The sequence below is a fragment of the Diospyros lotus genome, chromosome 8 (assembly GCF_014633365.1).
Source record: "Diospyros lotus cultivar Yz01 chromosome 8, ASM1463336v1, whole genome shotgun sequence".
In the NCBI taxonomy this organism is placed as follows: Eukaryota; Viridiplantae; Streptophyta; class Magnoliopsida; order Ericales; family Ebenaceae; genus Diospyros; species Diospyros lotus.
In genome coordinates this window covers 7644785-7788963 of record NC_068345.1, presented here as the reverse complement: position 1 = coordinate 7788963, position 144179 = coordinate 7644785, and the positions used below count along the sequence as shown (strand labels likewise).

The following is a 144179-nucleotide window of genomic DNA, read 5'->3' as shown; positions in this document are numbered from 1 at the left end:
ATTAAGAATGGTATCCACTCCTTATTATACTAAAGGATATTTATATGTTCACTTCAAATCATATTGCAATTTAAACTAAGCATAAAACTTGTCATTAAATAAGGTTTAAAGAATTACAAGATCAAACCCTATTGTGTCACTAGAACTGGTCTTGAGGGCTTATATCTAACACATCCACCCTAGATATAGAAGACTTATCGTATAATTATCTTTAATTTAGGAATATCACAATGAATATCAAGAAAATTAATAGGTTGTGAAGCTCCATAAATATTATAAATGCTTATGTTAAAATTTGAGGTCTAATTAAATAAATTGCATGTTTTACCAATGTAAATCATACATGAATAAAACTAATGACATAAAAATTGCCTGTGAGCTAATTTTTTAATTCAAATAGATTCATTTGTTTCTTATGATAAAATTATCAAATCATGTACTCAATTCATGATTTATGAGTATATTATGAGAATAATTTTATAAAAAAATAAATTGTATGATAAAACTATCAAATTATGTACTAATTCATAATTTTCGTGGGTATATTATGAAAATAATTTGATATTTTATCCTAATTAATTATACAAATATAATAAAAGTTCTTGTGGGATAAAATTTATCATATTAAGTATAATTAATTATAATTAATGTCTATGATTCTTTATGTGATCCTAAACAAATGTAATATATAATTTTATTTAAATAAGGATGTTGTGGCTAATCCTTAATTAATTAAAATTATATGGATCACTAGACATTTAAATATTACATAAAATTAAGTTTTATGTGAATAATCTATATTACATAATTTAACTATGCACAATATGTTATCTTATGCACCATAATATTCTCTTATATCAAGCATTAAACATAAATACAATATTGCATAATTAAACATAATATTATGATCATATTATTTAATTTTATGCAAATAAACTCATCCTAAATATTGCATAAATTAATATGAACAAAATAAATTAAAATTAATTCATGCAAATAAGTTGGAGCAAATAATCACAAAATTCCTAGGCTTTTCCAATAGAAAGAGGCTAGCAATTATTCTTAATTTTGCAAGCCCAATAATAAATTAAACATAGCATGTCCAATAATGGGTTAAAAACCCTTAATGGTCCATGATGAAACATACCAAATACCTAAAACATGGGACCTCTGTATGGCCCAGACCCAATTTTTTTTTTTTTTTAAACTGGGTCATCTTCAACATTCAGCTGGGTTGTCTTCAACCTCTAGCCAGGGTGTTTTTGCCCGGTTCAACTTGTTAAGGAAACTTGATTATTTCTCACGTTTCAAGCTATTAAATTTGATGATTTAAATTGCAGAATGCTCAGAAAACAATTTCATAAAGATTTCTAAACTCAAATCAACTAAATAATCCAAAAATGCGTAGATCAAATCAAAACTTCATTAGGTATTCTTTCTATTTTGTTTTCTTAAGAATGTTGAAAATGTCAAGATAGAGGCAAACCATGCTCTGATACCAACTATAAGACATAAAAACAATCTAACATGCTACAAAACATCTAAACAACACTTAGATCAATGTAGAAAAATGGATCGTAGATTACCTCCCACCATTGCTATCCTTTCACATTCTGGTTCATTTTTGTTTGTTTCGGCACTTCCAAGCCCTCAAAACACCTCATATGTTGGTGTATGATGAAGAGAAAAAGGGTTGTTTTAGCTTAGGGACCAAACCTAGGATTTATGCAATGTCCTTCCATCAAGAACGTTCATTTGTTACTACGTTTGAGTCCAATCAATGAGTCAGATTAAACTAGCACATTAATGGGAAAATGTTTGAACTGTAATCAAGGAACGATTACAGCCTCTTCCATATCTTTTATTTTAAACTTCTTTGAGATAAAACCTTTAGTCTCATTGCACTATGCCCAAATCATTAGCAATAGACAAGACGTCGTCAACATACAAAACTAGAAAGACAAACTTACTCCCCATTAACCCTTTGATATATACAGCAATTAATGGTGTTTTCCTTAAATCCAAAAGATATTATGGTATCATTAAACTTAATGTATACCACTGTCAAGGAATTTATTAAATTCATATAGTGACTTCTTAAGTTTACACGTTATTTGACTTTTACTTTTTATGGAAAAACCCTCAAGTTAATCCATAAAGACTTCTCCAAATCTCCATTACGAAAAACAATTTTTACATCCATCTAGTGTAACTCCAAATCATATTGAGCCACCAACACCATAATTACCCTTAATGAATCTTTCTTTGAGAAAGGTGAAAATGTCTCTTTATAAGCAATGCCATCCGTTTGAGTATAATCCTTGGCAACTGATCTAGCTTTATATCATTCGATGTTGTCGTTTGAGTCACATTTGGTCTTAAAGACTCATTTTCACCCAACTCTTTTACTAAAAGATGTGCTCACATTAAGCATGTTTCGCAAGATATTCATTAGAGTTTTGATAACATTTTTCAAAAACAAGTAAATGTAGCATAAATGAAATGAAAAATCTCTTGCAAACTCATATGTTTCAGCCATCTGTTAATTTTCATTCACAATGAAAAAACCATAATAGTAACATTTACCTTATGGAGAAGATGTTGTTGTCGGTTGTTTCCTTTGTGGACAGTTCTGAATTTTTCGTATCTCCTTTTACAAACACCTTTATGCCTCTTCCACAAACAACTCTTTGCTATTTTTTCCTTGGTTGACTAAGCCTTTTCCATCGGTGTGAAAACCAAGTTTGCCCACACCAAAGTCGTTAACTAAAACCCTTTGTCAATCACTTGTGCTAGTTAAGGCAAATCAAAGTTGATGGAAAGCTAGTTGTAGAGTTCTGCAAAAGAGGAATGCTCATCACATGAACAAGGGTCAAGTAAAAGGTATATAAAGTCTCTACTTGGTCTAAATTGTTGAGTCAACTTGCTCTATTTGATCTCTAATCAAGTTTTGATAATTAACAAAAATAATTATCTACCCGAATTTTTGAATGTTATTCAGGTCTCTCAAGACTACCTATATATATGAGAAGTGCGAAATAAAGAGAATATTTTTTCTCTCCTAACTATCAAAAGAACTAAAGCTCTTAAACACATTGTCAAAGCATTCCAAGCAATCCAAGGCTCAAAGCTCCATTACTAAACCATCAAGAGCCACAAGGCAACTGGAGAAGAAGGCTTATCAAAGTCAAGTCTCTCCATTGAACTGTGGTACATTGTACATTTCAATTGATTCCCTTTGTGTTATTGTGCTTTAATTGTTGATTTATTTGTGTCCAAGCGTGGACAAAATTTGTATTTATTAAACTCGATCATTTGTGTGGATTGGTTGGGTGCCTAGAACCTACAAAAATCTAGATGTGTTTCTTGTTTTCAATGTGAGATAGGGTGAAAACCTTGATGTTTGGATATAGTGAAACCCCAATGGTGGTTAGATCTTGGGAGAGGGAGTAAGTGTGTGTGGATCACCGAACCACTATAAGTTTGTCTTGTTTCCTCTTTACATTATTTGTTATATCTTGTGGCATAATCTTATCAAGTATCAAACAATCTCATCTATACATACTTATACAAACGTATTTTTTATAAAGTTATCCTTCAAGAGATTTTCTTAAAGAATTTGATAAAAATTTTAATCACTCAATTCACCCCATTTCTTGAGTGGCTATTATCCAAGATTAGTCTATAAGTCCCTATGCCTTCAATTGGAACCTTTACGCAATTTCCCATAAATAGAAAATTTTTAGTTTAGTTTGTCGTTTAGATTGTATTGAATCCCTACATCATATTAGATATAAGTAATAACATAGAAATTAAACCCCAAGTATGATAAGAAGCTTCACTTAAATTTGACTCAAAACATACATAAGTATTTGTGTTCCTTCTTTTCAAATCATGCCTTGTGTTTCAAGTTGTCTTTCTGATAGTGCCCAACTTTCTTATAGAAATGACATTTATATGTTTTCCCTTCCTTCTTTTCAACTTGAGAAGCATTAGCAAGACCTTTCTTCCTCTTGAATTGGTGGCCTTTCCTTTCATTCCTTTCCCAAACTAATATCAGAGTGACTCACTTGATTCTTTAGCCTTCTCTCATCCTGAACAAGCATATTGGCCAATTCTTTGATGTTCCTTTATCTTTTATAGTGTTGTAATTAATTTGAGATGACCCATATTTAGGAGGTAGTGAGTTTAACATAAACTGCACTAAAAAAGAGTCATCCACAGTTAATCTTAGGAATTTAAATCTTGCTACAATATTGGTTTTCTCGATGATGTGCTCTTGTATAGATCACGATCCATTAAACTTCACGGTTGTGAGCTCTACCACCAGAGTACCAACAAGTGACTTGTCTGTAGAACGAAAATATTCTTCTACAAACTGCATATATTCCTTTGCACTTTCTATCTATGAAATAGTTAACTTAATGTTACTTGCAATAGTCATCTTCATAAACATAAAGCTCGATCTATTACTCCGTTCCCATGCTATATAATATAACCTCTCATTCTCATTGCTTGTGTCTATAATAACAACGAATTTGTCTTTCAATAGAGCCAAGTCAAGGTTCAAAAACCCCTAAAGTGAAAGCTGGCATACTCTCTCCATTCTGAGAAGTTTAATTCGTTAATGAAAGTAACAGATGAGGCTTGTGAATGGATTATAATAGCTACAAATAATAAATGCTTATAATTAATTTCTAAATGGATTCAGTTAAAAAAACTATTAAAAATATACAATAGTTCATCTTTGGGTAGATACTATAACATATTATCATAAGTAAATGTCAAATATTAACTTTATTAGGTGATTGAGATATTTTTAACCAAATACATTTGATATCCTTAGATAAACAAATATATTTCACTATTTAGCTAATAATCCTAATACACCTCAATTATGTTCAAATAACCATTTACCTTTGGTAAACCCTAAAAGTCTAATGATTATAAACTCAATTTATCCACTTAGTTTCTTTATAGACATTTCATTAATATTATGGATAAATGTTACACATTTTAATTGGTCACTTTGGCGACTATCAAACTATAACAATAATACATTCATTTTACATAATTACCAAGTATATATAGGTTCATAACTTATCATAATGCATTTTTTTTTTTAAATTGCAATACTTGGTAGTAATAAAACAACACAAAAATTGTGTTGTTAAAACCTTAATTTTGCACCAAAATTTAACTTTAAAATTTTTAATTATTTATTGTTTCTTATTGGGGCTCGTTAGTACAATTAACATAAATTTATATTAAAATGAATTTATACTCATTAGTACAGTTAACATAAATTTGTGTACCCCCGTATTAATTGAGGATGAAGGGGTTCGGAAATTTGGACTGGAGATGGAACACTTAGAAAAGTAAGTGCAAGTGTTAGTGTGTTAATTTCGATTCATTTACTAATAGATTTGAAGCATTTTATTTACTTCTATTAAGATAAATTAAAATTTAACATAAAAGGCACTGACTACTCTTTTATTTCTATTAATTGCATCCATCCTTTCTTCTTCCCACTATTTTTTCTCATTTTCTTAATCCTTTTCTTCCTCTCAACTTGAATGAATGGCCTTTGCCTGGGTTTTATATGTATACATATTTGGGAATGAGAAATTTTATTAGTATTCACATGTTTTTTTTACTTTTGCTCCATACAACCACCTTTTATAATTACAACAATTATTTTTCAAAAATATCTTTTAATGTACACAACCATCTCCCTTGCTCTTAGCACACACCATCATCGTCGATGGCTGTGAGAAATGCAACCGCTTATCGCCACAAAGCTCTCACCGATAGCAACAACGAATGCGATGGTCCATCATTGCACTTATCGGCGACCACGAGGAACGTGGCAACCGATCATTGCAAAGCTTCCATTGGCGGCCTTATTCATCGCGACTGCCTGTGGGAGCTTTGCGATGAGGGTCAGTCGCTGACGGGTACGATGATGGGCAGCCGCATTCATTGTGGCTATCAATAAGAGCTTTGCAATGATAGGCGGCCGTTGGTAAGAGCAACACGGCCGCTGACGATGATGATCGGGTGCAATAATGGTGTGTGCAAAAAGCGAGATGTTATGTACACTAAAAGATATTTTTAAAAAATAATTATTATAACTATAAAAAATAGCTGTGAAGAACCAAAAAAAAAAAGTGCAAATAGAATTTCCCTTTAAAAATACACATTTACCACTTTGCTCTTCCTTAGTCAACAATTCATCTTTTATACCATTTTTTCTTTATTTTGCTTGGACCCCGTTTTATTTCAACAATTCCCCAAATTTCCTTCTAAAATGTCCCCACATTTATTAGTTTTTTCTCATTTGGATACTAAACTTTCAATCCTTAAATTTCTTCAGCCCCCTGAGAATTTTTAAATATTCCCTAATCCAACCTTCAGCACTTTATGTTTGTCTCAAGCTTCTCCTCAAATTGAGAGCATTTAATACAAAATATTACACTTTCCCTCTCCCTCAACAAATTGAACCATCGACGTCTTTCGTTCCATATCTCTGTCTCTTTACTTTTTTTTCTCCTTTCTTTCCCTCCCCATGGACAATCAGTTCTTCCTCTCTAAAACAACCCATTGACCACAATGCCATGGTGGTGGCTAGCAGCCATTGTCGGCCGCCACTTATGTTTTTGTTTTATTTTATATTTTTTGTTTTTTAATTATGGGAATTTTTTAATAAAATTAATTATTATTACTTTAAATAAAAAAAATAAGCAATACACGGTAACCATCCTCAAAGGAAGTTGGTGGTATTTTAAAAACCGTAAGAGTGATGATCAATGACTTGTAATAAAAACTCAAGGGTGATGATATATCAAATTTACCTATTTATTATTTATAGTAAAAATTAAAACATTGTATAAAATAATAGAGGATACCAAGATAATATATGATCATTATATTAATAATTAAAAATATAATTTTATCAAAACAATTATATAAAATAATAAAATTATATAAAAAATTGAACAGAAACCAAACTCAAATGATGTTTAATATTATATGCTTACTTTATCAAACAACATTTAATATAAATATGATGTGATTTTCACATAGCATACATAAATTAATTGTTAATATTTAATCAAGACATAAATTATATAAACATGCAACGCATCCTTATTGTATGTAGCAATACCAATATTATTAATATAATCTAAATTTAAATAATTGGCTTTCAAATTATTTTATTTATTCCAACAATTAAACTTTATATAGAACTATGTGCTAATTTTACGCTTCTACTTTTGACTTAATACTCCGTTTGCAATAACCGAATTTCAAAATTTGAAATTTATTTATAAGGAATTCTATGTAAAATTCATTTGCAAATGAATTAACATGTCTAAAATGGCATAACTTAAAATATAAAATTTAATTAAATTCCACAAACTTTTGTTTGAAATGAATTCAAAATTGAAGTTTATTTGCTCTTACTTCTCAAATACTCTCAATATGATAACTTTATTAAAATAAAAAAAAGTTAAGAAAAAAAGAAAAATACATAGATAATTTTTTATATTATAGTTAACAATTTAAATAAAATAAAATGTAATAAATAAAGAGTTAAAATAAAATTATATACAAAAGAACTTGATTTGCAATCCTTGATAACAATGTCAGAGTGATTAGGGTCATCGTGGACGACGACAGCAAAATTAAGATCGGTGACAGAGAGAGAGATGAGGATATTTTTGTCCATAAACACCTATTATTCTCTCAAATTGTAGATTCATTTTCAAATTCCACCTATTTTAGTGAATTTTGGTTTAGTTTAGTTGAATTAAATGAAATTCCATATTTTTTTAATTCCAAACATAAAAAGTTGGAATTGAAAATAAATGCCACAAAATTTAATAGAATTCACCCATTCCAGGGGTAAGGGTCAAATTAGCCCTTCGATTTTCCAAAAAACCAAAAAAAAATCTCATTTCTTTAGATTGAGGGCCACATTTGCCCATTGTAAACATCATCTAATGAAGTTAAATCTACCCCAAAACAAACAACCCCCCCCCCCCCCCCCCCCCCCAAAAAAAAAAAAAAAGACCCAAGTCAAAGTTCCAATCACATTATACATGCTTTGCTACTCGTGAGCAATTACAAACAATATCTGATCTCTAGTTTAGATTTTATTTGAGTTGCTGAAATCATTACCTTTTATACTTCCAACCATTTTTAGCCATAAATCTAAAAGTATAAAGTCTTATTTGATTCTTCAAAATTAAGAGAATCAATTTTGCCTCTAATCGGAGAGTACGTACGAAAACTTACTTTGACTACTTTCAAAATAAAAGGCCCAATTTGGCACCTATACCAACACCCATGGACTAATTTAGAAATTCATCCTTTTAAATATAAAATTTTCAATTCATGCTTTTAAATAAAAAAATTTCAAGCAAAAGATTGAAAATGTGAGCATTTCAAATTGCAAATTCTATTTAAAATTCTCTTTTCTAAAAACAACCGTACATGGTTATTATCAACCAAACACACAAAAAGAATTGCAATGTTTTCTCAAGAAAATATTTTACATTGAAACAAACATAACCTAAAAGCCGACTTATTTTGGTTTTTTTTTTTTTTTTTTTTTGCTTTAAAATAAAATATATATATATATTTCTCTTAACTTTCCCCTGCTGTTTCCCCCTCTCGGACTGTAATGCAGCCCTCTTTAGGACTATTCCGGTATCTAAAAGTCATCCATGATCCTCTACATCTATGGTGCCTTGCCAACAACAGTATCAGCACACTTTCTCCTCTTCCAACTAAAACAAGTAGCAAATTCCAATTATTTTAAATCTTTTGCCTTCAGCTCATATAAAACAAAAACAAAAACAAACCAACCAACCAACCACAGGAAGGGGAGCCCATTAATCTACACCACAGAGGGCCGGTCTACCTTTCGCTAAATTAACGCTAGAATGATCCCTTACCATGCACTCCACCAACCACATATAAGGCCAACGCCGAAGGCTAGTTATGCTTTATAAGTTCACTTGCCCTTGAAACTAAACTTGTTACACTCTTGATATTTTCAGTCTCCAATACTGCACTAATAGTCTCACTGAATCTACCATGAATATTTCAAATACCTATCATGTACTTTGCCTACTTTCACATGTTTAATTACCATTTGAGTTGAATTAGCTTTACACATATGCACGGATAAAAAATCTCACCAGTATATGATAATACCACCTAACAATTATCACCATGCACTCCTGCCGCACACACACACATATATATATAGTCACAGCTCATCACATTTTATATGCCCAGCATTTAAGTTAATTAGCTAGACTTGCTATTACCACTTTGTGAGAATTTCAGATCCTGGGTAAGTACAGAACCATCTACTTAATACACTCTTAACTTACCATATAATTTGAATACCAACTTCTTAAATTTACCACACTCTTTAAGTAATTGAGTTACCAGAAAAAGCTGACTAGAATTCCAATCTAAACCAATTATTTTGCATTACAACCAGGGGCGGAGCCACCTGAGGCCCGGTGGGGGCAGTTGCCCCCATTGGGCCAGATTTTTTTTTTTAAAAAAATGTTTTTTATAATAATTTATTATTAAAATATATATATATATTATATTTTACTAGTAGAAATTAAAAAAAAAAAATAAGTATTAAAGAAAGCATGTATATAATTGCCACTAGTAGCTATCACAATATTTTTTTATAATTTATTCATAATTTTATTTTTTTACAATGATGATGTAAATAAAATTAAATATTGAATAAAATTGTGAAGCAAAGAAAGCACGAAGGAAATTTATATCGAAGAAAATGAACAAATTAACAAAACAAGCATTAAGCAAATTGATATTACACAACTTCTTACGGATCCTGAGTTAAAAACTATAATAATGGATTACAATATTAATTTTAAAATTAAATTAAAATAATCTACTTGTAAAGAGATCTGTGTTAACCTCAAAATCAATACGATTCATTCCAACTTAGTTCAATGAATTTGATAAATGGTTAGAATATAATATAAGCAAAATGTCGCATTTTACTTATAGTGTTATCTTTTTAAAACAAATAATGTGAAATAAGAAAATAGTGATTCTTTCATGAAAGAAGGATTCAGTCATTTAAAAAAAAAAAAGATAGACTTTAAGTTTATGTTAAAGATGTTAATAGTACACACAATTAAACTCGCAACAATTGTGAAACCTTAATGAATCAATAGCAAAATATTAAGATAATTTTCTTCAGGCAATTAAAACAAACATGATGTGATTATCGAATTCGTTTAAATGTATCAATTGATTATGTTCGATTTCTTCTACGACAAAAACTAGCATTTCGTTGTTATGACGAGTCTAAAAATTCAAATAATCAATGTAATTTTCTTAAATAATTACAATTTCTAATATAAAAAATCGTAAGAAACAATTGTAAAAAAAAATTATTTTAATATTATCACTATTATCTTATTTTTAAAATTATATTTTTTATATTTAACTTCGCCCCCACTGAACCAAAATCTTAGCTCCGCCCCTGTACAACGGTTAGCTATTCATCTTCTACAATTCAATAACCTGGACTCTTTTGCTGCACTGCGGAATTTTACAGAGAACACTACATATATGAGTAGGCCTTCATTTATTTATAAATGTCCAAGTTTTTCATATATTAGTGCTTCATATCCTCACAAACGTTCTAACAACATTCGCAAGACAATATCAAATCTACTATGTCTTAAATTGGTTCTAAGCATTCGAGAGAATCAACACACTTTGAAATATTGAAGTGAATACCTCAAGCCATTCAGCCGCAGCAGGATCCACAGGCAGGAAGAGAACCTATGAGTTTAGCAAATAAATTAAAGAAATTTTATTTGTTACATAGATAACAAAACAAATGTTGAAAACATAATTAAAAAAAAAAACAAAGAAAAAGAGAGAAGAAATAAGGACTTACTATGGTCAATCCCTCTAACATTGTCTAATCCACGAGGTGGACCACGTGGACCACCACCATATGGACCCCCTCCAGGTCCACCTGGACCTCCACCGTCCCATTTCTTCCCGGAAGCTAAGCCTTTTCTATAAGCATCCGATTTTTCCATCTGAAATCATCCAGGAAAAAAAGTAAGTACTTTACATCCGAACCAGAAAGAGTTGAAATTCAAAATTTTTTAAAACTTACAGAAAACAATGTCGCAAAAAACACGCCAATGAAGTTAACAATGGACCAGAAGAAATCAGTGATTGTTCTCAACCTCCATAGTGATCGCTTAGGTTTGACAACACCTGAGGAAAAATTAAAATCTTAAACATAGTAAGCAAAACAAAATCTAATACAGATGGATGAATTTCTTCCACAACAGGTGCTAGATCCTTCTTGAAAAATGCGGATTTCAACCACCCTATTTCCAGTCCAAAAAGAAAAACACAGAAAACCAAGCAAAATACACAAGATAAAACTGGGAAAATTGAAAGCAGAGCAGAAAACAAATATATTGCTTGAAATGACAGTCCGCAAGATAAATTAGCTATTTTAGATTTTGCTACAACATATGAGTACAGTTAGCTAATATCAAGTTCTAGAAACGAGATGAACAATTGGTCACATTTATCAACTACTCAAACGGACTATTTTCTTATAAGAGAAGAAAATCGCTTATGTTGTAAGGATTATAAAGTTTACACTAAGAGAATGCCTGATAAGTCAACATAGGGTTACGCTCTTTGATGCTGTATCAAAAAATGAAAGATGATACAAAATAAAGCCTAAGAATCAGATAGAGCGATTTAAGAGGTGAAAAACAGGATATTTTCAAGAAAAAAGTATGTGGCAGAAAAGACTGAATGTAGAAGGAGCAACTAATCTAATGTGGATTTAGATGACTACTACTATTCAAAATACGGGAAATGACTAAGAAATCAAGGAAAAAGCTCCAAAAAAAAAAAAAAGAGAGCCTTGGTGATGAAATGAAAAGATAAAAAAAAAAAAAAATTAAAACCGAAGGAGCTTGCTACAAGAGCTTCAGCTTATGAAAATCCGTAACAATGACAACACAAAAAGTAGGGAAAGATATATATATATATATATATAAACTAGTTAAAGCAAAGGAAAGAAAAAGAAGTCATTTTAACCAAGGGAAATCCATAGGTACTACTAAATGAAGGGGCTATAAAAGTGAGATAGGAGTATTTCTCAAAGCTATTCAATGAATGTGGGGAAAAGAGGCCATTTTTTGGTTATCGGAATTATTTAATGCGACTCTTAAATAAAAAATAATACCAAACATGTAAAGAAAGAATACTTTAGTGCTTATTTATAAAAATAAATGAGATGTTCAAAGTTGTGAAAATTATAAAGGGATCAAGTTAATTAGCCACACTATAAAACTTTGGAAGAGGGTAATTAACCAATGGTGAAGAAGAGAAATTAAGGTATCTAAAAACCAATTTGGTCTTATGTCTAGTAGGTTAATAATGGAAGCCATAATAGAAATTAAGGTATCTAAAAACCATTTTTTGCTTATTTATTAAGATGTTCAATGGAAAATTCTAAAGATAAAATAAAAAGATTTGTACATGGAATTTATAGACTAGGAAAAAAACCTATGATAGTCTTTTCAAAGAAGTGTCATGTTTCTATGTTGTACAATTTGGTTTCACAATGCCAACGATGTAATAGAACACAACTATATCAATTATCTTCATTCATCACTATTTCATGAAAGATGAAACTTTTTCCATATAAACTCGCACAACATATGCTATATCAGGATTTTCTCCATCAGACACAAGCACCTCCCCTTTTTCGCCGTTGGAACTTTATCTCCAACACCTTTTTAATCTAAGCAAAAAAAACAAAAACTTTATCACATTATTCCCTCGCTAGAGGGTTGTATCAAAAAGGGCATCCGATGTAAAATTTTGCCACATTGTTCTTTTGCATGGATTTGAATTGTCAATGTGAGTTTTAGAAGTCAATTGACATTATGAATGTTGTGCCACTAATCCTAATTGTCATGAACCTAGGGTTGGCCTAGGCTTTTAAGTGAGAAATTAGAAGAAACTAAGGGAGAGAGAACAGAGATGGAGGGAGAAATAGAACAAAAAGAGAGAGAGAGAACAGAGAATTGAGGAAAAATAGAGGAGATTGAAAGAGAGAATTGTAGAGAGAGATGAAAGAAATTCAGATTATCATTTCACAATGACATTCTCTAACTAATCTACCATATTTATAGGTTGTCTAGGCTTTTAGTTATTAGAACAAGTAAAAGGTACAAACAAGGAAAACAACAAAGTACAACAACTAACTAATACATGTAATTGTCACGACCCTAGGAGACAGGAAGGGTAATTGTGTAATTGGGGCTGCTTATTGTTGCGGGTTGGTTAGAAGCAGCTGGTTGTTGCTTTGTTGTTGTGAATTAGTTAAGAGACACTGGTTGTTGCCCTGTTTGTTGGGTTTTCAATTACAATAACTGAAGAGCAGCTAGGAACACCTACAAAGGGTTAGCTATAAGAAGATGGGATTTCAGGAAATGAAAGATTGAATCTTTTCCCTCACTTTTTGTTCTCTCTCTCTCTGTCTAAATCCTCCCCCAAATTCTTACTTCTCCTAATTTATCTCAAATTTACCCAAATTAGCCCTGTCAGATCTGAGGATTTGACAATTGGTATCAGAGCCAACAGTCTTGGCGGCTGGATGAGAGCTGGTCAAAAGATGATCATAGTCTGAGTCTACGCGACGCGGGCAAACCCGAGGTGGTTGTGACTGGTGCTGGGATTTTTTACGCCAGATTGGAAATCAAAATTAGCGACCAAGTCCGTCTAGATAGACGATTGGTCGAGCAAAGTGGTTCATTATGTTGTTGAACCGGAGGTAGCGATCGGGTTGCCCTAAGGTTTTAAGTGAGATATTAGAAGAAACCGAGGGAGAGAGAACATAAATAGAGGGAGAAACATAACAGAAAGAGAGAGAGAGAGAGAACAAAGAGAATTGAGGAAGAATAGAGGAGATCGGAAGAGAGATGACAAAAATTCAAATTATCATTCCACAATGACATTCTCTAACTAATCTAGCCTATTTATAGGTTGTCTAGGCTTTTAGTTATTAGAACAATTGAAATGTACAAACAGGGAAAACAACAAAGTACAACAACTAACTAATACATGTAATATACTATGACTAATGTACCCTTGGGGTTGTGACACTATAGTTAATGATGATGATCAACCCACCCTTGTGAGTCGCGACCGACCTGCCCTTCCCCTTCCTTTTTGCTCTAACCAACAACCCACAACCGACCCACCCTTCCCTGTCCTCTTTGCTCTAACTGGCGACCCACAACCTATCTATTGGTGAGTTTGTAATTCGGCGGCCATTGGGCGTGGTGTTTTGTTGCTTTGTTTTCACATGCTTAATGGTACGTCTATTACACGTTCAATGCTGATTAGATAATTAGATAGTCAATAGGTGTAAATTATAAAGGTTAAGTATTCAATAGGTCAAATTTGAAATTCAGAGAGGAGGGGTGATAGGCTTTTCATGTAAAGTTCAAGGAGAAAAATATGGGGTTGGCCTTGTTAGATGAGACCAAAAAACTGCATGAGTAAGAAAATTTAAATTATCGAGAAACACCTTAGAACCCAAACATTTTATATTTGAGTAGGTCAAAAATTGAGTATGTGAAATTTAAATTCGATAAAAATAGAACTGTGAATGATGTCATTGGAAAACTTAGAGATCAAGTTATCACAAAAAATATATCAATTTTGATATCTTAAATCAATTATTAAAAAATAAAATAAATAAAATTATGGATGATATTACTTATGAATCAATGTGTGATGGTTAAAGTGGATAAATATGTCCCGCAGTTTACACAATCACAAAATACTCTTTTTAAAACTAAAAAGATTTTATTGGATACTATAAAACCATCTTTATTGTATGGCTCAAAATGTTAAGTAGTTAAGTGTCAACATATGCAAAGTATAGGTGTAGCTAAGATGAGAATGTTATGATAGATGTGTGCTATACAACAAAAGCAAAAATAAAAAACAAATATGTAATGAGGGATTTACAATTAAGATGATTCGGACATATGAGGAGAAGACCAATAAAAGCACTTGTGAGGTGAATGATGAAATGGAGGAATTTTATAGAAAAACATGGGGATAAAAAATTTGATAGATAACTCTTAGACATAATAAAAGATAATGACCTTACAGATAAAAGACCATTGATAAAAATGGTTGGACTTCTAAATTTCAAGTAGGTGACCTCATTTAATGCAATCTCTTTCTTCCAATTCATTTAAAAAACATGGATATCACTGAGAAGGCCTCACAAGTCCTTTTGCTATTAATATTGGCCTACAAGCCAAACCTACCTTTAATGATCTTACCAAAAAGGGCAATCAAAGTACCGTACGTAGTTGGGGTTATTTTCAAGTTTCAAACCTATTAAGCACTGTTTGCATTGGAACCTAATACTCCACCAAGATTGTTTTAGGTCTTAACAGAAATGTAATAGGAAAAAAATAATTAAAAGACTCTATCTTACTAGGTTTTTTTTTACTCCTCTCTCTCTAAAAATAATTACAAGACTTTATCCTACTAAGTCCCTCCTTCCCTCTCTAAGTACCTCTATTTCATCCACTTGCGTTACAAATGCATTTATCAACTTTCTTCTCAAAAGTTCAAACCATGTTAATCGCATCTCCATTGAGTTATCTTCAAAAGGCACCACTACAACCTAAATACTATGGTCTCATTTTTTATTTTGTTTTTGCTTATTATCAAGCCATACATCCACCGTAATATCCTCATCTCAAGTACACTCATATTCTGAACATATTTGTACTTATTTGCCTAACATTTTGAATCATAAAACAAGGTAACTGTATATTTATAGGTACCCTTACCTTGTAGCTTCAAAGGAATTTTAAAATTGCATAAAATGTTTAATGTGTTACTTCACTTTAATCATCTTGCCTTGATTTATGAGTAGCATCTTCCATGATCTCTAATACTTTTTAAAACGCCACTTTGAGATATTGAGATAAATCTTTTCCTAGGATAACATGATCTCCAAATCTCACAATAACATCATCTATACTTCTATTTTACTGAAGTGGAATTCCACACATTCAATTTTCAACCAACTTCACTTAAAATCTTTAGATTCTAAAATATTTTTTCCATAATTTAAGTTTATCATTCATGCCTTAATTGTCCAATCTACCAAAACAATATCATATACAAATAGCATACAACAAAGCATTTCCTTTTGGATGTTCTTTGTAAGTTCATCCATCTCAGTAATGATCCAATGCACATCCTTGATGTAACCCAATTATAATCTGAAAAAGCTTCAATATCTCATTCACATGCCCTAATACACGTTTCTACTTAATGATACAAGTCCTTGCTAACACATATATAAGGAATCTAGACTCCTCTCTTATCCAACGCCTTCCACAAAATTTAATTAATGAAAACACAAATAAATATGGGAACCAGCCAAACATGGCCAGTACCTTTAGCCAATAGATAGGGCAATACGTTTCCGAGTTCTACAAGCTTCTGAAAGCTTGCTTCTCTTGTAATAGCCACAACCTTTAGCCATTATAATGCAAGATCAAAGTCTTATACAAAACTTGTGAGGATCATAAGCCAATCAAAAACACAAAAGCCAGGCATCTAAAGCCAATTGAATCAAAGAAAAGTTAGGCCAGCAGAAGCCCAACCGAAATTTCAACTGAGCCAAAAAAAATGGTAAAAGTCTAATCTCCGTTCCCATAAAGCTTGAGTTCATCTCCCTAAAGTGCCAATCAAAAATCACTGGTAAAGTACTTAGACAAAATAAATAAATCACTGATAAAATTTTATTTCAGAAATTCTTGACTCGTGCTACGAGCAAAATTCAATGAGGATTTCCCGTTGGACCGTAATTAGTGAAGGCAAGAAAATTGATACAGACTGTTGCTGGCTTCTATCAGATCCAAAAAAGAATTACATCGCAGATGTCCATGTGTTTTTTTGGTTTCAACCCAATGGATCACGAATGAAATTAAGCCAACAACTCAAAACCGTGGCTTTTTCAAGATTTCGGGAGGCAACTTAACAAAATCAAGCATTGAAACAATATAACACGGTCAATTCAGAATAATTGTAACTTGTGAGCCTTTTCACAAATAAAATTAAGATCCATATGATCCATATTCAGTTTCACAATGCTAGAATTCTACCAAACCCTCTGTCACAGGTCTAGGCTTCCAAGATACAAACTTCTCACCTGTGATGAGCCCCTCCCCCCCCCCCCCCCCCCCCCCCAACCAAAAAAAAAAAAAAAACACATAACAGCGAAAAGTCATAAAATACAAGCAATCTCAACAAGCTTATTTCCATCCACACAAAAACATTAAGTTCAAACCCCAACCGGTGCGAACAGTTCCAGTTACAGCCCTAATTACGAAGAATCGAGGGAGCGCGCTGAGGAACAATCAGCGTTGCTTCCATCGAACAACTATACAACCCTCGATCATATAGAACAGAACAAACGCGAAATCGATTTCTAAAGACGGAGAAAACGAACCTCTCTCGACGTAGGCCATTGGAGCTCCTCTGAAATTCCAGGGTCTTCTGACGCTTCTCCGGGGTCCGAGAAGAATTTAAAGTCAATCGCTCTCGGGAAAGTCGCGTTTTACGGAGTTGGTATTTCCTGTGCGAGGGTACAGACTTTTATACTGTGCTTTATGCACAACCTTCTTGATCTATTACACGTGGCGAAATTATGTGGGTCGTTTGCATTTATTAAAATAGTAGGATGCTTTACAAAGAGGTGTCAACAGTATGAATTGGTCTAACCTTATAAAAATTCAATAACCAAATCATTTTTAACGATTTTAAAAAAATAAGAATCGTAACCGAACCATTACATATATAAAACTAAACCATGACTAATCCATCACACCATACCGATTTCAATTTGGATTCGATTCTATTCAATTAACATTTAGTTTCTAAACATTTTCGCAAAATATAAAATTACAAACAAATTTGTTAATTAAAATAAACCCATAACTTCATTAATATTTCAAGTTTTGAAGTAAAAATAGAACAAAATAATTTATAAATTATCTCATTAAATGAGATTACATAATTCATTTAGTATAACAATAGCGCATAAAAGTCTAGAAATAAAATAGTTCATGAATCTTGCTAGTTTCCTAGGAAGTGAAACTATTTATGCGTATATATATATATACCCAAAAAATTATAATATATATAAGTATAATATCGATTCCGGTTCAATTCGAACCACGATTTGAAAAAAAAATCAGTAATCAAACTAAATATATCAGTTTTTAATTTTTTAGAATCAGAACCTTACCTTTAAACCATAGAACCAATCTAAAAGATACGATTCGATTCAATTTAGTCCAATTCATTGTTTTTTGAATATTTTTTGACACCCCAAACTTTATGGTCTCATAGTAATTGTAGCCTCACATGAGGTTCGCTGATAAAATAGTGACGGAGATATAAAAGGTAAGAATGTAATAAAATAATAATAATAAAATTAAATAGTATCTATCATCTCATGTTTAAGTTTGTTTTTTTGGTATTATATGGAGTAATAGTTATTTTATAAATAAAGTATTTCTTAGTATTAAATAACAAATGACTAAATTGCCCATCTGTTAAGTATAATGATATAGATGATGATATACACATAATTGTGTTTTCCTCTATTAATATATAATGATAAGTATAAATTTTATTAATTTCTAAAACCAAAGATAATATTATTTTTTAAATGGGAAATTTGAATACAGATCTTCTTCAACCAACAATCAATTCACCAGCATGTTATCCAAATTTACCTAATTCTAAAGTTAATAATTAGTTTCCAAAATATAAGGATTATCCCATAATTTTTTAACTTGAGCACACAAAATAAAAATAGATATAATATGCGTTGCAGGATATTAGAAAAATCAAAATTACCGCTTGAGATGGTGGTTTAACAAGTTGATATCCCATGATTGCCCAAACGATTTTTATTAATGCAATCTCCGAGTTTAAGAAGAGACTTATAATATCTTTATACTATCTTTAACGTAACTCACTATTTTATTTCTTATTATATTATAAATAATTTATTTTTATTTTTATTTTATCTTAGAAATTGTGTTTACTTTAATTTGACTCCCTATTTCACTCCTTATTTTATTTATTTATTAATAAATTTTAATTCTATTTATTTTACCTTATATATAATTTTAACTACTATAAAAATTAATTATTTATTTTATAATTTAATAATATATATTATGGTATTAAATTTTAATAATATTTAATATAATTTTAAATTAATTTACTAATATTTTTAAATATAATTATTTAACAAAATCAATAATCAAATACATAAAATAATCAACCCTACGCATACACAAAATAATCAGATATACATATAAATAAAATCAATAATTAAATACACAATATCACTCATTCAATGCAAAAATATTTAAAAAATAAACCCCAAATCACAAACTCAATACTCGATTTGCTTATTGTCAAAGAAGACGTCGTCGCTTCCGCTTATGGCCGTCGTTGCTGGATCTGGTGGTCGTCACCCAAATCTACTGAGATGACAAGGAACAACGAAGATGGCTTAGCTGAAATCACTCATCAAATCTGGCGAGGGGATTGGGTTATACCAATTTTTAACGAGCAAATTTAGCGATGGCGAGCAGCGTTGGAGGGAGAAATTGGCGGTTGGCTCATTATTATTTGGCTTGATGAGCAATTTGGCTATTGCTTTGGAGATAGTTTAGCAATAGTTCAAAATAGAATATTAAAACTCTATCAAGAAAATGCTTTGGAGATAGTTTAGCAATAGTTCAAAATAGAGTATTAAAAAACTCTGTCAAGAAAATGTTAGTCTTACTCTTCTGCCAAGGCCTAAATCAGCATCATGGTTTGGCTTCGCTTAACTATTCGACCTATCGTTGTTGTGGATTCTATAAGAATGAGACCCATATGTCATCCAACACTATTAATCAGTGGTAATCCCAATCCATGTTAAATAAATACGAGCAGAAAAGCAAATGGTAAAGCAAGCACATCTTGTAAAGATCTGCCTGTGCCGTGCGTGCATGTTCCTATTAATTAGTGAACATGGATCCAGCATGTGAAAAAAATTACCCATGCCAACAAAATCATTAGCCAGTTCTAATAAGCATGGTCTTGTTATAAACTAAGTAATATTTCAAATGGTTTATAGTATCTTTTGTCCCATATTGATTGAATATAAATCTTTCTTCTTCTTTTTATATACATTATGAGTCTATTTGAATTTATTAAAATAATAAAAAAAATTGGGTCTTCTACTCATGAGATTGAGCAAAATCAAGGATTCCCTTTCCACCCTAGGGGCGCGTGAGCTAGTGAATGCATTGCAACCTTTTGTTGATTCTCTTTTTTTCTTTAATAGAATTTATTTTAAATTAAAGTGAGATTTGAATCGGTCTTCATTTTTGTCTGTCGATCTCCTTTCAACGTTAGCATTGCTTGCTTATATAACTAGGCACTCGTGACACACACGAAAATTATTGGCTATTTTGATTATTCTTACTACCACTATTCTACTGGATTTATTAATTATTTCTTGTTGCTTCTTTTATTTTTAAAATTATGAATACACGTCAATTTTAAAAAGTTTATTGTATCTTAAGAGATAGCCACCTTAACTAATGGATCGTTTTCAAAGATGAAAATTATTGTTTTGAAAGGTCTATGAGCTAGAGATAAGCAAAACAAGAGCTTTGCTATGTTGCCCTATGTTGGGCAACATAGCATTTGTCCAGCAGTGAGGGGGCACGGGCCCATGCACGTGCATGGGTTTGCCCCTCCTTCACTGTCGGGCAAATACTATATTGCCCGGCAGTGGGCAACGTAGCAAAGCCAAGCAAAATAAATGTCTTTTTAGATGTCAGACAAAGTACTGACGTGTTCTAATGGCTAATGAAGTAACAGATTCCAGAATAAAGAGCGGTCTTCCAGCAGTGAAGCAGCTGTCAAATCCGAGCAGTCTCCAAAAGGACATACTAATTAATTCAAACATTAGTAATATCCTCCTACGCCAGTGTTAGCCTTTCACTTCTACATCTTCCACATCAGTAGCTAGCAAAAAACAGAGGATTCCTACTAATAGCATGCACCAAACATCAGAATTTTCCGCTAGCCTCATAAGGAGTAATGGGAGAACAAAAGGACTTCACTTGTTAAGCCTCCCACAACATCGGACCTCATTCACTGAATAAATGGATGAAAGCAGCTCCAGTGCTCTAGTACAACATATTTTAGAAACCCATAGACCAAAAAGCTCTCTGCGCCTTTCCAACAACAACACAAGAAAAATAAACTTAATTTGTTGTGCCTCTATCTTCAGTCAACAAGAAAGAAGTGAACTCCAACATACTATCAGAGACCTCCTACGACTACATGAAAGTCCTGAAACTGAGATCATTAAGCAGGCCATGACTCGACCAAATTTAGCAGCATCCATTAGATCAACTAACTAGCAACCAACTACCATGCAAGGACCGACAATCACTAATCATTTACAAACCAGAAATCCAGAATGATCTCTACTTAAATTGACAGTTCCCTTATTTAAATAAAAAAAAAATTTGCACAGGACATATCACTAATTAATACATTTTTTAATCAAACACTACTAATTGTGTTTTAGTAAACAGTTCAACATGACTCAATTTTTATTAATTTTCTAGGAGCCATGATAGCAACTAAATGCATTTTTTTAGCTAGCGAAACTAACTACAGTTCATTTTTTTGCACAAGTACCTATGAGTTGTCACTGAAACAATCAACATGTAACACCCTGTCCCGCAGTGCATGGTAGCAGTGGCAGTAGGTTGGAAGCATAATCAAGTGAGGGGCAGCGTCTAGTGGAAGGTTGCAGGCATGAAAATTTCTTGGGAAGGAGGAGGTACTGGTAGCAAGCTTTCTCCTTCAACAAACACTGTGTGCTTGTAAAATAGAGTGGTGGTCTTCACGCACCAATCAACAAGCAGAATGTCTGAGATAATAGAGCAAGAGTCATGTGGGGAGCTTCGAAAAAAACCTCAACTTTAACTGAGGTTTCAATGGTTAGATTGCTGGGGAACTTCTAAATGAGCAATGGAAATGTTTGCACAACAATGCTTCAATTAAGTGTGTTTGCAGCAGTTAGAGGCAGGTAAATAATATTTTCTATAATACCAAAGCAAGCATCTAGTTTCCAGCTTATGGTTGATTACAAATTGAATTGGGAATTAAGTTAAAACCATTATACAGCCACAGTTGAAAAAGGGAAAAAGAAGGTTGCAGGAGAAGTTCCTAAGATTTCTGTAACAAGGTACAAGAAGGAGGAATTATTACAATGCAGACTACTCTGCAAAGATATGTACTCTAGGAAGGGATAAGTGGGCAAAGGTAAGTTACGCAAACCAGTGTTTAATATGTGCGCCCACATATATGCACTAGTTTTCATATGTTTTGTTGCATTATGTAATTATATGCTAGCAAGAGTCTTTTGATAAGTGAATGGGATAAGTTTCTCTAGGCTACCATCGGATTTGGGCTGTAGGTGGGTTACTTGAGTACTCCAATGACATCAATTCTAACAAGGTGTAATATTAAGCAACCAGAGCAAAGACCCTAATGACCACTACAACCACTACCAGACAACCTAAGTGCCTAAAGGAGGGACTACACCCAAGCCAACTGGGTTAAATGGGGCAACTAGTAGTAGAATAGACAGCATCAGCTCTATTAGAGTAGAGCACACTGACTAACTTTGTGACTTCAAGCCTTCAGGGGACTACCATGCGACCTTGAACTTTCCAAGTGGCAAGTGCCATACAGCTTTTAAAATACACTAACAATTCGATGCAAGCAATTCCCCAAAGTTGTACGTGTTTTCTCCAATAATGCAACAATACCAAAAGCCAAATCCTGAAATAAGATACATAAAGTGATAGGGTCAATAATAACAACTAAGTAAATAATTCAAAGCTCAATAATGGATGCATTCCCAAACCCCTATAAGACATACAAGATCAAATAGTTTTAGGGTCAATAATAACAACTAAGTAAATAATTCAAAGCTCAATAATGGATGCATTCTCAAACCCCTATAACATATACAAGATCAAATCTATTTCTTAATTGCACCCAACTTTTATCCATCTATAAGACATGATTGGAGAGTCTAAGACAAGTTAGAACAACTTTTTAAAGTAATAGAACTAAAAGAGAAGTTTTGACAAGGCAAGTTTCAAGGCATTCGGAATTGACAAGTTTTGTGAAGAGTGGTCCAGGATAGCAATTCTATTGGATAGAAAAATCATGTGGTTTTGGACATTAAAAGGGCTAGAAAAAGTCGAAGCAAACAAAAATCATTCAATCCCTAACAGAGGGCAGATGAAACGTAGAAACCAGAAAATTGGTTGCTGATGTGGCAGTTTTCTGACAACTGCTTTCAAGGGCTTTTTAGTCAATTTATAGGTCAAGGAAAAATCTGGGAAAATATGGTTTTGACTCAGAAAATTATGTAGCATCGGTGTGAAAATCAAAGAAATTTTGAAAAACTGAATATGGGTAAAAAGAAGGGTTAAAGTGGCTGTCAGCAAAACGGTGTGTTTTTCCCCCTGAAACTGGAAGTATCCTCATAAGATCCTTTATTAGTCTTCTTCTCACTATAGGTTGTCTCATTTTCATTGATATATATGTAAGGGCTTGTAGGAATACAAATAAGCACTCAAAATTTCCATTCACACACAAGAAGGTTAATTTTTATAACAATAACTTCATTCAAGAAGTAATTAATGTTCAATGTTTTAACAGGAAATTTTAGATAATTAATTGATAAAGAGAATGGCCAGTTTCTCACTTCAACATTCAGCCAGATAATTTACCAATATGCCTTCAACAACAGTCTCTACATTTTTGTGTTGGAGGCTACAATGAAAATAGACATATTTTTACCAATGTAATATAAGAAAACAAACACATTTATCATTAATAGAATCTGCTAACAACTACATCAGCAAGGATAAGGAGAATTGATCCTACAATCACTCACAAGAAGACATCAACAGGAATGAATACAAGACCAACTGTTAATTGCTCCTCAATACATCTGCATAAAAATGGGCTAAGATGAAACTCTCAAGTTACGATGGCAACATTAACCAAAGTGCTATTCCCAGTTAACTTTATGCACCAATAATGGGGGAACACTGGCAGTATGGAAAAGGGATTAGTAGTTCAAGCAGCTTTAAAATGACTTCACAAATTTTGATGTATTATTTCACTTTAGAAGTTTCACTGGCTTCATGAATGGAAATTGGCTCACAAGGTACCGATCACAAACGATGTTTCTCAGTTTCTAAAGCTCTATATAAATGGATTAATTTTGGAGTAGGGTGTAAGTGAAGATTGAATTACAGAATTAGTTTGGACGTTTGGTTAATTGTTTTACTGACACCATATCCTCTCTTCTCACATGATCCATTCTTGGAGATTTTACCACATTATTCCGTTGTAGGACTGAGTTTCATGTTTAAACATTCAGAGACACAAAAATTAAAAAAAAAAACATCATTGCGTTTTTTTCATAGAAGATGTGAAAGATTATTGTCAAAGGATAGGACAAGCTCCCCAAAGAGAGAGCAGAAACTCATGCAGCAGAATACAACCCAAAAATCCTAAGCCAAACAACCCTTAAAGCAAGAATTTCATCCAAAAGATCAACCAAAAGGACAGTCCCTGTCAAAGACTCCAAAATAAGGACCTGCCCCTGTTACCTAATGAAAAAGACGAAGCATGATGTCTTTGGGAATTGGGCAGTCAATGTTAAAATTTAAAGTTGATATGGAATTTAAAGCTTCAAATAAGGAAAGCACAAAGGACCCAAGCTAAGATCACGATATTTTTGTGTTAAAATGTCCCATGATTCACCTACATAAACATGTATGACTAAGGAAAGGAAAGTTTCAAGGCCTTAGGAATCGACAAGTTTTGTGAAGAGCAGGAGCCCGCAGTAGCAATTCTGTTGGATGGAAGAATCCTGTGGTTTTGAAGGTTAAGGGACTACAGTTTAATCCTAGGCCACCAAAACTTTATTAAAAACGAAAAATGAAATGATTATTGTTTATTCCAGATTATGGATGTCGAGATCATGCGCATGATGAGGATGAAGATGAAACAAGCATCTATAATTTTTGTGGAGGGCATCTAAATGCTGCTCCCATCTCTCGTCACCATCATTTCTGAATGCATTCGCTTGGTGAAAGGAGGACTCTTCTGTTCTATAAGTATCGAATACAAACGTCACCATGCCAACCTCAAATCTCTCTACGCCTGCCTGCCAAGCACATTGAATCACTAATCGAGTAAAATCATCCTTCTCCTGTTAGCAAGCCAGCTTGACATGAAATTCATGCCTTCTCATAGGCAGCTGCAGTCACCCAAAAGAGATGATTTGACGAGGAAAAAAATATTAATTAATTTGGTGTGGCTGATTCAATCAAAAGTTCTCCCTCATTGAGGAACATATCTTCACGGTGAGTCGGTGACCTGTTATGCGCACCAAGTGAACAGTGCTTTACATGTATATGCTATTCAACTCATTTCACACTGCATTTACTACTATTCGAGATCCCACTATGTGGGTTGGAGACATGAATTGTTGCTTGACAGACGCACTGCATTTACTAATCTGTTGTATTGTTTTCGCATAAGATCAGAGGATGACAACAATGTGTGTATTAGCTAAAAACCTGCATTGCATGGGCTCTTCAAAATTGTGAAGTTCACTTGACTTGGAAATTATGATATGTATGTCAACTGTCAAACAAGGCATGTTAGATAAGGACTTGGAAATTATGATATGTGTGTCAACTGTCAAACAAGGCAAATCCAGTACCCTGTACCCGTACTGGGTTCATGTAACATAGCTAAAAACCATCAAAATTAATCAAAAGCATATTAGGCAATGAGGATCCAACTGAACAAGGACTATTAGCTACAAACTGTATTTGTAACACTAGCTGAGTGAGGCCATACAGGAATAGGCATGTCAATGGATCAGAAGGAGTGGAGGATCGCTACTGTTAGTTTTAGAACTTTAGAATAGAAAGGAGCGCACTTTTTTGTTTTTCAGAACTTAATACAGCCTCATTGATACTTGCTGATATATATATACAAAAGACATAATCCCATGATTTAAGGAGAGGCCATATCTATTACAACTTTCCATTTAACAACCCTTACAAAAAACTTTCCATAAAACAAGGACATCCATTCCTTTTTACTAACCCTCCACAGCCAAATATCATTACAAAATATTTTGATCTAACTTAGGAGTATCTAGAAAAATCTGACTTCAACACTCCTCCTCGTGATTTTTCTTGGAGACTCCCAGTTTGACCCTTAAATCTTCAAACCTTCCAGCTGCAAGTGACTTAGTCATAATGTCTGCAAGTTGGTTTTCTGAGCTGCAATGAATCAGCTGCACTTCACCTTCTTTTTCAGCTTGCCTGACGGCATGAAACCTGACATTTATGTGCTTTGTACACCCATGTTGCACTGGATTTTTAGTCATTGAAATGGCTGATTTATTGTCAACTTGAATGACAGTAGCTTCCTGCTGAGTTTGAAACAAATCTGCCAAAATCTTCCTTAACCAAATGGCTTGGTTAGCAGCAGCAGCAGCAGCCATGTACTCTGCTTCCTTGAAACCCATGAAAAAACTCCTGAACCCATAGAAAATACATAACCAGTGGTGCTTTTCATGTCATCAAGGCATCCTGCCCAATCACTATCAGAAAACCCTTGCAACTTTCCATTTTCTGCTGTTGTGTACCAAATTCCAGAATCATAAGTACCTTTGACATACCTTAGGACTCTTTTAGCTGCCCCTAAATGAACTTGACCAGGTGATTGCATATACCTGGACAACACACTTGCTGCAAACATGATATCTGGTCTTGAAGCAGTTAAATACAAGAGGCTTCCCACCAAACTTCTATAATGGCTAGGATTCACATCTTCACCCTTTTCTGCCTTTGACAGCTTTCCATTTTGAGCCAGAGGTGTAGCAACAGATTTACACCTTTCCATATTAAACTTCTTCAACAAATTAAGTGCATACTTTCTTTGGGAAATGAAGATGTCAGCTGATGATTGGCTAATCTCCATCCCTAGAAAGTAGGTCATAAGCCCCAAGTCTGACATTTCGAATACAACTTCCATTTCCTTCTTGAATTCAGCAATCAACCTTGAATTACTTCCAGTTACCAATATATCATCAACATAGATAGATAAGATTAACAATTCTCCAGTTTCAAACCTTTTAACAAAGAGTGTAGCTTCATTTTCACTTCTTGTGAAACCACAATGTAGCAGGTGTGAGTCTACTTTGTTGTACCAGGCTCTAGGAGCTTGTTTCAGGCCATACAAAGCCTTTTGTAACTTGTAAACCTTGTTCTCCATCCCTGAAACCTGAAACCCTTCTGGTTTCTCAACAAATAACTCCTCCTGCAGCTCACCATTCAAGAATGCTAGACTTTACATCCAAGTGATACACTTGCCATTTCAATTTAGCAACCAAAGCTAATAGCAACCTTATAATTTCATGCCTTGCAACTGGTGCAAACGTGTCACCATAATCTACACCAGCTTGCTGTGAATATCCCTTAACAACAAGTCTGGCCTTGTGTTTGTAAATAGAGTCATTAGGATTCAACTTTGTCCTGAAAATCCACTTCACCCCTATCACATTTCTTGCTTCAGGTCTGTCCACAAGCTGCCAAGTATTATTTTTCTCTATCATATCAATCTCCTCCTGCATTGCCAATCTCTATTCTTCATACTTTACTGCTTCAGCAAAGGAGGAAGGCTCCAAGGCTGCATAATTGCATTTCTCATATACCTTAGACAATGATTTTGTCTTGAGAATAGGAGAATCAGGAGGGGAATCAGCAGCCTTGTCAGAATTCATTCTAGAAGTCAAAACAGAAAGTTGTGGTGAACCAGATTTCCCTTCAGTTTTCTACAAGAAAACTTTATCCTTTTTAGCAAGACCTTTGTCCCAATTCCAGTGTAGAGACTCATCAATCACCACATCCCTGCTCACATAAACTTTTTAACTTTGCATATTATAAATCCCGTAGCCCTTTGACATAGAAGAATAGCCCAAGAAAATTCCCACTTCAGCCTTCTGATCTAGCTTGCTTCTCTTTGCATAGGGCATATGGACACAGCAAATTGAACCAAATGTCCTCAAGTGTTTGGCTGTTGGTTTTAACCCTGACCAAGCTTCCATTGGAGTCTTCCCATCCACTGACCTGGTAGGCAGCTTGTTGAGTAAATACACTATTATATGAACAGCCTCTGCCCAGAAACTCAAAGGCAAATTCTTTTCCGCCATCATGCACCTTGCCATTTCTACAACAGTTATGTTCTTCCTCTCTGAAACTCTATTTTGTTGTGGTGAGTAGCTCACCGTTAGCTAATGACTAACACCCAAATCTGCACAAAACCTCTCAAATTTGTGAGAAGTATACTCCTTCCCATTATCAAACCTCAAAGCCTTCAACTTGCATCCACTTTGAGTCTCAACCATAGTCTTGAACTTCTTAAACACAGAAAAGACATCCCCTTTGCTTCTCAAGAAATATACCCAGGTCATTCTAGTGAAATCATCAATAAAGAGCACAAAATACTTGTTTTGACTTAATGATTCTGTGCTCATTGGTCCACAAACATCAGTGTGCACCAACTCTAATTTCTCCTTAGCTCTCCATGTTACACTAGCAGGAAATGCTTGTCTGTGCATTTTTCCAAATTGACAAGGACCACAAACGTCACTAGTCACTTGGATTTCAGGTAGGTCCCTAGTTAAACCATTTGCTCGCATATATTTCAAAGCAACCAAATTAAAGTGCCCATACCTTCTGTACCATACCACAGATTAATCCATCTTTGCAAAATTAGCACTTTCACCAACAACATTCCAGTTTAAAGGAAAGGCCTTGTCAACCATAACCACTTTAGCAATCAAGCAATCATGAGGATCATAAATATAGCAGAATTTCCCTTTAAATGATAATGAGTACCCATTTGCAAGCATTTGAGCTACACTTTATAAATTCTGAGCTAGACAAGGTATAAATAGCACATCATGAATGTATTTAGTACCTTGCTTAGTGTTTACTGCCATTGAACCTTTTCCTTCTGCTTGAACCACCTGTCCATTTCCAAACTTTACTCTTGTCTTCACAGTCCTATCTAAATTGGAAAAAATATGCTAATCTTTGGACATGTGACTGGTGCAACCACTATCAATAAACCATGTCTGCTTATAGGAGTCTTGTGTTTCCTGGAAAGCCATGAACAGACTAGCAGATTCATTCCCCTGCTCATCTATAAAATTTGCTTACTGTGTGGATTGACCTTGAGATTAACTTTGCTTGGCCTTGCAATTTCTTTCTATGTGACCAGGCTTTTTGCAAAACCTACATTCTATCTGAGGTTTTCCTTTGTATTAACAATCCTTCTCCAGATGATGGTCCTTTGACAAGTGTTGCACGGTGGAAACTTGAAATTTTTTCCAAATTCCTTGGACCTCGTAGTGCCTTTTCCTTTACCTCCCTTGTCTGATGCAGGCTTTTTTGAGTCTTCAGCAGGCTACTTCCCTTTGTGCCTGGCTTGAAATGCCCCTTTAGATACTTCTTCCTCCCTTATACTTGTTCTCTGCTCTTGTGCTTGCAGTTTACAAATCAACTTAGCAATGGTTAAAGTCTTGAGATCACAAGATTCCTCAATGGCTGAAATCTTGGACTCAAATCTTGCTGGCAAACTGATCAGAATTTTTTCTACCACCTTACTATCTTCATAAGTCTCTCCAAACAACCTTATCTTATTTACAAGCTCCATGAGCTTAGCAGAATAATCTTTCACCATTTCACCTTCCTTCATCCTTAGCATTTCAAATTCACGTTTTAAAGTTAGGACTTTAACAGCCCTTACCCTGTCATTTCCTTCAAATTCTGATCTTAGCTTTTCCCATGCTTCCTTAGGACTTTCACATGCCATTCTTCTGGTGAAGATAACATCTGACAGTGCTGAATGAATGCATGTGAGATCCTTTGGCTGTTTAGCTTTATGTTCTTCATGATTCTTAATCTGAGCCATTGTTGGATTAGGCAGCAAAGGCGAAGGATCTGCTCCTACTTCCACTGCATCCCACAGATTCAAAGCCTTTGAGGTATACCTTCATCTTCATCGCCCATATGTGATAATTTTCTCCTGTAAACATTGAAGGACCCATAGGAAATTGCTGGAAGCCATCTCACTTTGATCTCTCACCTTACAAACACTCTCAGAATTTTTCTCACATATCCCTCAAGAAGGTGGCTCTGATACCATTTGTTAGTTTTAGAACTTTAGAATAGAAAGAAGGAGCACACTTTTTTGTTTTTCAGAACTTAATACAGCCTCATTGATACTTGCTGATAAGGAGGGGCCATACCTATTACAACTTTCCCTTTAACAACCCTTACAAAAAACTTTCCATAAAACAAGGATATCCATTCCTTTTTACTAACCCTCCACAGCCAAATATCATTACAAAATATTCTGATCTTGTTACGAAATTGGATCGACAACAAACCACAATCAAACCAATCAACCACACACGAAGACAAAATTTACGTGGAAAACCCAAATTTGGAAAAACCACAGGCAGAAAGAACAAAATATCACTAACCAAAAATGGTAATACAAAAGTGATATTAGCACACACGCTCTATGTCAGATTTCATGTGGCCTGGGCACCTATTTATAGACTTAAAATTATCTATGGATGAATACAGAAAATTATATTCTGATCAGAAGATGACGCATGAGGATATTCCTCCAGATGAGATAAATCTCACATAAAATCAAATTTGACAATATCATAATCACAGTCAAATTCAAAATCATAGTCTCAGTCAAATTAGGAAACCCAATCACAGATAAACAAGGATTTTGAGTCATAATTATCACAAATCTCCACCTTGACTCTAAATCTGCAAACAAAATTATTCAGAATTCTTTCTTCCAACGAAATCACGGAAAATTAATCTCCTGATAAATACTAACCAAAACTGCACCATAGGAAATACCATCCAAATCGACACAAAGTTTACTGTAGTGAATATCTTCAGCCACACTTAAAACATAGCTAGAGATCAGCCTTATCATATCTTTGTTGATCTTAATAACTCCGCATTTATCAATATAAATCCCCATTGATAACTCCACCTTCATCTAAATCCATCCATCCAAAATTGCACACATCTTAACCTGCAATAGTGAGAATCAAGATATTCCGATCTAATAATGGAATATCATACTTCAAGGTAGCCAATACAAAGATCAAATAACCCCAAATAATGTCAAACGATCGATAAACAAAATCCCAATAGAAAACAAACCAGAATACCAGATTTGGGCCAAATTTGGGCAAAAAATAGATATGTTGGATCTGGATGGCGGGTCAGATTTGGTGGTCAACTGAGTCAAACCAGATCCAAATTGAGATTTGGGTGTGAAGCTTCAGTAATAGTCAACAATGGCAGAAATAATTGTAGAAGAAGGCAGCAAAAAGGTCGGCGATGAGGGACAAGGAGGACAATGGACATGCAGCGGGGGCTGAACGTGCTAGGCAACCTGAAACCAGCTGATGCAGATGATGATACAGATCTAGCGAATGAGATCTACCAAATGTTGATGGTTTGATCTAACTGCTCTAATAACAGTTTGTTATGAAAACGGATCGACAACAAACCACAATCAAACCAATCAACCATACATGAAGACAAAATTTACGTGGAAAACTCAAATTGGGAATAATCACGGGCAAAAAGAATAAAATATCACTAACCAAAAATGGTAATACAAAAGTGATATTAGCATACTCACTCTGTGTCTGATTTCATGTGACCTGAGCACCTATTTATAGACCTAAAATCATCTATAGATGAATACAAAAAATCATATCCTGATAAGAAGATGTCGCATGAGGATATTCCTCCAGATGAGATAAATCTCACATAAAATCAAATTTGACAACATCATAATCACAGTCAAATTCGAAGTCATAGTCTTAGTCAAATTAGGAAACTCAATCACAGATAAATAAGGATTTTGAGTCACAATTATCATAGATCTAACTTAGGAATATCTAGAAAAATCTTACTTCAGCAGCTACCCTGGCTGATTCGATTAAAACATATTATGTATCTCGCTTGTGACCTGGCCCAATTCATTATCACCATCTCCAGCCTCCTTACCTGTTTTAATAGATCATAATTTAACCTGGAAGCCTGACTCGCAACAACCATTATCATACCTCCATCAAGACAATCAAAAAAACAAATATTAAGAAATTTGGCTCTTTATGAGCATGCAATTGTCCATAATACTTATTATATAGCATTTAGTATGCCATTTCTAGAAAGTCTCTTCCTTTTCTATTTGGAAACCATTCTAGTTCATTTTAAGTACAAGGAAGTTGCAAGTAGTTTTTAAATTAACATAAAAAATAATGCATAAATACATACCTACAACTTTGATAACCAAATAACAAACATGCCTAAAACAATTTCTTTTTTTTTTTTTGTCAATTGAACTAAATATGTAGTAGACAAATGACAAACATACCTAAAATTTATTTTTTTATATGTTTCAAAGTCTTTTGCTACAATTTTAGTTATTATTGATATTAGGATCTCCTCGGGGTAAGATAGATGATGTGTACATGGCCCAAGAAGCCCATTTTCGAAAGGTCCACCAAAGATAAGACCCACAAGCCCAAAAACAAAAGATGAACAAGTCTGTCGAGCAAAAGAACTCAAGAGACTCTCTTAGGCGAAGGGCTCTTGGGAGACCTCATGACAAACCCACGAAGGAGGTCCTAAGAATATAGTGGTTGGTTTCGTTCTGTTCTGGCTGAAATGGCTAGAATGTCTTGGTTTTTTGTCGAAATTGGAACGAAGTTTTTGAAGATTTATACGGGCAAAGTTCTCGTCGATCTTGGAGGTTTCTGACCGAAACTAGCCAGAATGACAATTTCAATCGAAATTCAAATTTCAACTGAAATGGTGGGATGGGTTGGGATTTGGGATGAAGAGGAAAGGGGACACATTATGTGCAAAAGTAATCAAAAGAAGAATTAAACCCTCTCTTTCAATCTTCATTTTATCCTTCCTTTCTCCTCTCGATTTTAGCAATGGCTCACGGCCATGACAGTTGTGGTAATTCCAGTGACAGCTCACAGGTCATAGCGATTGTGACAGCACAACAATTCTCCTTTCCTCTTCTCCTTCTCATTTCGTCTTTCTTTTCGAAGGGTCATCTGTCCTTTCAATTTCTTTTCCAACTGGTCATCTTTTCATTTTCTTTTATGGCGGTATAGGTTGGTTAGTCTCTATCTTCCTTTCTCCTATTTCCTTTTAATATTCCTTTTCGCGGTGTCGTAATGTCGGTTGATGACCAATTGACCTTCTCCTTCTCATTTTCTCTTTTTTTAGGGCGAACCTTCTCCATTCCTCTTCTTTGAATCGTGATCAATATGAAGTTACACATATATAATATTATATGTATATATATATATTTCTGAAACGGTAGCCAAAACAGAATTGACAATCTTGCTTGAAAGACTCTCTCAGACAGTCTCCCATGGGGCATTCCCTTGATATTTAACGCAAACCATTGTCTCTTAGATCTTTTCCTTGAAAGTCGAACCAAATAATCTCGAGATGGTTGAAGACTTTGCCACTTATCATCTACCACCTCTATAAATAAAAGGTGATTCCTTATTTCAAAGTATGCGAAAAATACTAAACATATTTCTTGACAAGTTCTATTAATTTTGGGGAGTTTGACTTGAGCATCAGACGGTTTGCGTGAGAAATATCATATGCCCTTTAACCAACTTCTTTTTCACATAATCTCAATGGTTTGGAGACAATTCTCTCAATATTTAAATTTATTATCATATTCAGATAACAATAATTAGCGTCAACTGTGGGAATTTGATCGAAAAGCCTAGAAAATAACAATGGCATGCACAAGATCCCAGGTCGTTGGAAACCAAGGTAGCAACCAGGAGCTTGCTATTCAATCTCTCGAAAACCCCCAAAGCACTCTTAACAGCAGATCCAAGGAAATTCGAGTTAACTCCTCCAACTATCCCTCTCACCGAGTATAAAGCACTTCGAAGATAACATGATGAGAGTGTTCAAGCTCTTTGGGAGATGGCAAGCTTTTTGCAGAGTATCATTTCTCATGTTCCACTGCCACAAATTATTCTAAACTTCATTACAGGGAAACAACCTAAGCTGGCTCTCATGACTCTCTATCTCCTAGAGGCTTCCTTGGAAAGAAACATGTGAGAGGCTCTCTCAGAACCATCTCAACTTTGGGAAGAAGATTTTTTGGCCAAAAAGAATAGGGTTGGTAGAGAACCTCCCTGAAAGGAGAAATATCCAAAGATTGTTGAAAGCACAACTATTGGAGGAGACCGAGCTCCACGAAATGATCAACCCATAAGAACACGAGAGGTTTGGAATCAACTTGCATTTAGTGCTTAAGAGGCAATGGACATGATGAAAGTGATTGAAGAAATTCTAGAGTAGAAAATGAGTTAACCAAAGAAAACCAACAAAAGAGGAAAATTCCCTTCACCCCGTATATCATAGAAAAATCTCTTTCGTCGAAGTTCAAGATGCCCCAATTGGCCATCTATTATAGGAAAAGAGATCCTCATGATCACATCTAGAATTATGATTCCTTGATGTTATCGCATGGTTGGGAACATTGTTGTCAAAATTGCAATTCAACTCATATAATTTTATGATTTTACGTGTCAAGAACCTCTAAATGACTCAACGTGAATGTAAAATCGAAATTATAGTAGAATCGAAGTGAATTGCGAGTTAACTAGATAAAATTGGTAGAATTGCGACTCAACTAATGATTTTAATGAGTTCAAGACTGATGCACATAAAGAATTCCGTCTCTAATTCTCTAACCAACATAATATTAATTCTGATTTAAGGGTTACCATTTGCCTCTGCAAACCCTTTTCTTTCTCACACACATTTGCAATAGCCTTCCGTTGTTCCCCCTTGTAGCACAGTTGCTTGGTGCTATTGTCGATTCACAACTCCAATTGCTCGGTGTCGTTGTTAATTCACAAACACAAACTGCTGCCTAAGCCACCGTCGATTCACAAACACAAATCAACGTTTTCCATGGTTGCCTGCTCGGTGCCATCATTTCAGTGCAAACACAAATCAATTCACAACTTCAATTGCTCGATGTCGTCGTCGATTCACAAACTGCCAGCTGAGCCATCATCGATTCCAAACACGAATCAACGATTCCGCGCTAGCCTGCTCGATGCCACTGTTTTTGTGCAACACGAATTGATTCATAGCTTTGATTGTTCGGTGCTACCATCGATTCAGCTTAAAGGTATTGCTTCGTCTATTTCTTCTTTTGCAATTTCTTGGTCAGATTCTTGTCTGCCACAGCTTCGTCTGTTTCTTCTTCGTCTGCCTTCATTAATTTGATTATTGTTGGTTTCCTCAATTTGAAAGTGAATTATTATTGGTTTTCTTAAATAATTGAATTATGTTATGATTTATATGACTTATGAGAATTTACATTATATGAATTAATATTCAGGATTTTGATTATGGATGAATGAAAGATGATAAATGGAATTAATATTTAGAAACTTCATATTATTTAGTATTTTTGAAATTGATAGATGAAGTTATTTTGAAATAGGTACATGTATTTTATTCATAATAAAGAATAAGGTTGTAATAATCATCTTATTAAGCAATATTAGTTGAATTTTTATAAAATTATATCATTATAAACATATATTTACATACATTAAAGGGTATTTTTAATTATCTTTAAAATCTTATAATTTTATGATCTGAGTTTACGATTTGATTTTATGAACCTTCATTAAAATCTTATGTGATTTGTGTTTGATCTTTGTGCCTATTGCTTTAATCTATCTATTAACAACTTACATATTAAACTCAAACTTGAAAACTGAAGTAAAAACTTTTCAAATTTTTAAAATTCACTTTACCCTTATTCTTAGGTTATTTTTCTCGACAACTCATATTATCAAATATGACATTTGAAATTATACTTGTTTCATGCATCATCATATTTTTATGTGCTACACCATCATTTGGGATGATTGAGTACATATACATGCATTAGATATTTGTTTCAAAATGATTTTTTTATCAAACAAAATAATTGTTTAGGGTAAATAATAAAAAATCATTTATACTCTTTTTTGCTTTAATTTTGGACAAAAAGTTTAATTTTATCAAATGTGGCATCAAACTTTAAATTTGTTGAAAAAAATCATTAAATGTTGCCAAACTTGTGATGTTAGGTGAGTTGTCTATCACCTTATATTAAAAGTGTTCACATGACTAAATAAATATATATAAATACATATTTCACAAAAAATATAACCTAAATATATATATATGCAAACTATGTATCTGTAAATTAAAAAGAATACATTAACAATTAGTCACCTCATTGGTGGCAACCCCTTATTGCAAGTCTATTGAGGACGTACAAAAAGCCACTAATATATTTGTGGTTGGAATACACCACAACAATTAGCATGGAATGTTCTTGTGGATCACTTGGGAACTGAGTTCGAGGGTTAGGGTTTGTTAAAAGATTGTATTAAGATAAAATTAGAATATTTTTTAAATTAAGATATAGAATAATTAAGATAAGGTTGGAAAGTATTTCAAAATTTTTATCAAACTGTTTGTTAAATTTTTTGAATGTGTTGGAGAACATATGCGTCATTTTTTCTTATCTATAAAGTACAAGATATGCATATTTGAAGGGAGAGATAAACATATCTAAAAAATACCATATAAGAAGTCACGTGACTTTTTTTTCAAGAATAGCCAAACAAGTTTAACAAACATATTAAAAATGACAAAAGTCTTGAATACTTTTCATATCTTACCTTTTCCAATCTATATATTGGTTTACAAACACTACTCGATAAAACAAAAAATAGTTATGGTTATTTTCATAGATCCCTACCAAAAAGACCATTCAACCCTTAAATTAGTATGCAAGCAAGGGTGAAGTTGTCCAATGGTTCAAATGCAATGAAAAATCGAAATCAAGGGTTAGATATAATTGTAAAAGGATCAAAAGATAGAGAGAGAAGTAAAGTCATCAAATATATGAGATACTGACACGTGTCACTGAGAATGGGGTGATATATTTATAAATTGATGAGTTTTTAGTTAATTATGATTATGAATAACTATCCATCTAATTTCACGTAATCTACTATCTCAATATTTATCTTAATTAAGATTTGACTCATTTTTTTATTATTGAGGTTGTTGGCCTTTGTGGCATTTCAAATAATATAGTGGCATTGACAAGTATGCATAAGGATTAAAGAGTATTTGGTTAACGAAAATGGATGGGATGGATGATATTAAATAATATAGGATAAATTGTCTCTTGATCCTTTGTAATTTAGATTATTTGTACGAAGATTGCATATGGTTTAAAAATGGCTTTAGATGTATTTGTGCTTTTTAGTATTATTGTGTCATAAGCACAAGTAAATTAAAATAATAAAAATATTCAAAAATCCAAAATAATTTTTTGGGATAAAAGGTGTAAATTTTCTCATAAGTGGGGGGTTTCATGTAACGTGTAAACTAGATAATTCCGACATTTGAAAATTTATCCGAGAAGATAAATGTCATCTATAAGAGATAGACGTTATCCAAAAGAATCCTAATCCTAACAGGGTTAGAAAAAGTCAAAACATATATTATCTGTAAGAATTCTAATCCTATCAAAATTAAGAAAAGTCAAGATAAATGTTATATGTAAAAATACTAATCTTTAGCTATTTCGGATTACTTCATGTCCCTCTATAAATAAGCAAACAGTCATTCTAGAAAAATGAACACTTTTGATACTGATTTCAATATGACCTTATCATGTTTGACTTAAGTATCGGAGTATTTGTACGAAAATTTTCTTGTACCCTCTAACTATTTTCTTTCTTGCAGATTCAAATGGCTTGATGACGACATTTCTTATCAAATAAATTTATTATTGTATATTGGCAATAATAATAAATTTAATTTAAATTAAAAAAATAAAAAAAACTTGTTAGCTAAATGATTTAAGCAAAAAATATTAAACTAAGTGCACATATATAATCATTTTTAAAGCACATAACATTTTTATATAAATAACTCAAATTACATGAGGTCTAAGAGCAATTTACTCAACAACATCTTACTTTTTTTGTTATAAATAATATTATAATACATTTTTGCATCCCAAAGCGCATTGTAACAAGAAGAGTTATGGATAGAGGTGAGCAAGAGTTTGGGTAAACTGAACTAATTGAGTTGAATCAACAAGTTCGGTTCGATTTTGTAAAGGGAGCAGTTTGGTGTGGTTATCTTTTTTTCCTAAAAATCGGTTATTCGATTCATTTCAATTATTTTAAACTGAAAAATCAAATCGAACCGAACTGTGTAGTTATAACCCCCCCAACCAAACTGAACCGACCACACCCCCCACGTGGCACCCGAACCGAATCGTGCACCCCCCACCCCCCACGCGGCACCCGAATCAATAACCTTCTCCATCCCTCGCCTCACTACGATGTCGGTCTTCTCTTCGTCCTTTCTATCTTTCTCTCTCGCCATTTCGTTCTTTCTCCTCGTCCGGCACCGTCAAGGACAGCTCATTCGACATATGTACTCCAGTCTTCGTATTGGTGGTTGTCATAGATCAGGCACTACAACCACTGGCCACATTGCCTCATCTCTTCATCCCTTATCTCTCCCTCCACCTCCCTCACCGATGGCGAAGACGAAGACGACGCCAATGGCCCATTTGATAAGTTTTCCAACTACTTATATTTTACATTAAAAATTAGATCTACTAAAATCTAATCATTAAACGCTTTTGATTTTTGGGTACGTGGGTCACGGTGGTTGGGAGAATTCGATGATCGGTTCCGATCATCAGAATTATCGCTCGGCGGCAACAACAAGGCCAAACTAATGTTCGGTCTCTTAGTTATTTTGTGTTCCAGTTCGATTTTCGATTCAATTTGATTATTATAGTTTAGGTTTCAGTTAATTTAGTTTGTTGGGGTTAGTCGGTCGGTTTGATTCAATTATTACATATGATTTACTTCGATTCAATTTATAATTTTTAATCGATTCGATTTGATTATAATCTATTGTACACCCCTAATCTTGTACGATAATACTCCAACACACTATAGTCGCATTACCTGCATGGCAGGATCTTTGCAACCAAACACTCTCCTTGCGATGCCGAAACCCACATTTACGCGCCAAAACTGTGTGGAGGATCATCAAACGGCCAAACAAAGCATCAGAATAAGCAGACGAGTTCATACATGGTCGGCTCTGCGGCGAAGCGTTCATATGGCGGCTATCGGATGGTACGGACCTCTGATCGATCTCTCCAAAGCCTTTTCTCACATTGGCGATTACGTCCAGCTTCTCGTTTTCGTTCACAGATCTACTCCTGTTCAGGTCTCTCTCTCCGTGTATGCTCATATATATATGATTTTTTTCTCGATTATTCTATTATAGGAAGTTATTGAGCGCGTGGTTCGGAATAAACAGTATCATTTGGTTTCGTCTGGTTTGAGATTGTGAGTTATCTAATTTGTGCAGTACAAGCTGTCAAAGGGAGGAGAAATTATTAGGACAGACATTCAGGTTGGCGATGATACGCGCCCATTTTTCTCTGTATCCGTATGGCAAAAGCAGATCGGATCAGTCGCTTTTGCTGGAGATATTGTTTTGTTGCAAAGTAAGGTCCAGTTCGTACTCCTGTGCTCTGATTTTGCGTGTATGGATAGTTGTAAGGATGTACGTGATGATGCGCAAAATTGACCACTAATATATTTATAAAAAAATCATATGGATGAAAAACTTTTGTCTTTGGACAACTAGACTGATCTTCTACAAAAAAGAAGAGTGAAACTGTCCCAGAACTAGTTGGAAAAGCCACATTGATGTCTAAGTTAGACGTGGAGAAATAGTAAAAGGCAATAGTTATTCTTTGCTTAGGATTATATTTCCTTGTTGGACTGTTACTAGGAATAGTTATTCCAGACAATCTCAAGAAGATTAGTTTTATCTCCTCAGACTGCCTTCATAAGATTTAAGAGATGGAGTTTATCCTAAGTTTATCAAGATTCGATTCAATCACTAGATTGTCAGAAGTGATCATGTGATGACTTTATGCCTTAATTCTAAGAGAGAATTCTAGTCGAATTAGGCAGTTCAATCCCAAGTTGAATTGGTTTTCCTTTAGGTCTGTTGGAGACCCTTTCGGACCAAGTTAGGTTTGAGTAAGATGCCGAGATTGAGGGTGACCCAGTTAGTGGGCCGAGGCCAAGGGTGGTTTGGATAATGGGCTAAAGTCAAGCGTGATCCAAGTAAAATGTACACATACTGTTATGAGCATCCATGGTTTGAGCCTTAGCTCGGCCTTTTCCACGTTGCGGAATGGTTGCGATCGCTGAAGAAGCTCACGAGAAAATGATTTAAACTACAGTAAGTAGCTAAGCAAGAGGTTTTAAAAGGTAAAAAAATGATCTTGCCCCTTAGTTATTAACATCCTTTATATACAGGAATTAAGAACACTATTGGAGCAAAAAATCAAACAGAACGTGGGCATGACTAACTGCCCAGCTAACTACGTTACTTGAGCCGTTCGTGGCTCCTATTTATTTGGGCACAAACAAAACAACTGCAAACAGAATAACAACTCCAACAAATGGGTGATACAAGCTGAAAATCAGGTCACTTCACTTGGGACCCACCGCCAGTTATTCACTTGCCCCTTTAACCAACTGCAAAACCAATTGTAAAACTGATCCAAAATCCGAGCTGCTTGAGTCACATACACATATCAACTCAGTTGGATCTCAGGTATCTTTGTTTCCTTGTGATTTAGCTTTAACTTTGTCACGAGTAGGGCCATGGTTTATGGTATTTTTTTAAATTTTTACTGCTGTAATTTCTGTTATAGTTAGTTTGTAGCCATGCGCGAGAGGTTAGAGTGTAGTGGCAGGTTGTTACAACCATGGAAGAGTGTAGAATCCACCTTAGCAGGGGATCTACTCTTTTGACGCCTTGTATAAATCCCCAACAACCTTAGTGGATTGGGGCATCCAGAATATTGAAAAGAATTATACTCTCTCCCTCTCAACATTCCCTCTCTCTACATTATGTTCTTTGTTCTCTGAGTGTGCCCTCCTAATTCATACCAAATTAGAAAGAAGATCATTGTCAGGATTAGGTTGTGACAATTTTTGGTATTAGAGCACGATTCTCGGTCGGAGCTCTATAGGGATCGAATCAATGGCGGAGGAAACCCGCATGAAAAATCTTGAGTTGCAGTTGCAGCAAGTCACCTCGACTATGACAGAATTCTAGAACAAAGCTAATCAATTAGAGATCAAATCTACACGGAATCACGAAGCAATCATGGCGATGGATCGCAAGATGGAGAGCTCAATTGAGGGGTAGGAACAGAGATTGGATAGAGTTCTCTCACTGATGCGGGAGGAGATGGAAGCACAAATACAACAATTCATGGTGATGTTCACTCACCAGAATTCGATAATGATTTCTCCCGATTTTCCTCCTAGGGAGAGAATTGAGCCTATTTTACAAGGTAATAGGATGAATCGTATGAATGAACCTCTGAAATTGAGGTGGATTGAAGGAAGAAGTAGAAGCAGTGATGGACAGAGGAAGGGATGGTCATGCCAACCCTCATCATTCGGGGTTTCCCATACCTCAGATGGAGATCCTAGTGTTTGAGGGGACCAATCCCATATGGTGGTTAAGAAAATATGAGAGGATGTTCGATTGGTATAACATATCAGAGGGCCAGAGAGTATCCTTAGCCACGACATACTTCAATGATGTAGTGGATGCCTAGTTTCAAGGGTGTACTAGAGTAAGAGAGAACTATACTTGGGAGGAATTATTTGAAAAATTGTGTGAACGTTTTGGTGAGAGGAGCATGATGGATGTCATATAGGAATTCAACAAGTTGAGACAAATTGGGGATATGGGGGCCTATTAACAAAGGTTTGAGGAATTGAGATCTCTTATGATCAACCACAATCCTTATCTTTCGGAGGCTTATTTTGTGTCAAGTTTCATGAGTGGTCTTAATGATAGCTTAGGCCAATGGTTAAAATGATGAGGCCTCGAATAGTAGAACAGGCAATTGAGAGTGCCAAATGGTGGTGGAGGCTTTAATGAGGAAGCAAAGGCAACAACAGAAGGGGGTGATTCTGGGGACATCCAATCAAGGAGTGAGAAGGTAATAACCGAGAGTTGGTGAAGAGAGATAGTGGGGTAAAGAGTTTGGGTGGACCAAGCTCGGGCCACAACACAACACCACATGGAGGGAAATTAATTGAGCAAAGGAGACTTGTTGGCTTGTGCTTCCAATGTGGGGATAAATATTATCCCGAACATCGGTGCAAAAGGCAAATATTACTGTTAAAATGAGAGGATGGACAATTATTATAGGATGAAGAGGCAGGTGAATGTGAAGAATTAGGGGAGGGGGACAATGGAGAGATTTACTGTTATATCTGAGATCTGACATGAAGTCTCTTCCGTAATTGAGGAAGAGATGAAAATTGGTAGGAGAGAGAGAGAGAGAGAGAATAGGAGGGAAAAGATCAGTGGAATAATCCTCACATGATTCCTATCCTCTAGTGATCTTATTTATAGGAGAGTCACATTCTAGAGAATTCCCCATAACTAACTCTCTGTAGTTATGACCCAAGTGGCCATGTGCGCTTGGGGCTCTAATTACCCCTTTACCACTCCTAATTACAATCATATCCTGTCCCTAATTACAACACAACCCTCGGGCTGTGACAACTCCCCTCCCCTTGAATTATTTCTTGTCCCCAAGAAATTAAAGAAGCCTGGCCACCCTGGGATATTGTTGTCAGGATTCAAGTGTGTCAATTGCACCAAAACTTGTGCGAGGGGCATGGAATCCTTGTAAATCACTCTTTTATCCAGTACTGCTTGGGGCTCCACTTCCACAATCTTATCTTCGACCAATTCAGGGGCCTCCTGAAAAGTTTGTATAACAATGGCATCAATACCCAAGAGAAGGGTGAATTGGGTTGTTTAAAAAATTGATTGAATTTGAAAACCTTTTTTGATAAAAAATTAGACTTTAGTGCAAGTGAGGATTATTGAAACGCTTGGAACAATAAATGAAACAAATAGCACAACCAAAGGAGGGACACAATGATATATAGTGGTTCGATTTAAACCAAGCTTAATCCACTACCTTAGCTCCTCACTAAGGATTTTTCAACCAATTCACTATAATCCTCCTATCACTTCGGATAGACCCGCTAGCAACAAGTTAAGAATGTACAACCTCTTGTTTAGACAAGCAAACCCTCTAGCAACAAGCTAGGTATTGCAATCCCTTGCTTCAATAAGCAAGTCCTCTAGCACAACAACAAGCTAGGAAATGTACAAGATGATACAAGATAAGAGAGGATCTAAGAGTTAACACTCTTAGTTACAAATTCACTCAACAAATAAACAAGGCTTGAAATTAAAATTACAAAGATAAAAGCAAAGCCTTGGAGAGAAATAAATTCAACAATGAAGCACACAAACTGATGAGCACTTGGGAGCTTGCAATATAATCACTTGGGTGGTGTATTGGTTCATCCATTTGACTTCTATTTATAGAGCTTGGAGATCCATTTCAAGAATCTTGTCGTTGGTAGTGGAAGGAGCCACTCGGAATAGTGGAGAAACTAGCCATTAGAGGTGTCAGACGAAAGAAACTGTTGATAGATGAAATGAGTTAGTCGACAGATACAAGAAAAAATCAAAGGTTAGTCGATAGATGCTCTACTATCTGTCGACAGATGTAAGTGGGACTTTTGCAAGCATTCTATTTGTCGACAGATGCTCTCCCATCTGTCAACATATACATGTTAAATCTCAAACATACATTCTGTTAGTCGACAGATCTAAGGAGGTTAGTCGACAGATCAAGGCAAAACTTCAAAAGATCAGAAAAAACTATCTTTCTTTTTGTTAACAGATTGCTTGAGAATAGTTGACATATCAAAAGAAATTTTTAATGTAGTCGACAAATGGTTGATTTTGCCTTAAGAAGAATCTTTCATATTTCTTCTAAGAGGTTTGTTTCAGAGATGTTCCACTTTGTTTTTTCAATCTCCCCATGATATTCATTTAGGCTTTGAATGTACATTTTATCAATTGAAATTAATTTTTGTTTGAGAGCCATGAACTTGAGAATTTGAGAAAAACTTAGTTGGAATATTTTCATCATCAAAACCTTAATTGCAAGAGTAAAATATCACCTCCTTGCTAACTCCTTCAGTGGTTCTTATTGCCTTCTTCAAGAGGGATACATGGAACACTGGGTGCAACCCTACTTCTTTCGGAAGCTGTAATCGATAGGCTGTTGGCCCTATCTTGGCAATGATTCTGAAAGGTTCATAATACTTGGGACTAATTTTAGATGTAAGCCCCTTACAAAAGAGATTCTGTTGGAGCCTTTTTACCTTCAAATAAACTTCTTCTCCTACCTCAAAGGTCCTTTTTGAGTGATGTCTATCAGCCATCTGCTTTATCCTTTGTTATGCCATAGTAAGCTCTTTTTTTATAACTTGCAGTGCCTCCTGCCTTGCCTGCAAGTATTGATAAGCGGAAGTTTTAGTTGGTGTGTAATGCATGACAATCGGAATTATAGGGGGTGTGTAACCAAAGAGAGCTTCGAAGGGAGTTCTCTTATGGGCTGTATGGTAGTTGGTGTTGTACCACCATTGGGCTAGTGCTATCCACCGACTCCAACTCCTTGGTTTTGTAAAGCATAAGCACCTTGAGTATGTCTCTAGGCACTGATTCACCCGCTCGGTTTGTCCACTAGTCTCTGGGTGATGACAACTGTAGCCCTATCCCCAACCCTTGGAACAAGGTCTTCCAAAACTGACTTGTGAATATCTTGTCCCTATCGGAGACCACTGCCCCTGGTAGCCCATGTAGCTTAAACCCCAAGTCCATCAATTTCCTAGCCACTTCTATAGTAGTAAATGGGTGCGCCAAAGTGATGAAGTGACTAAATTTTGTCATTCTGTCCACTACCACTAAGATAGTGTCAAATCCCTTAGACTTAGGCATTCCTTCAACAAAATATCCATGCAGATCTGTTCCCAAGCTTGGGAAGGTATCTCCAAGGGTTGTAGGAGACCCGGATAGGGTACTTGTTCATGTTTGCACTGTTGACAAATGGTGCACTACAACACATATTTGGTCACTTCCTTTTTAAGCCCTGGCTAATAAAAAAGTTGCCTTACTCAATGATAAGTCACATTAAGCCTGGAATGCCCTCTTATAGGGGAGTAATGCAAGGATTGGAGAATACATGTCCTAAGCTGTTCATCCTCCCCTATGACCACCCTACCTTGATACCTTAGCAATCCCCCCTTAAGAGTATACCCTGACTCCTCTTGGGAATGCACTGCCAGCCTAGTTTGTATTTCCTTTATCCATGTAGTCCCCTCATAACTGCTTGTGATGCCTTGCACCCAATCAGGAACCAAGGTAGATATAGCATGGCAGCTAGCTGTGTTCTCTCTTTTTGATAGTGCGTCTGCCACCAAATTTTCCTTCCCCTTTCTATACTGAATATTGTAGTCAAACCCCATCAGCTTAGTGATCCCTTTTCATTGCAACTGGTTATGTGCTCTTTGTTGAGAGAGGAACTTCAGACTCTCATGGTCTATCTTGATGATGAACTGCCTTCCTTCCAAATAGTACCTCCACTTTTCTATGGCTATTCGTAATAGCTCCTTGTATAAATACTCAGACTTAGATGCCTTGGGGGTAGGGCTTGGCTCATGTAAGCCATAGGTCTACCCTCCTGAACTAAAATAGCCCCTATCCCCATACCATAGGCATCTGTCTCAAGGATGAATTCCTTGGAAAAGTCTAGTAGAGCCAAAATCGGGGCTTAAGTCATAGCTCTCTTAAGTGCCTCAAAAGCCTTATCAACCTCAGCTTCCCAATGGAGGCTATTCTTCTTCAACAGGTTGGTGGGAGGCTTGCTTATCACCCCATACCCCTTGATAAATCTTCGATAGTAGCCAGTAAGCCCTAGGAACCCCTTCAACTCCTTAAGGGTTTTGGGTGTAGGCCATTGCTCTATGGTTGCAACCTTCTGAGGGTTAGTACTCACCCCTTGACCTGTGATGATGTGGCCAAGATATTCCTCCCTAGTTTCTGCAAAAGTACACTTAGACCTTTTCACATAAAGTTGATGGGCTTTGAGGATTTCAAAGGCCTTTTTAAGGTGGATCAAATGCTGGTCTAGGTTAGGGCTATAGACTAAGATATCATCAAAGAATATCAGCATAAAATTTCTAAGGTAGGGGGCAAAAATGTGATTCATTAAGGCTTGAAAGGTTGCAGGTGCATTAGTTAATCCAAATGGCATAACCAAGAACTCATAATGTCCTTGGTGGGTTCGAAAAACTATTTTGGGGCAGTCATTTGGGTTCATCCTAATCTGATGATACCCTGAGGTAAGGTCTAACTTAGAAAAAATGGAGGCTCTAGTAAGTTCATCAAGAAGGTCCTCAATAATAAGGATTGGGAATTTGTTTTTGCTGGTTATGGAGTTTAGTTGTCTATAGTCCACACAAAATCTCCATGATTCATCTTTTTTTTTTTTTTAACTAGGAGGATTGGTGAAGCAAATGGGCTTTAGCTCAGTTGGATTATAGATTTGTTCAACATGTCCACCAATTTTTCAATCTCGGCTTTTTGCACAGGGGAGTATCGATAAGCTCTTAGGTTAACCAGCTCACTATTGGGTTTAAGGTGAATAGAATGATCAAGGAATCAGTGTGGGGGAAAGGTTGTAGGATTGACAAAGATTTCATCAAATTCCATTAACAATTTGTGAATTGGTTCATAGGAGTGTATTTGTGAGGTGGCTGGTACCATAGCTCGGGGTAGGAGCTACCATCCTTTCCTTTGCCTAATATTGTATTGGTCCGCCTTCAAATCCATTTCTATCTCCATGGCATATAAGGAATGTAACTACCCAATTGAGGTTCTCCCTTGCTTTAGCAGCCTCTAAAGTTTCTTCCCTAACATTGCTTTGCACTCCTTTTTCTCTGGGTAGCCCCTAAGAATGACCTTCTATCCCCCCATATAAAAGGTGACTTCTAGAGTGTTGAAGTCAAATACTAGGGGGCTCATTGTCCTCATCCAATCCACCCCTAACACAATATAGAACCCTCCCAATCTAAGAATTCTCAAATCAACTGAAAATTCTTGACCACTCATCACCCATTGAAATCCCTTGCATTTAAATTGACTCACCATCCTGCTCCCATTAGCAATCATAAGAGACAATGGAGTCGTCTCCCGTAATTCACATTGCAGGGCAGTGGTTGTTTCTTCATCTAAGAAACTATGGGTGCTGCCACTGTCAATGAGCACTACCAAGCTTATTTTTCCCACCATTCCTTTGACCTTCAATACTTTGCCCGAGGCATAGCCTTGCAAGGCATGCATGGAAATCTACCCTCTTTCCCCATAAACTTGTCCTTCAGGTTCTTCCCCTTCTTCAATTTCCTCTTCTCCTTGGCCCTCCATAGTCAACAACATCCTTTTACACTGATGTCCCGGACCAAATTTTTCACCACAATGGAAACAAAGCACCATTTGCCTCTTTTAATCCATGGTCAAGGCCTTAGCTGGGGGTGGGGCTAATTGGTTCCTTCCCATTGGTCCACTCCTCTGCCATGGTTGGGTACCTCCCATAGTTATCAAAGGCGCGCCTAGGCGCGAGGCGCCTTAAGGCGCCAGTTTGGCGCCTCGCCTGGGCCGAGGTGAGGCGGTTTTGGCGAGGCCCTCGCCTTGCGCGCCTAGGCGCGCCTCATGAAACTGAGGTCTTCTACTAAATCTTGCAGCCCAATCGCGCTTGCCTCTCCTCCCGACTGCATCCAGCCGCGCTTGCCTCTCATCTCCAGCTCGTTGCTCGCTCCTCACTCCTCCCGACTATAGCATATGTCGCGCTTGCCTCTCCTCTCCAGCTCGCTGCTCGCTCGCCCGATCTTCCTCTTCCTCTCTAGCCCCAGTCGCACCTGCCTCCTCTCTTCCTCATCTCTCCAGCTCGCCCTCGCCCAATCTTCTTCTTCCTCTCCTCTCCAGCTGCGACCCCCTCCTCTCTTCCTCTCCAGCTCGCCCGATCTTCCTCTTCCTCTCTAGCCCCAGCCGCGCCTGCCTCCTCTCTTCCTCTTCTCTCCAGCTCGCCCTCGCCCGATCTTCTTCTTCCTCTCCTCTCCAGCTGCGACCCCCTCCTCTCTTCCTCTCTAGCTCGCCCGATCTTCCTCTTCCTCTCTAGCTCCAGCCGCACCTGCCTCCTCTCTTCCTCTCCTCTCCAACTCGATGCTTGCTCGATCTTCCTCTTCCTCTCTAGCCCCAGCCGCGCCTGCCTCCTCTCTTCCTCTCCTCTCCAGCCACGACCCCTTGATCTTCCTCTTCCTTTCCTCTCCACTCTCCAGCAGCGCCTGCCTCCTCTCCAGTCTCCAGCTGCGCCCTCTTCTTCTATTCTCCTCTGCCGAGTCTGCCCACGGTCTTCTCCTCTCTTCCTCGCCTCTCTTCTCATCTGCTCTCGAGCTCTTCAAGTTGAAGCTGCTAAGGGCCTAAGGCTGCCCACGTCTTCTCCTATATTCATAATTTCATATTGTAAGTTCTTTACTTGTATTTTATTTGTTTATTTCTTGCATTTTTGCCTAATTTATTTTGCTGGCAGCTGGTTGCTGAAATTTGCTTTAACTCTTTATAGTTTATTTCTATCATTAGGAGAATTTTGTGGAAATTGGAACTGTGTTGCAACAGCCCAATAAATGTTGTCAGCCTAATTTATACATATATATTATATATTACATTATATATATAATCATTCTAGATAATAGATTATAACTAACCCATGAATTTTATTGGACAGTTGAATGGTGGGCTTCGTATGGAATGTCAACACCCACGTTGCAAAAATTTGCAATTAAAATTCTTAGCTTAACTTGTAGTTCATTTGGGTGTGAACGTAATTGGAGTGTGTTTGAAAATGTAAGTGCATTGTACATATAACACTTACAATTTTTATTAGTAGTTGGTTTGTTTCATGTAGCTTATTCTTAGTATGTTTTTGCATAAATTGTTTAGCTTCATACTAAACGGAGAAACAGGCTTGATCAACTTCATTTAAACGACTTGGTGTTTGTGAAATACAATAGAGCATTGAGGCGTTGGTATCAAATGCGTGATACCATTGACCCTATCATGTTGACCGACATTGATGAAAGCAATGAATGGTTGACTGGAAAACTTGATGAGGAGAATGATAAAGATGATGAAACTGTTTTTCCAGATGACGTTGGGGATGGGTTGACATGGAGTAATGTTGTTGTGGCTGCAAGAGTTGGAGAGCCTAGTTATCAATTTAGAACTAAACAAACTCGATCACAATTGGGATCAACTTCGGTTTCGACTTCAAAGCGGCGAGTAACTCAGGAGATTGAAGAGGAGGAGGAAAGTGAGGCAGGGACCGAAGATGATGAAGACTTGGAAGAGGGAGAAGAATTGAGAGATGAAGAAGAAGATGAAGGGGTGATTGAAGGGGATGATGAAGATATTAACCTTGATGTTGATAATCTCCTTGTTGATGATTGATTGTGGACTTGTAGTGTTTATGTGTTTGTTTAGAACTTTACATTATAATTGGTACTTGGTAAAGTTTGAGACTTTAAGTTTGAACTTTGATGATGTTTTTAGTTTAGAATTTGCATGATGAATGAATTAACTTTGATGTTGTTAGTTTATAGAATTTGAAGATAATGAATCATGAATGATATGAATGTGTTATTATTGATAATTTGATAGTTGTTTATGATTTTATAAGATTTTGAGTTTTTTTCCTAAAAGGTGCGCCTCGCGCCTCAGGCTCCAGGACCTTTTGCGCCTCGCTGCACCTCGCGCCTTTCAGAACTATGGTACCTCCCTTACTCATTCCACTATAAGAAGTCTCCTCTCGGTTGCCCTTAGGGGATAACCTATGCTTCTTAGCAAAAGTTTCTAAGGCCATCTCATGGAAGTGGGCTTGCTTTGCTGCTTGTCCAACTGACGTTGGATAGAGCATCTTCACAGTGGGCTAGATCTGATCATCCAACCCACTGATGAAGCCTAAGGAGGGGTTGAGATAGGGAGAGTAAGGATCTGAGTTCCTCAAACCTTACCTGATACTCCTTGATTGTTCCCTTCTATTTAAGCTTGTTGAATTCTTTGATAACATATGTCCTAGTCTTCTCCCCAAACTGGCTACATAGGCCACTTACAAACTCCAGAGAACTCCATTATACCCGGCCTTTGCACCAATTTTTGAAACCAAGTGTCAACCACATCATCTAGGTATGTGGCAACCATGTTCACCTTCTCCCTTTTGGTCACTCTATACTGGTAGAACACCCGCTCACATCGCCTAATCCACTATCTAGGTCTATCCTATTCAAACGTGGGAATGTCCATCCTCAGCCCTAGAAGTGTGGGGTGAGCTCCCCTAATTCGTCTATTGAAATTATCCTCCTATGTTTCCACCTATCCCCTATCTCTATCGGATCATGAGGCCTCTGCCTATTCCTTGGCGTCATCAGAATTGGCACCGAGGAGGCCCTGGGAGGAAACTCCATTGGTAAGCTAGCGTTGGGTTGCCGAGCAAACATGCTAAAGGCTCAACTGTTGGCTCAATCCAGCAAATTCCTCCCTAATCCCATTAACCGCCCGATCTAGATTGGCCACATTCTCCAATTGACTTCGATTGATCTCGTCTCGAGTCTGTCAAATTCCCAACTCCAGTGTCTCCAGACGATCATCTACCTGCTCCTAGTTCTGTCGCATTCCCAATTCAATGGCATCCAATTGGGATTCCATTTGCTTCGCCTTAGTACCTTCAGCCATGCCTACTCCAGCCATATCGCCGGCTCTGATATCAAATGTCAGATCTGAGATCTAATGGGAAGTCTCTTTCGTAATTGAGGAAGAGATAAAAATTGGTGAGAGAGAAGAAACACGAGAATTAGAGAGAGAGAGAATAGAAGAATAGGAAGGAAAAGATCAGTGGAATAGTCCTCACATGATCCCCATCCTCTAATGATATTCTTATTTATAGGAGAGTTACATTCTAGAGAATTCCCCATAATTAACTCTTAGTAGTTATGACCCAAGTGGCCATGTGCGCTTGGGGCTCTAATTACCCCTCTACCACTCCTAATTACAATCATATCCCGCCCCTAATTACAATAGAGCCCTCGGGCTGTGACACATACATGCCTTGAAAGGGGTAGCCAATAACAAAATTATCAAGGTAGAAGGTAAGGTGAGGGATTGCAGCCTTATGATCTTAATAGAAAGTAGGAGTACCTATAGTTTTCTAGATGAAGGCACAACTAGGAGGTTGAAGTGTCAACTCACCCTTGAGTGTGACAATGGCTAATGGAAACCGGGTAGTAAGTAAGTCAGCATGAAATGGCTTCTGTTAGGAAATGCAAGGGGAGGAATTTGAAGCTGATCTAAGGCTTCTACGATTGGGAGGTTGTGATGTAGTACTTGGAGTGCATTGGATGAAGGGGGTGAATCCCATAAGTTTTGATTTCAATCGGATGAAGGTCTCTTTTGAAAAAGAAGGAAGGAAGATGACCCTAACTGGAGAAAGAGAAGTTGGAAATTGTAAAATGATCATTGGAAGAAGGTTGCAAAGGGTATTCAAGAGCAAATGGAACCAATTGACACAATTATTCTCTATTGTGGCAATAGAGGAGGGCCATGACAGCAAGGCAGAGCAAGGGGAATTCTATCTAACAATCAGCACACCCCTGGGAATGCATGACCAATTACACCATTCAGACCATCTTGATAAATTGTTGGTAGAGTTTGAGGATCTTTTTATTGAACCTACAACCCTTCCTCCTACTCGAATGTTTGACCATGCTATTAACCTTAAACCTAATGTTGAACCTATTAACATTAGATCCTACCGTTATCCTCCAATCCAAAAGACAGAGATTGAGAAAATGGTTAGGGAAATGCTACAACAATCTATCATTAGACCTAGCCAAAGTCCTTTTGCTTCTCTAGTTTTATTAGTTAAGAAAAAAAATGGATCATGGAGTTTTTGTGTGGACTATCACCAACTTAATGTCATAACCATCAAAGACAAATTTCCTATACCCCTGGTGGAAGACCTTTTGGATGAATTACACCATGCCAAATTCTTTTCTAAGCTTGACCTACACTCGGGCTGTCACCAAATCAAAATGAAGTCCGAGTATATACCCAAGACTGCCTTTTGAACACATCATGGACACTTTTAATTTTTAGTGATGCCATTTGGGCTCACCAACGCACTAGGCACTTTTTAGTCCCTTATGAACATAATTTTTGAGCCCTATCTTCGAAAATTTGTACTTGTATTCTTTAATGATATACTTGCCTACAACCCCACCTTTGACCAACACTTGGCTCACCTAAGAACCACCTTTGAGGTCCTCAGATCTAATAGGCTTTTTATCAAGAGGACTAAGTGTGCTTTTGGGGTTAGGTGGAGTATTTGGGGCACTTAATTTCAAGGGATGGGGTTAGCACAAACCCAAGAAAGGTGGAAGCCATGGTGGCTAGGCCCAAACCTACTATGGTAAAGGTTTTGAGGGAGTTTCTTGGGCTAACTGGATACTATCGCCAGTTTGTAAAGGATTATAGGGTTATCAATAAACCCTTGACAAAACTCTTAATGAAGGGAAGTTTCAACTAGGGGCAAGAGGTAGAGGAAGTTTTTGAAAGATTAAAAGGGGCTATGAGTCGGGTGCTTGTCCTAGAGTTACCTGATTTTAGCAAACCCTTTGTTTTGGAGATAAATGCCTATGGGATAGGAATTGGAGCCGTATTGATGTAGGAAGGAAGGCCATTGGCATTCCTAAGCTAGGTATTGAGCCCTAGGCACATAAGGCTTAGCATATATGAAAAGGAGTTTCTAGCAGTGTTAATGGCTGTTGAAAAATGGAGACATCATTTGGAGGGGGGCAGATTTATAATCAAGACGGATCACGAGAGTTTGAAATTTCTATTATAATAAAAATTACATACTCAACTACAGAAAAAAAGAATGGCTAAGCTGATGGGATTGGACTATGCTATACAGTACAAAAAGGGCAAAGAGAATGTCGCAGCAGATGCACTCTCTAGGTACCATAAGGAAGGAAGCTCAGCAGCTATAACCATTGTAGTTCCTGAGTGGTGCCAAGAAGTAAACAACTATGAGGGAGATGAGAAAGTAAGGGAATTGTTGGAAAGGTTGGTTGTGGGATCCAATGAGACAAATGGATACACCTTGGTAGAGGGTATGTTAAGATATCATATCAGGTTAGTGATTGGGAACAATGTTGGTCTCAAAAGGAAAATAATGTAGGCCCTACATGAGTCTCCCTTAGGAGGGCATTCAAGGATTCAAAATACCTATCTACGAGTGAGGCAATTATTTTATTAGCCTAGGATGAAAACGGAAGTAAAAGAGTTTGTGTTATCTTGTGACACCTACAAGAGGAGTAAATATGAAACAATGGCTTACCCAGGGCTCTTGCAACCTCTACCTATCCCTAACCAAGCATGGATTAGTGTGTCCATGGATTTCATTGAAGGTTTACCAAAATCAGAGGGAAAGGATAGTATATTGGTGGTTGTTGATTGGCTAACAAAATTTGCCCATTTTGTAGGGCTAACTCATCCCTACACAGCTTAAGAGGTGGCTAGGGTTTTCTTAGACCAAGTGGTGAAATTACATGGGACTCCTAAGTTTATAATTTCATATCATGATAGGATCTTTACTAGTCTAATGTGGCATGAGCTTATGAAGGCTTTGGGGACCAAGTTGAAGATGTCCATGATCTATCACCCCCAATCTGATGGGCACACTAAAAGGGTGAACCAAAGCCTGAAAATCTACTTAAGGTGCATTTGCTTCCTACAACTGAAAGGGTGGCATAGGTGGTTGTCTTTAGCTCAATGCTGGTATACCTCCCTCAAAATGTCCCCATTTGAGACCCTATTTGGGTACAAACCTCTCATTTTGTCTGCTGTAGGGGAATGCACTACTGTGGCAACAGTTGAAGACTATTTACAGTAGAGGAATAAGGTATTACAATAGTTAAAAGAGGAGTTAGCCTCAACTCAAAATAGGATGAAACAATTTGCTGACTGGAGGAGAAGTGAGAGAGAATTTGCAGTTGGAGAGGAGGTGTATTCAAGGCTGAGGTATCCTCATCTAAAGTCCATCACTCAAGGGCAGGTGTCCAAACTCAGCCCCAAGTATTATGGGTCATTTCCCATAGTGGCTAAGGTTGAAAGGGTGGCCTATCGCTTACAACTTCCAAAGGGATCACAAATCCACCCTGTGTTTCACGTTTCTCTCTTAAAGAAATTGGTGGGCACACAACCAGTGAGTCCTGCATTACCTCTACTTCCTAAGGAGATCAACAAGATGGCAGAGCCTGAGGCCATAATAGATAGGAGGGTGGTATACAAGCAAGGAGCCCCACTTATACAAGATTTGGTAAAATGGCAGAATAGGCAGATAGTAGTACCTGGGAGTATCTAACTGATTTGCTCAAGCAATTTCCAAGATCTGCCAACCTCCTTAGCATTTCTTGAGGATAAGAAATTTGTTAAGGAGGGGGGAATTGTCACAAGTAGGGCCATGGTTTATAGTATTTTTTTAAATTTTTATAGTTGTAATTTATGTTATAGTTAGTTTGTAGCCATGCGCAAGAGGTTAGAGTGTAGTGGCAGGTTGTTACAACCATGGAAGAGTGTAGAATCCACCTTAGCAGGGGATCTACTCTTCCGACGCCTTGTATAAATTCCCAATGACCTCCGTGGATTGGGGCATTCAGAATATTGAAGAGAATTCTACTCTCTCCCTCTTTACATTCTCTCTATCTCTTTCTCATTCTACATTCTGTTCTCTAAGTGTGCCTTCCTAATTCATACCGAGTTAGGAAGAAGATCATTGTCAGGCTTAGACCGTGACAAACTTCTTCAACATGCCAATCTGTATGTGTCACAAGTCAATTGACGTAATTATTGCTACTAATGGTTTCAGTGGGTGTTTATCTTGTGGTTTTATTTGTAATGTATATTTTGTTTGGAACAACAATCTTGGGAAAACACATAGTTTTGCACTGATGTCTTGAAACTATAAGGGCAAGCATGGGCTGATGGATTTGAAGTGCAATAGAAGGAAGTTTCAAGGAAACAAACAGTTAATAGAGCAATGATGGTTTGCAAATGCAAATAGTGAGACAGGAAGGATTAGTTATTTGATTAGCAGCTTTTGTATCTCTAATGCAGTTAATGGATTCTGTTTCCATCCTCCAATTTTTAATTGGCTGCTTCTTTCTTCCGCGATATTAAACATATCTTTTCTTTATATATTGACAACAAACATTACGTTTTAGTTTTGATGTCTTGGGTTTGCTCTGCTCTGTAATGGTCTTCTCTTTTCAATTTAATTTTATAAAACTAAACCTTCTTTTAAAAAAAAAAAAAACATTAAGTTTTATTTTAAAATCAACTCTAGGGTTATATTTTATATGTGGATGCTATTTTGAGCCATTTTTGCTCTATTTCACTTTATTAAGCTGTGGCTGTTGTATTCAGTCCATTCTGGTTACTGGCATGCCAATTTGAAGACTTCAAGTAACGTGATTGTTATGATAATTTCTCTTTTGATGTTGAGTTGTAATACATGTTTTGTGCTGTGTAGATGTTAGCATTACAAAATTTCAAGATGTTGTTGAGGCCAAAACAGTCCATTGCTCGTCTTTACAATGCCTGGTCCCTCATGAATCACTTGTTTCTAAAGGTAATTTTCCTTTTCCTCTCCTTTCGAAGAATTGCCATAGGCCATCTAATAGTGGTGGTGCTATCTTGCTATTTCTTTCCTTGTATCTAGTTAATAGTTTTAAATTCTGATTTTTCTTGATCAAGTTTAAGTAAAACCTTCTATTCTGTAAACATATGCTTCTCTTCTGGAACTTGTTACTAGCTTGCATAAACTGGCATGACATTAACATGGTTATTTGTAACTTTTTCCAAAGTCAGAGGATGCCTGAGGTTGACTGATCTTTATAAAGATCTCACATGATTTTCTATAGTTTAATGATTAACTTAGTTTGTGTTTCCTCTCGAGTAGAACTGGAAAGCAACCTCTTCATGCTGTTTCAATCAACAATAATATGTTGATCTTGGAAAATTTTATCTTAAAGCTCAAAACCTTGCACCAAAGCTTACATTGACTACTAAGAGGGATTGCATTTTCTTTTGCCATTTGTCTTTGCCTAAAGCCATAATTGTAGTCATTAAATGTCATGGTTCCTTTCATTCTTATGTGGCCCTTAAATGTGTTCTTCTAGTACAATAGGCTTATTCACAACAACCCAATCACAACAATTACAATAATACCCTTAGGGTCATGACACAAAGACATGATAGCCAGGGGACAATGAATGAACTAACAAAGTTCGAGATGGGATGCTAGGTAGTACAGCGATGAGTACCTTTGCAAAGGGTAATGGGCAAGTTAAGATCAGGAGAGGAGCCAAAGAAGGGCAAACTAATCAGCACAGAGGGTGAAGGCAGTGGTCCATTAAGATTAGTTACGATCTCCATGGATGCATCTACTATTGGCTATTATGTACAATCTCACAAGGTTGGCTCTTGGAAAAAGATTATGAAGATCATGATCTGGGAGAGATTGTGGAGATCTATGTGCCATCTCAAAAGTACGGCATTTGTAGACTCATTCTTCACATGGAGACTTGGTCATTGGGGGAAGAATTGCTGAAATGAAAGTGACCTGGCATGCTACCTTGAGCATATCTGCATATAATATGTGTCCCTCACACACCACTCAATTTATTTAAACCATGTTAAACTTTAGGTTGCATCTGAAGCTTGAATGTAGGATTACCCTATAGCTTCAATTAAGACAATCATTATAAACAAATAACTTACAACCTAGAATCTCAGCTTAAATGTGTCCTGTTATTTCATGCCACAATTAAGGTAAAAAAAACCAACCAAAAAAAAAAAACTCACTAGTGATATAATCTCACAATAATACAGTTAGGCTTCATCTTGGGCAACATTATTATGTTTTATGACTCCTGCCTTCCCTAAGGTACATGAGATCTGTACCCTTCTATAGACCCTTCCCATCTATAATGATGTTAAGTTATTCATACTCTTCTTTGCATCTGTCCATTTGTTTTCTACCTAATTGCTTCACTGTATATTTTCCAATCAGTTGAGATGAAAATGGTTATTTTCATGCATATACATGTCAACAGCAAGGATTCCTAATCTCATTCTCGGAACAAGATATGGAACAAGATATGATTAGTGTATTTATGGAATGTATCTTTCAGATTTAGATTGATTGATTGATGTTTATTTCTATAAGTTATTGTATCCTAAAGATTGTATAGGTTTCCTAATCTAGGATTAGAATCTTTCTTAAAATGTTTTTTAGCAACTTCCTATTCTATAAAGGAAGCTGGTTTATAAATCAAAGAAACCTTGACGAGGTAAATAAGATTGAAGAGAAGGATTTTGGAGTCCTTTCTTGACATGGTATCAGAGCTTTAGGATCGCCATTTTAGTTTCCTTGGGACGATCATAGCCCGTTTTTTCTCAACCTTCCTTCAATCTTCTTTTTCCAGAACTCCTTTTCATCATGACTTCTACTCATGATCCTATACCCGACTCTAGTGATTCCAATCGTATGACCAAAGTCTCGTTTGCTAGAATTCACAATAGTAGTACAGGGGGAGAATTACAAAACCTTCAAGTAGCCTACCGGTTGAATGGTAAGAACTACTTGAAATGGTCACAGTTGATTTGCACCTTTCTTAAAGGAAAAGGGAAACTCAACCACCCGTTGGGAACAGGCCTTGAAACGGAAGACCCAACATTTAGAGCATGGGATGAAGAAGACTCCTTGGTGATGTCCTAGCTTTGGAACTCAATGATTCTAGAGATCAGCGACACAGTCATGTTCTTAACGATTGCCAAGGATATTTGGGATGCAATAGGTCTCACCTACTCTAAAGTCCGTGATGCAGCCCAAATCTATGAAATAAGAGCTAAGGTGGTGGCAACGAAGCAAGGAACAAGGACCATTACCGAGTATGCAAACTTGCTACAAACATTATGGCAAGAACTGGATCATTACCAATGCTTGAAGATGAAGTGCAATGAGGATGAAGCATTGCACAAGCAATTTGTTGAAAAAGAGAGGACATGTGATTTTCTAATAGGCCTCAACATCGAATTTGATGCGATAAGGGTACAAATCCTTGGTAAGGAGGATTTGCCTTCCTTGAATGAAGTAATTTCTTTGATTAGAGCAGAGGAAGGAAAAAGGGGTGTCATGCTGGAAACCCCTTTTGGAGAAAGCTCTGCCTTAGTCTCTTTGAAGGCTCATAATAGAGGGACTAGAGAAGCAAAGAAACCTATGGACATGGATTCCTTGTGCACTTTCTGGAAAAAACCTAGGCACACTATAGAAAAATGTTGGAAGCTACATGGGAAACCACCTAAAGGAAGACCAGTGAGGAGTCACGGACAGGTATATGCGACAAATTATCAATCATTTGAACCAAGAAATCTAGAACAAGAAGAAGTCCTGGACCTCAATAAGTTAGAGATTGAACGGCTAAGAAGTTTTTTGGGATCCCTCGAGAAGAAGACTGACAAGGGTACCTGCTTTCTCGCTATCACTGGTAATTTTTCCTCTTCCTATTCTCTACAAGCTTCAGAAATTATGCACCAGAAATCCTGAGTTCTAGATTCTGGTGCCTCAGACCATATGACCTCTTTTCCACATTTGTTTGTCTCCTATTGTCCATGTCTTAGTTCAAGAAAAATTACAATGGTAGATGGTTCTCTCACCACTGTCGTTGGTCAAGGGGATATTTTTCTTAATAAATATCTCACTTTGAAAAATGTTCTTCATGTCCCTAAGTTGTTTACTAACCTCATATCTATCCAGAAACTCATTGAGGACACTAATTGTAGTGTGTTTTTTCACTCAAATGTCTGTGAGATATAGGAGCAAAGCAAGAAGATGATGATTGGGCTTTCTAGGGCTAGAAAAGGACTATACTATCTTCAGGAACCTAGGGGGCAAGACAAACAAAGGATTCTTCCTCAGGTGTCATGTCTAGCTCAGTTCAATTCAGATCAGTTATGGTTGCACCATTACAGACTCGATCATCCTTCTTTCCATACTCTAAAGTTGATGTTTCCTGATTTAACTAGGGATCTAGACATTAAAGATTTTCATTGTGTTGTGTGTGAGTTTGCAAAACATAAAAGGGTATCTTTCTCCTTATCAAATAAAAGATCTGATTCTCCCTTGTCTCTCATCCATAGTGATATTTGGGGTCCATTAAATGTTCCCAACATTTCTAGGGCATGATGGTTTGTCATATTTGTTGATAATTGCACTAGGGTTGTTTGGTTATATTTGCTGAAAACAAAGTCAGAAGTGAGCTAAATATTTTCGATACTCTATAACATGATAAAGAATCAGTTTGGGATAGGGATAAAACGATTTTGGTCTGACAATGCTAAAGATTTCTTTAATCAATCCCTGTAAATGTTTTTTCAAAAAAAAGGTGTCATACATGAATTCTCTTGCCTCTACACTCCTCAACAGAATGGAGTGGCAAAGAGGAAAAATGGACATCTATTGGCTGTAACTAGAGCTCTTCTCTTCCATCATAGTGTCCCGAAACACTATTGGGGGGAAGCCGCTCTCACAACTACTTCTCTCATCAACAGACTTCCATAAAAAACTCTAGCATTTCGTAGTCCAATCCAACTGTTGACTAGTTGCTTTCTTGATTTTTACGTGACTAGTCATTGGCAACCTAGGATTTTCGGGTGCACAGCCTATGTCCATATTCCTACAGTCAACAAAGGGAAATTAGATCCTCATGCCCTAAAATGTGTGTTCATCGGGTATTCTCCAACTCAAAAGGGGTATAGGTGTTATCATCCTCCTACAAAAAAGTCCTTTGTGTCTGCAGATGTGACCTTTGCTGAGAATGACAATCCACTGCCCCGGGATAGAATATACATCTATCCAACGAGGAGTGTCATCTCATTCTCTTAACCCAAGACATGTTATCATCCCCTCAATCATTTGCTGATCTGAAGGAACCTATAGGTCTGTCATCAAGGGAAAATTCCCCTGCTACTCCTAAACTGTTGCATGTATATTCAAGTAGGCAGAGATTGGAACCTAGCCCTATGCAAGCCTTTGCATCCACTATTAGTTTTAATCCAATTACAGACAAGAGAGACACTGACAATTCAATCATTTTTCCAAAGCTATCTCCAGGTAATTCCATAACTGATTCCTCAAAATCCTTTAATAATCCTGTGAGGTCTATTGAATCCATTCTTACAATAGATACATCTAAGAGTGATCTTGATTGGCCTATTGCTCTTAGGAAAGGGATTAGAACCTACACTAAACATCCCCTACACCTATTTCTTTTATATTCTAAGCTCTCATATGCTCACAAGGCTTTTCTTACCAACCTTCATAACATTCCCATTCCAAAAAAAAATTCTGAAGCTATAGGGAATAAGCATTGGAAGGATGCCATGGAAACCGAGGTGGCTGCCCTTAACAAGAATCAGACGTGGGATTTGGTGCCATTGCCTAAAGGAAAGCATCCCGTGGGGTGTAAATGGGTGTATACTGTTAAATATAAATCTAATGGGTCCTTAGATCGATAGAAGACAAGATTAGTGGCCAAGGGATACACACAAGTATATGGAGTGGATTACTTAGACACCTTGCTCCAGTAGCTAAGCTAAACACGGTGAGGGTGATTCTTTCCTTGGCAGCTAACCTAGATTGGCCTTTACATCAATTTGATGTAAAGAATGTGTTTTTGCATGGGAATCTCGAGGAGGAAGTATACATGGACGTGCCACCAGGGTATTATGCAACTACAAAGGAGCCTGTAGTGTGTAAACTAAAGAAAGCCTTGTATGGCTTGAAACAGTCACCCCAGGCTTGGTTTGGCGGATTTATAGGTGTGTTGCTTAATATGGGGTACCGGCAAATCCAAGGAGATCACACCCTTTTCATCCATCACTCGACCATAAGGGGAGTGACAGTGCTGATTGCTTACATGGATGACATAGTGGTCACCGGAAACAGTAAGGAAGGAATGGATAAGCTAAGAGAATGTTTGATGAAAGAATTTGAAATTAAAGACTTGGGAAGACTGAAATACTTTCTGGGAATAGAAGTAGCTCATTCAAAATAAGGTATTTTTATTTCTCAATAGAAGTATGTAGTGGATCTCCTAAGTGAAACAGGGTTGCTAGGTTGTAAAGCAGCGGAAACTCCCATTGATCCGAACCACAAGCTAGGAGAGGCAGTAGAGGATGATATGATTGACAAAGAGGCTTACCAAAGGCTGGTTGGGAAGCTGATATACTTAGCTCATACTCGGCTAGACATAGCCTATGCAGTAGGAATCGTCAGCCAATTGATGATAACCCAAGGGAACCTCATCTCAAGGCTATCTATAGGATTCTACACTATTTGAAGGGAACACCTGGGAAAGGTATTTTGTTCAAGAAAGGTGAGGCCATGCTACTAAAAGCCTACACAGATGCTTACTATGCAGGATCAATGGTGGATAGATGATCAACATCTGGGTATTGTACCTTATTAGGGGGTAACTTGGTAACATAGAGAAGCAAGAAACAGAATGTGGTTGCCCGGTCAAGTGCAGAGGCTGGGTTTCGATCCATGGTCCTAGGTATGTATGAGTTATTGTGGTTAAAAATATTATTGGAGGATCTCAAGATCGAATGGACAAAACCTATGAGACTTTACTGTAATAACAAGTCAATAATTAGTATTGCACATAATCTAGTTCAACATGATAGAACAAGGCATGTTGAAGTGGATAGGCATTTTATAAAAGAAAAATTAGACAGTGGGATGATTTGTACTCCCTATATCTCCTTGGGGGATCAACTAGCAGATATGCTAACCAAGGGGCTTCTAGTAGCTATGTTTAAAAGGATGACAGGAAAGATTGGGATGCAGGATATCCACTCCCAATCTTGAGAGGGAGTGTCAACATCAAGGATTCCTAATCTCATTCTCGGAACAAGATATGATTGGTGTATTTATGGAATGTATCTTTCAGATTTAGATTGATTGATTGATGTTTATTTCTATAAGTTACTATATCCTAAAGATTGTATAGGTTTCCTAATCTAGGATTAGAATCTTTCTTAAAATGTTTTCTAGCAACTTCCTATTCTATAAAGGAATCTGGTGTATAAATCAAAGAAACCTCCGATGAGGTAAATAAGATTGAAGAGAAGGATTTTAGAGTCCTTTCTTGACAATACGTATTTATAAAAACATGCTGTGTATTGAGGAAAAGTTGAAATGGGAATTCTGGGAGTTGAAACCTCAATCAACCTACTTCATTTACAGTCATCATTGATGCCCATTTCCTGGTATTAGACATAGTTGTGCAAAATGAACTGTTTTTCTGTTTGGGATGCTGCTCCATGAATACAGTGAATGCAATTTCCTTAATTGGGTTATTTTATACAAACATTTGAATTAGAGAGAATATTAGATTTAATCATGATAATCACTTAGTTGATTGTTATATTGTCTCTGTTAATTTCGTTTTCATCATAGCAGAATGTAATTTACTCTTGACCTCATAAATGGTGCCCAAGATATTGTCTTCATTTTCCAGGTGTGGAGGATATCATAGGGGCATGTCAAGTAGGGGCAAGAACAAAGGAAAAGCTCAGGAAAGTTATTGAATGGGTGAAGCAAGCTGGTTACACCTTTCACAATGTAGAATTGCATGGGCACAAAGTATTCTCTTTACACACTAATGTTCTGCTGTTGATAAATTCATGTTTTGGGTGGCCTCTATTAATTGCATGTGGCTTGGATAGACAAGGGGAATATTTTTTTTTTTTGTCGAACTAATTTTATTGAAATTACTCAAAATCAATATGATCCTTGAAAATTTTCCTGAATTATTTTCCATGAATTTAATTTCTCTTAGATTGTTATATTTTTTCTAGTTACTCCTAGTTTCTAGATAATACTGTAGCTTGGTTTCTTCTGTCAATCAATGGTTATTTCTCAATATGATGTTTTTTATTTAACAAATATAGACTCTCTCTCACACACACGTACACATTGATGCAAAACTTGAACCAAAGAATCAAGAACAATTCGGAATACTCAAACCAAATATCATTAATCAATATTATTCATCAAAGTCTACTCTACAATACATCACTAAAAGATCATTTATAGACAACTAATAAATAAAAATCTATTCTAATTAGAATTCCTTGACTTAATCTAATCAAGATTATAAAGACAATCCCAATCTAATTAGGATTTTAGGAAATAAAAGAAATAATAAGAAACTAGGAAATAAATTAAAAATAAATAAACTATTAAAAAAATATTAATTTCTATTTTTATGCCTAAAATATTGTTTTCCAAAATATTTATTTTTATGAACAATCATTCTCCCTTGGTTGAAAAGAACTTGGCTCTGATGAGTTGGATTGGATATACCACTCCAAGAGCTTAGGATTTAGGACTTGAAAATCCTCTTAAGTAATCCAATATTATCTGAATTTGGTCGATTTTTGCATTTGAGAAGAAATTATTGATAACCATCGCCACGAGAAGAAGCCACAGTCTCATCGTCATGCATAACATCAATCACATCCTTTTATTGCGGTATGCGTGGGATACAAGGAACTTAGTGGCTTATAGTAACACTAGTAGGCAAGAGAAGAGGCTCAAATATGCCTCGGTAAGGAGTTAAATCTTCCACATTGAAAATTGGACTAATATTCATATTATTAGGTAAGTTATGTAAATAACCATTAGGTCCAAGCTTTTGAATGATAGGAAAAGGGCCATGTCAGGACCCGAGGATTAGGCCTGACTCGGTTGGTAATTAACAACAAAGAGAGAGAAAAAAAAGGGAGAGAATACTGAAAATACTTCTTCCATTCGATGCCTTCTGCTTTACATGGACAGTAGTTATACAATCAATCCCTAACAGAATAACCATAGTTGGTTATGGGCAGCTTCCCGCCTTATAGCTCCTAACTAACATACAATGTAGGCTTTATTCCCTAACTACCCTTAGGGTCGTGACAATTGCCCTCCCCTTCAATCAATTCCTGTCCTAAAAAATTATAAGAGTCTGGCAACCCTGGGAAACTGCTGCAACAATTCTAGTAAATTTTCCCAAGTAGTATGCTTCGGTGGCCAATTAGTCCATTGAACCAGTACTTGCGTAATAGGTAAACTGCCTCGGTATATGATCCGTCTCTCAACAATGGCGCGAGGCTCTACCTCCTCTTCCAGCTGCTCGGCTATGGGAGGTAATTTTGTGCTGACATTGGCTAGCGGCCCTTTAACTGGTTTGAGTAATGAAACATGAAAAACAGGGTGAACTTGCACTCCTTCTGGAAGCTGCAACTGGTAAGCCACTTCTCCCACCTTGGCCACAATAGGAAATGGTCCAAAATACTTCTGACTTAGCTTGGAAACTGGAATTGTGGTGTAAGGCTGTTGGAGGAAATGTCTGACCTTCAGATAGACCTGCTCCCCCACTTCAAATGATCTTTCAGTCCTCCTTTTATCCGCTACCTGCTTCATACGGTTCTGGGCAGTGGCTAACTCCCTCCTTAGGATAGTTATCAGCGACTGCCTTTGTGAGAAATACTCGCCCACTGCTGCCATAGTAGGATTAGGGCCTGAAATTGCAGGTAGGAGGGATGGTTTGTACCCAAACATGGCCTCAAAAGGACTCCTCTTAATGGTACTATGGTAACTAGAATTGTACCACCATTGAGCTAGGCCTAACCACTTATTCCAGCTCCTGGGTTTTGTGAAACACATGCAGCGCAAATAGGTTTCGACACACTGATTTACCCGCTCCGTTTATCCGTCCGTTTGGGGATGGTATGCAGTTGACATATGCAACCCGACACCTAATTTTTTGAATAATTCCTACCAAAAGCGACTGGTAAAAATGGTATCCTTGTCAGATACTATGGATTTGGGCACCCCATGGATCTTAACCACCGAATCTAGGAAGACTCGCGACACCTCTGCTGCTGTAAATGGGTGAGTTAAGCTGATAAAATGGCTGAATTTGGTCAACCGGTCTACTATCACTAATATCACATCCTTCCCCTCCGATCTAGGTAGGCCCTCCACGAAATCCATTGATATCTCTTCCCATGCTTGCTCCGAAATTGCTAAGGGCTGCAACAACCCAGGGTAAGGGACCTGCTCATGTTTACACTGCTGACAAATCTCACATGACAACACTAATTGTACCATATCCTGTTTCAATCTTGGCCAAAAGAAGAGCTGCTTCACCTTTTGATAGGTGACCCTTACTCCAGAATGTCCCCCTATTGGTGAGCAGTGTAAGGCCTTTATAATCTGCTCTTTAAGTGTTTGGTCTTCTCCAACTACCAATCTGCCTTTGTAACGAAGCACCCCCTGAGTTAAAGTATATCCCTTAGGATCTCCTTGCTGCCCTGTTGGTTGCACTGCTAATTGGACCACCCTCTCCTTAATCCAATCTGTGGTGTCATAACTTCGTACCAACTCCTGAATCCACATAGGCAGAACAATAGATATTGCATGACAAGTGCCTTTCTCATCCCTCCTTGACAATGCATCTGCCACCAAGTTTTCTCTACCCTTCTGATATTGAATTGTAAAATCTAACCCCATTAGTTTGGAGATGCCTTTCTGCTGTAATTGTGTGTGCAATCATTGCTGTGACAAAAATTTAAGGCTTTGGTGGTCTGTTTTTATCACAAACGGAAACCTTCCAAGTAATGTTGCCATCTTTCTACTGCTGCCAATACTGCTAGTAGTTCTTTATCATAGACACTCAATCCTAGGTGTTTTGGAGCTAAAGCCTGGCTAATGAATGCCACTGGTCTCTCTCCTTGCATCAGCACAGCTCCGATTCCTTTGTCACAAGCATCCGTCTCCACTACAAAACCTGTTGTAAAATCTGGTAATGCCAACACTGGTGCCTTAGTCATAGCCTTTTTAAGCTGAACAAAAGCAGTTTCAGTTTTAGGGTTCCATTGAAAAGCATCTTTCTTAAGTAATTCAGTTAGGGGTTTGCTTATTGTCCCATAATTCCGAATAAACTTTCTGTAATACCCCGTCAACCCTAGGAATCCCCTCAATTCTTTTACAGCCGTTGGTCTTGGCCACTCCACCATGGCTGCCACTTTAGCTGGATCTGTCCTCACTCCCTCTTTCGACACAATATGTCCCAAATATTCTACTTCAGTTTTAGCAAAGGCACATTTTGTTAACTTGACATACAATTGATGAATCCTAAGAACTTCAAAAGTAAGGTGAAGGTGAGCAACATGTTGTGTCAAATCAGGGCTATAAATGAGGATGTCATCGAAAAAAACAAGGATGAACTTCCTCAAATAGGGCTGGAAGATTTGGTTCATTAAAGCTTGAAAAGTAGCAGGCGCATTGGTTAATCCAAAGGGCATGACGATAAATTCGTACAACCCTTGGTATGTTCTAAAAGAGGTTTTGTGGATGTCATTAGGTGCCATTCGGATTTGGTGGTAACCAGATCTGAGATCCAGTTTGGAAAAGACCTTGGCCCCATGGAGTTCATCTAGTAAATCTTCAATTAAGGGTATAGGGAACTTATTTTTGATAGTGTGAGAGTTAAGCTGCCTATAATCAATACAAAATCTCCATGTACCATCTTTTTTCTTAACAAGTACAGGAGAGGCATATGGGCTTTGGTTGGGACGAATTATAGAGGTTTTCAACATAGAATTGACTTGTTTTTCTATTTCAGATTTTTGGATAGGAGAGTATTTGTAAGGCCTAATGTTAATAGGGTCTGAATGTGGTTTCAAAGGAATGGAATGGTCCAAAGAACGTTGGGGTGGTAAGGAATGGGGCTCATCAAATAAGTCCTTAAAATCCATCAAGATTAGGCGCAAGGTATCTGAATTATGTACCTTCCTGGAGATTTGAGCTTCAATGGTTTGATCCTTAATAGGGTCTGAATGTGGTTTCAAAGGAATGGAATGGTCCAAAGAACGTTGGGGTGGTAAGGATGGGGCTCATCAAATAAGTCCTTAAAATCCATCAAGAGTAGGCACTAAGGTATCTGAATTATGTACCTTCCTGGAGATTTGAGCTTCAATGGTCTGATCCGCTGGCTATTGGCCATTCTAGGGCTTGCCGTCCTCTTACACTACCACAACTTGTATAGAATACAACTATGCTATCTGTCCCCCTTTAGTGAGCATCATCTTATCCAGCTTGTTGCCCTTAATCATTATGCATTCACCTTGCTCCAGGCTACCCAACAAGGTAAGCCTCCTACCTTCCACTTCCACAGTCACCTCCAACTTATTGAAATTAAAAGTTAAGGGAGTAACCGTCTTCATCCAGTCAACCCCGAGGACTATATCGCATCCTCCCAGCTCCAAAACTCTGAGGTCAGCCACAAATTCTTGATCCTGCATCACCCATTTGAACCCTTTGCATTTGTAATGGTTGAACATTCTACTACCATTGGCCACTGTTACGGATAAGGGAGTAGTTGCTGTTAAGGCCCATTTCAAACTTTTGGATGTAGTTTCACTGATAAAACTATGGGTGCTCCCACTGTCAATCAACACCATTAGTCTTGTTTTCCCCACATGACCTTTTACCTTAATAATTTGTCCCATGGGACTGCCTTTTAAAGCATGAAACGAAATCTCGCCCCCTTTCTCTTGTAATTCCTCTGGATTCCCCTCTTCTTCCTCCATCACTGCTTCTTCTTCTTCTTGATCCCCTTCCATTTGCATTATCTGCTTCTTACATTAGTGCCCAAAGCTATACTTGTCCCCACACTTGAAGCAGAGCCCTAGCTGTCACCTCTGTTCCATAACCGTATTCTTGGGCCCATGAGGGTTGTAGGCCCCTTTAGGCGTTCCTTGAGTCACTAATGGAGTCATGGTCTTGAAATTACCCCCACCCGATTGGCCATTTCCCAATCCTGCTCTTAGGGGCACCCTGTGTTTCTTGAAAATTGCTTCCAATGTCAACTCTTGGAGCCTCGCTTTTTCCGCCGCTTGACTTACAGTCACTGGCATCATCATCTTCACCATTGGTCAAAGCTCATCCCTCAATCCACTAATGAAGGTCGAGATTAGGTATTGCTTCGTTAACCCCAGTTGAGCCAAGCACACAATGGCTCTCAATTCCTCAAACCTTGTTTGGTATTCCACCACTGACCCTTCTTGTTTTAGTTTACTGAACTCTTCGATTACATCCCCAATGCTTCTTTCCCCAAATCTTGCACATAGCTTTTCCGCAAAAATACCCCAATTCCTTTCCTGATCGTGATCTTGGGCCCACCCTTGGTACCAATAGTTAGCCGTATCGTTTAGATAGGTTGCGGCCATCGTAACCTTCTGCTCCTCTGGTACCTCATATAACTGGAAGAATCTCTCACAACGCCTCACCCACCACCTAGGCTTAGTTCCTTCAAACATAGGGATTTCTAATCGTGGGCTAGGGGAATGGTTATGAGAATTATATGGAGGTTTTCGCACCTGAGTTTCTTGATTTGACCTCGACTCCTCCGCCCTTAGCTAGTCTCGATTGGCTACATGATCCTGGGTTGACAGTAAGGGTTCCGAGTTTCCCCTAGGGGAGGAAACTCTGGTGACAATCAGAATTGCGGCAAGGACGATAAGATGCCCAAGACGTTGTTCAGTCTCTGCCCGTATTGTTCTAAAGCCTCATGGGTTCTTTCCTAATCCCCTTTTATCTCATCCTTCATCGCGACCAATTCCTCTCGCGTTTGCATCATCGCCTCTTGAGTCTGGTGCACCTCAAACTCCATCGCCTCCATCCGCGCTTCCATCTACCGCGTTCGTGTTCCTTCGGCCATTCATTCCAATCTGTCCGCCTTCGCCCGTCGCAGGCCTCCACTCACCCACAGTCGGTTCGACCGGCTCTGATACCACAATGTCAAGACCCGAGGATTAGGCCTGACTCGGTTGGTAATTAACAACAAAGAGAGAGAACAAAAGGGAGAGAATACTGAAAATACTTCTTCCATTCGATGCCTTCTTCTTTACATGGACAATAGTTATACAATCAATCCCTAATAGAATAACCATAGTTGGTTATGGCCAGCTTCCCGCCTTATAGCTCCTAACTAACATACAATGTAGGCTTTATTCCCTAACTACCCTTAGGGTCGTGACAGGCCCACTAGCTTGAGCATGCAATTTCTTGAAGGAATGTTTAGGGAAATGCTCAAGGCCAATATGAACCATGACATAATCACCTTCATCAAATTCCTGAGCCCTATGATGTACATTAGTAACAAGTTTATAGCCAATATTACTCAATGCAATTTTCCTTCTAATTCTATCATGTAAGTCATGGATGTGTTGGGAAAAATTTTCAGTAGGCTCATAAATTTGGGCATCTGGGGTAAGGGTACAAGATCAATAGGGGTGTGAGGGGAGTAACTATGAACAATCTTGAAAGGACTTTTATTAGTGGACCTATTAATAGAGATATGGGCAAATTCAGCAATTGGCAAAACCAAGTCCCAATTACCAAGCTTCTCTCCTTCAAGACACCTAAGCAAGTCTCCCAAACTACAATTCACACCTTTAGTTTGTCCATTAGTTTGGGGATGGAAGGTAGAAGTGATTTTGAAACTTGCCTCAAATAGTTTCCATAGTTTTCCAAAAATAACTAACAGATTTAACATCTTTATTAGATACAACGAAAGAAGGTAGATCATGCAACTTAACAACCTCTCCAAAGAATAGTTTAGCAACATGGGAAGCATTTGTTGTCTTACAAGGAAGAAAATGTGCCATCATAGAAAACCTATCCACTACGACTAAAATTGGGTCATTCCCCCTAATAGTTTTGGGCAATCCTAGAATGAAATCCATACTCACATATTGCCAAAAGGCATGTGGGATAGGAAGAGGACTATATAAGCCTATTTTGCTCCTCCCACTTTTCACCAGTTAACATGTGTGACTCTGTGAAACATTATGTCACGACCCCAAGGCTGTAGAAGTAATTGTTTCATACATGTCTTCGAATTGTACCTTAGGCTGATGTAGTATTGTACCTTCAATTTGTTACTAACTGAAATGATGTAATAGCCTATAAATAGGCTATAGTAGGAGAAAATAGGGATGGATGAATAAATTGAATTCTATTTTTCCTCTCAAATTCTCTCTCCCTGTTGGTTTTGTCTAAATTCTCCCCCTTCTTATTATCTCCATCTTTATGTTCTATTTCCCCCCTCCATTCTGTTCTTTCTCCCTCATTTTCCTCCAAATCCCATTCTAAACCCTATGATCGTGACATTTGGTATCAGAGTCAACGATTCTCGGCTATGATCTAGAAGTTTTAGTAGTTGACCAAGTTGAATTCAAAGCTGATGGTCCTCAACTACTAACTTGCGGTTGAGGTGAGTCGAGAAGGTGAGGGGTAGAAGCAGATTCCTGAGCATGCTAATCATTGGTGATTGCGGACATAAGCGGTCATGTGTAGTTGATTGAGGCAAACTCAGGATTGTTGAATTTAGATTTTGAGGAGGCGAATCAGATCTAGGTGAATTCTGAGTGATTGGATTAGGCGATTATTGGAGGCAACTTTGGAGTTTATCTAGGTTCGAAAATAACAAGCGGAGCAGATTCTTGGAAGACAGATTCATAACAGTCGATTCTTAGCTATTGCATCGTGATTTAGGTTGTGACTCGGAATTGTGAATTGTCGAACCATAGCAGGTGACGACGTTGATCAAGCAGTGATTCGTGTAATTTTGGTGAATTCAATAGTATTGTACCTTCAGTTTGTTACTAACTAAAAAGATGTAACAGCCTATAAATAGGTTGTAGTAGGAGAGAATAGGGATGGATGCATGAATTGAATTCTATTTTCCCTCTCAAATTCTCTCTCCTTGTTGGTTTCATCTAAATTCTCCCCCTTTCTTCTTATTATCGCCCTCTATCTATTCTGTTTCCCCTCTCCATTATATTATTTCTCCCTCAATTTCCTCCAATCCTAAAGACATCTCTTTTCAAAGATGACCAATAAAATCTATCCTCAACAAGTGCAACAATCTTATCTCTTCCAAAATGACCAGCTAATCCACTTGTATGCATTTCCCACACGAGAAAGTCTCTAAATGAAGTTCATGTAATGCACAACTTAGTTCCTTTAAAGAGATAACCATCATGAATGACAAAATCAGTTTTTGGGTTGTCATGGTCTCCCCAATGGCTAGTGTTTTGTTGGGGGGCGGGGGCAAATAGATTGTATGGAATTCTCTTGTACTGGGTCATTAGTGAGTGGGGCCAATGTTTTCTAAAGATTTATGTATTTCCCTTTTGGTTTAATTAATATCATATATGTGCTCATTTATTTAAAAAAAAAATGAATGACGAAATCAACAAGGGAGCGACGATTACCTTGACTAGAATCGAGGTAAATAGAACTAAAATCAATTGAATTAGGGTAAGCATCCTTCTCCTTATCAAAACCAATAACCTCGGTACTCATCACTTGAAGAAGACTAACTATCCTACTAAGGGCATCAACTACTTTGTTATCGACCCTAGAATAATGCTTAAGGACAAAGGTGTACTCACTAAGGAATTCTACCCACTTAGCATGCCTAGAGTTCAATGTCTTTTGAAACTGCAAATATCTCAATGCCTGATGATTAGAATATAGACCAAATTCTCGTGGCGATAGATAATTCTTCTAATAGCAAAGAGGTTGGACAACAACATAGAACTCTTTAATGTAAGTGGAATATTTTTGTTTAGCTTCATTGAGTTTCTCACTAAATAATGCTATTCGTCGACCCTTTTAACTAAGAACACCTCCAATACCAATGCCAGATGCATCATAGACAACCTCAAAAACTTTACTTGATTAGGGTGTCGTAAGACAAGTGTTATGGCCATCCTTTTTCTTCAAACAATCTGTAATTGGAGCCATGATGGTACTAAATCCTTTAATGAATTTCCTATAGAAAGTAGATAGGCCATGGAAACTATGAATCTTCCACCATGTCTTAGGTTCATGCCACTTTCTAATAGCTCGAACTTTCTTAGGATCAACAGCTACCCTTGGGTAGAGATAATAAAGCCTAAGAAGAGCACTTGAGGTTGTAGAAAGGAACACTTCTTAAGGTTAGCATACAATTTAGCAACCCTAAGAGTTCGAAAAACTTGTTTGAGGTGGTTTAGATGCTCATCTTGGGACTTCCTAAAGATTAAGATGTCATCAAAGTAGACAACCAAGAATTTTCCTATTAAAGGTTTGAGTACTTGTGTCATAAATCTCACGAAAGTACAAGGAGAATTAGACAAACCAAAGGGCATAACTAACCATTCATAAAGTTGATCTTGGTCTTAAAGACAGTTTTCCACTCATCTCCGAGCCAAATACGAATTTAATGATACCTACTATGCAAGTCTATCTTGGAAAACCAGCTAGAATCAGCCAACATACCCAACATCTCTTCCAATCTTGGAATGGGAAATCAGTACTTGATGGTGATTTTATTAATGGCTCTACTATCCACATTCTCCAATATTCATCTTTCTTTGGGGTTAAAAGGGCAGGTACGACACAGTGGTTAAGGTTATGTTGGAGAAATCCTTTAGTTAAAAGGTCTGTCATGTTCCTAGGACAATAGAGGGCAATATTGTAATAAAGATATAATACTTGTTAGAATTACAGTTGTATTACACATTGGTGGTTGTATTGCACATGCGTGCAATGGCTTTGAGGCTATAAATTGTTGGTCCCTTAAGGTATGGCCACTTAAGAGGGGGGTGAATTGAGTGTTTAAAATTTTTCTCACTTTTAATAAATATTATTGATTAATTATTTTCTTTAAGAATATATAAAAATTATTTTCTTTTAATTAAATTCTTGTTATTTAATTTTAAACAAATTAAGATTTTGTAACTATGTGAGTTTGAGATTAATAAATTGCAAGCCACAAGATATAGCAAGAACAAATAAATGAGGCACAAGATAATTTATAGTGGTTTGGTGTCTCCACACACACTTACTCCACTCTCCCAAGGTCTCAACCACCTTTAGGGTTCCACTAATCTCACCAAGGTTTCCACACTAGCTCACATTGAAAACTAGATACACTCCTAGATTACAACGGGTTTTAGGAAAACCATCAACACCAAGGTTTTCTCCCTAACCTACCTTGGAAATTAGATTCACCTAGATTTTAACGGTTCTAGGAAACCTATACAATCCACAATAATATTTTAAATCTTCACAAATAATTGTCCACACTTGGACACAAATAAGCTATTAAATACAAAATATACAAGGCAATAATATTTAAATAAATAAATAAACGGTGACCTCAATTTGAATGGAGAAGATCGAATTTGACTTTGTGATCTCTTTTTCTCCTCTTGCCTTGTGGCTCTTCGGTGGATGAACAATGAATCTTTGAGAGTCTTGAAATGCTTGAAAATTAGCTTGAGAGTTTTTGGGAGTTTTGGATGTGCAATAGATACTCTCCAAAATGAATTTGAAGCTATTTATAAGTATTCTAGAAATTATTGTAGCGACACTGTAGCAACGGTCAAGTTCACTGTAGCAACGATAATATGTACTGGAGTATCGATAATGTGTATCGTAGCAACGGTCAAAATTCTAACCGTTGGGGGGCACTGTAGTGGTACTGTAACAATAGTGAAAAAATGATTTTTTTGTCCAAATTTCACAAAATTATTTTTATACATTTTAAAATTACTTTGAAAAATAATTTTAATGGAAAATAACATTTTTGAAAATAAATACACTATATAAGAAAATATTTAATAAATTAATTTAAAATATATTTTTAATAGAAAATAATATTTTTGGTAATACATATACTATGAAAAATATTTTATAAATTAATCTAAAAATTATATAAAAAATATTTTAATAGAAAATAATATTTTTGGTAATACATATGCTATGAAAAATATTTTACAAATTAATTAAACATAATTTGATACTATAATTAATATATTTAATAAAAATACTCTTTTTTGTTAATCATCAAAATTTAATTAATATGAGTAAGTTGGCTCAACATAAATAAACTACTGTTGTAGGAGAAGAAGGATCTTTGAATTCTCTCATTTCCCTTTCATGAATTCTCTCAATCTCTCTCCAATTTCTCCCCAATCACTCTCGTTCTTTCCCTCTCTTCTGTTCTTCCCTAACTTCCCCATATCTCCTCCAATCTAACTTCCCCAAATTCCTATCACAACCCTAACTAACCCTAGGGTTGTGACAATTGGTATCAGAGCATCATTCCTCAGCGATTTTCTTTGTTGATTAAATTCTGACGATGTTGTCCGATGCAGTTGAATCTCAGAATTTGATTCCGACGCATGGAAGAGTGACTCTCATCTAAGAGTGTTGGGAACTCTGTTCGGAATTGAAGACGAACGGTTCCAAAGGTAATTCTCGCGATCTCAACAGCACGTTAGGACAAGCAGAGCAAGACGACTAGGGGCGGAACCGGTTAAGCGATGCTTTTAGGAGATTCGAACGAGTTCAAGAGCTCCGACAATTTCCATAAGCCTTGGTGTTGTTAGGCAAGTGCAAACAGTGAATCCAACCTGATCTTAGAGGGTGATAAAGGTGAATTAGTGAAGCTGGTGTAGAGGAGACTCGTAGAGACTGGAGGAACAAGCCAATGATTTTGGTTTTGAATTCTGACAAGCTAGGTGAACTTGGAAGGCGAAGCAAGAGATGATGCTTGGCTGTGAATTGCAGTAATTCTTAGCCAAAGTGGAAGGGCAAAGCAATTTCGACAGATTTTATAGCCAATTATATCACAGGAAGTTGTGCATCATTCCAGCGAATTCAAGTAACAGGTTGGAGGTGACGTGAACATAGGAACATTCGCTGTGGGTGAACGGTAGCGAGCCCATCGTTTCTTCGTTGGAACTCAAGCGGCCTTCGATAATTGACACAAATTAGGAAGTTGACGACGAGAAGCGAGTTCCTACGCCACTGTTAAACATCAGCAAATTGCTGGTCCAGAGGCGTTTTAGAGAAGTGATTGGGTGAGGCGAGCACAAGCAAGCAAGTCCTATCCCAAACGGTGAGAAACGATTCTGGTGGGGTCCTCCAAGTCGATGATTGGGCAAGAAGGGCGAATTGAGGTAGAGCCGATCTGATTAATTGAGGTCCATCACCGATTCAGTTAATCGGAATTGAATCGGATTTGGAGGCAATGCAGATCCAGATCTCAAGGGTTTCATGAGGTGAATCTGGAGGCTGAACCAATTCAATCAAGTCCGGAAGTATTTGCATAGCAGAAACGTTGGATTTCGAAGTATACGGTTTGTGAAAAAAATCAGCCATGGAAAGCAATGCACGCATGAGGCAATTGGAGCCTCAATGGCAGCAAAAGAAGGCTGCAATTTCAGCGGGAAACAACAAGAAACAAGAGAAGGAGATCAACCAATTAGACAAGGGAAAAAGAAATATGGTACATGAATCTAGCAAGGAATTCGGTCGGATGCTACACGAACAATTGCAGGAGTTTGCAATGATACTTACTAAGAAGTATCATTATAGCTTCCCTGCAGAATTCTTTGAGGATTATCATGGAAGTTTTAACAAAGAAGACTTCCTTAAAATGGAGCAGCTGAAGGAGAAAGCAAGAAGTCGAGAAGCGGATTCACTACCTATTTCCAATGTGGAGTGGAAGAAGTGTACCAGTTCCAGCAGAATTATCAAGGAGGAATGCAACATTAGTGATGATATTGGTGGTGAATGGCATTATCCAAAGGGAATCTGTGATGAACAGATTAATAGGGCAGCAAAGGCAAAGGAACAATCTGAAATTGTTGAAAGAGAAGTTCATATAGAGGGAAATTCCAGCAAAGACAAGGAAGGAGGAGTTGTTGAATTGTTTGTATGTAATCCGGAGATTTCAACTGAAACTTCAGCCAATATTAAGGGAGTTGGCACTGTAAATGAAGCGAACAAGTCAATGGAAACTCAGGATTTCGAAGATGAAAGAAGATTGGATAAGGAGATTGGTGTGAACCACGTTTTTCAAGGGCAAGAGGCTGATGACTCGGTTGAAAAATAGGTTATAAATCAGATTGGGAAAGGGAACTGCTACGAAGATGGCTTCCTTGCAACTGATATTCCAGCTAGGGTTATTGTCTCATTAGATAACCCGATTATAAATCATGTTTGGGATGAAGGTTGTGATAGAGGGCCAGTTTCAGCCATTGAGGAACCCGTGGAACTTTCTCGTCACTTTCTATGCAACCAGTATGTCCGGACAGCAAGGGCAAGGAAATTTGAGTCCCTTACTATTGCTGGAAATGGTATGTTTGAAGGTATGTCATTAGTTGGGATATCTTTTAATGTTGTGAAGGTGTGGATTTGATAAGGAAGTATGGGGATAGCTTGTAATTGAAGGACAGCTACCGAAAATAATTGATTCAAGTTGTATGATCGGAAATGAGGTTTTACATAAGTTGGACAATGCCAACTCTCAAGGAGGTTACAGTGTTTTGCATCGATAAAGCAAAACACTATTTTGGAAATGCAAGAGAGCATGGCTTTAGCAAATAAATTCCTAACAAGATTTCAGCTAAGGAAAAGGGCTAAGGAAGCCAAGAGTTTTGCAGTGGAGAACAAAGCTCCTGTTTCTGTATTCATTCTTGCTACAACCAGAATTGCTGCAGCAACTCCTAGATCTGACACTTCTACATTGCTGTATGTAAAGGTGTTTGTGGATATCGTCGTGAAGGGTGATGAAATATTCAAGGACATGAGAACCACTACAAATTTGTTATGCATACAAAGGTTTTTCAAAACTTCTCCATCCAAGCTGTGGCAGAGAAGGAAAAAGCATACTAGAAGCTGTGGAGATTTAGCATTTCTTGGGGACAATAAATGTTTCAAGACGAGGGAATTGTCACGTTCTTAGGGCAATAGAGGGCAATATTGTAATAAAGATGTAATACTTGTTAGAATTACAGTTGTGTTGCACATGGATGGTTGTATTGCACATGGGTGCAATGGCTGTGAGGCTATAAATAAGCCACTGCTGTAGGAGGAGAAGGATCTTTGAATTGATAATTGAATTCTCTTACTTCCCTCTCTTGAATTCTCTCAATCTCTCTCCAATTTCTCTCATTCTTTCCCTCTCTTCTGTTCTTCCCTAAGTTCCCCTATATCTCCTCTGATCTAACTTCCCCCAATTCCTATCACAACCCTAACTAACCCTAGGGTTGTGACAAGGTCTTCCACTTGTCTATTCAATTCAACTCTCTCTTTTGGGTTCATCCTATAATGGGACAAATTAGGTAATTGAGACCTGGGAACTAGATCAATGGCATACTGGATATCTCTCATAGGTGGTAGGTCATTAAGGAGCTCATTGGGCATGATATCAGAAAATTCTTCTAACAAAGACTTCATCCTAGATAGAAACTCCAAGCTCCCAAAGGAACTCAAATGACAGACTCCATAGCTATGATGGCTAAACCTGTATCCACTTGACAATCTTTTTCAATTGCCTTAGGAGTTATAAGATGGATGTGCTTTTTATTGGGGATTGGTGGTGCTTGGTGCTAGTGCCTCTACTAAAAGGTTTAAGAGGGATTAATGCAAGTTTCTTACCCTTATAGTTATAGTTAAAGACATAGGTATTTTCTCGCCCCATAATAAACTACATGTTACACCCCTTTGATTAAAACTCACCCTCAAAAGCTATCTGTCAAAGGGAGAGTGTCCAATAGGTTATAAACCCCACACCAAGAGCTTAAACTTTCAATGTGAGACAAGTCTCATACCTTACAGTGAAGCATAACATACCACCACGCTTACACTCATGTCATAAAGCCAAGGGTGTCTTAAAAGGATATGGGGAACATCCTTAGGCAAAACATCATAGAAAGTTTCATCTTTGTAGTCACCCAATTGAATAGGAACAAGGCATTTCTCAGTAACTGGCAAAGTTGTGTTATTCACCCATGTGACTTTTAAATGGTTTTGGATGTGGTTGTAGCTTAAGGTTGAGTCAAGTAATTGCAAACTTAGAAACCATATTCATGGTACTATCCCCATCAATAACTAATATGCAAGTTCTCTCACCACTTCTAATGCATATATGAAAAATACTTGTACTTTTTCATTCATCAAAGTCTGCCCTATAATATATCACTAAAGAATCATTTATGGACAACTAATAGATAAAAAAAACAAAATTAACTAGGATTCCTTGATCTAATATAATTAAGATTATAAAGATAATCCCAAAAAATCTGATTAGGATTCTAGGAAATAAAAGAAATCAAAAGAAACTAGGAAAGAAATTAAAAATAAATAAACTAATAAAACAATGGTAATTTCTATTTTTACCCCTAAAATATTCGTTTCTACACGAGCGCGTGCGCGCACACAGAGAAGAACATGCTAGCTATCTGTGTTTAAGTATAATTGGATTGCACAAATTTCTGGAATGGAAAGGTCTGTGCATGCACAAGAAGTATGAGTTTTAGCAATTATTTTCTCGTGAAAAAACTGCATGCTTTTTAGATGGATATGTACCTTCAAGTTGTATATATATGACCTTTATATATATTAGTTTTGTGCTCCATATATGTGGTTCCTTAATTTTGCTATGCATGCTTATGGATTGACTACCCTCAGACTCTTAATCTTTTGGAGGTACCATAGCATATTCTGCTACAGTAGTTCACTCTGATCTTGAAGTACAAACAAGAGCCTTGCTTGAACATTGATTTTCTTTTTCTTGTTAAAGAAATATATAATAAGTGGGCCCTTGTTCTATTCCTTGTATCGTTGTTGGATTGCATCCCTTCACGTGTTTGAGAATTTGGCTGTTCATAACTGGCACAGCGGCAGAGGCAAAAGTTAATAAACTGGAAATTGCATGAAGAGAGAGATTCTCTGGACTGCTTTTCACTTTTAGAAGTATCGCGTCTAACTGATTCTGTCAATGCTACTTTCTATGCATCCATTGGAGAAATCTTTCTGCTGCTGAAGTGGAAGAATCTTCATGAATCTAATGGGGAAAGGATGTTTATCAGTAGGAGATTATCCATAATGGGAGATAAGGATTTAGCTGAAGATTTCATTTGCACTGGCTGCCAACTATGTGGCTCCCCTTTAACTTCTGAGTCGGGGTATGGAAAAACTTGGGTCTGTTTCAGTTGTTTCCTGATTTATTGTGATTACAATAATTGCTATTAATATGCATCCATCCTTGCTTGCAACAGGTCTAACTCCAACAAGAACGCTGTTCCCCTCTATTGTCAGAAGAGCTCTAATCACCTTCATATGATAAACTTAATATACAGACCCTTCATGGTATGGTTGTCTTCTTGTTTTGATTTGATTTTCTATTAGCCATCATATATTTTAATATGATCAATGTTTACCTAACTCATGAAAGAAAATTACAGTCTAGGATCATACGTTTACTTGAATACTCTGTTTTCCCTTACAAATTTGATTTATTCTCTATCAAAATTATTCATCCTGAAGGATACAAGTAACGTCTTATGTTTCAGTAAACATAGGAACTTATAAACCATAAGTTCTACACACCAGTAATCGACCTCCTCATTTTAGTAGACACTAAACCTCTTTATTCAATTATCCTCTATGAAGCCCATAGTTAATAGCCCATAGGATTCTTAATAATATTGAGGTTACTCAGCATCAGAATTCACCCTAGCATTGGACTGCTACTTGTTGAGTACTACTTAATAGCCTCGCTGTCAACTGTTCTGAATCCACAATGCTACATGTAAGTTGAACGTGGATTGAGCAAAAGAATAAACGCTGCAGCAGCAGCAATATGGCCCCAAATAATATGTAATGTAAAGCAATGCTATACTCACAGGCGTGAATGATTATGCTATGCTCATTTTTGCTCCGAGAAGTGCCCTTCTAAAGATCAAATGCTTTTCTGTTTTTTCTGTTGGTCACAGGGGGTAAATTTGTTTTTTTTCCTATGGAACTCTGCTGATGTCTAATCAATTAACTTTTGAAGTCATGGATCCATTGAGAATTCATTGTGCCTTTTTCCCATCTTATATTAACAGAAGAAAAATGGGCAGATTTTTTTTCCCACGTATCTTATTTGTTGCCTTATATGCCAACTCCATCGAGTAAAATTAAGCTTGGATTGTTTTTGCACTTATTGACCAGCTCAGTGCAGTTTTTAAGAGCGCGAGTTATTCATGGGGTTTTATGCTCGAAAAACTCATTGAAGATCTGATGCATCAAAATTTTGATGTATTTGAAATTTTAGGTGTCAAACTGCCAAGTATGTTGGTATCGAGTTCACAAACCTACATTTTTCTTATTTCATTATTAGGAAAATAAGTCTGGCAGAGGGTCTAATTCTTATCATCCAGCTTTTAAAATGTTTTTATGTTTTGGACAAGATCCATGTCCATACAATATGAACGCCCATATCTTCTATAAACTGTTTCAAGTCTTTATAATTTCGTTATTTTCATTTGCAGTTGTACGTATGGGACGACTCTAAATACATTCCACTGCTTGTTACGAACAAAGCTGCTGAACTCTTATTTGGAAACATCAAGGCCGAGAAAGTGCAGTCATGCTATAGAGCACAAAAGCATGACCCAGTTCCTAAGACTAGCGACAATGTTGTGAAAACACATTGTTCTGATGCAAGATCTCCTGACCCAAATCCTGCTGATAAGTCTCGTGCTCCGCCAGGCACGGACAAGAGCTCGGGACAAAAGGAAAAGCAGAAAACTAAAACGCCCGACTACTACACGATTTGGATAACATTGCTGAAAATTTTAATGCAACGAGAGAAGAATGGTCCTCTGAAGTTCAAAGTTACAGTCAATGTGGACAGAGATTTGGAATCTGGAAGGTTTGAGATGGTATCTGTCACAATGCCATGCTTTTGAACCATAGCATCCTTAACTCTAGGCTCCATATTTTTTTCAGTTCTCTTGTCCGTATGTGTTCGCATTTTATCAAAATTTGAGCAAGTGGTTGCTAAATTATACCAAGTCCTTCGGGTTTCCCATTGTCATTGCATTGTATTGTATCAAAGCTAAGTGAGATGTTATACTCTGTCAAATAAATGATACTCATCCATTCTTGTAGTTTCATAAAAGAAAGTTTAACCTGATTTATTATCAATCAATAACTCTACTCTTTACTTTATCAGAAGTATGAGCATACCATACTATGAACATAACCCAAGAGTGGATCTCCTCCCAAAGCTCATCCATTAATGGTAAAAGAAATGAAAACAAATTCCACCTCGATGAAGCTACACATGTAGAGATTCCCGATTGACAGCTACATGGTTGAGAGCAGAGTCGTAATATGAGCACGTGAAGTTCATATCAGGAATCGGCATCTGTCTCTGCCAAGGCACCGGCAGCAGCAGCATTCTGTGCTTCTAGAAGCTTCATTTGTCGCTCAGCATGTTCCCTTTCGCATTGGCTAATTCCAATGATTATGTCTAGCATTGTACCAGTGGTACCGAAGAACACAAGGGGCGCCAATGATTTCCGCTTTATCCCCACTGGGATTGCAAGCAAAGCACCAGCCACAGAGAATACCCACGTGCCCAGTGCACTGCAGTTATTACATGTTTGATTAGCAATTAAGCAACACCTACACAGAAGACTATGGTATGATGATCCATGTATGCTATTAATCAAATACCAAGTTCAGGGCTTGCATTACCCTCAGCTGTGCCAAACTTTCCAGAACAAGGCATAACTAAAATGTTCTCGTTTTGATTTTTTGTTCTTCTCCAGTAAGTAATTGCTGCGGAATAGTGTACTCCTAAAATGGAAAATAGAACACTACATACTTGAAATGGAACACGTGCTCCTATGGGAATGGGAGCTTAGCACTGTGGTCCTTCTGTAACAAACAAATGCCTAGAATAAGCTAATTGTGCCTCAATTGCTTCCACCAAATCCAAGACTCCATTTCCCTTTTGTGATAAAGCATCCTGTTTCCTACACGTCAACCATTGGATTACCAAATTCATTTCCTCTTTGGATTATTCCATCCCCATCCCCTTCTGGAAACAGGGTTAAAAACAGAAAAGGAGCCACAAGAGAAAGCAATGATTCACAGAATGTCATGATGGGAGTTTCACTGAGCATAACACGAAAAGGCATGGATATCACAAAAACAGTTCGGTATCTTGTCAAAAGATGAATAACAGCAAGCATAGCACATACAAGATACGATCACATGAGAACTAGATAGCTTATAGGATGTATTAATTTACGATTAAAACATAATGCATATTATAAATCTTCAAGTTGTATGCACCAAAATTAATAGAATAAAATCCCAAGGCGGCCATCAATGTACATAGTTTGTCAAGATACTAGAAATAATATGAGGGGTACTAACAGCACCCACTCTCCACAGCCATGGAAACAGAATTTGGAAAAGGTCCCAAGAGAAGAAAACTGGGTTCTCCCCCTGACCTTATATTAGATGCATATATCTCAAACAAAAAGTTCTTAAAATCTTCAATCTCTTAAACTTCAATACCCCAAAAATCTGTCTCCAAAGTTTGCAAAGGCAGCAAAGCCATAGAACCAAATTTCTTCATTATATTTAAGACATACAAGAACAGGAAAATTACTCCACTGAATGTCAAAGCATCACTTAGAATTATTAATCAAAACTGCTTTGATCAACTAATAAGAATCTAAGCATAATGAACAAACATCACTACCTCAGCCAAAAATAAATGCACATCGCTAGAATTATTAAGCAAAATGAAACACAAAGAAAGGGTGAAAAACTGACTTGGAAACTGAGCAGTCTTCAAGCTGCTTCACAGTCTCTTGCCCTGCCATTTCTCTCTTTTCAGTATTTGAGTCCTGGACCCAAAGCAACATGAGATACCAAGAATCCATAAAACTGTCAACCGAACCCAGAAATCAAATATATTGACATCCACAAAAAGCCCACAAAAGAGTTACCAGCCAAAGTTTTCAAACCGAACGCACAAAAACCAGTTCGATACAAATTGGAATTCGAAGCATACATACATGTATATATATAGTTACCGAGAATGATGACAATGGAAGAAGCTTACAAGACCGACGAAGAAGAAGCAACCAACAGTGGAGAGACAGATTTAGGGTTGCTACTGATTCTAAGAGAACTGATTAGTAATGTGTCTTTATCAGAATCGCCTTGGTCTTGTGACCCACGTACCCAAAAACCAAAACGATTCAACGGTTGGATCTCACTGGATCTGAAAACTAAAATAGAAGAAACTTTTAAGTGCTTGCCTTAAATCGGAGAAACTCCGGTCGCCCGCCGGAGGAGAGAGAAGGGACTGCCGGACGGGAGGAAGAGAAGGCGAGCAGTCGGCCGGCGGCTGCTGGGCGGAGAAGAAGAGGAGACGGAGACGCGGGCGAAAGGGACGGAGCAACAGGCGGCTGCTAGGGTTTGGTGGGAGCTTGGATCTCTCTAACATGCCATTTTGTACCTCGACCCGGGTGGGTTAGGTATCGGGTCGGGTCGGGCCGACCCTCCCTCCGAGACCGATGACAAAGATTTTCTGTACAGGAAAATTCTATCTACGGCCGTAAAATTGCTCTTCCCAAATTTTTTTATTAATTTTAAAATTTTTATTTTAGCCGCACAGCCCATAGCTCATTATCTTTTCCGACCACTCCCGACTGTTACCTCACCTCTCTATTTTTTCCAGCATCATATACACACGTACACACACAAACATATACGTATAAATATATATATATACGGACAACAGTTATAGACACCTACAGCAATTAACCGACCCCCCCACACCTATATATATATATATATATACACACACGAAAGCATGATCGAGGCCATGACAACAGTCGGGGTTGACTTTTTTTTAATTAATTTTTTTATTATAATAAAATAAATTAAAAAATAATACAAATAAATAAATTTTAAATATCTACATTTTAAGTAATTATAATTTAACTAATTTTAAATCATTATAATTAGGTGTTGAATTTTTAGAAGTTAAAAATTTTTTAAATTAATTAATTTATCTTATTGAATTACTTAAAGATACACCTATCTAAAACTCCTATCATCATTTAAAATATTTTTTTTTAAATATATGTAGCTTTAGCTAATTCAATAAGATAAATTAATTAATTTTAAATATAAAAATTCAATAATTAATTACGATGATTTAAAATTTAAAATTAGTTAATTTATAATTACTTAAAATACAAATATTTAGAATTTATTTATTTGTATTATTTTTTAATTTTATTTTATTATAATAAAATAAATTTAATTAAAATAAAAAAAATTAAAAAAATAAAACCATCGTCCCCGACCTAACTCAGTAAAGCTAATTTCAAGGTTCCTCAACTGTCAACTAGTTCCATGACCACGGTCATGCGTGTGTGTATATATATATATATGTATAAGTCGGCCACCCCTTCTCTCTTTGCGACAACCGCTAAGTGAGTCAACTTCCATAGCTGCGACTATGAAATTGTGTGTATATATATATATATATATGTGGGTCGACCATGGCGGCCGACCCACTCTCTTTCTTTCTTCTCTATGTTACGACTCGCAACCATTGCATAGAGAGCAGGAGTGTGTGTATGGAAGGGGGCTTGGCTAATAGCGATGGGTTGACAGCCATGATTGCTATCCGTGTATATATATATATATACACGTGTGTATGTATATGATGCGGGAGAGAGGTGAGAATATATATATATATATATATGATGGATTCTCCAAGTATTATAATGAAGCAAACCAACTTTAGAAAACCAAGTGACCTTGTCACAACTCAACTTAAAAGAGAGAATGAAGCAAAGCTATTTAATTCAAAAACAAAGACAAAACAAAAATGGATCGACAACACCCCTCCTCGTAACACTAGCTTCTTGGGCATATACATTTTAGATTTCCATTCCATCATATGCTTTGCTTAATTAAGCTGGAAACTCAATGCAGGACATCAGAATAAGCTTTCGAATTTTGGCAGGGTTTTGTGATCAAAATCTAGCTTTTCTCTTGCGTGCTGTGTATCTTGAATCTGGAGGCACAACATTTCCCTTTTTCCTCATCTGTTCCTTCTTCTTCAAAACCCATTCTCTTCCCTTTCCTTTCTTGCTTATTTTTCGTTTTTTCCTTGGTCTATGTCGGTCTGAAATGCCAACCTGCATGCGCAAGAACACCCAGCCAACCAAACTCTTTTCATTCAGCTAAAATCATCCTTCGTAAGAGAGAAAGTATTACTGCTTCAATGGCATAAACTGCTAAGAGATTTATCACACGACTTACCGTTTGATTTTCTTCATCCCCACTACTCTCATCATCATCTGAGCAGCTCTCTTCATCTTTTCCTATTGATTTTGGAGTGGCTGTGCTTAGGGATGGCGGCCCACAAGTGAGCACAAGGTACTCTTTTCTCTTCTTAGTACTGTTACAAGAGGAATAATATCAAGTTAGTCTTAATACAAATTCCAACATGCCCCCGGAGGGATTTCAGGAGTTTTATTCTGTTGTCAAATGCTAGCCACACTTGCAAAGGAAAATTGTGATCGCCAACGTAGTTCACGAAGGATTATGTGTGAATGTGCGTGCGTGTGTGTGCATGTTGTAGATCGAGGACACGCTGACACCATGAAACAACCAGATGGCTTATTGTGCTATCCGAGCCCCCAAAAAGATGGCATTAACCAATTGAGCTGCAGTGATATTTTGATTATATTCACAATGGATTTGCTAGTAATTAAGTGCTCGTCTGAATAATCAATTTTCAACAAAATTATATGCTACACATAATAAGAGTAAACAAATGCAAAAAGGCTACCATAAAGAAAGAGAAGTACCTAATCACTAAATATAGATTTATGGTCCTTGAAGTCCATATAAAAAAAAAAAAATCGGAAGAATGATACAAAAAAGAGAAAAAAAATCAAAAATCAAACGGACAGATTTAAAACTTGAAAAGCAAGTTAATTTCAAGAAAAACAAATATGGCGAAAAAGATTAAATTATAGAAAGAGAAGTTGAATCAATGTAGTTTGAGATGACTACTATTATTCAAAACATGGCAAAAAACTAGTTGCAACACCAACCGGTAAAAACATCTTGGTGGTGGGATAGAGCTAAAATGGAAAATCAAATGCAAAAGCAATTCTTGCATAACTTACACGCCACAACAAAGAAAACCTGAATGTGTATGTATGTTTTTTTTTTTTTTTTTTTTTGGGGGGGGGGGGGGGGGGGGGGGCGGGGGGAGAGAAAGGAAGTAAAGAAGGCAGACAGTAAAGCAATATTAAAAACTAATGAAAATTTGCACTGCTGACTTGATAAAAAAATAAGCATATATATATATATAACAGATGGCTAAAGCAAAAGAGAAAAATAAGAGATTTGAAATACATGCATAAAAGATGAGAATAAAAAAGATCTTATGAAAATTTAGTGAAGCAAAGTCAAAAGTCTATGAAAATTTGTACAACTGACTTGACACAACAAATGAGGAAAGAAATATACACAACGTGGCTAAAGAAGAAATTTGAGCAAAAGAAAGAGAAGAAACTGGAAAAGAGAAAGAAGGCTAAGGAAGGAAGAATCTTGCTGGAGAAAGGAGGACTTGAGGCTTAGAGAGGATCTTTGCTCCCATAATTGTGGCACATTGCATCAAATTATTTATGGCGTAAGCATTGTGTCTTGAGTGTGTGCTGGAAATTCATGAGTATGCTAGCATGTTTTATGGATCAAGGGGTTCATGGCCAGGAATAAGACTCCCCTTGGACCTAGTTTTGATATCCTAGTGAGAGGCTTAGCGAAGCAAGTATGGGACTCTCAGCCAAGAGGTGGTTAATTAATGAAGGGCAGTGGTAGGCCAAGGGCATGAGTTTGAAGAAGAAAGAACGTGCCATATGGCCTCCTATCTCTTTCTTTCAGAATTTTTGTTCTTTTCTGCTTTTCTTGTTGGGGTGGGTTACCAGTACAATTTTTCCTTGTTTCTTGTCAGCTTCTCTAACCACACCCCAGCCAAAAAGTAAAGAGACAATAGACAAATTTTTTCTTCTATAGTAAATGATATGCAGCAAGGGGTGAAGGAAAGCTACCCCGATGGTCTAAAAGAACCATAACCTCTGCCATCTATATTTATATTCCTTAGTCAAGTCTCCATAGATGTTGAAACTGAGTCAAGTGCACATATTTGATTTATTTTGGTCCACTATATGAAAGAACAAAATTCTACTCTTCATAAATTGGTTCTGCCACCCCTTTATAATTCCTACAATCTATGTTACATGGACTAGGCAAATCAGGCATTGTACTGGTGTGTCATGACCCAAAGAATTAGGAGATAGCAAAAAGCAGCATTTGAAGTGTTATTTTACAGTTACAACTGTTAACAAAATATGTTAACAATATAACCAAATAACTGCTTCAAATAACTAAATAACTACTGTAAATAACTGATGTGGATAGCCATATATAAAGCTGTGCCACTTTGTACTGAGATTATGAATGAATTGATTGAAGTTCTCTCATTTTCTCTTTATCCATTCTCTGTTCTTCTCTCTGTTTTCTCCCTAAATTATCTCATTCTCTTTCTTTCTTATTTCGTGACTGTCAACTAGAAACCATAGATTTGAAACCTAGGGTCTTGACACAGTACAGTGTTGACAGGGCACAACACTGGTACCGGTACAGGATACCCGTTGGAGCCAGCTAACTCTAGTTGGACACGGCTGGCTTCAATCCTTCTAATCTCAAAGAAAAATCCAGATCTAGATTTCTTATTTAAATTATTCATACAAAATTAGACAGAACAAAAACATACTTCAGTGACGCTGCTCCTGCTTGCAAATAGGGATGGACAGAAAGAGATGGAGAGGCAAGTATTGCTGGTTCTTCAACTTCTTTTCTTTAGGGTTTGTAATGTGGTATATATCTTGTCCAATACTTTTTAACGTCTAAATATATGTAAATCCTTTTAATTGGTTGTGTAATTCCTAAAAGATACTGGAAGAGAAAAAGACTGAACAGTCAGAACAGCTAGACAATTTTTTTTCATATTCAATGACTTACAACTCTTCACATTCTATTAATATATTTTTTCTTATTTTAATTAATTAATATATTTTTCACTTCTTAAGGTGTGGAGTTAACTATTTTGTTATTAAAAGAAATTCTCAAAACTAAGTAACTGTAAATTTGTAATTGTATTTAAAAAAAATGTAATTGAATATTAAAGAAGTGAGTGAATATATACATATTCCATATATTTCATATTTTATTAATCAATCTCATACATATCTCATATATTTCATATTTTACTAATAAATCTCATATGTGGTATCTCCATACCCTTGTTTTACATTCAGATACATATCCCATATTCTAAAATTATGAAATTAATAAGTCCAACTCTAGATAAGTACCCATATCCAACACCTGTACCTGAGTGCATATAACATAGTCTCCAATTACTTCTCCAAAAGTTATCCATATAAAGGAGGGGATGGGAAGGGTGACAAAACTGGCTAAAGGTGTGACTAAATATTCTACACATACCTATGAGGGTAGTCAACTACCACACCACCAGCAAATCCAGCTCGCATAGCAGATGCTAGTATCAACTCACGCTGGGCAACGCTTTCTGGATATACTTGAAATACAACTCTTGCTCCCCTAGCTAAACATCTGTATAGCGACCCAAAGAAAGCCCTGCAAGCACATTGCCTCCAATAATAAAAATGGAAGAAAAGGAACATAGCATGGTTTGTATGAATAGGTAGAAGCATCAATTTCTATATTACAACTTAAATGCACTTATTTATAGAACTGGGGAAAGAAGACATTCTAACATACTTCAATCTCAACCGAGGCTCATGTGAAGATTTGTCAGCATTGCAAAGCCACTGTTTATCAAATCCAAATCTCAAAAGTGTTAGCATTCTGTTATATAAATGCCACAGCAAAGAAGATTATTTTCAAAGAAATTCACGCTTCGAGAATATCAAAATAGAAGTGATGTGGAACAATCAAGAGGAAGAAGCAAAGCAGAGAGAGAATAATCAGGAGCGGAAAAATCAATATCAGTTGTATTAAAAAATCAAGAGTCAATTCCAGAATACATAATATGCCTGATTTATAGGGAATGTCGAAGGATAAAAGATAAACATGCCTAAAAGAAAACAACCTAATCAAAAGAGCTAAATAAAATATCTCTATCATCTAAACAACTATAACAAATCAAAACAAGATAAAATAAAAATTAAACATCTAATACCCCAATCATATCCTTATCAAGAAGCCATATATAACATTACTGAAGCAAAACTGAGCAAACTCCGATATTCAGCCAAAATTAAAAACAAACCTACTTTGTGGCAGCTTGTACAGGTGCACAGAATCGAGAAAAAAAATTTTATGCTAGGTTTGACAGGATGAATAAGAATGATAAGTATATAAGTGTGCAGTTTTATTACAGCATTAGTCACCACAATGTGCATTCAGAATAAGTAATAAACAGCAAAGCAAATCCTAGATCCTATATTCACTTAAAACACCAGCAACAAATACTCAGTCATTTAGGCAAAGCATGCAATTTTAAAAGGTCAAGAAACCCAAATAGATATAGCAGAAAGATTTGCAAACCTGTAGCATAAAGTTTGTTTTATTTGAGAGGGTGGCCTCCAAGTGAGGATAGTTCGAGGCCAATCTTACTTATCATGAGTTCTGTAGAGTTGAAATTTTTAAATCAAAAACTATTTGGAATAGTAACCCCTTCCTGCCCCAAATAGCTTTTTGTTGGATTTCTCATCCTGCAGCTATTAGGTTGCAGCAAGATAGGCTATCAAGCACCTGCTTAAGGTGCACTATTGATAGGCCATTTGCATGCCTTCCTTAAAGCTTGGGACTGTTGTTGAAATTTAAATTGTATTAAATTCGTTAAACCTCTGGCTTCTTGTCCATCCACCATTTTAAAAAAGATTCCTCTATCTGATCCTTGCTCTGCTGTTTGAACATTTTCCACACAAGCAACGGTACCAAAGTCAAATTGAAGTCTGCAATGCCTCATTTATATTTTTAGAATCATGGCCCATGGTCATATTAGCATGATGACCATGGCCATAGGAGATAATAATACCAACAGGTTGCACTCGTTGGGTGTGGAAAATAAGTTGCACAATTGCAGGACAGTATAGCATTTTTCCATGTTGTACATGTTGGTTTCAATATCAACTATGTGATAGAACATGACTATAACAGTTACCTTATTCCACTGTGATCTCATGAAACTTCTCCAGTTTCCATATAGAAAGATGGTGCTGAAACTTTATCTCATCATTCCCTCACTAGAGGGTTGTGTAAGGAAGGGGATTCAGCATAACATTTTGCCACATGGTTCTTTTGCGTGTATTTGAATTGTTAATGTGACTTTTAGAAGTCAATTGACATTATGAATACAGTGCCACTAGTCCCATCTTGATTATTACGAGATGATGATTAATTCCAGGATAGTAGAACTTGTAAACTTCCCTCTAATTTTTTTCCTAGTTCAGAAGTTAACTTTCCTTTTCAGTAAGCAGAGTTAAATATTACATTACTCAGCTTGCAATATACCTCATCCAAATTCCAGAAAATATGAGATAGAAAAATTCTTAATGGTGCTATTTTTTTTCTCTTAACAACCAAAAGAGGTAGAGAAAGGTCAAGAAAAAATTCGTGGGAGACACTTAGGGCCTGTTCAGTTGTAGAAAACATTTTTTGTTTTCCAACTCCAATTTTCTATTTAATGATTGAATCTTCCATTAGAAAATAGAAAACTCAATTTTCTAATTTTTCAACTTTATATTATGAATTGGAAACATCTTTTTGATATTTTTTGAATTTTTTGAAAATGGTTGCCATAACTTTTTGAAAAATGAAATGTTAGGACATGTTTAATTGTAAAATTAGAGTTAAAAACTAGAAAATATTTTCTAAAACTGAACTGGGCCTTAGATTTGATATTAATTATATGGGTCTCACAGTAGATAAGGCCATAGATATAAATTAATGGAAAGCTAGAAGTTATGTAATCCACCCCACATAGTAAGATAAAGGCTTGATATGCTATTACTATTGTCGTGACCAAAAGTGTATAAATAAATTAATTCTATATCTAGGAAAGTGTAGCTTTCAGTAATAGGACACAAGCAACTGTGTTTAGGCAAGTTAGACATACAAATTGAACACCTTGATGCAAGCTTGGTTAAGCAAAACTTAAATAAAGATTTTGTTTTTTTCCATATTTGATAAACAAATGACTATTTCAATTGAATGATAAAGATACGTTGAGTCTACTTCCTTAGTTTAAATATTTTAGAGTTTCAGAATGTATTTCATTAATCATTTTTTTCTCCTCGCTTTTCCAGCTTCTGTTTCATCAAATCAATTTATTTTATTCTTTTTTTTAGGAAAGAGGTCAGCATTTGTTCATCCTACCAAGTTGTTTGAAGACAGTCCTCGAAAATAGAAACTCAATGCCTCCGAACAAAATAGAAAAATTAAACATAATGAGAAACCAATGCCAAACCTGAACAGCCGAGATACTGATGGCACCATCTATAACTCCAGGTCGTAGCCCCAGGCCCTACAAGATATTCAATGTAAATTTTGGAAGAAAATTTGTGGCGGGGGACACCATAATACGTCTATATGTATCATCATGAAAGCGCAGAACTTGATGTAATAACACAGACAAACTATAGAATCAATTAAAATTTTGAGATACCACCTCATTCTCACGGAAGGCTGGTACAAGAAGATCATTCTCAACCAAATTTCAGTTGCAAAAACATGAGTTGAATACTGCAATTGATAGGAAGCAAAGCATACATATTGTTCTATGCACATAGTTTTTGCTCAAACAGTAACAATAATAATAATAATAATAATAATAACAGTAATAAATACAATAGTAGCAGTTACAAGCACACCTTTCTCTAAACACACAAATGTATTTAAAAGTTTTACAAACAATTATGATATATTAAAAGGCAAATAAATAAAGAAAAATAGATTGAGACTCCACAATCCTTATTTAGCCTAAATTGATATAAAAGAATCTTAACTGAATGTTATAATGTGCACACCTAAGATGTAAACATTCACCGACAGGAAATAAAAGGTAGAAATATCTACCTGACCCATATCCCCAAGTAGAAGGTCACCCTCAACCTCACGCTCCAATGCAATATCTGTTTAGAAATTCAATTGTTTAGAGAAAGATAGATGAAGGAAAAATACTTAACAGGATTAATTAAAAACCAGAAATTCAGATACCAAGCATTGACTGTGATATATCTAAGCCAATCCATTGATGTCCATGCTCAGATAATGTCTCTCCACTAAGTCCAGATCCACAACCTATAAATAAAACAACCAAAAAAGTTGAATTTTTAATCTTGTCAAGAATTTAGACCATAGAAACAGAGGAGCATGGCAGACCTTGTGGAGTCACTTTGTTTCTTTAACATAAAAGGTGGAGAAAATTATGGGACCCATCAGGTATGGTTTTAAAAATCGTGTTTTACTGTTAGAATCAGATGGATTGAACCAAACATGTCTGGTGAACAGATACCAAATACTATTTTCAAAGTTGTTCTTATAGCCATAAACTTCAGTATATAATAAAATATATATTTTAATAAGTATTGATAATCATTATTACAAAAATGGAAAAATATAAGAACATAATGTCTTCAGAATTTCCAGAGTTTGCAAGTCTGAGAAAAGAAAAAGAGAAAAAATATATATATATAGACCATACCAGAATAGCCCCAAGTTTGTAGTTTGGACAGAAAACCCCATCCAGGACTATGTTTGCATCAACATTGATCATCATCAATTTGATATTATCAGAAAAAGATGTGGCTTCTTATCTTGGTGTAAAAAATTCACTATCTATGCCATGCTCAGCATTAAATAATGTAATTCAACACCCATGAGGGTCAATACATGATTAAATTCACAAGAATACAGATGACATGTAGAAAACTTTCCTTCTCTTTTCCTTCCAAGATCTATGCAGTTGCTAAGAAAAACAAACTGAAAACAGAGAACATGAGAATAATTTGAAAAAGGGTTCTTGGAAAGTATCAGTATAAGATGGAATCGCACAGAACTGCCTTTCACAAGTGTATTCCTTAACATGCTACGAATAAAAGTGAACAGGAACCCTCATTAGGTTTCAGCTTTTAATGGAACAAACAAAAAAACTGGGCAAATCTTAGCTATTTAAGTATAAGGTGAGGGGGGAACAAAGGAGCAGAAAAATCACCAATGTCAAGGAGTAATTTGGGAACTCCATCATCAGGTAAAGCCAGAAGCTCCAAAGCTCTCTCAGAGAGATCAGCCTGCGAGAGAACAAGGGAAATATGAAAGTTCTGAGTTTCATGCAAATATATTATATGAGATAAATAATATAATCGAAAAAAAGTACCTGAATTTGGATTATACGAGAAGAAGAAGTATATTTGCGAGCTTCTTCATCATTGTAAAATATTTCAGGGGGTGCTTCTAGCTCTGGCCTTGACATCTCCAATCAGCGCAGAGCAAGCCAAAAGGCAGGTTCTTGTCCCAATAGTACCTAACCTGTAATAATGTTATATGTGAATATACATTTGTACGATATTTATATGATTTAACAAAAATTTAAAACATAATTTCATTGTGGTGTAGAATCAGTGGTAAAGTTCTTTATAATAATATATAAAAATGCATGCCTAAGAATATTTTCAAAAAGAAAAAGACAACATAATGGTATCATGTACCCACAACAATTTGTCCAACTTCGCGCTTTTGGACAAAACAGGAGAGAGGAGAAATCTAAAACACATAAATTCACAAGGAAAGCATAAATTCACTAAGTAAATCATGAGTCAGAACTCAGCACCAATACAGACATGGGCAAATGCAGGGTGGGAGCAGGTGCCCCCACAGTTCATGCTGAAAATTTCTCTTCAATATGGGGCTTAGTCAGTCAAGCTCATAAGTGGATGCATGGTTAGATACAAAGTAATTTTATCAAGTTTACAATAGGCACATCCCCCATAGTGCAACAATGAGTCTCTCTCTAGAAACTTCTCTTTTTGTGTAAGTTGTCTGGCAATAAAAAAAATTATGATGTGTCTAATATCAATAGATTGTATATGTGGGGCCCAAAAAGAACTGTAGATATCTCACAAAAACCTCCAAAAAGAATTGAAAAGGTCATTGCAATTTGAAAAGGGGGAAATTATAAAAATCTACATAGGGTTTGACAAATATTCACTTTCCATCAAATTTGATGGTAATCTCATAAGAACGTATCTATATTATTTTCAACCTATGAAAGACGTCTAAAGTCTAGACCCTCATGGGAAAAAATCCAGCAAAAATGATCAGCACAGTTTTCTAAAAGTAGAAAAACGAGTGGACAAAGTTGCAAGTCCAACAAAAATAATTTGTGGAATTTTAGGTATCAAAAAGTCAACTATGAGAGATAGTTCAAATATCTATATCCCTCATTTTTTTTTGGACTAGTAACTTTACCAACACTTTTCTCTTCATTACCAGAATGTGTTTTGACTTACAAAATTTTAATCCATGTGTTATGCGTGACAAAATATTAGAGAAATGAGGAAAGGAATCGAGAGGAAGAGGTGCCACGTGGCGGCCCGAGGATGCGCCATGCGGCAAGCCGGCCATGGGTGACCTGGGGGCCGCCACCCCCCGAGTGGGGGTCACCCGGGAGTGGCAAAAGGGCACACACTCGAGGGCCACTTGGCTAGCGCGGACAAGGCGCGGCCCCCCACTCCACGCAGTAGCCTAGCGCCCCCCCCCCCCGGGTGCAAAGCCTCGCCCTCAAGTGGTAAGTCACCCCCAAGTGCAGCTACTCGGGGAGTCGCACCTTAGCTTGCGCGCCCCACACATGAGAACGCACACTTGGCCGCCCACGCTTGCCTTCACCCATACCCGTGCTCACTTTCGCCCGTGCTCGTGTCATTGCCCGCGCATGCCCTCGAGTGAGGGTCACCCGAGGTACCACGGTTGAGCCTGTGTGCCCACATGTCCGCACACCCGCGCCAACATCTTTGATAGAATCAGTCAAAACTACCCCCACGAGACTCGATCAAAGCCCCTATGAGATTCTTGTCGAAGAGATCGGGCCACCTGACACGTGGTTGCCCCTCCTATTGCTATAAATAAAGGGTCTCTTCCTCTCATTCGGTATGCAATCTCTCACTGTCGTACTTACCTTTTGCCTTCAAGCATATCACTTCTACGAGGTTCTGACTTATAAGCATCGAAGGGTCCACACGAGAATTTTCACCCGAGTTCCTAACCGATTTTCTTTCCAGCAAGTCATCCATCCCTCGAGTGAGCCATCTATCGCTCGGATACTCCACACTTGAGTCATCCATCGCTCAGATAAGTTATATGAGGGTCATCCATCAGTAGTTTATTGTTGTAACCATGCAACAACAGCATGAATATCAAGATTCTAGACCTTGGGTAGGTCTTTGTTAAGTTAAAAAATATCAAGGTAGATTTCTATAATGTTAACAATAAATTTAATAGAAAAAGTATTATAAAAAATCTCGAGTAATTATATACTCTTTTGCAAAAGTCTCAAGAGTTCGACAAACCCAACCAATCCTCATAGCTCGGCTCTTAGCCACTATTGTGCTTGTGGCAGTAGAGCAAATGTTAGATTATAAATTGAGCCTCCACTGTATAAAATTCCTAGATTTTGACCCCCAACACAAACCCCATAATTTCGACATCAAGTGTAAGGCCTGCACTTCCAACAATCTTAACATTAGGATTTGAAGATGGAGAAGCATCAATTTCAGGAGATAAACTTGAAGGTATTGATGTAAATTCACTAGATTGATTTTGCACACTATGAATTGAGGTACTCTTACTAGTATAATGATCTCTCTTTTTGAAAAAAGATAACAATGTTTTTCCTTTCTTCACATAAGGTTGTTGTTCCATCCTAAATTTTAAGATACACAAACAAAAAATAGCACAGTTCAATAATCGAACAATTAAAATATTTAACTCAAGATTTGAGGTAAATGCAAGGCCAATACAACAACTGTATTTCTAGAGTTCAAACAAGAGAAGGCAAAAGTAAGGTCGATTTAAATATTCAATAACAGATTCACAATAACAAATTCCAGGCTTCCAGCCACGCCAATTCCTAAGTTCCTAACTAAATGCAGTAGTCAAATAGGCAAGTAGGCACAAAGTTAGCAGAAAATCACTTACTTAAAACTTGCTGAAAAAAGGCAGCGATTTCAACAACAAATCAAGCATAAACAAGTAAAAAAAATATGGGCGAAAAATAGAAAAACTATCTAGATTTAGCTGTCAATCAGAGAATCAAATAACTGAAAGAAGAGAAAACATACCTGGGCTCGAATGAAGCAAATCTGGAAGTTTGGGGGGGGGGTGTAAAACGAAGACCTGAATCAGAGGCAGGGCAGCGAGCAAGAGGGCGAGGCACCGAGGCCGACAGGCCGAGCGAGCGTGGGGGCGAGGGCGAGCGAGAGCAAGAGAGAGGCAGTCAGGCAGAGAGCGAGGGCGAGAGGCAACGAGGGCGAGCGAGAGCCGGAGGGAGAGGCAGAGAGCGAGGGCAAGAGGCAGCGAGGGCGAGAGGCAGCGAGGCGAGCGAGAGCAAGAGAGAGGCAGATAGCGCGGACGAGCAAGAGAAGAGGAGGCAGCGAGGGTGAGCCGTGAGCGAGAGCGAGGTCGAGAGAGGAAGGAGAAGAGAAGGGTTTGCAGGCAAGTGGGCTGGGCTGGGAAAAAATAGCGTGGGCTGGATCGAATTTGGGCTGGGCTAATACTAAATAATTAAAAAATTTACTCTACAAATTTAATTTTTGTTGTCTGACACATAGATCCGCCCCTGGTGACAGGTCATCCGGACGGTGGCAATCAGGCGGTCGCGAGGGTTGACGGATGGTGGCGACGGAAGCAGGTCGCTTCACGATTACTAGCAACGGAGACCTGCGGCACACGACGGAGGGGCGAAGCGGCAAACCTGATGGCTGGAGATGATGGTAGGAGGCGGTGGCTTGTGGGCGGTAATGGCTGTATCGTGGTGGCCTTCTGACGTCGCACTAGTCGGAAGGAGGAGGAGTTGGTGGCCGGTGGCAAGCTCCACCGCCTATCAGAAAAGACAGGGCTAAAGAAGAGCGAAACGCAGTCCAAGGGTTTTAAACCCTAAACTGTCTCAATGAGACCCTTTTATATCAACGGCCCATGGATCAGAGTCGGGTCCTTAGTTGGAGCGAGCAAAGCCCGCCCAACTCACAATCCGGCCTTGGCCATTCGGCCAGCCTGCTTGCGGGCTGGGCTGGCGCCAGCCAGGTTCCTTTTTTCTCTTTTTTAGTTTTGTTTTGAATATTCAAAATTATATGTATTTAATAAACCCATTTAATATTCGGCCATGAGAAATCCATTTTTTGCAGTTGAGAGATATGAAGGGAATTGGGGGCCCTTTATTATGCATTGGGGATCTGCTCAGCGACGTCGGAGAAGGCAACGATGCTGGTGACGTCCTTAAGCCTTCACCACCGGCACCGTCGTCTTCCAATTCCGATCTCTATCTCCAGCCCTCTGATCTCATCAAACACTTCCTGGTTCCTCACTTCGCTTCGTTAATTTTGAAGCTTTTCCTTGTGAATTTTGTCTTTTCTAAAATATGCCTGCTCTTGTTTTAGGTCTCGGTTCGTACATAGGAATTTTACGCGTAAATGGTCTTGAATTTGATGCACTAAACCAATGAACGCACAGAAAGCAAATCAGAAAGGGTAAAACAAACGAACAGAAAAGAATAGAAAAATAGAAGTTATGCTACCCTAGTGTTTGGTTTGGTATACTCAAACATGCCGATGAAATAAGGCTTTAATCTTGGAGGACGAATTCTAATATGGTTGGCTTTATCGGATTTCTAATGGTACGCACGATTGAATCTATTGGCTTATTTCTGATATTCGACTTCTAATTGCTGCTGATGGATAATTAATTGCTAATGAATAATTATAACAACAACATATTAAGCCTTTATTTCCGTAATTGGTGTTGGGTACATAAATTCTAGCTTACCAGTTAGATCTATATTTACAGCCGTAAGGTCATTATAACTTTTGTCTACCTAAGAGCTTTTCACCAAGTTTTTTCTTAGTCTTCTTCTATCACTTTTATGGAGGAGTAGGCACATGACCAAATCATCTTAATCATATCTTATGCTTCTTATTATGGGAGCCACTTTAATCTGCAAGATAATATCATTTCTAATTTTTTGTTTTATTATGTGGCCGCACATCCACTATAATATCCTCATTTCAGTTTCAATCATATTTTTGTAATGCAGTGCTTTATTGCCCAATATCCTGGGCTATACAAAATTGATCATATAACTGTCAAATAAAACTTCTCTTTTGGATTTAATGGGATTTTGCCATTGTATAAAATGCTAAAAATACTTCGTTGTTTAACCACCTTGATTTCTATGAATAATATCTCCAATAATCACCTCGTCTTTTGGACAATTGATCAAAGATATTTGAATTGATCTTCTCTTAGAATTACTTGATCTTTAATTCTTAATCAGCTATACTTTTGAATTTTATGTTGTTCCTTCATATCTATATCTAGAGCTGAGCATTCATGCCTTCTTTTGTTTCATCTGCCAAAACAATGACATATGCAAATAGCATACACCAAGGAACTTGTTTTTAGATATCCTTAGTGAGCCCATCCATCACTAGAGTAAATAGACAAGGGCTGACTGCTGATGAACAATTGATTCATGTTAATTTATTGGCTCTGAAAATTGATCATTCAATAAGTTACTCCGCTGGGTTTGCTTGGATCTTGGTCTCTCGTCTTCTGGCTAAAAGCTCTAGAAAGTTTCAGAGGTGGAATCTCCTTAGAGTAGATTGAGAGGAGTGTTTTGGTTGATTGACGTTTGGTTCATCAATTATTCTGTGTTCCCATTCTTTTATGAGTCCACAACTACCAAGCCTAAATCCCATTCTTTTATGATTTATCTTGGAGATTCCTATACGTGGTAAATTCAATTAGGCTTCACTTATATGTGGAGGATCTGCTGGAAAAGAGTAGTAATTATATGTTTTGAAGATTGTGTTTTGCTTGTCCAAAAAAGTCAAACGTGTTTGAAGAGTATGATGGGCACCTTAATTTGAGGTATATGTTGTGCATGAGACTACACTATGGGAGCAAGAAGCTATTAAGAAAAGGTGGATTTGTTCTAGATGATAGGCGTTGTCTTTATTTTTGGTTGGAGAGTGTTATACTGTTGATATTTAGGACTGATAAACCGAAGCCAACCAAAGAGAACTCCCTTTGCAATTTCAATGAAACTCGTAGAAAACAGAAAACCACACAAACCAGCAATGAAACAGAATTAGAAAAAATAAAAACAAAACCAGAAGAGACAAGATATACCCTGGTTCGGAATGCCTTTAGGCAAACCTACATCCAGCAATCAACACCCACTCCAAACAGCCTTTATTAGGATGACAAAGATTAGTACACCAAGCTTCTAAACACTCATCTATCTCCCCGAGTACAAGTACACATTCTCCCAAGAAATGAACAAGATTGAACTGCTTCTCTCTTTCTCAAGAACGTAACTCCTCACTCGAACATAGACAAAACAGAAGCTCTCTCTTATCAGTAAACCGACTGCCTACCTCACCCTCCTATAAATAGAAAATGACGAGATTCCCAAGATAACTAACTACTATGGGAAATTACAATTAGGCCCTCAAAATTACAAAGTAATTACACTTATATTTAAAAGCCCTAATTGAACTAAAACTTCCAGCCGATAGACTTCAACGTTACTGATCTTCTACCGCATCAAAAAAACTCTAGGCAAACTTCAACATATACTTTTGGGCTAAGGTAATCTTGATTGGCTTGTCAATGCAGGATCACCAGTAAACATTATTTGTCACAATCCATGTTCTGAAACACTTAAGACTGCGTTCTCTTTGAGATTCAATTTTCAATTTTGAGTTTTGAATTCATTTTCAGTTTTCTGTTTTGGTAGTCTGTTTTTAGAAAATTGAAAATGCATTCTATTTATCATTCTAAAAAACTATTTTTTAAAACAGAAAACTGGAAAACGCATTTACTTTGGAATTTTAAAAAAAAATATTTTGTGATATTTTATTTAATGAATTTAATTATTCAATAAATTGGAACAGTTTAATACTAGTATATTATTAAGTAATATATACATTTTGAAGTTGGTAAATTTTACAATATTTTTTTCCCGTTACAAAAATAAAATACAAACAAGAAATAAATTAACTTTGGCAAAAAAATAAGAAATATAGAAATAAAAATTGAAAATAAACTCAATGAGAATGAAAAAATGTGAAAGATAAACAATAAACAAAAATTCAACATTAACCTATTACATAACAAGAAGCATAGAAAATATTGACATGATATTCAAAAAAAGAACCACTGAAGCCATCTCCAACCCACTTCCATATCTCACTCCCTATTATATTATACACAATTCACGCTATATTGTTAACTTGTTTTGAAAACTATGTGTGCTTCAACTACGCTCCCTATTCTCCTTTCTATTTCACTCACTATTTCATTTATTTATCTTAATAAATTTTAGTTCTATTTATTTTATCTTATCTATAATTTTTACACATACACAAAATTAATAATCAAATATACAAAATAATTAGATACACGCATAAACAAAATAATTAAATACGCACATACACAAAATCAATAATTAAATGTACAAAGAAAAAACTAAATACACAGTATCAATCATCCAATACATTGATAAATAAATAAAATATCAAAATTCCACAAACCCACTTCTGGAAATTTGGTCTCTACTTTCTGGAGATTCCAATCCAAAATTCAAAAGAAAGCCATGAAGAAACCACAAAGCAATCATCGGTCATGAAGAAACCCACGCCGCTGCCGCTGCTCATCCTCGCCACAGTTGCTGCTGCCACTGCTCATTGTTGCCGCCGCCTTCGCTGGTCGCTACTGTTGCTGCTGGTTTTTCTCCGGCCAATTCATCCTGCCCCGTGTTTGGCCATCACCGGATCTGGTGGTTGTTGATGGCTGTTGGGGGGGGGGGGGGGGGATGTGGCCGCCACCGGATCTGCTCCTGTTGATGGTCGTTGCGTTCAACTACGTGCAAGAAGGGGAAGAAGAAAGAAAAGAAGGAAGAAGAGAAGCCGTCACAGAAGCTGGAAAATGTGGCGCGTTTGTTACTGCTGGGCGGTGACAATAATTACTTTTCTGATTTGGTGAGAACCAGATAATACCAACAGAGAAAGATCAAGGGAAATTTAGAGAAGAATAGGGAGAAAGAGAACAGAGGAAGAGAAAAGAACTGGGAGAAATTGTGAGAGAATTCTGATTGTTGTTTCAGATAATCGATAATCCTATCCAAGAGTGCCTTGGAGAGTATATACACTCTCAGCAAGGGGGCTGCCGCAGCAGATCATACCCTTCAGGCGGTTATAACAACCGCTTTTGTCCTATTCTGGCCCTCACCCATGGGGCCCCCCTAGGCTAACAATCTGATAACAGAATTAGAATTACAGCTAGGAAATGAAATAACAAAAATTATAATAGTAAGAAATATCAGCAGTAAAATGAAATAAAAATGACAGGAAGATAAAAAAGAAATTAAATTGGGCATCTTGGTTGCAGCCTGTGACAACGTTTTGGTTGCTTTGGCTGAAAACAACCAAAACAAAGGTTTCCTTTACAAAAAAAAAAATTGTTTTCGAGAATACGTTTTTAAAAATAGCAAAGTTAATGCATTTTGAGTGTTTTAGAAAATTGAAAATGACCTAAAAACAACAAAGAGAATGCATCCTTAATTTTCTATAATGGTCTACTCATTCTAATATTTAGACAAGAAAAAAGCTTGTTATTTTTCTCCCTAACATTTTAAAGAGAAAAAGTATAGTACAATATTTTTTTTCCTTTGAAAAATAAAACAGTATAGCATGATAATGACATTGAAATAAATTCAATGTTGTAACTGTAAAAGACAGAGGCTCGAACAATAAATCAATATTGATTTTATTTGTTTATGTTATCCCAATTTCCGCTTCAAAATATCTAACACTCAAGCCTCAAGAAAGGAAATATACCTCACGCGTAATTGATGAACACTAGAACAAGAATAAGGATTGGAAAAATAAGAACACACGCACACACACCAAGAGGCTAGGATTTATCCTAGTTTGGATCTCCAATTAGGAGAACCTGCTTCCAGATTGTTTGGATCCTTTCTCTTCACTATCTTGAAACTCAATTGACAAATTATATGCACTGCACTCTTTCCACTCACAGCCTTATACACAAGCTGTCTCTTTAGGAGATTACAAAGCTATACACATTTTTCTCTCACACATATAGTACATACTCTTCTCTCTCAAGATAGAATGAAAAACAGTGTCTCAAATGAGACCCCCCCCCCCCCCCCCCCCCCCCCCGACTCCCTATTTATAATCCATAAAGGGCTGACTTTTCAAGGAATCAATAGCCGTTTAAAACATGTGACGGTTACCGTTACAACTGATACATACGACTAATCGTCTTCTAGAAACCCTTGTTACATTCGAATGCTTCTCTGATTCTCTTCTCTCTCGAGTCTTAATGCTAATCTAAGGCAAATGCTTTAACAAATTCTTCACCCATTTGAATTAGATTAGGCTTCCTCTAGACAGATACCTACACCCTTGCGTATTGCCATGCTCTTTTTTACTCAACATCTTGAACCACCTGCTGTATCTTCATGCAATGCTTTAGCTTTGCAATAGATACAACCTTTGTGAACATGTCAGCCACATTCTCATCACGTGCAACTTTAGTTAGTTTTACATCTTATTTTTCAATTATTTCTCTAATAAAGCAGTGTCGCACATCTATATGCTTTGTCATTTCATGGTGTGTCTGGTTCTTTGACAAATGGATGACACTTTGACTATCACACATTAAAGTGGCATCCACATCTGTCCCTAAGAGTTCACTAGCTAAACCCTTTAGCCACATAGCCTCTTTTATAGCTTTCAATATCGCTATGTATTTTGTCTCAGTTATAAATAAAGCCACCACATGTTGGAAGCTTGATTTCCAACTGATTGTAGAATTCCACAACTTAAATACATACCTGGTTGTGGATCTTCTCTTATCCAAATTAGTAGCATAATCTGCATCCGAATACCCTAGAATGCCTTCTGGTTCTCCCATATTAGCTCCACCATAAGACAAAACAGTGTTATATGTGCCTCTTAGATACCTAAACACCTACTTAATAGCATTCCAGTGTTTTTTACCTAGATTTGCCACGAATCTGCTCACTACATTCATTGCATGAGTTGGATCAAGCCTTGTGCACACCATGCTATACATTAAATTCCCACAGCACTAGAGAAGGGAATAATGTCCATTTTCTTCATACTCTCTTCATCATTGGGAGATTGATCCAAGGATAATTTAAAATGAGAGGCAAATGGCATATTCACTGCCTTAGCTTTTGCCATTCCAAACCTTTTTATTAGCTTTTTTAGATAGCATTTCTGAGATAGGTATAACTTTCTTTGCTGTTTATTTCTAGTGATTTCAATCCCTAGAATTTTCTTTGCTTCCCCTAGCTCCTTCATCTCAAATTCTAACTTTAGTTTAAGCTTTAGTTGCTGAATCTCTTGCTCGGATTGACTTTCTATGACCATGTCATCCACATAGAGAAGTAAATAGATTGAAATGCTAGGTGTGATATGTTTAAAATAAACACAACAATCATAGGAACTCCTAAGATACCCTTAGTTTAGCATAACCGTGTCAAATTTCCTATATCATTGTCTTGGAGATTGCTTGTGTCCATAAAGGGATTTCTTAAGCAAGCATACCTTCTCCACCTTTCCTCTTGACTCAAAGCCTTTAGGTTGTTCCATTAATATCCTCTTATCTAGATATCCATGAAGGAAGGCTGTGGTTACATCCATTTGTTCTAATTTTAGGTTTAAGTGGGTTGTTATGGCTAGTAACATTCGAATTAAGGTGTGTCTCACAACAAGTGAGAAAACCTCATTAAAGTCTATACCCAGAACTTGAGTAAACCCCTAGCCACCAATCTAGCCTTATATCTAGGTTTAGGGTTATTTCTAGCCCCTTCTTTTATTTTATAAAGCCACTTACTGCCTACTACTCGCTAACCTTGTGGCCTATCAACCAGTATCCAGGTTTGGTTCTTTTTAAGGGACTCAAGTTCTAATTTCATATCTTCTTTCCATTTTTCAGAATCTCTAGATGTCACTGCCTCTTCATAGGTAAGAGGCTCTTCTCCTACCACTTCTACTGCAGTTGTTAGGGCATAGGACATTGGGTCTGAGAAGCCGTATCTCTGAGGTGGCTTTCAACTCCTACGTTGTCTATCCCTAGCCACATTATACCTAGAGGTATCTAGTTGATCATCTTGACTGGAGTCACCATCACTCTCTTCCTCACCCTCCTCATATTGAGCAGAGTCTTGTTCATGAGGTTCTTCTTGACTATTTTCAGGTACTATGCCTTGAACTTCCACCTTGAAACAAGCAGAAACTAAAGATGCTTGATTGAATAATCCTTGGAAAATACAGTTGCATATATACACATGAGTTCCTTATCTTATCTCCTATATTTTAGGATAAGATTTGGAATACTTTATCTCCTAAAGACTAGGAATAAATCAAACTTAAAATACAAATTTCAAACTTAAAATATAAACTTGAAATACAATAATAATCTACAAGGATAATTCCTTTATTTTAACTTTTGAATCTTTTTGATTTAACTTTCAAATCTTCCTTATTTCGTCCAACACTCCCCCTCAAGCTTAGGAATAGATAGAAGTCATTCCAAGCTTGGCTATTAGAGATTCAAAACCTGGCCTTACCATAGCTTTTGTGAACACATCCGCAATTTGATTAGTGGTTCGAATATAGGATAGAATTATCTTTCCTTCCTCAACTTCTTGTTTTATAAAACTCCTGTCTATCCTAACATGCTTCATACAATCATGTTGGATAGGATTTTTCACTATACTAATAGCAGACTTATTGTCACTGTTTACCTTTGTAGGTTGAGTTAAAGGTATTTTTAGGTCCTCCATTAACCTTTCCAGCCAAATTACTTCACAAATTCCTTGTGCTATTACTCGGAACTCTTCCTCAACACTGCTACGAGCCACCACTGATTGTTTTTTACTTCTCCAAGTCACAGTATTTCCCCATACTTTGGTGCAATAACCAGTTGTTGACTTGTTGTCCTCAATGGAGCCTGCCCAATCTGCATCAAAAAAACCTTCAATTCCTCTTTCTTTGGTCTTTTTAAGCATCAACCCTTTTCTAGGTGTCCCTTTCAAATATCTAAGCACATGAAATACAACATTCATATGCTTCTTTGTAGGTGCATGCATGTATTGACTGATCTTGCTTACTGCATATGTTACGTCTGGCTTGGTAAGGGACAAATAGATCAACCTTCCCACTAGCCTTTGGTATCTCTCTCTTTCAATCGGGATATCATCATCCATTACCTCAAATTTCTAGCCTTTGTCTAATGGAGTTCCAGCTGCCTTACAGGTTAACATCCCTATATCTTTGAGTAAATCCATGGTATATTTCCTTTGAGAAATAAACAAACCTTCCTTGCTTCTAGCTACCTCCATTCCTAGGAAGTACCTCATAAGGCCAAGGTCTTTCACTTCAAACTCGGATCTCAATTGCTCCTTTAGTATTTTGATATTTTCCTCATCATCACCTGTTACAATGATATCATCAACATAGACAATTAGTATAGATTTTCTTCCACTTTTGGTGACTTTGATAAACAAAGTATGATTAGCCTGTCCTTGTTTATACTCAAGCCGGATTAAGGTAAGACTGAATTTCTTGAACCATGCTCTAGGTGACTGCTTCAATCCATATAATGATTTTTTCAGTTTACAAACCTTTCTTCCGTAGCCCATTTCATCTTCAAAGCCTGGTGAAATTTTCATGTAGATCTCCTCATCTAAGTTCCCATTAAGAAATGCATTTTTTATGTCAAACTGATACAAAGGTCAATCCAAATTAACAGCAATTGAGAGTATTACCCGAATAGAGTTGAGTTTAGCAACCGGGGCGAAGGTCTCTTCATAGTCAATCCTATGGGTTTGTGTAAACTCTTGTGCCAACAACCTAGCCTTATACCTCTCAATACTATCATTTGCCTTATGCTTAATGATAAACACCCATTTGCATCCCACAACCATCTTATCTGGAGCTAATTCAACAAGATCCCAAGTATGGTTTGCAATTAAGGCCTTCATTTCCTCCATAACAGTTGCCTTCCAATTTGAATCTTCCATTGCTCCTTGAATATTTTTAGGGATTTCAGTACTGTCAAGTCTTGCAATAAATACTTTAAGTTGAGGAGATAGTTTTGCATAGGTTAAGTAATTGGACAGAGGATACTTTGGATATTTAACACATGATCTTTCACCCTTTCGAAGAGCTATAGGAACTGCCCAATCTAGCCCATCATCTGAAATATCACTGCTGTTAATTTTTGGTTGATTCTCGGTTTCTTCCATTGATGCAGTCTCATTCCCTATTACATCAGCATCTGCTTTATTGTCCTCTGATAGACCATCATCAAGAGAAGATGATTGACCCTGCTGGGCTTCAGATGAACCTTTAGGTCTTCGAGAATACACAAACTAGGGAGGACTGGTAGGTTTTTTTTCTAGAGATTGAGGAGAAATAAGCTGCACATTTTTTGGGCTTGGTTGTGGAACAGAAGGCTCAAAATCTGCTAGCATATTATCAGGAATTAATTCTCCCCCTTGAGAAGATGCTGGTAGAGGTAAAAGAAATGGTGTTGGTGTAGGAAGTAGAGGAGAATCAGTGTTTGGATAATAGGAAAGATCCTCATAAAAGGTAACATCAGAGGAGATATAGATTCGTTTACTAATTGGACAATAACATTTATATCCCTTTTGTGAAGGAGGGTAGCCAATAAAAATACACTTGAGGGCTTTTGGATCGAACTTTGTTCGAGACACATTGTGGTTGTGAACATACACAACACACTCGAAAACTCTAGGCTCAAGGGAAGGAAAGAAAGATGCATTTGGATGAGAGCCACAAAGGGTTTCAAGAGGGGTTTGGAATTTGAGTGTTTTGGAAGGGAGACGGTTTATCAAATATGCAGCCGTAAGAATGGCCTCTCCCCAATATGAATGCGGCACATGAGTAGTAAACATCATAGCTCTTTCCACTTCTAAAAGATGTCAATTTTTCCATTCGGCCACACCATTTTGTTATGGTGTGTAAGGACAAGAACTTTGATGCACAATACCATGTTCAAGTAAGTAGTTGGTCAAGTCATGGGAAAAAAATTCACGACCATTGTTAGTTCGAAGAATATGGATAGAGGTTTGAAACATATTCAAAATAAATTTGTGAAATCTTTGGAATATGCCACTTGCTTCTGATTTATCTTTCATAAGATATACCCAACATGCCCTAGAATGCTCGTCAATAAAAGTGATAAACCACCTTGAACCTGAAAGATTAGGATGTTTTGAAGTCCCCAAATGTCACTATGGATTAAGTGAAATGGTGTGGAAGGCTTATAAGATTGAGTGGGATGATGGGCTCTTGATTGTTTTGCAAGAGTGCATTGTTCACAAGAAAAACACTGATCTTTATTAATAAAAAATTTAGGATACAAAGATCTAAGATACGGAAAGCTAGGGTGTCCTAACCATTTGTGCCATAACATAACTTTGGCCTTTGTGGTAACAGTTAGGACTGTTTTATTGAAAGGAGATGAGTTTGTAGTATTCTTCGTCAACCTGTAGAGTCCATCTTTTGCTTCAGCACTGCCAATCATCCTCCCCGATGCTTGGTCCTGAAATATACAGCAAGATGGAAGAAATATCACTCTACAATTCATATTTTTAGTAATCCTACTCACTGATAAGAGATTATAATTTAACCCAAGCACATATAACACTGATTTTAGTTTTAGATTCAAGATACAAACATTTCCACGACCCACAAAAGGGGATATTGCACTATCAGCCATTGAAATATCAACTGAATTTTTACAAGGAATATATTCTGTTATATACCTTGTAGAACATGACATATGATCGGATGCCATTGTATCTATTGTCCAAGTATCCTTAGGAAGTCTTTGTGACATCAAAGAAAGATAGGAATTACCTTGCAAGGCCATGGAAGCAGTGGGCTGATGTGTAGAGGAATTATCAGCACTGGTACCTTGATCTAGCAGCCGATACAGAGTCTGAATTTGCTCCTTTGACAAATTTAAATCTGTCTTATTTCCTTCTTCACTAGGTGCCTCGACAACATAGGCTGATTGGAAATTTTCTCGTTTGTTTCTCGGCTTCTAGTTGGCAGGTTTGCCATGTATCTTCCAGCAGGTGTCTTTGGTGTGATATGGCCTTTTACAGTGATCACACCATCGTTTTTCCTTCCCTGATCCTTTTAAGAAATTTTCTCCCTTTCTAATAGCTACTAGAGCAGAAGAATTCTGGTTAGTAATACTTAGATCATTAGGTTGATGCAGCATTACCTTCCTTTGACTCTCTTCCCTTCTTACCTCGTCAAAAACTTCCCTAAGAGATGGTAGAGGTTTTGTCCCTAAAATCCAGCCTCTTACTTCATCCAAATCAGAATTTAATCCATGAAGGAAATCAAATATTCTGTCATTTTCAATCATCTTATAATACCTGTTGCTATCAACCTTACATTCCCAATCTATAGTGTGAAATAAATCCATTTCATGCCATAACTCAACCAATACATTAAAATAATCAGTCACACTCATGTTACCTTGCCTTGTGGTTTTGATGGCTAATCTTATTTCAAAACTTTGAGAGGAGTTCTCTAGGTCGGAATACATCTCCTAGACCGAATCCCAAATCTCCTTGGCGGTTTTGTGAAATGGATAAGTCCTCCCAAGTCTAGGCTCCATTGAATTAATCAACCATGCCATTATGGTTGTGTTTTCTGCTTCCCAAGTACCATAGGTGGCTAAATTGGTTGGAGGAGCAGGAATATCCCTTGTGAGGTAGCCGAATTTTCCTTTCCCTTTGATCACCAATAACACGGACTGAAACCACTCCCTAAAATTATCACCATTCAACTTGTGATGAGTAATTTGAAGGGGATGATTATCAATTGGATTGGCTGACAAATTCTGGGAAGAAAGGGATGGAATCGGAGAAGGAAGAGGATTTGGAGAGCTTTTGGCGGAAACTTCAATTAGGGTAGGGTTTTGGTGATCGAAGGCCATGATTTCAAAGGAAGGAGAAGAACAACGGAAGTTTCAGGATTTTTCTATCGAGCCTAAGCTCCGATACCATGAAACAAGCAGAAACTAAAGATGCTTGATTGAATAATCCTTGGAAAATACAGCTGCATATATACACATGAGTTCCTTATCTTATCTCCTATATTTTAGGATAAGATTTGGAATACTTTATCTCCTAAAGACTAGGAATAAATCAAACTTAAAATACAAATCTCAAACTTAAAATATAAACTTGAAATACAATAATAATCTACAAAGATAATTCCTTTATTTTAACTTTTGAATCTTCTTGATTTAACTTTCGAATCTTCCTTATTTCGTCCAACACACCTCTATAAGTTTAGGTATTCTCTCTATGTCTTACTGGTCCTCTACATTGACTGTCTTAGATGTGGATTCTTCATCAAATGTGACATCTCTTGAGATAATTGTTCTTGGACCTTCAGTCTCAAGGTTCCATAATTTATACCCTTTTACTCCAATGGGGTATCTTATGAATAGGCATTTCTTTAGCCTGAGGTTCCAGCTTGCCTTGCTTCACATGAGCATAGGCTAAGCACCCAATTACCCTAAGATGGTCTAGACTTGGCTTATGCTCTATCCATCGTTCATAGGGGGTTTGAAATTCAATTGCAGTTGATGGTGATCTATTTATCACATGAACTGTAGTTGATATTGCCTCTCCCCAGAATGATTTGGGCAAGTTCGCATGGAAAAACATGCATCTCACTCTTTTTAATAAAGTTCTATTCATTCTTTCTGCCAATTCATTTTGTTTAGGGTTACCCGGGGTAGTTAAGTGTCGAATAATCCCATTGTCTTTGCACATTTGAGTGAACTCTTTATTGCAGAATTCAGGCCCATTATCTGTTCTAATGGCTTTGATAGACCTCCCCTTTTGATTTTCTACCATCTTCTTCCATGTCCTAAAAGCCTCAAAGGTATGATCCTTTGATTTTAAGACATAAACCCATAACATTCTAGAGTAGTCATCAAAGATGGATAGAAAATACTTAGAGCCTCCATGGGTTAGAGATTGAGCTGGTCCCCACAAATCCGAGTGAATGTAGTCTAATGGTGATTTAGAGGAATGGATTGTTGTTTTGCTAAACTTTACTTTAATTGCTTTGCCATAGATGGAGGACTCATATTTATTGAGTCCTGCAACCTGTTCATGACCTAAAATACCTTGCTTGGCAAGTTCCTTGAACCCTTGCTCACTGATATGTGACATCCTTAGATGCCGCAACCTTGCCTGCATTTGGGCATTGCTGCTTGCCACAACAGCTTCCCCACTCAAGGTGTTTGCTTGCAGAATGTATATACCATTCTGCAGCACTACCCTCGCGCATATTAGGGATCCTTTGATGATTTTCAAGACTCCACCCTCACCCTTAAAGTTAAAATATTCTGGTCCAATTCACCAAAAGAAATTAAGTTTCTCTTGAGTTCTAGGACATGCCTCACTGCAGTAAGGGTTCTATATGATCATCATACATTTTCAGCCTTTATCACCAATTCCTAATACTTTGCATTCATGGTCATTTCCTAGCAAGACCTTTCCCCCATTTATCTCCTGATAGTTTTGCAGCTAGTGTTTCTTATGAATCATATGGTATAACCAGCCAGAGTCCATTACCCAATCATTACTCTCGGCTCTGTCTGAAACAACTAGTGCATCAGCACTGTTGTACCCAAATTCACATACATTTATTCCACCATCAGCATTTCCCTTTTCATGAAGATCCTTTTTCTTGGGGCAGTTTCTTTTAATATGGCCCTCTTCATGAAAATAGTAGCATTTTATAGGGTTCTTTGTTGTTCTTGACCTAGATCAAGATTTACCCCTTCCCCTAGGGTCTCTCTTAAAGCTTCTAAATCTAACAGTTAGGGCATCTCCTAGGGAGGATTTTCCTTCCACTTTATTTTGCAATTCCTTATAATTTAGGGCCCCTACTACATCCTCTAGTGATAGGGTACCTCTACCATGTTTTAATATATCAACAAAGGTCTCATATGATCTAGGTAAAGAATGGAGCAAGACTAGAGCCTTATCCTCATCGTCATACTTAACGTCTATATTTTCAAGATCTAGACAGAGTTTATTAAACTCATCTATGTGATCTTGAAGTTTTTGATTATCATGCATTTTGAAAGTAAAAAGTGACTTTGTCATGTAGACGCTCTCCAGTTTGAGCCAAATTTCAGCAATAGACTTCATCTTGGACACCTCCCTTAGCACCTTGTCTCCGAGGCTTAGGATTAGTGTGTTGAACGCCTTCTTGACTATCTCCTTCTTCTGTTCTTCCGTGTAGGTCTTTGGCATCTTGGCTTCTCCTTCCAATGCCTCCTCAAGGCCAAGATTTTCGAGGAAGGCACTCATCTTCATCTTCTAGAGGCCAAAATCATTTTTCCTATCAAACTTCTCAATATTGTGTCTTGGGATGGATAAGGATGAAGCCATGATCGTCTGCCTATATCGAGTCTCTTCCCTTGAGTTTCTTGAATTCTTGAATGATGAGGGCGTAAGCTCTAATACCAGATTGTTATCCCAATTTCTGCTTCAAAACATCTAACACTCAACCCTCAAGAAAGGAAATATACCTCACACGTAATTGATGAACATTAGAACACGAATAAGGACTGGAAAAATAAGAAAACACACACACACATACACCAAGAGGCTGGGATTTATCCTGGTTCGGATCTCCGGTTAGGAGAACCTACGTCCAGACTGTTTGGATCCTTTCTCTTCACTATCTTGAAACTCAATTGACAGATTACATGCACTGCACTCTTTCCACTCACAACCCTATACACAAGCTGTCTCTTTAGGAGATTACAAAGCTATACACACTTTTCTCTCACACATACAGTACATACTCTTTCTCTTTCAAGATAGAATGAAAAACAGTGTGTCTCAAATGAGACCCCCGACCCCCTATTTATAATCCATGAAGGGCGGACTTTACAAGGAACCGGTAGCCGTTTAAAACATGTGACGGTTACCGTTACAATTGATACATACAAGTAACGGTCTTCTAGAGACCCTTGTTACATTCAAATGCTTCTATGATTCTCTTCTCTCCCGAGTCTTAATGCTAATCTAAGGCAAATGCTTCAACAGTTTACATGAAAATGATGAGTATTTCTTCATATTTTCGTGTTAATATTACATTTACATAAAATGGGATAAGTCATAATAAAAATTTATCTTCTGTGCTCATACTTGAAAAAAATTGTGAATAAAGACTCTTCTTATGTGTATTTTACAAAACTCTATGCAATAAAAAATTCATGATTTCTGGGTTTTAGAGTTCCCAAGTTAAAGATTCTAAAGGAGGAAGAAGTAATAGTTATGCCCACACATTTTTCTTTTATCCCAGGATTCACCTGGTTAGTTTCTTTGACTTGCACCATGTTTTATTTGTTGAAGTGACCAGATATGTGTCCAAGGATGCTGTAAAAAAAAAAACTAAATAAAGGAAAAGTACACGTTTCCAAGCACCTCCCACTTGTGTCCGGAAATGATTGATGAGCTTTGTTGTTCAACACAATTATTGTGCCTTCTTAATGCTTAGACAAATATTCTCTTTGCCCCACTTGCTGCATACATAGGCATACTTTATGAACTCACTTCTATTTACAGATAACTATGAGTCTATGACCTATTAAATTTAATAAGTAAATCAATTGTGATGTCATACAACAAACATGAATAATTCGTTTATTATGCAGGAGATGATAGTATTCATATCCAAAGAGTTTTGCTGCATTTCATTTCCATAACATGAAGAGGAGTAGAACCTGTTGAATTGGTAGATGTAGATTTTGAATGTACCAAATGTCACATTGTGGAATTCTGATGTGATCCAACCGATAGGAAGGATCTCCAATGGATGAAATAGATTGAATTGTATTTCAGAATTGGAATTACAAGAAAATGAAAGTAAGAACAGCAGCAACTGGGCGTTCGAGAGGCCCAGAACTCTCCTACAATCACTCCAAATTCTTCACACATTTCTCACTCTCTTCCTACCCCTTTTATAAGCTGTTATTCCCTTCTCTCTCCCGCATAACCGTATTTGGTTATGCAGGTGTGTCTGCTGGTTTGTTACACAAACCAGCCAAATATCTATCCTACCCCTTAGCGCACCTGCTGATTGGTGCTTCCTCCAGCTGTACCCTCAACTCCCTTCGGATGCTTGTGACGCCTATAGTAAGTATGCAAAACCGGGGGCCTAACAAATTCATGCCTAAACTTTGCAACAAATTCTCTAATGACATTCATGAATCAGGATGTTTTTGTCTCTGAAGGACAGTTTGGGCTGAATTGCAATGTTTTACAACTCTATTGATTGATCAAGAAAGAAGAATACTTATTCCCCATGTCCAGGGGCAGAGCGTGACATATTTTCACTGGGCCAAAGAGTTAAATGTACTAAAATAATTATATGTATTCACATACATTAGCAGAAAATATAAATGCCAAAGGCAAAAAACAAAAAAATATGTAGCTCTTTATCTTTACAAAACTATTGCACTTATTTTTTTCCTTGGTATATGATATTCGGGGGGCCAACCTTACAAAAACTATAAATAAATTCTAAATGTTACATGGAAAACCATAATGTATATAAAATATTCTGAAAGGTAGAAGGGTATATGAAAAGTTCTTCAAAGATAAGAGGGACTATATGAAAATTCTTGAAAGGTAGGGGCAGCCATGCCCCCCCACCCCCGCTCTCACTCCCCCCAATGAGGCTCCACCTCTGCTGATGTCCTGTCCCTATCTCTCCTTATGGATATAGCATAACTAATTTGGTTCTCTTTCCATTTGAATTTCATGACTTCATGAACATTCTTTTGTGTATAGCTGTTTCTAATTCCATTCTTGCTTCAGGAAAGCTATGACCAGCTGAATGAGGCACTTGCTGGTACAGACCATTCGTGGACAGCTTTCACACTTGAGGTGATGTACCATCTGTTGTTAAGGATACATGTTATTTGAAAAGCTATATGGCTTTTCTGTGTCAAATACATGCCTGATACAACGTATCTGTCATTCTCCAGTTCCACCTTTTGTAAATAAATACTTGTTTGCTTCCTTCTGAAAATAATAGAAATCCTTTTGGAAGCTCTTGAAGTTTTCTGGTCTTTGGCCATTGTTAATTAGTGACGACTTTTTGACAGTGTTAACACACAGCTTCATCATGCTGTGGCAAATGCACTTAAATGAGTGTTTATAGTCCAGAACTTCACAATTATCTTTGTCCAAAAATATTTAGAAGTTTGCTTCTCAATTTCTTCTGACAGTCTGACCGTCTTTCTTGGCTTGGGGTCTCAGTTGTGCACTGCTCTGGAAACTGCGAACAAGTTGATCCAGGCAACCAGCTCTCATGTTGGATTGCTATCAGAGAAGGTTGGGGAACTTGAAAGAGTCATTAGGAGGGGGGATTCTGCTATAGCAGCAGCAAAAGCTGTCCATAACTCTTTAAGTCAAAAGGAAGGATTGGTTAGCAGTCGGGTGGAAAAACAAGGGTTGTGATCAAGTAGCAAGGTCAGAAAAGGGCAGGCAGATACCCTATTCTGTGTCAAGGAAGGGTTTGGCAACAATTTGGTAAGAAGAGAATTTTGAAATGCTAGAGATGTGTTGTCTTGTCCTGCTTTTGCTTTGAACTGTCTATTATTTATTTTTTCCAAACTTGCATAGTTGAATTAAGACAATTAAATTTGCTAATATTAGAATCAAGTTTCATATATCATGATGTTGAAGGTGTTCCCACTTTTGTCCTTGTGATCTTCTGTAATTAAGTTTAAAGGACCGATTCCAAGGTTCTATGTATATTAGCTATTCAAGATGATTATATGTAAATTAGGCATATAGGAACTATGTGAATAAAGGTCTTGCAAAAAAATAAGATCATAGATAGAAATGATTGTATAATTAGAATTTATGTAGCTGACTCTGCATAGTGAGACTAAGGCTTGATATATTGTTGTTTTAGGTATATATAGGCATTGTGGCATGCACGGTATTTGTGCTGGCAGTCAATTTGGAAGGATAGAGTAATATACAAGTGCTAGCGTCTGAGTTTTGAAACATAATTGGATTAACATGAATTGTTCTTTCAAATCATGAATTGGTTCAACAGCTCCAGATTTTATGAAACTGGATCGAACTGGACTGCTTTACCAGTTCAATTTCATCTATGGTGTTAGTTAAAAAGTTGATTAGATTAGGAGCATCATGAGTTCTCTGTTCAAAAAAGAACTAATTGTTTATGGTTCATCTATATTTATGCTCTTCATCTTTTTAGTCCCACATCGATTAAACTTTAAAAAAGAACTAATTGTGTTTCTTTTTCAACTTATTGTTAGGATTTGGTGATGTCCATACATGAATGGAATTTGTAAAATTATTTTCTATGTATAATGGTGAATAGCTATAGTGGTTTTGTTTGTGACCCAAGTTTGAACTTTTATCAAGCACTAGTCACACATCTTACAAAACAGTTGTCGAGAATGTTATGTTGCCCGTGTCAGGCTACATAACATTTGCCTGATGCGGGTAAAATGAGAGAGGGGGTCACGCTGGGCAAACCCAATATAGACAGGAGAACAAATCTGATGCTCTTGTATTGGTTTTGTTAAATATGCTCTTGTATTGGTTTGGTTGTAGCAACTTGCTAAAAAGAATATAAAGACATATTAGACATATCATGAATAAAATTACCCATTCAAACTATTTAATAAAATTAAATCTCATTATTCTCTACATAAAAGACTCTCTTAACATTATTAGGTTTTTTAATTGTTTTGACTTAGTAAAATTAGTGTTTTAGATGTGCCAGCAGAGCAGGTTAGTAAGTTATAGGATATTTGTTGGTTTAAAGTTACTTGTATGTTTTTATCTATTACTAGTAGTGCCGTCTCCCCCTTTATTATGTGGGTGTGGTGTCTTATGTAGGTACGTTACTTAACTTGTCATTTTTTAGCGTTAAAAGGAGGTGGTTGATTGATATATAGAACCAATGCATATCACAATCACACAAATTGAAATTGTTGGCAATCGACCGTGGAGATAACGGAAGATTAATGACTTACTTCATCACACTTAATAATCAATACACTAATTAATGATTTTATAAAACAGAACATGAACATGTGCTTTAATGCAACTCATTTTGCATGATTATTGTTTTGGAAACCCGACGAGTAATATCATAAACATTGGATGAAATGGGTTTTAGTTTGTTTGAGAGAAATATATTAATAATTGAGTATGTTGTGTCATAGGAAAAAATTCGTTGAAAGATCAAAAAAATTTAAAAGTTCAAAATAATTCTTTAGGTTAAAATGTGTAAATTTTTTCATAACCTCCAAGGAGGGGAGAGGGTCTCGCACAATACATAAATTAGATAATTTTGACATTTAAATTTTTTTAAAATATTTTTAAAAAATGATAGATAATTATTCATAAAGAATTATAATTTTAAAAAAAATTAAAATATTGAGACAAATATCATCCATCAAAATCTTAATCCTAATGAGTTTCAAAATATAACAGTTTTAATCCTAACATGTTTTAAAACGTCAAGGTATATATTATTTGTAAGAATTTTAATTTTTGACTACTTAAATTATTCTATATCCTTCTATAAATAAATAGATGTTCATTTTAAAAAAATGCATCTCTGATATTAGTTTTAATATAGTATTCATCATCTTTAATGTCTGATTTAAACATTAGAGTATTTATACGAGGATCTTTTTACATCTTTTGATTATTTTCTTTCTTGTAAATTCAAGAGGTTTGGTGATAACATTTTTAATTAAATAAATTTATTATTATATTTTAATAATAATAATAATAATAATTGACACCATCTATGGAAAACGTTCAAAAAGTCTAAAAATGTTATAACGACTCTCACGCAATTTCAAGTCCCAAAAATCTGAATCAAATGAGTTGGAAGAAAAAGAGATTATACAAGAAAGTAAGAAGCAGACAGTGTAGCAGGATTTAGGATTAGGGAGATCTGCAAATTGGCAAATCAGTTATATATAATAATATACATGTATGTAATGATTTTAATGTTTTTGTTATTATTTTATTTTTCATTCTTACTTTATATATCTATATATATATATATAAACAAAAAGTAAGATAATTGAAAAAGAAGCCAGCCAGGGAGGGAGGGAGACATTATTAGGTTATATATATATGCTATAAAGCTTAATTCCCGTGGAGGAAGCTGGGGGTGAAAAGAAAAAGGCTCTGAATGCCGACGTCGTCTTACTTAAGCTATCGATTTATGGGCTCGGCTCTGATATTTTCTCCGTGAATATCGCTTTTGTTAAAACTTATTCCCTTGTTTTTATCATGATCCTGTTTTAATTGTTATATTGATTAGAGGATTGTTAGATATTTAAGCAGAGGGTAAGGTTGTTATTTTCGTATTTTTATTTTTATTTTTGTATTTTGAGTGTGTTTTAAAATTATTGAAAAGGTTTTTCTTTTTGTTTATAGCATTTTTTGTGTTTTGTAAATTTTGAACCTATTTGTGAAGAAAATAGGCAAAATGATTTTTTTGTTGTTTTAAGTTTTTTATAATTTTTTATTTTTAAAAATATAAAAATAAATACAATAACAAAATAGCACCATTCTTAAGGAGGGCGAGTACACATTTTAAAGTCAATTTCAAGATATAAAACATTTTAAATCAACTGTAGCACCATTCTTATTTTTTGCAAAAATTCATCTAACTCATACAATACAAGGGGGAAGGGAAAAACACGCATAAGGCTTTTAAGGAGGGCGAGCCTTTGGTAACAACAACAAAATAGGGATTCTGAATTGTGAAAATACGACTTACCCTCAACCCTTACAAAATAAGGAACCTTGTCCACTAAAGACAACCTTTTTGTCCACTTCGATTAATTGGCACATCGTGTTAAGGTGGTTGTAACCTCATTCATTTACTTGCATGTTGGTTGTGCAGAAGACCATTCCACAATCTCTCATTAACTATGATAGCATTTAGAAGAGTGAGTTAAGCAGAAAAGCATAACTTTGAGCCACTCCCACCGCATCTCCGCCGTGGCGGTGGCTGGTAGTTCGCGAAGAAAGGAGACAGATGGAGATGGCGGCGGTAGAGGTGGTCGCCAGCGTCGCTATTGACGCCGGCGATGAGAGAGAGAGAGAGAGAGAACTAATAACACAATTTGTTATCTTCACTAATGCTAGTACTACTATTAATCCTTGAAAATTAAGAACTGCAAAACGAGAACTAACAATACCATTCGTTACCTTCACTAATACTACTTACTACTAATTCGGGCAATGCTATGCAAATCCTTAAAATTAACTATTTACCATCCCCCGACTTAAAAAACTTGGATGGATCAAATCAGGAACATATATATATATATAGCTCGCCCTTTTCATGTGCCATATCAGGGCCTTCTCTCACTGTGACCTTTTGTGGGCTTAAAGTATTGAGAAGATGGGGAAGAAGAAAATTCATCGGCAACCTTTCAACTTCTCGCCCGCGATTCAGCCGATCCAAGCTACGGCGACAGGCCCTTCGGCGATCAGATTTTCGTGAGAGTCAACAACAATCCTTATTCAATCAGTGCCTTCTTCCATGAGCATAGCAAATGCGTGAGAAAGATTCAAACGCCGAAATGCGAAGATGCGATAATGTTCTAAAAATAAAAAATGTAAGAGCACGAGAATGATTTAAGATCAACAACAATTATCAAATGAAATAGAAATAAGGGCAAGTCACAACACAGTCTATTCTTTCATTTGAAAAACTCGTATAAAAGTATAGGGAACAATTGTTGTATCATAGGAAAAAATTCATTGAATGACCAAAAATGCCCAAAAGTCCAAAATAACTCTTTGGATTTAGGTGGAAATTTCCCTATAATTTTTTTTTTTTTTTTTTTGGAGGGGGGTCCTATACAACGCGCAAATTAGATAATTTCGAAGTTCGAATATTTCAAGAAAATGATAGGCAATTATTTATAAAGAATTTTAATTTTAAAATAATTTTAAAATATTAGAATAAATATCATCTATAAGAATTTTAATCCTAACGGGTTCCAAAATGTAAGAATCATAATCTTTACAAGTTTTAAAATGTCAAGACACACATTATCTATAAGAATCATGATCTTGGACTATTTAGGTTTACTTTATATCTCTCTATAAATAAGTATGCACTCATTTTAGAAAATGTACATCTCTAATATTGGTTTTAATACGACTTTCATCGTTTTTAATGTCTAACTTAAGTATTAGAGTATTTGCACGAAGATCTCTTCACGCTCTCTAACTGTTTTCTTTCTTGTACACTCAGGTAACTTGATGATGATACTTCCAGTTAAATAAATTTATTATTGTATTTTGACAACAACAGAATAAAATTGGATAAAGAATATGCCATCCAATCTAATCTAAAGCTCCATTTTCGTGAGAGAAACTATGTGGGATGAAAATAATAGGGAGCTTCTAATGTTTTTATATGAATCAAACTAATCTTAATATTTTTATAATTCATCATAATAGTATAATTTGTTATTCATTACTTAATAATATTCAATCTCATTCATTTTCATAGCTCTTTTAAATAAAAATAATAATATTTTTCATTATTATCCATTCTCTCCCTCTTTCTGCATCAAATTAAATTATAATATCATATTAAGATATTTGGGAGTCATTTGCATCGACTAACAAAAGATTCACCTCAAACACATGCGGAATGATGAAGACCTGCTAAATGTTTGGGGGTTACTTGCGTCAAAGGACGAAAGACTCACCCCAAACACACACAACTATCTAAAAATTAAAATGCGAATGCGCGAGAACGATTCAAAAATTTGAAAGGGTGAATGCGTGAGAATGGTTTAAAAATTTGAAGTGTGAATGAGCAAGAATAGTCTAAAAATCAAAGCACGAAAGTGTGAGAATAGTCCAAGAACTGAAACGCAAATGTGCAAGAACAGTTCAAATGTCAAAGCGTGAAAATGCAAGAATGATCTAAAAATCGAAAATACAAGTGCAAGAATGATTTAAGATCAACAACAATCATCAAATGAAATAGAAACAAGGGTAAGTCACGACACAATTTACTCTTCCACCCAAGAAACTTGAATGAAAGAGTGGGGAGCAATTGTTATGTCATGGGAAAAAGCTTATTGAAATACCAAAAAAGCTTAAAAGCCCAAAATAACTCTTTGGGCTAAAAAGTGTAAATTTTCCCATAGGAGAGTCTCGCACAACACACAAACTAAATAACTCTGACATTTGAAATTTTTTTAAAATATTTTAATAAAATAATAAATAATTATCCATAAAGAATTTTAATTCTAAAATGATTTCAGAATCTTGGAATGAATATCATCCATAAAAATCATAATCCTAACGGGTTCCAAAATATAAGAATCATAATCCTAACAAGTTTCAAAATGTCAAGATAGACGTTATCTATAAGAATTCTAATCCTAAACTACTTATGATTATTTTATATTCCTCTATAAATAAGCAGACACTCATTTTAAAAAAATATACGTCTTTGATACTGATTTCAATACAATTTTCATTATTTTCAGTGTCTGACTTAAATATTAAAGTATCTGCACGGAGACCTTCTCGCGCCCTCTAACTATTTTCTTTTTTGCAACTTCACCCAGCTTAACAATAACGTCTCCAATTAAATAAATTTATTATTGTATTTCGACAATCTATTCCAAATCTCCATTTTTGTGAGAGAAAGTGTAAATGATGAAAATAATAGGAAATAATAGGAAGGTTATGATGTTTTTATATGAATCATACTAATCTTAATATTTGTATAATTCATAGTAACAGTATATTGTATTATTTATGACTTAATAATATTCAATCTCATTCATTTTCTTAGCTCTTTTAAATAAAAAGAGAATATTTTTCATCGTTATCCATTCTCTACCTCTTTCTGCATCAAATTAAATTATGATACCGTATTAACATGGTATGGTGATATTACAATTACATTAAATAACTTTACTCCTACTAATGATTGAAAGCCATATATATGTATACATGCATGCATAGATGATTAAACAAATTAGAAGACAACAAACACGTAACTAATCATCCATCTTGTCTCTACCCTAAAGGCTCCATTAATTCCATGATAATCATGCATGGTGTCACTGTCTTAATTAATAGAAAAGTGCCCAATTGATGGGGAGGACCACAAGACCCTAACAAGAGATCACGTAGGGGACTTTAGCTTTATTAGGCGCCATGGTTTAAGTTTAAATCTCCATATTTAAGCAATGGATATGAATGGTGACATTAGTGACCCTCAAATATAGTCTCCGATGTGTACAACAAAACTAAAGCACCCAATTATTTTAGGCTTACTTGTTAAGATTCCAAATGACTCGAGATTATCGACACAATTGGAGGATTAATTAATCATTAGACATTTGGCTACGTAACACTTAACACATAAAATCATTTTGATTCTTAAATTAAAGCATAGTGATGTGTTAGGTTGCCAAGTGTGTGTTAGTAGTAGCTTTATGCATAAAATGATGGGCAAATAAAAGAAAATTTCAATTTTTTTTACGAATTTATAAATTTATCAAAATGTTAATTTCAATTTTATCAATTATATCTCAATTGGTTTAATTTGATATAACTTTATCCAACACTTAAAATTAGTTTGGAAGGCATATGTCATTATTAATGTGGCATGTCACTTATCATTAAAAAAATATGAGTGAGACCCACGTGTACAAGTATAAATAAATAAAAAATAAAATTATATATATGAGTCATATTCTTTTATATATCTATATATATTTTAAATGTGTGACTTGTCACTTTAATAATAACAAATATCTCATAAATTAATTTTAGGTGTTGGATAAAATTGTGCTTAATTGAGTTAATTGGGATATAATTATTAAAATTAAAACGTTTAAATAAATTTATAAATTTGAGAAAAAGTTTGAATTTTTTTTTGCTATTTGCCCACATAAAATTCATTGAGAGTAGCTATTCTCTAGCAATTTGTTCCTTGTGGAGGAATGCTTATTATAATGCAAGTATATATATATGTGTGTGTGTGTGTGTGTGTGTGTGGCAATATGGCATACTAATTAATGTTTAAATTTGTCAATAGAGTCTTAGTTTAGTGGCAAGACAAAAACTTTACTAATTCTTTAAGTTTCACGTTCAACTCTTACGATCTTAGAATTTTTTTTTATTGAATTTATTGTAAGTTTTGTTCGATTCTATTTTTTATACCATAATTTAAATCTTCTCTTATGAGATGGTGTCTTCTAATTATATGAATTAGAACAACTAATCTTGAGCAATTGTGTAAATACAAAAGTTTAGTTGACTTGTCTTTTTTTTATATTTTTACGTAATTTATATTTAACTATTTTTATACGATAAGAATTTTTTCATAAAAATTAGAGAAAGTACGATCAAAAGTAATAGAATTTGATAAAAAAAAGAAAAAAGAAAATAGACAAATAGTGTTTTATTTCCCTCCAACTCCGAAGGAAATAGGGTTATGGAAAAAGTCATGATAATAAGATTATGAAATGTCATTTTCTTCTTTAAGTAAAATACAGTTTGGACCATAATTAATTAATATATGTAATTAAGAGTGAAGTAATTAAGCCAATGGGGTTGTTCCTTTGTGGTTGATCAGACGTTCAAATCAAGTGTATAAAGACACAATTACAGAAGCCCATTACATATATTTATTCTCTCTTTGTATTAACACTTTCTAGCATCCATCTTCAACAGGTAATTCACCGGCTTCCACCCTACAAATTGGTCAATGGAATTGAATAATATATATCCATCACTTGTTCATTGTCATCTATTACTTCATCTCCCAATTCTGCAAGTACAAAAGAAAAATGTTTATTTATAAATATAAATTAACTAAACTTATAATAATAATAATAATAATAATAATAATAATAATGCTTGCAAAGACCCACAAAAATTTTAGAATAATAAATTATACTCAAATTTTAATTTACAAAGACGAGTAAACAACAATATTACAGTACGAGCTTTATTTTTTATTTTTTTATATTATATATGTATAATTATACTTTTTAAGAGGAATGATCCGTTGTTCATGTCCGACGCGAGCTAATAAGGGGTGAGTGTGTGAGTTCCACCCCCTCCCATAGGACCCACGTCCTCTTTTCTCTCTCAATATGATTGTTTCGAGCAAATTTGATGTTACTCAAAATAAACAACATAAAAATTTATTGAAAAATATCTCTAAAAGTACATAACTAAAAAGACCTAAAGAAATTAGGTCAATGGGCATTGGGGGGGTTTCTTTGTTATTAATCCTGCATCCAAATAAATTTGTTCCATAAAGGTGGGGACAATTCAAAATCATGGATGCCTGGCTACCAAGCTTTTAAACTAAAAATATGTGTGAACAATTAATTAATGAATTAATTAACTTAGGTGTTGCCGTAATCATGTACTGACAATATTAATTCTCTCTAACCATGCGTGATTAGACCAGTCAAGAAAGGAACAAACTCTTTAGATTAGCACCATAAGTAACCAATAAGTTTAAAGATATATATACATACATATATATATATATATTTGATTAGAATAACTGGCTAGTAGGCTAGTTGTGCTCATCCTCATCATCATTTGTTTTTGTTGAGATCATTTAATTGTTTATCCCCAGAATGCTGTCAATTTGTGTGATGAATCTTGGACAAAGACAAGGAGAAAAACAAACCCAACTCACTCAAGCTCTCCAATGTCGTCCTCTTCGGATCATATTAATCAATTCTAGTTGTAATTGCACTGACTTGCCGGTTGTTTCATAAACAGTGCCCATTTTTGTTTCTTCCATTCTTTCTTTCTTTCTTTCTAATGCTCATCTCATCTCATCAATATCAAGCAGAAGCAGAAGCAGTACAGTGAAGTAAGAAGAGCAATTGGCTCTGGAATTCGCAGTGGATGGATATTTGTAGGAGCTAATTAATGAATGAATAATGGGAGCCCTGCAGCTGCAGCCAACTCCTCGATCTTAAGTCTATAACTCAGCAGCTGTGAGGTAGGTTGGTTGGTTTGCTTTAATGGGGAGGCACTTTCAACAACTGTTTCTTTCTTTCTTTCTTGTTTATTAAATATATATGGGGAAGGGAAGGGAAGGGAAGGGAATCTCGTGCGTGTACATGGAACAAATTGGTCACCTCCTGCGGGGCATATACTCAGCGGATCCGTAAGTTCAAAGCTCATTCAATCAGTAAGTATATATGAAGGAGTTGACAATTCCTCTTTAATGACATTAGACGTTGATGTTTGTTTGTTTGTTTGTTTAATTAATCTTCAAGTACATATATATATTTGACTCCATTTTTTGTTTTTGTTTTTGTTTTAATATTCAATCAATCTTCCTGCTTTCATCACCATCTTCTTTTCTTCGATGGTGACGTCTTAGGTTTAATTAACTGCACTGCACTCACTGCCACACCCTCAATTTTCTTAATCATATATATATATAGTGGCATCCATATTATAAACAATTATTATGAATTGCAGCAAGTTTTAATAAGATATATTTACTGGGTTTGAGTTGTTAATTATAAGAATTCTTTTTCTTTTTATTAAAATGTTTGGGGTTAAATGTTTTAAAAAAAAATATTCCCCGTAAGTTATGATTTAATATTAAAAAGATGCCAAATTTGAAGTTAGATGAATGGGTACAAAATTAATTAATGTATTTTGAAATGAACCATTCTAGTAGAGGATTACAACTTAATTGAAGAGAAGAGAAGGGATATTAAGGGTTTGATCTGCCATTATAATTTTAAAATAAATATTTTTTTAGTTTTTTATTTTTTTAAAATCACAAATAGAGTGCGTTTTTAATTTTTAAAAATAAATACTCAAAATATAAAATTAAAAATAAATTTAAAATTAAAATACAAAAGAAAACGGGGTCTAAAAGTTTGATCTACCATTATAATTGATTTCAAATTAAATTAACAAATCCTACCTCAAATTAAATTAACTAATTTTCCTTAGTTGTACACAAATGCATTCTAACTCCATGGCACAAATGCATTTATTAAGGCCACAGAATTAGATCAAGCTCAAGAATCTCTATTCCCCATTGAGGCTGAATACGGGATTCCCTTTTTGGACATGGACATAGTTATAAAAGTTAAGAATGGAGTTGTTGTATAATAATAAATTTATTTGACGAAAAATATTATCGTTTATTTATCTAAGTCTGTAAGAAAAAATACAATTAAAGAGTGTGAAGAAATTCTCGTGCAAACACTCCAATAATTAAGTCAAGCACTGAAAATGATAAAAATTATATTAAAATTAATATTAAAAATGTATCTTTTCTGAAATGAGTGTCGACTTATTTATAGAAAAATATAGAGCAATTCTAATTAGTTCGAGACTAGGATTCTCATAAATAACTATTATCTTAACATTTCCTAATTTTGTTAGAATTATAATTATTACTTTTCAAAACCTATTAAGATTAGAATTCTTATGGATGATGTTTATCCCAATATTTTAAAATACTTTTAAAATTAGAATTCTTTATAAATAATTGATTATCCTTTTTTTAAAATATTCGAAAGAATTTTTAAATGTCAAATTTATCTAGTTTGCGCATTGTATGAGATCCCGTGTATGAAGAAATTTACACATTTTAGTTCAAAAAATTATTTTAAACTTTTTAATTTTTTTAATCTTTTAATAAACTTTTACTTATAATAAAATAAGAATAAACAAAACACGATCCTCCCCCGCTACGTTGTCAATCTTCGTTAGCCGACAATCATGAAGTTGTAGATTTTAATTTTTCATATCTTTAGTCACCGACCCTTTTAGTTATTTTTGACGTATCAAAAAATTAAACACAATAATTTACACCTTTTTATAAGTTCACTTATAAAAGGTTTGTATATAGTTATATAGTATTGCCTCCTAGTGAATGTATCATTTACACTAAAAGGCACGTACTCGTAGAACATACCCAACAAAAAACCATATCTATTATACACTTAAACAATAGTAATCACTAATTTTCTTTGGTGTGAAATAAAAAATAAAAAAAAATCTTATAGAGATGTTCAAATTTTGGTTTGAGTCCACTCTCAAATCAAATAAGTTCGATTAGGTCTTCAATTTGAAAAATTGATCTTTAGTCCACTTCAATGCAATCCCAATTTTAAATGGAAGACCAAATAAATACAATAGTATATATATTATTGCATGCATATAATAACGTACATTGTACACATACTATATAAATACCATATAATATATATATATGTAATATATATTGTTATATATATGCAATAGATTTGTTCTTTTACTTGCGTCGAGTTTGCTCAACACAACATGCAAGGAGGATGTATGAGAGTGATGGGGCTACACCCCTTCTTATCTGGCACGAGCAACTTAACATTATCGATATATGTAATATACATGATTTACATCACATTATATGTAAATTGAACCGGTTCAAGGTTGGCTAAATTGGTTAGTCCTACTTTTATTAAGTTTGGTTTTTGCTAATTTGAGTTCTAATATAATCCAATTTAGAACAATTGAACATCTTTAATTAATACAAATATTTAATTACTAAAATAAAATTAATAAATATAACTTATTTAAATATAAAATATATTTCTTTTTAAATAATAATTAACACATTATATATATATATATTTGTGACAATGATTTTTGCAAACGAAGTAAATGACGTTTCATCAATAATTAATTCAAAATCCAAAAATTTCTCAACGGTCATGTCACAGAAAGGCCGCCCAAACAGGGCCTTTGACCAGAGAAGGGATCGCGTGCTGTGTTTCCAGAAACACCTCCGCTTCACTTCAACTGACACCTACTTGACCGTCCGATTATTTTATAGCGAGATATAGCTCAACCTACTAACCGCTCTGATAGCGCCACGTCATATCATAGTTACGTCACCCTCTAGGTCTCCCAATTTTTTTATTTTATTTATTCTTTTTCACAGGTCATCCAATAGTTACAGGGCTGACGGTTGACAACGTACTTTGACTTCGGCCGCCGACCGAACGATTGCAGCCGTTGGATTCGTTGACTAATTGTGTACGTTCTTACCGTCCGTAAAATTGACCTGTGATGACGGGCCTCGAAAAGTTCAATTTTTTTGTATTCGTCTATAATTAAGATTCTTTGAATTAAAAGTACAACTGATTAGGATAGAATTCATTTTTTTTTTTTAAAAAGAGACTTTTTCTAATCTAAACGTATATATTATTTATCGTTAATATCTTTTTATGCTACTACTGTGTGTAATTTGGTGAGAAGGAAAGATTTGTTTTTAAGTATTAATATGAATGTTAATTACTCATTTTAATTTGGCTAAACTCATATTTTTGTTATTGTATTTTTTACGTTTTTTTTTATATGATCATCTAAATTTTTCGTTGTTTCAATTATACCTTCAAATCATATATTTTTTAATTAATTGTATATATTCTTGGAATTGAATTAGAACATACAACACATGTGCACTGAAATGCCAAAAGTTACTTTTGTTGTCAACCATCATTTTTGCCATAACTTCTTCCTTTAATGATCGACAACGATTGGGATATAGAAAATGGAGAAGAAAATGAGTTAGGACAAAAGGGACCTGTAGTAGATGGGGGGATTGGCAGAGATGTTGCCTAGCAATGAGACTGGGTAGGCGATCTGGATGGACAAGAAACAACCAATAACAAGGTAAAAGAAGTGGTCGGCTACAAATATAGAGGATGGAAGAAAGAGTGTAGTACAATGGCTATGGTGGAAGATGAAAATGACTGTCGGCTATGATGGAAGACAATCGATGATAAAAAAAACATTGGTGGTGGTGATGGAAGGCGAAGAGAAGAATAAGCTGTCAATCGAGGAATATGAACCAGTTGAATGGACGATAAGTTGTTGTGACTTAAGAATAAGACGAATGATTAGAGACACTATTGATTGGGAAGACTATGATTAGAAAAGACAAAACAAGAGGTCTCGTCGATAAGAGAGGATCGACGATCAATCACAATGATTGAAGAAGCCATTGGAACAATAAAAAATTAGCAAAAACGATAATTGACGCAGTTAACAATGACTATTAGGGATTAACGACAAGTAGTCGATAATAAGCGTTTGCACGTGTGAGGATAATTTTGGTCTTTTGGCACACATGTGTCGTGTATATTCAAGGATTTTTAGATAAATTTAATAAATATAATAAAAAATATTTTTATTTAAAATATTTTTTATATCTTATTTTTTTAAGAGAATATATGTTGTTAATAAATCTTATTAATTTAATTTTTGTAACATTAAAGAAAGCAATTTAAGTTTGAAAAGCTCAGAATTCAAAACCTTTAAAACAACGTACCAATGTCCAACAACTCAAAACTGTTAGCCGAATAGTTCACGAGATGCCCCGTAGTAACGTTCCCCCGTTACCCTAGCGGTTGTATTTATCGGTGCTTGCAAGGGTTGATCCGAGCAATGCCATGCGACTCGGTGAGTCACTCAGTTGGAGTTTACGAAAGGTGGGTCCCGACACGCTCTCCAATGGTCACATCACTGCATCAAGCTCAAGTGACGTTGATCTAAAAGGCATCAAGGGAACCCAATTAATATTCATCTTGACTCGTCCGATTTAGTATTTTTGGGGCCCTTGACGTGACGTGATCCATTCGGCCTTCCATCCTGTAGGACAGGAGACATTCCCTCTTCCTCTTCCCATATTTTTTATAATAATTATATCTTTATTGTATATCATATTCATGTGGCTTATACATTTTGGGGGTGGGTGTTTTGTATTAACCAAAATATATCATGTGACTTCTAAGAATCAAGTTGATTTTGAGCTAAACTAATCTAATTTTGTTCGTTTGATTCTTGTTTAATCTTCATCTCAACCCATAAATACAGGTAATAGTTTCGATGATTTATACAAATTATTTCCTAAGTCCTTGTTTAATGGCAATGGATGTTTGATTTTCATCTTCTTTTTTTTTTTATTTAAGTTTTGAGTTTCGTTCGATTAATTTTAGGAAGAGTGATATTTTTTTTGATTCACTCTCTAAATAAATTTAAATACAATCATAATTTATACACATTTAAAGTGAACTTTTAAGAAACGATTGTTCTTTTCGTGAATTTCTTCTTATGTTATGTAGATAAGACTTTCTAAAGAACGATAAGACACAATATGACCCTACCTCTGATATTTTTATTATTCTCCTAATATTTTATTGTTACGCCATGCCCGTGTTGATTTCGTGTCTCCTTTTTGCTTGTAACTTATTTGTTGAAGGGTCAGACATATATGATTTAAATATATATATAAATCAACCTCCCTCAGTAAAGTAAAACAGTGATTTCCATACATACGCACCCAAATAAGAGCTCAAGTGGTGATGGATGGAAGGCCGGACGGCTGGAGCCGGCTAGAGACCGGTCAACCAACTCACCCTCTTTGAATGGAATGGGTTTACTTTTAATTAACCCATCCTGCTCCTTCCTTAAAGGACCAGCTCAATAATAATCATGATTATGTGACTAATTATACAAGTTAATTATTATTGATGCCATGATTAAAGATTGTTAATTAGTTTTACTTACACGACTCAAACTCATATATTGTATGTATGAACTGTACTGATACGTCGTCGTAAATTCGGAAGAAGAAGACCAATCGGACAAACTCACTGAGCTTTCAAATTGACGTTGTTCCCAAAGCGAAAGGGTATAAAGGAGGAGGAGGAGGGGCTCAATCATTCGCTGCCGCTCCGCTGGGACTTACTCTTCGTTTTGGCTCCTCACTGTTGGGTAATTCAGTTGGCCTCAATCTTGGGCTTTGGTCTGTTGTGCCTACTCACCCGTTTACTGCCATCTACATGTAGCCAGCCAGCCAGCCATTTTACAACAATTAATAATATATATATATATATATATTTGAATTAAGAATTTTGTTTGTGGAAATATCATTTTCGAGATCGATGGCATGCTAGCTCTTGGACATAACAATGACACGTGACATAGTCTAAAACTCTAAAGCTACATTAACCTGGTAATAATATTATTTTAATAAGACGTTAATCAAAACAATTAGTATACATAATACATTGTTTAATACGTACGACGTGGATCTCTTAATCTATTCATTTGAAAACAAAACAGTGTTTCATATTTTATATATGTGAATCGCTTCTTCTATACAACACTCCTTTCTTTCTTTCTTTAATATTTGTAAGATTTTGATTGGATAATAATAAGAGATTATAATATCTAATTATTCTGTTAATTATTAGAATTAAAATATATATATATTTATGTACATATATATTTTAATTTTTTATTTAAATCTTTGTATGCCTAATTAATTAATGTGTCCTTCCTTCCTTAATTCCTATGTTATTAGAATTTGCTCACAAATTAGTTTCAAATTGAGGATGATTAGAAAGAGACAACACATGTCTTGGAGGTAATTTGGTACATGACCAAATAATATCATTTTATTTTTATTTTTATTTTTAGAAGAGTGAGAGAAAGTGGGAATTAAGAAGATGGATGGAGAAAAATATAATGCTTCCCTGATTTTTTTTACTTTTTAAAAAAATTGTTATTAATTATGTCAAATTATAAAAATAAATAATATAATTTATATTTGAGATTATCGTTTTAACGCGATTTTTCATCTCTTATGTCTTTAATTTTGATTGAAAAAGTAAATTACAGATAAATTTTTAAGCCTTATTTAAGTTAAATATCAAATTGATACTAACCATGAGGTATCACTCACTTGTTCTTTAATTTATGTATTGAGGGCATGGTATAATTTATAAAATATTGACTTGATCATAATTTTTATACTCAAATTATATAAGCATGGCAGGAAAGGGATGTAAGCCAATGAAAGTTGAGTTGAGGGGTAAAAACGTAAAATAGGGTGGCTGATGAGTGATGAATGATATACGACCCAGCCGTACGAGAGTATAAAAGCAAAACCCTAAGGCCTAAGTTTATGGATCAGTAACCCCCTCCCCCACCTTAGTTTAGTTTGATAATATTAATTAATACCGCTTAATTTTATCATTAATTCCTCCAAAGCTAGCCTCCTCGGAATTCCAACCTCCGGTGTTCTCTTGATTCGGTTCACCTCCTTCGTCACACCACCAACAGTTCACAGTACCCTGAAAACTCCTCCATCTGGAGCTCGCTCTTCTAGTTCTAGCTCTGGCTCTAGTTTCGGCTTCAGCTATGGCCATGATGGTGGACGACGCCGTCGCCGAACTAGACTTATCCGGTTACAGCACAACCACCATCACCTCCACCGACGACGACCTTGCCTGCAACTGGGACGACTGGTCGCCGGTCGTCGACTGGGAGGAGCTCTCCGGCGTCCCCGACGACTTCCACGACCTCATCGACTCCATGATCGACCACAGCACCCCCGGCCACCAAGACGGCTTGCCCTGCAACTCTCTGTCCTCCGGGACGGCCGTGGAAGACGGAGAAATGGGCGGGGCCGACGACTTCAAGGGCCTGAGGCTGGTCCACCTCCTGGTCGCCGCCGCGGAGGCCGTCACCGACGGCAGCAAGAGCCGAGATCTGGCTCGCGTGATATTGGTTCGGCTCAAGGAGTTGGTCTCCCCGACCGACGGCTCCAACATGGAGCGGCTGGCGGCGCATTTTACAGACGCCCTGCAGGGCCTGGTAGAAGGCACCTGCGGGGCGCACGGTAAGCAAATCATGTCCAATGGACCCCACCACCGTGATGATCAGCATCAAACGGACGTCATCGCGGCATTCCAGCTGCTCCAGGATATGTCGCCGTACGTTAAGTTCGGCCACTTCACGGCCAACCAAGCCATTCTGGAGGCCGTGGCGCACGACCGGAGGGTCCACATCTTGGATTACGACATCATGGAGGGGATCCAATGGGCCTCCTTGATGCAAGCTCTCGTGTCCAGGAAGGACGGACCCGCGCCGCACCTCAGAATCACCGCCATATCCCGCGGCGGCGGGCGGCGCTCAATCGGAACCGTCCAAGAGACCGGCCGCCGTTTAACCGCCTTCGCCGCGTCGATTGGCCAGCCCTTCTCTTTTCACCAATGCCGGTTGGATACCGACGAGACGTTCCGGCCGTCGGTTTTGAAGTTGGTCCGAGGAGAAGCGTTGGTATTCAATTGCATGCTCCACTTGCCCCACTTCAGTTACCGCGCGCCCGAGTCGATCGCTTCGTTTCTTTCCGGAGCCAAGACTCTGAACCCGAGGCTGGTGACCCTGGTGGAGGAGGAAGTCAGGCCGACCGGGGATGGAGGGTTCGTGGGCCGGTTCATGGATTCCCTGCACCATTACTCAGCGGTCTACGACTCGCTGGAGGCCGGGTTCCCGATGCAGGGCAGGGCACGGGCACTGGTGGAGCGCGTTTTCCTGGGGCCGAGGATAGCCGGGTCGTTGGGCCGGATCTACAGGGCCCGGGGGCAGGAGGATGGCGGGTCGTGGGGGGAATGGTTGGGTGCTGTCGGGTTCGTTCCCTCCCGGATAAGCTTCGCCAATCACTGCCAAGCAAAGCTGTTGCTGGGACTGTTCAACGACGGGTACAGGGTGGAGGAATTGGCCAAGAATCGGCTGGTTCTGGGATGGAAGTCCCGGCGTCTGCTCTCGGCCTCCGTCTGGACGTCGCCGGAATCTGATTGATCTTCTGGGCGCATTGCCGCTATGGTAGACTCGAGAACAGTAGTAAATCAGGCCACTCGATTCGATTTGGAGGGGCGTTTGAGTTTACTGCAAATTTTTGTGTGTTTGTTTCCGAATATGTCGACTTCTGTTCATATTAAAAATTCATAATTTTGTTAATTTTGAAAATTCTGAAAAATAAGTTACGGCGTGCTGTTTTGTTATTTCATTCCATGTGATGGTTAATGAAAGCATATGATCAATAAAAAATAATAATGTTAATTGCATCAATAACTATATTTATGGAACAACATAAACTTGGGACTGTCCTTATCACTAAATTGGTATTGGTATATTAGTGTCATCAATCATGTATCGCATCTTTATTGAAGAAAGTGTTACATAGAAGAGACAATGACAAATAATTTTTTTAATCTACTCTAATAAAAACATGTTATACGACTGATAAAATCGTCATTAATCATTACCCGTTTCTGTGCCTCGCCTCTCATCCCTTTTTTATATTTGTAAACTGAGCTCTTGATACCCCCTAACTAATTCTCTATTCTCATTCTTATTGGTTTGTACTTGTTCCTATTTACAGCAAATAGGGATACTTAAATCTTAAAACAGACACACACTAAGGAAGTATAAGTTGAAGGAGGTTAAGAAATATCAAGGAATTCTTTAAATGGTTGGTAGTTAGCATATCACTCACACTCTCACAGGGGCTAGCCTTTATTTAGAGAGAATGGATGCATAAGATTCCTGGAATGTGCTTTTCAGAGTCCAATCTGAATTGCCATTTTTAAGATTCCTCCAAAAAAAAAAAAAAAAAGAATCAATTTTGATGGGCTATTATGGGTTGGAAGCCCATTTTTCAATCCAAAAAATGCCACAATCCCTTGGATTTGTTTATTAGAGAGAGACAGAGATCCAGTAGTTGAAGTTAAAAAGCAGAAGCCCTGGTGAGAAGCATGTCCCAATCCTTGCATCATCACCCACCCTGCCTTTCCCCAACCCACCTACCTTTTATTATCTAAATTTGCAATTATGTGCACCTAATAGCCTCCCATTGGCCATTAATTAATAAATTAAAACCACCCTTTACTTCTAATTAATTAATTAATTACATCCTCACCAACATCAACCTCAACCTTAGTCCTTAGTTATTAATAATTCCTTCCCGTATTGGCCAGTGACTAGCTATGTTGTACGGAAACAGAAACAGGAAATGTTTCAAATAAGAAATGGAAACATAAAAATGGATATTTTTTTTTTATAAAAATAGACATAAATAAAATCCAAAATGAAAATAAGAACCGTTTTGAAAACGTTTCAAAAACGAGAAAATAATTTTTCGTGCAACATAGTTGGTTAGTGCCCTGCCGGTAGCATAAATTTCTCTTCTTTTCCTTCAATAAAGAACATTGAGTTACAAGCAGTTTAATAATTTATTTATGCACAATACATTTAAAACATATATTAACAAAGCTATGATTTGAGGGAAATTCACCAAAAACACCAACTGCTTTGGGCTGGGTGAGCAAGATGGGCCCAAAATAAAAGGTATACAGTTTGTTGAAAGGTGGGCTGTGATGGGCCTTATTTTAGGGTTGGTATTTACTTATTTCAAGTAAAATAAGTACAAAAATAAAGTGTACCTACACAATTTATTTTAAAATTTATTAAAATAAGTATGCAAATTGAGTTGATCCAGACCCATTATGTCTATAGATAAAAGTGAGCATTGTTCGGTAAAAAATCAAATTTTTTGAATCAGTTCAGTTTTAAATGTTATAATTTAGTTTTTTCAGTCAAATAGATTGAAATAATCGAAATCTATTGTGAAAAATATATATTTTCGCGTTTTCTTGTTTCACCCGTTTTTAAATTTTGAAGTTCATCTTTTTAAAAAAAGGATCAAAAGTTAAGAATAAAGTATAAGAACTAAAAAAAAACGAGAAAGGTTTATAAAAAGGGCTTGGGAGATTCTCTCGAACGAGGAGTGAGATTTCAAGTAAGTGTTTACATAATCTTTTTCTATCTAAATAAATGATTCATAAAAAAAATAGACACCGTCAACATATCTGATATCACTCGAGATGACTCTCTTGATAGGCTTCAACAAAGGAAACCTAAGATATTTTTCCATGAAGTCTCTCGAAGGGCTCCCTTATGAGGTAATCTCATGACAGAAAGATGTGCAAACCTACTTCTAAAATCTCATTCGAAAATTATGCAATGAATAAAGATCATCTAAATCCAAGTCAATTCCGAAGTATTAGGGATGATTATTATGAATTCCCCAAACTTAACCATAAATAAGCTAAAGACAACGATCGAGCTTAAAAAAAAAAAACAAACAAAAAAGCTAAAGACCAAATCATAATTTACCAAATTAATTTATATTTATATATAAAATCAATTTTAATTTGGTAACAGAAGATTTAAATATGAAATTAAATTTTGTAATCACAACATTGATTCTTGTAATTATTAAAACTCATTGAAGAAAAGCATTTAATTTTGAAACGACCAATTAATTTGAATTGAATTCTTTCACTCATCATATTATATTTTGATTGTGTTAATAAATCATATACCCTTCAAATTCCTAATTTCCATCATTAGATAGCTTAGCAATAAAGCAAAAAATATTTTTTTTTAGGAAGATGATTCCTTTTATAGGGTTAAACGAATCTGTCTCACACACAGAACTAGTTTGACACTTTCATAATTGACATTATACACTAGAGTTGTATAAATTATAACTAACTTATATTACGTTATTAATAATAATATCATTGACCTATTAACTCTTAAATTCTAATTAACCATAAAAAGTCGTACCAAAGTCTCATAGGGGACATAACACTCAAATTTTAAATATTTTATTCTCATGTGACATTTGAGTCTAACATTTATTTTTGCCCATATAATAATTTTGTTTTCGACTTTGGATATAGAATTATGAATTTGTTATTTGATGGTTTCGATGATTTGTTTATTTCATTGTATCTATTCGATAATTTCATGCTAATTTGTTTTGTTTTGGATTTTCATTGTTAATTTGGTATTTTATATTTTATGCTAATTTATGAGCTTTTTCATGATACTTAATATCTATTACCTTTTGTGTTGAGTAGTGGAATTCAGAAAACTACGAAGTTAAATTCTTAATTTTTTTTATTTAATTTTCTCTCTAGCAATTAGGATTGTGTTTCTTGTCCACGAGTTCTTCATTTGCTTGGTTTCGCCATGAGAACAACAAACATTATGGTTCTATTATAATGTCACACACACGTCTCTAATTTTGTATAGTTTATACTTATAGTTTTAGATACGTCTCCTTTATGTAATTATCGATGTATGCTTGAATTTTTGTTTTTATATCATTTTAAAGATTGTTGAAAATGTATATTGAATATTTCTTCAACCCCCCTCCCCTCAACTCAAAAGGAGTTCTTATTGTAAAATATAACTAATTCTATACTTTTATTTATTAAGTGTTGGATTGATGTTGGATTTTACTAGAGCGTGGAAAGAGTTTCAAAGAGGTAGAGCTTATAAATCAAATTGGTTAGATATTATTTGATTTTCTTTTTCTTTTTTTATAATCCAAGTGTCAGAACTTACGCCCTACTATTCTTAGGGGAGGTAGGGCTTACTCCAACCTATTTTCAGGTAAATCATGGTTTAATTTTCATATAACGCTTTCAGGAGATTTCAAATTTGAGATCTCAGGCATGTTCACTACCTACTTTTGTCATTAGAGCCACTCATGGGGTGTATTATTTGATTCTTTTTTACTATAAAGAAAGATGGAGGTTATAAATCGGATTGGTTAGGTATTATTGGATTGTTTTTTGCTATGAATGGTGAGCATTTATTCTTTTTTGGGGCATCTATCTAGATATGCCCTTATTAATAAATGAGAGACTATTCATTTTGAAGATATACAAAATACCTCCCTTATATATCGAGCTTTTGAACATTTTTTTAGTGGGATGGATGATGAGCTTAGTTTAATTTTTCATTTTATATAATGGCATAAATTGGAGGATCCTATTGAGGTGTTGGACTATAAATGAGGGGAAAAAAGATAGCTTGGGTTTAGGAGTTGTGAGTTTTAAGTTGGTTATATGGTTGGTTTTATATCAAACAAGACATTTAAAATATATGGGTATTTTGACCTTAGTTTCAGGAGGGAATATGAGTTAATTACACCAATAATCACTCAACTTTGCATTTTGTTACTGTTTGGTTACTAAACTTTGAAATGTTACCTGTTAGTCACTAATATTTCAAAATAGTTACTATTTAGTTACTAAACTTTAAAATGTTACCTACTAGTCACTAATATTTCAAAATTGTTTCTCATCTGTCACTTGTGAACTTAAAGTTCAGTGACTAACGAGTGATGAGTAAGAAACGATTTTAAAATATTAGTGACTAGTAGGTAACATTTTAAAGTTTACTAAGTAAATAGTAACAGTTTTGAAATATTAGTGACTAACAGGTAACATTTCAAAATTCAATAACCAAACAGTAACATAATGTAAAGTTAAGTGATTATTGATGTAATTAACTCGATGGAATATCTATTTTTTTAAAAATGTTTTATGCATGGCATTGCTTTGGTTTATAAGAAATGTCATCTTCTTTTTTTTTTGATAAATTATTTGTGCTATTGTTTCCGTTTAAGATAAAAAGTGTTTAGTATTCAAAACCTTAACAATGACAAAACCAACAACAGAGTACAAAATCAAAAGTTTATTCTCCAAAAATGTACCCAAATTCCAAAACAAAAATACCTTTATCACATGAGAATTGAAAATAAATATCAAAATGAATAACATAACATAAACGTCTCATCAAAATCTTTTACCTTCGTTGATATGAATATGAGTTCCAAGTTAGCAAATCATATACTACAATGATATATTGTGTGGATCAAATTAAGAGAAAAAGAAAATATAAAAAAGAGATCTATTTGTGTCATCCGGAATAAAATATTCTAGTTGCAATATTTTTAATTTCAACAATGGTTTTTGTGAGGGGGAGAGTGTTTGAACTTTTAAAATTGATTAAATTTTAGTGACTTTTTTTCATCTCCTTTTCCTTTTTATGAGTGATTAGACCATGTTTAATTTAGAATAATTTTGGTTGGGTGATTTCTATGTGTTGTATATATTTCACTTCAACAATAAACTAAACAATTGGTTTTATTATGCATTCAATATGCATCTATCCATCAATCTATAATCTAATTGTGTTTTTTTGTGTCATAAATTTTACATAGTTTAAAAACTTGAATTCTGTTGAAATTATTCTTTTTTCTTTCGTCTTTATGTACTACATTTTTTGTTTTAATATTGTACATTTATATCATACACACAGTTATCAATAGAAACATGCTCAAATAAATTCCTCACACAATTTTTGGTAAAGAGTTTTGTTGTGTTAAGGTTATTATTTTGTTGTTTGTGTTAAAAATGATAATCAAATGGTTTCATTTTTTGAAAATCTTTTTGATGCTTTTCAATGACTATAAATGAGAATCATATGTATTAGTGAGTTGAGATGAATATTTAAACTTTTCAATTTTAATAGGTCGTGCTTATTAGTTTTTTTTTTTTTGGTTTTGTTTGTAGCGTGTTTGGGTGTATTGAAAGGGAGAAGAAGCTAAAACACCCTAGTATATGAGATGGTTTTGTTGGTGGCAAAACAAGCTTTATTTTTGTTGGTGGCAAAACATGCTTTATTGTTAGAACAAGGTTTGTGTGATTCTGTTTTTTTTCATATTTAGTTATGTTTTTCATCTTCGTTTATTGTTTTTTGGGCAAGACTTTGCAATAGTATGAGATTGGTTGTAACATAGTTGGGGAAATGGTATATTGAAGGGAGGATTATTACTAGATTTGACATTGGAGATAAGATTCTTTTCCCTAGGACAAAAATGTCTTCTTCGGATACTAAATGGCCTTTCACTTTGAACCGAAAACAATTTTTTGTTATGCTTTATTTTGGGATGACTATCAATAAGAGCCAAAGATGGTCATGGGGGATGTTGGCTTATTTTTACCTAGACAAGTATTTACACATGAACAATTATATATAGGGCATTTTTTTAGATTCTCTCCACCTTCCTTGCTTTTTGTATGGAAACAACATCAAAGAAAAGATTTATTTAGACATGGAGATTGTGGAATTTTGAAAGATTCTGATTTTAGTATCTTCTACCAATTAAATGTCAAACCATTTTAATTTTTCTATGTCAAGTGAGAACTTAGTCCAAAATAATTTTTCCAAATAATGGTTAGATCCTTATGATTGTCTAATATAAAAGACAACATTTCATTGTGGTTTTATTCCACAATATAAAAGGTAACACCATTCAAGATCACCATATCGATCCACTACAAATCATCCTTGACTACAAATCACCATATCCACACCATTCAGTATCGGACATCATACGGATCGACGAGATGATGGAACGGACCAAAGTACGTGGTAGACAGGGTTATTGAATGATATTGATTAGTGAATGAAAGATGGGGGAAATGCTCCTATTTTGAGGTTAATCAAAGTACTTCCTTATTAAATGGTGATTGCATTGAAATGAAAAAGACAAGTTTCTTATAGTCCAACCTTGAGTAGACTTCATATTGTTGGAGTCAAGAATGAGAGAAAAGTAATTAGAAGAAGAGGAGGAGGAGATTGGAAATTTTTGGGTCAAAAAACTCCCTTTATTTATCCAACAAACTTGTTAATATAGTCTCTTCTGATAGCAGACTATACTGAGGGAGTATCTCCCATACAATGAGGGAGCATCTCCCATACAAATAGGAAAGATAAAACGTGGCTGTTACACCAGCCTTAACAAGCAATAAAAAAGGAATAAAATAGGAACCCACCAACTATAGAAGCCACAACTCGTGCTTCAGTTATTAACCAAGTCATCTAAATACTAATCAACACAGTGAGAAATAGAATGCCCTGCATTGCATAACATTTCCCCCACCTTAAAAAATCCTTGTCCTCAAGGATTGAATGCAGCCAGGATAGAACTCAGCCAGGTTGTAAACGAAGGAACACATAGTCGCCCACCTGAAAGACTATCTCCCTACGATGCTTGTCTGCTTGGGTCTTCATGCGATTCTATGCCAGTTTGAGATTGTGACGCAACTCAGCCAAGATGTTATCCCGTGTATGTAAGTTCTCATCCACAACTTGAACTTTTGTGGTACCCGAAACATATGAAAGTAACTTTGGTGGAGGCACCCCATAAATTGCTTCAAAAAGAGAAAGCTTTGTGGCCGAATGTGTGGAAGTGTTGTAACTGTATTCAGCCCACGAAAGCCATTCTACCCACTGCTTTGGATGATCATGGTTGAAGCATCGCAAATATTGTTCCAAAGTTTGGTTGACCACTTCCGTTTGACCGTCGGTTTGAGGATGATAACTCGAACTCATACATAAAAAAGTCCCTTGCAATTGAAAAAGTTTTTGCCAAAAAGCACTCACAAATATTTTGTCTTTGTCACTGACAATCGACACCGGCATTCCATGGAGGCGCACTACTTGGTCAATAAAAACTTTAGCTATAGAGATGGCAGTAAAAGGATGTTTAAGAGTAAGAAAATGAGCATATTTGCTTAACCAATCCACTACCACCATTATGACATTGAACCCATGTGAAAGAGGCAACCCTTCAATAAAATCCATCGATATCTCAGTCCAAATGCGATTTGGAATGGATAAGGGTTGTAGAAGACCTGCTGGTCGAACACATCCAGACTTACACCTTTGGCACACATCACACTCCTTGATAAATTTTTTAACTGTTGCACTCATTCCTGGTCAAAAGAAATTGTTACGGATACGATGTAGAGTTTTTGTGAACCCAAAATGGCCACCAATTGGGGAAGAGTGGTTGTCATGTAAGACACTTGTAATAAGAGTTGAGTTGGGACTTAATAAAACCTTTCCTTGTTGTATCCAAACTCCATCTCTCATTATTAAATTGCTGGCAGTATTTGGAGAGGAATTTAATTTTGCAAAAAAAGGATCAGTTCTCCCCTCTTGTTGTGCGACAACCTACCAATCCATCTTAGGCGTAGAAACAGCCTGAAACTGAAATTCTGCCACCCCTGACAAAGCATCAGCCCTTTGATTGTCAGTTTCTTTGTTATATTCTATCACATAATCATAGTCTAAAATTTTAGGAAGCCACTTGGTTTGCGTCGGGGTTGTTATTCGCTGCTCCAGTAAATATTTCAGATTTCGTTGATCAGTCCGAACGATGAAAGGTCTGCCTAGCAAGTAAGGTCGCCACTTTCGAATTGACTTAAGAATGGCCAGCATTTCCTTGTCGTAGGTTGATAGTGTAAGGGGTGTCCCCTTTAGAGCTTCACTAAAGTATGCAATGGGGCAATTTTGTTGACTTAGTATGGCTCATATACCAGTACTGCAGGCATCACTTTCAAAAACAAATGGTTTGGTGAAGTCAGGTAGTTGTAAAATTGGTGGCGAGGTCAACGCATGCTTCAAGTTTTGGAAGGCAGCTTTCGCTTCATTAGACCATTGGAAACCCTCCTTGGAAGTGAGCTTAGTAAGGGGTGCTGATATGCTTCCGAAACTCCGCACAAATTTCCTGTAATACCCGGCAAGACCTAGGAATCCCCGCACCCCTTTTACAGTTGTCAGCCTTAGCCACTGAAGGACAGTTTCAATTTTCGAAGGATCCACCGCTACCCCTTCGAAAGAAATTAGATGACCCAGATAATCCACTTGAAGAACTCCAAACTTGCACTTTGATTCTTTAGCCACCAATTTATTTTGTAAAAGGGTGGAAAGCACAGACCTGAGATTTTCCAAGTGATTTGTCCATGTTTTGCTATACACCAGAATATCGTCGAAAAATACCACTACAAACTTACGTAAGTATGGTCTGAAAACATCATTCATTAAACTTTGGAAAGTAAAAGGGGCATTCGTCAAGTCGAAAGGCATCACCACGAACTCATAATGACCCTCCTGAGTCCGAAAAGCAGTCTTGTAAATGTCACTTTCTTTTACTCGAATCTGATGGTAACTGGCTCGCAAGTCGATTTTTGAAAAATACTTGGCACCAAACAATTCATCCAACAACTCATCAATTACGGGTATCGAATACTTGTCCTTGATGGTAACTGCATTCAATGCCCGATAATCCACGCAGAAACGCCAGGTGCCGTCATTTTTTTAAACAAGAAGGACGGGCGAGGAGAAGGGACTTTGGCTTGGTCTGATTACCCCAGCTTCTAAAAATTCTTTGACCATTTTTTCGATTCTAGTCTTCTAATAATGTGGATACCTGTATGGTCAGACACTAACTAGTTCATGATTTTCTTTGATAGGTATCTAGTGGTCTTGAGGACATGCAGGAGGTAACTTTGTTGGTGTTGCGAACACTGTAGAAAATTCTTGGAGGAGATCACGGATGGCGGTAGGGTGCCCCCCTCGGTCAGCAATTGTGTGAAGATTTTCTACTGCTTGTACCTGCAAAAAATTTCCCAATCCTGTTAACTGCAATAGTTCCTTGGATGTTAATGGCTCTAGCCCATCCTTATGAAATCCACGGAAGGTAAATTTCTGCCCTCCTTGCCAAAATGTCATGGTAAGTTGTTTGTAATCAGTTTCCATCAGTTCTAGCGTCTCCAACCATTGCACCCCTAGCACTACTTGACATGCGGCCACTGGAAGGATGTAAAAATCAACTTTAATTAGACAGCCTTGGATGTCCAACGAAACCCCCAAACTTCTACCGTTGCACTCGATTTGTTCACCATTTCCCACCTGAAAGTTAAGCATGATCACTACGGGGCAAGCAGCATAGTTAAAAAATTTTGAACCTTACCCCGATTCCGGCGATTGGATCAACGTCGAAATCAAATCATTCACAAACAAATAAATAAATCTAACCTTTAGATTATCGAGTCGTTCGTGGATTCGAGCAGTCCAAGCGTCTAGCCTCTAACTCGTGATACGCGGCACGCGTCCGTTGGCAATGAGAGCGGAATAGGAGTGCTAGCTCCTTCTCCTTTTCGTGGCTTGTGTATGGATCGAAAAAGAACGCCCTCATTTCAAATCGATGCCAAAAAGAAATGGAGAAGAGTGAACTTCAATACGTTTTTCAACTCTTGAAAAACGACACCAAAAACTCTCTTATATTTGGGTAACCCATAAATGAGTATTTATATGGAGCTCTAGGGTTTCTTAAACTCTAATGGATATGGGCTGGCCCATTTAATTTAGTCCAATTAGGAACTTAAATTAA

At 36.2% G+C, this 144179-nt stretch overlaps 6 protein-coding genes across 10 annotated transcripts; 3 read left to right on the top strand and 3 right to left on the bottom strand.

The window, feature by feature from the left end:
• Positions 1–10637: 10637 nt before the first annotated feature.
• LOC127807117 (uncharacterized) lies at positions 10638–17760 on the bottom strand. The gene is made up of 4 exons (XM_052344753.1): positions 17615–17760; positions 11201–11304; positions 10973–11120; positions 10638–10854 (listed from the first exon to the last, which is right to left on the bottom strand). Exons 1-4 carry the CDS (start codon positions 17631–17633, stop codon positions 10820–10822), a joined length of 306 nt encoding a protein of 101 aa, XP_052200713.1. The 5' UTR covers positions 17634–17760; the 3' UTR covers positions 10638–10819.
• A 21732-nt stretch (positions 17761–39492) lies between these two features.
• LOC127807349 (uncharacterized) lies at positions 39493–81758 on the top strand. Of its 3 annotated transcripts, none has more exons than XM_052345096.1 (7): positions 39627–39767; positions 39912–40050; positions 56161–56259; positions 63215–63318; positions 79495–79781; positions 79875–79965; positions 81132–81758. In XM_052345096.1, the coding sequence occupies exons 1-7, from the start codon at positions 39657–39659 to the stop codon at positions 81549–81551; spliced, it is 1251 nt and encodes a 416-aa protein (XP_052201056.1). In that variant the 5' UTR covers positions 39627–39656; the 3' UTR covers positions 81552–81758. The 3 variants fall into 3 exon arrangements, with proteins under 3 accessions (XP_052201057.1, XP_052201056.1, XP_052201055.1); XM_052345095.1 differs by having other exon boundaries at positions 63215–63339; positions 81132–81756; XM_052345097.1 differs by lacking the exon at positions 39912–40050 and having other exon boundaries at positions 39493–39767; positions 63215–63339; positions 81132–81757.
• Positions 81759–81778: 20 nt separating this feature from the next.
• Positions 81779–84329, bottom strand: LOC127807351 (uncharacterized). 3 transcript variants are annotated; one of them, XM_052345101.1, is made up of 3 exons: positions 83682–84329; positions 83437–83510; positions 81779–82233 (listed from the first exon to the last, which is right to left on the bottom strand). In XM_052345101.1, exons 2-3 carry the CDS (start codon positions 83484–83486, stop codon positions 81999–82001), a joined length of 285 nt encoding a protein of 94 aa, XP_052201061.1. In that variant the 5' UTR covers positions 83487–83510; positions 83682–84329; the 3' UTR covers positions 81779–81998. The 3 variants fall into 3 exon arrangements, with proteins under 3 accessions (XP_052201061.1, XP_052201060.1, XP_052201059.1); XM_052345100.1 differs by having other exon boundaries at positions 83729–84326; XM_052345099.1 differs by having other exon boundaries at positions 83928–84321.
• A 1031-nt stretch (positions 84330–85360) lies between these two features.
• On the bottom strand, positions 85361–97895 carry LOC127807350 (18S rRNA (guanine-N(7))-methyltransferase RID2). The gene is made up of 10 exons (XM_052345098.1): positions 97089–97895; positions 94130–94281; positions 93968–94043; positions 92971–93054; positions 92830–92885; positions 92222–92278; positions 89509–89558; positions 89212–89364; positions 85951–86089; positions 85361–85826 (listed from the first exon to the last, which is right to left on the bottom strand). The coding sequence occupies exons 2-10, from the start codon at positions 94223–94225 to the stop codon at positions 85662–85664; spliced, it is 876 nt and encodes a 291-aa protein (XP_052201058.1). The 5' UTR covers positions 94226–94281; positions 97089–97895; the 3' UTR covers positions 85361–85661.
• A 234-nt stretch (positions 97896–98129) lies between these two features.
• Positions 98130–115875, top strand: LOC127807435 (uncharacterized). The gene is made up of 3 exons (XM_052345272.1): positions 98130–98321; positions 114986–115054; positions 115430–115875. The coding sequence occupies exons 1-3, from the start codon at positions 98160–98162 to the stop codon at positions 115628–115630; spliced, it is 432 nt and encodes a 143-aa protein (XP_052201232.1). The 5' UTR covers positions 98130–98159; the 3' UTR covers positions 115631–115875.
• Positions 115876–132186: 16311 nt separating this feature from the next.
• On the top strand, positions 132187–134131 carry LOC127808275 (protein NODULATION SIGNALING PATHWAY 2). Its single transcript, XM_052346741.1, has one exon. It carries the CDS (start codon positions 132431–132433, stop codon positions 133871–133873), a length of 1443 nt encoding a protein of 480 aa, XP_052202701.1. The 5' UTR covers positions 132187–132430; the 3' UTR covers positions 133874–134131.
• The last annotated feature ends 10048 nt before the right edge of the window (positions 134132–144179 follow it).

What these genes read in the sequence shown, in the direction of transcription:
- LOC127807117 (XM_052344753.1), bottom strand. An exon ending in TTTTTGCGACATTGTTTTCT is followed by an intron (nt 11,121 to 11,200) that starts GTAAGTTTTAAA and finishes GGATGATTTCAG; the next exon opens with ATGGAAAAATCGGATGCTTA. An exon ending in TGTTAGAGGGATTGACCATA is followed by an intron (nt 10,855 to 10,972) that starts GTAAGTCCTTAT and finishes CTAAACTCATAG; the next exon opens with GTTCTCTTCCTGCCTGTGGA.
- LOC127807349 (XM_052345095.1), top strand. Translation starts at nt 39,657, where the DNA reads ATGGCGGCTATCGGATGGTACGGACCTCTGATCGATCTCTCCAAAGCC. An exon ending in ACAGATCTACTCCTGTTCAG is followed by an intron (nt 39,768 to 39,911) that starts GTCTCTCTCTCC and finishes TAATTTGTGCAG; the next exon opens with TACAAGCTGTCAAAGGGAGG. An exon ending in TGAATCACTTGTTTCTAAAG is followed by an intron (nt 56,260 to 63,214) that starts GTAATTTTCCTT and finishes TTCATTTTCCAG; the next exon opens with GTGTGGAGGATATCATAGGG.
- LOC127807351 (XM_052345101.1), bottom strand. Translation starts at nt 83,486, where the DNA reads ATGGCAGGGCAAGAGACTGTGAAGCAGCTTGAAGACTGCTCAGTTTCC. An exon ending in GAAGACTGCTCAGTTTCCAA is followed by an intron (nt 82,234 to 83,436) that starts GTCAGTTTTTCA and finishes TAATAACTGCAG; the next exon opens with TGCACTGGGCACGTGGGTAT.
- LOC127807350 (XM_052345098.1), bottom strand. Translation starts at nt 94,225, where the DNA reads ATGTCAAGGCCAGAGCTAGAAGCACCCCCTGAAATATTTTACAATGAT. An exon ending in TACTTGGGGATATGGGTCAG is followed by an intron (nt 92,279 to 92,829) that starts GTAGATATTTCT and finishes AATATCTTGTAG; the next exon opens with GGCCTGGGGCTACGACCTGG. An exon ending in GAGCCTCGGTTGAGATTGAA is followed by an intron (nt 89,365 to 89,508) that starts GTATGTTAGAAT and finishes ATGTGCTTGCAG; the next exon opens with GGCTTTCTTTGGGTCGCTAT.
- LOC127807435 (XM_052345272.1), top strand. Translation starts at nt 98,160, where the DNA reads ATGAAGGGAATTGGGGGCCCTTTATTATGCATTGGGGATCTGCTCAGC. An exon ending in ATCTCATCAAACACTTCCTG is followed by an intron (nt 98,322 to 114,985) that starts GTTCCTCACTTC and finishes TTCTTGCTTCAG; the next exon opens with GAAAGCTATGACCAGCTGAA. An exon ending in GGACAGCTTTCACACTTGAG is followed by an intron (nt 115,055 to 115,429) that starts GTGATGTACCAT and finishes TTGGGGTCTCAG; the next exon opens with TTGTGCACTGCTCTGGAAAC.
- LOC127808275 (XM_052346741.1), top strand. Translation starts at nt 132,431, where the DNA reads ATGGCCATGATGGTGGACGACGCCGTCGCCGAACTAGACTTATCCGGT.